The 144,179-nt window shown below is 43.0% G+C and overlaps 1 protein-coding gene and 1 pseudogene across 1 annotated transcript; both read left to right on the forward strand.

Moving 5' to 3' along the window:
- The first annotated feature begins 27,206 nt into the window (after nucleotides 1–27,206).
- On the forward strand, nucleotides 27,207–63,183 carry LOC122681120. Its single transcript, XM_043882835.1, is given in 35 exon segments — nucleotides 27,207–27,300; nucleotides 32,124–32,222; nucleotides 32,724–32,807; nucleotides 34,010–34,081; nucleotides 35,287–35,385; nucleotides 35,890–35,973; nucleotides 37,188–37,259; nucleotides 38,467–38,565; nucleotides 39,058–39,110; nucleotides 39,112–39,141; nucleotides 40,345–40,375; nucleotides 40,378–40,416; nucleotides 41,620–41,718; nucleotides 42,222–42,305; nucleotides 43,522–43,593; nucleotides 44,850–44,948; nucleotides 45,453–45,536; nucleotides 46,735–46,806; nucleotides 48,004–48,102; nucleotides 48,603–48,686; nucleotides 49,910–49,981; nucleotides 51,181–51,279; nucleotides 51,774–51,826; nucleotides 51,828–51,857; nucleotides 53,059–53,089; nucleotides 53,092–53,130; nucleotides 54,326–54,424; nucleotides 54,912–54,995; nucleotides 56,212–56,283; nucleotides 57,525–57,623; nucleotides 58,128–58,211; nucleotides 59,554–59,625; nucleotides 60,853–60,951; nucleotides 62,190–62,391; nucleotides 62,838–63,183. Coding segments are annotated over 35 exon segments (2,685 nt in total). The 3' UTR covers nucleotides 62,839–63,183.
- Nucleotides 63,184–81,437: 18,254 nt separating this feature from the next.
- Nucleotides 81,438–113,204, forward strand: LOC122681121 (annotated as a pseudogene).
- The last annotated feature ends 30,975 nt before the right edge of the window (nucleotides 113,205–144,179 follow it).

The following is a 144,179-nucleotide window of genomic DNA, read 5'->3' on the forward strand; positions in this document are numbered from 1 at the left end:
TTTCAAATGGGCATTTCAATTTGACCATCCCCCACAACCCTAACATTCTCCATTCCAAGCAAACTGGAGGTTCTAGTTGTTGGCCTTCTACAGAGCAGTGATGACCATCCTTATAACTGAGCCGTTGCCCCTCTCATTCCAGCAGATTCTCAGCCTGCCTTCTGCCTGGAGCCTAAGTTAGCTGGTTCCTGCAAGAACAAGACAGCCAGGTACTTCTACAACGCCAAGGCCGGGTGCTGCGAGCCGTTCATTTATAGTGGCTGTGAAGGGAACAAAAACAACTTCAACACGATAGAGGACTGCTTAAAGTCCTGCTGTCCCGACTGCATGAAGACCTGCTGCCCACTGGAAGAGGTCCAGGGGTTAGACAGGGGGCAGGGCACTGGAGGAGGGGAAGGGCTGGGCAAAGAGGTGGGGCTCAGGGGGCCACACACCATTCACCCTGCACAGTGTCCTCCTCCTCGCTGCTGCCAGGAAAAGAGGCTGCAGTGTCCTGCGAAACCCACACTGAGCGAGTTCTCCAGGGAGAGAATGGCAGAAGGTCAGCCCCTGATGCCTCTTTGTGGTCCTCTCAGCCTGATCACATGCTCCCCTTTCTCAGTTGGGAACAGCGATTCAGCCACCCTCCAGGGCAGGTCTGTGGTGCTCTTGAGTGCCCCACATAGGCTTGGAAAACTCACTTCCTTCTTGTAGGTCATTTGGGTCATGGGCACTACAGTTCCATATTTTTTGGAAAGTCTAGGCTCTGTCAAGATGACCGGTGTCCAGGTCTGGGGCCACAATGATGTCACTCAACAAGTTCCTTTCTTTTTGCAGAGGGCATGCGAAGAGTGGCCCCTGAAACTCTGAAGGCCAAGGATGACCCCTGCAGGGCTGGGCTGTGGCTGCTTCTGAAACAGTTCAGTCTTCCCACAGTACTTCTCTCTCCTACCCTCCTCCGCAGAACCTGCCTATTTCCTTTCCTCTATTGGTCAACACATCTAATTCTGTCTCATCCAGCTGGCTCTCAGGACCATGAGAGGATGTCTCCTGTGTACCCCTAGCACTTCACACAGTTCCTGACACCAATGAGACAGTTTATAATTATTTGAGGAAAGAAGGAAGGAATGTAAGAGCGCATTCCTTATGACCAGATTAAGTACAAGGCTGTGGAGTAACACAGGATTTTTGTTTTCACCTCCATCCTCACGGCATCCTCACCTTCAACCCGTCCCCACAATCACTGCTCTCCTTCTGGGTGGCCAAGAGGAATTTCCAGCATTCAGTTCTCACTGTCAGTAATGAGAGAAGGGTTTGGGATAAAGAAGCCTCTTGACCCCACAATGATGCTGTGATTTTCCTTTCTGAAGCTTCAAACATTGTGGCTTATATTTCAATAAATGCATATTAAAAATTAAACTGACTGAAGTGGAGTCTGTTGTTTGCAACTACAAAACTTAACCAAAGTATACTAACACATATATATGGAATTTAGAAAGATGGTAACGATAACCCTATATGCAAAACATAAAAAGAGACACGGATGTATAGAACAGACTGGACTCTGTGGGAGAAGGCGAGGGTGGGATGTTTCGAGAGAACAGCATTGAAACAAGTATACTATCAAGGGTGAAACAGATCACCAGCCTACATTGGATGCATGAGACAAGTGCTCGGGGCTGGTGCACTGGGAAGACCCAGAGGGATCAGGTGGAGAGGGAGGTGGGAGGGGGGATCGGGATGGGGAATACATGTAAATCCATGGCTGATTCATGTCAATGTATGGCAAAAACCACTACAATATTGAAAAGTAATTAGCCTCCAACTAATAAAAACAAATGGAAAAAAAAAAAAAAACTTAACCAGCAGAGTCCCTGGAAATGGTGATCCTTCTCACTGTTCTGCAGAGGAGTGGGCACCTCCCTTTTTCCTGTCCAGAGACTGTGCCCTTCCAGGTATAGGAAGAAAACCCATTATAGCATCATCATCTCAGTAGTCACCCCAAGCTACACAGAAACCTGGGAGGCACACACCTGCACATGAAAACTTCATTTCTTACTTCTCAGTTCAGTTCAAATTTGAGGCCAGGTTGTTTTCCTGGACTCTCAGAAGGAGAAAGGGCTTGGGGCTCAGTTGTCCAATTTCTAAGGAATCCTGTTCTCTGATGTCGCATTTGGGGAGGGGTTTTTAGTTCTGGTCAAGAAGGGCAAGTCTCATTTAGTGTCCCAGTCTGTGTGAGCATTTTGCTTGCATTATTCTGTTAATCATGCTAAGAATCCTTCAAGGGAGGAAATGCAGTCATAGAGATGGCTTTTAGCTGCTATATTCATTTCCTACCATGCAGGTTCCCACTTTCCCAAGCAGAAGGACTTTGATGATGCTTTCTTGTTCTGTTTCTGGGAAGATTTAGAATGGAGGCAACTTTGGACACAGTATCTATGTCACTACAAATGAGTAAAGTTTACCATGGGGACCGAAGCAAGTATATTACTTAAATAGATGAGAACATATAGGGTGCTGGTGTTATTTTTGATATCTTTCCAGTCTTAGGCAAATTCTCAACATCTCTGAACTTTGCATTCTTTAGTTATAAAATAAGGATAAGGCTGGTACTTGTTCATGTTTCTAGCCAGTGACCACTAGACATAGTCCTGTTTCTAGTTGAACTCATTGGATTTATTTACTACTCACAGCAGCAAAGAACAAGAATCATCTTGGAAAACAGTATGCTGTCATATTAAGACAATGTTTGAAGGAACTTACAAGATGTGGGCGTCTGTGATTTGAATTTGGGGAAGGTATCAGGAAGATGGCTTTGCTGTGGAAGGATGATGTTTAGGAAGTGGGGTAGTTCTCTGATTGGTATCTTTTTTTTTTTGGAGCAAAATATGTAGAACATTAATTTATTTGTTTATTTTGATTTTATATTTTATTTTGTTTATTATTTTTTCAATTTATTTTGATTAGTTGGAGGCTAATTACTTTACCACATTGTAGTGGTTTTTGCCATACATTGACATGAATCAGCCATGGGTGTACATGTGTTCCCCCTCCTGACCCCCTCTCCCACCTCCCTCCCTATCCCATCCCTCTGGGTCATCCCAGTGCACCAGCCCCGAGCACCCTGTCCCATGCATTGAACCTGGACTGGTGATCCATTTCGCATATGATAATATACATATTTCAATGCCATTCTCCCAAGTCATCCCACCCTCGCCTTCTCTCATGGAGTCCAAAAGACTGTTCTATACATCTTTGTCTCTTTTGCTGTCTTGCATATAGGGTTATCTGATTGGTATCTTAATTTTAACTCTAAGAAGGGAAGACTAGATAAAGTTTAGATCTGTACTTGTTCAAGAAAAGCTGTCACTCAAGATAGGAAGGTATTAGGTCATATAGGTAGTTTGTGTAATGTAGCTCCTTTGTTCAGGGCTAAAACATGATTATCCAATGTCATATTTTTGTCCAGATCTTTCACCAAACCAGAATGAAGCTTTGTAAAATGTTTATCTTGAGCAAAAGAACATAAGGGCCATTGTGGTACCAGATCAGGTCTTAGAACTCAGAGGTTGCTTTTCTCTTTCTCTATCAATCTCATAGAGTATTGATGAGAATGAAAGAGATGTATTTGTTAAATTCTTTGTCCAGGACTGCCTGAGTAACCATTTAATGAAGGTCAGATGTGGCAATAGTGATAGTAGTAGTATGTGAAGTGAAGTCACTCTGTCATGTCTGACTCTTTGTGAGTCCATGGACTGTAGCTCACCAGGCTTTTTCCATCCATGGGGTTTTCCAGGCAAGAATACTGGAGTGGGTTGCCATTTCCTTCTCCAGGGGATCTTCCCCACCCAGGGATCAAACCCAGGTCTCCTGCACTGAAGGCAGACGCTTTACCTTCTGAGCCACCAGGGAAGTCCCAGTAGTAGTATAAAGATATGTTATCTAATTTTTAATAATTTTTAGTTGATAACAGTGTAATAAAAATGACTTGATATTAATGAGAAAGCTTAGCTTCAGTAACTCATTATATTTTCTGGTCTTTGGTAAGTCATTTCATCTCCCCGAGACACAGATTTTACTTTTGGTTTTAATGAAAGAAGATGGTGATATCTACATTAAGAAATCTCCAGATTTGCATACTTTTAAAAACCATGTTGATTACCCTGCTAATGGCATTGAATACCAAAACAAATTGTCTAGAAGCACGTCAAGTATTAGATTCCTCCACTCCTGACTGCTGTTTAAATGTGCTGTTGACTGTAGTAAGAAAGGAACAAATAACCTTGACTGTAGTTGTGTCATCTTCTAGAAGTTCCCCCTCAAGTAACTGGCACAGTGCCAGAGCAGAGTCATAGTCCCAATTCCAATTAGGTGTCCTTCTTCCTCAGAGCTAACTGAAAGCCCTCTTGCTTCAGTGATTGACCTCACCCAGGTCCAGCTCTTTTTGTAACCCTCCACTGTCTTTGTGTGACTCTTTGGTCAATGCCATTAAGTGTTAATCACAATAATTACTCATTATTATTAGTATTTCAAAGGACTTTGACTTTGCAGGGAGAAGAATATATGTCTATGGTCTCCAATGATTCAGAACAGCCTCATGACGTGAGCAACATGATATCATGCTACAAGTGAAGAAGAGGGTAAATTTCTGCCCCTGATCACATAGCTAGGAAATGGCAGAACTGAAACTCAAACTGAGTTCCTCTGTTCCAAAAACCATTAGTGAAGAGTCCAGAGTTGTGGTGGGGGTAGATGCATGGTAGGTAATCTTCCAAAGTCCCTGAGATCCACTCTAGCCCCCGAGGTCTACTCTGGCAGGTAGATCTCCTGTTGGTGAAACCAGGTGAGGGGCAGTGGGTGGTCTTGCTCTAGAGATATGTTTTTGTCTCTACTTCCCTTTTGCTCACTTTCTTTACTTTATTTCTATCCAGAATATCAGGCCACAGATGGAGATGTTCTTCCCCGGCTCAACATCTCTTTGGACCACTGCCAGGTCAAGAGCTTATGTGTTACAGTAGAGATGCTGCCACAATGGTTGTAGGAAATTACCTGTGTCATACCTGTCTTCTGAAATAGGTGGGGTTAATGTGAGAGGGGGAGCACTGACATGTAGATATGAAGACCCCTGAATGAGGCTGTAAAGGAGGACCTGGGCTAACACACTGCTAATCACCTAGCAGTCTTTGATCTGCTCTCATCCACTCATGGACCATCCTTCAGGTGCAATTCAGTGCTCTAGGTGCTGGGATGCTTCTTGAGGAGCACACTGGACAAAATTCCACTTGTAGAATCACATTCTGTGTTTTCATGACCACAGAGTCAAGTTTGAGGACTGAAGCCACTGGTTATTTGCCCTGAGCAGACACGAGCAGTACAGAGGAGCCTGGTGGGATACAGTCCATGGAACCTCAAAGAGTCAGAACAGACTGAGTGACTGAGCAGACAGACACACACAGGCAGAAGCAGGACAATGGAAGGTGGAGAGATTGCACATTGTACATGACTGACCCCAAATCCTCCATCTCCACGCTTCACTCCTTATGGCCTGTCCTTACCCATCTGCTGGGGTGTACACAGATCTGTCAGCATCCATCTTTCCATAGATGCCCTTTTCAAGGCAAAAAACATGAGCAGAATCGACCTTTCTGCAGTCCTGCTCATACTCCAGGGTACCCTGGAATCTCAGGGAGTGAAACCAGCAATCAGGTCCAGAGTAAGTCCTAGCTCACTTCTCCTCTGCAGACTGGAGGGAAAGAGGGTGAGTGCATGGAAGGCATGGGAAGAGGGGTGTGGTGGATGCTGCCAGCCCTCTCTGGATTTCTTCTGGGAAGTGAGCAATTGAACTCCAGGGACAGTTCTTGATTCTCAAAAAGCATGTGGTCTGCTTTTAATAAAATTATCCCACCTCATTTTACAAAATCATGAGCTTCATCTCCGAGACTGTCAATTTCTAGTCTCTACCTTGTTCCTAAATGCCACTTTAGAATAGTAAAAAGATCCATATTTGACCCTTGACCTGGTTCATGCCCCAGGACTCCAGAAACTCTTGGAATTTATTGTCTTTCTTTAAGTGCTGAAATCTGTAAAGGATGAGACCTTAGATAGTATCTGTGTGCACCTGGACTCCAGGATATGCCATCATGTGATTAGAGGGTTAGAATTATCAGTTCCTAGACCCTCTGGGGAAGAGAGAATGGATACTGAGTTCCATCAACAATGGCCAAATATTCAATAAAATTGCCTACCTCAAACCCTTAATTAAAATCCATGTACACTGCATTCAGAGAGCTTCAGAGGGATGATAACATAAATGGTTTGTAAGGCAGAAGTGTCCTGAGATGGCATGGATGCTCAGAATTTCCTACTCCCTCTTTGCCTTATGCTTCTCCTCCCTTTTGCTGTCTCGGAGTTTTATTTTTTATAAGAGGGGACCATATGTAAAGGTTCCCCAGTTCTGTGAGTGGTTGTGATAACTTCTTGAACATGGGAGTTGGGTCAAAGAATATCTGAATTAACTGTCAGTTGGTCACGGGTGTAAGTGACCCCAGCCAGGGCTCATGATCAACACTTGAAGTGTGAGCTGACCTTAAGGATGAAGCCGTCATCCTGTGGGGTCTGGGTCATCTCTGCAGATTTAGTGTCAAAAGTGAATAGACTGCTGGATGCCCTGTGGGTGTGGGGGAACTAGTTGCTTTTGGCAGAGACCCCACATGTTTGTTGTCAGGGGCAAAACCCAGACTCACTGTTTTCTTCCATTTGTGTCTGGGGTGAGATTCAGGGACAGGGGACTATATGTTGAACAGAATACTCAGAATCCCTCAGCAGTTCTCTACATTTTCAGAATTCCTGACAGAATCAGGGACTTGATTAAATGGGTTGTGACAGAATGTGTCTTGTCCTTATCCTACCACCTACATGCTGTTTATCCTGGGATAGTCCCATCTGCAACTTTTACATGAGAGCAGTGGCACCAAGTTTCTAGAGATTGTTGAAAGGATTACTAGTTATGAGTGCAAAGATTTCACACCTTTGTGGTCAGTGGTGTCCATTTTCCACCAAAATATTTTCGTCTCAAAGACTTGTTGACCTACTTACATTTTTCCATGACATATCCAAAAAAACATGTGAAAAAATTTCTCTGTGGTGAAATTAATCAGAGAGTTGAGTAACAGCTGAGGGTCTTCTCTTCAGAGGCAATGGCAGGCAGAGCAAGAAATGCAGTACTTTGTTGAGTTTGCTCTTGGGGCCAGGATTGCTTTCTCCAGGCTGGTACGACCTTAGTCAAGAATCAATGCCCTTCCCCTTGTGCCCCTATCAGACTACATTTTATTTTCCTATAATGATACAGATGACAGCTACATGCATAATTACATAGACAGGCCTCATCATCATAGAGACTAATAGGAATTTTACTCTATTCACTATCTTCAATGATGGTGTACTTGGCATGAGTCTGAACCAGGAGAGTCATTTACTAGAGAAATACTTATCAAAATGCATCTTTTTGATTCTGAGAGCACATAGTCTTTAAGTAGGAAACAGCTATAAAGAAAATATAGTAAAATAATATACACACAATAAAGGAAGGGAACACACAATAAAGTTGGGGAGAATCCTATGCCAGGTTATGATGAGCGTTGTGAAGAAAGAGAGAGAGATGGGGATAAAGGAGGCTGGCAGGGGTCAGGGAAATGCTCTGTGATAAGGAGATTTTGGGCAAATGCTTCCAAAAAAGTGTCTGAATGTTTGAGCAGCACCCATGACCAGAGTGGCTGAGGCTTAGAGGGTTGAGGGGCAGGGGAGTGGAAGGGATGAGACAGAGAGGGCCTGGGGACAAGTCATGAAGACATGTATAGAACTGTAAGAATCAGAATTTGACTCTCAGAAAGCTAGGGGGTCACTGAGGAATGGGTCATGGGAGCCATGGGATAGGATTCACTTTGAAACAGGATCCTTGTGGCTGTAGCATGGAGGGTGGCCTCTAGTGGGTGAAGGGCAGAGATAGAGGCCCCCGGGCAGGCTGCTGAATTGTCCAGGTGAGCCATGATGAAGTGTGTGTCCATATTGTTGCCTGGATTGAACTCGGTACATTAGAACAACATGAATCACTTGCTCTCTTGACACTTCTGTGGCGGCTTCATCACAAATCAGGATTCATTAAATCTTTAGCCATTTATAATGTAGTCACCCTTCAAAGCCTAGCCTCTCCTTAAGTTTTGGGGACAGGGAAAAGCAGAAGGTGAGAATTAAAACCTATACCTATGGCTGATTCATGTTGATGTTTGACAGAAAACAGCAAAAATCCATAAAGCAATTATCCTTCAAGTAAAAAAATATATAAATTAAAAGAAAATAAACTCAACCACCAACGGAGAAGGCAATGGCAACCCACTCCAGTACACTTGCCTGGAAAATCCCATGGACGGAGGAGTCTGGTAGGCTGCAGTGCATGGGGTCGTGAAGAAATGGACACGACTGAGCGACTTCACTTTCACTTTTCACTTGCATGCATTGGAGAAGGAAATGGCAACACACTCCAGTGTTCTTGCCTGGAGAATCCCAGGGACGGGGGAGCCTGGTGGGCTGCCATCTATGGGGTCATACAGAGTCAGACACGACTGAAGTGACTTAGCAGCAGCAGCAGCAACCACCAAATCAGGTGTTAGTTACCCATGCAACCAACCTCCATTCTAAGGTTAGATTGAGGCTGTGCTGATCACCTTTCTCACATCATAAAAGACCCTTAGTGCTGTTCTCTCTAAGGAAATCCAATCGTTTTAGGAGCATAGTTCCAGGATTAATGGTTCCTTAATTCCAGTGCCCATTATGTAAACAAAGTAGACATTTTGGGGGGTTTTCTTCCACGCCTGCCTCCATTAAATCATGATGCCTTCACACTTCTTTTTTATACCAAAAGCTTTTAACTATATACATCTATAGATCAGAGTATTATAAACTGGTAGGCCATTGTACAGCTCCAGTCATGATCAACATATGGAGAATATTCTTAATGTGTATCTTTTATTCTTGTCCTAGTTACAGCTAATCAGTGGAAACATGCCAATTCAGTAATGATATGCAATATTTACAGTATTACCCTGTCAATCTGAAGCCTAACAACATGAATAATAATATCCTACAGAGCAGGATATGAAATGGCCTATTCACATTCACACCCATACCACTCTCTATTGCAAATAAACTGGTATTTTCTGTATTTTACCTTTTAGACCCAGCTGTGATGACCATCTTTGTGTTTCACTGAGATCCTCCCACCCCTATAGCCCTGTGGCCTGACGTCTGCCTGGAGCCTCCATTCTTGAGTCCCTGTGAGGCCAAACTAAGCAGACACAGCTACAATGCCACATCCAGTTTCTGGCAGATTTTTGTACATGGTAGCTAAAATGTTAAGAACAGATGGGATGGGGAGGGAGGCAGGAGAGGGGATCAGGACGGGAAACACATGTAAATCCATGGCTGATTCATGTCAATGTATGGCAAAAACCACTACAATATTGTAAAGTAATTAGCCTCCAACTAATAAAAATAAATGGAAAAAAAAAGTAAAATAAGATGTTAAGAACAAAGACTGCAATGGGGGCCAGACTATGTTAAGACCCCTGCTGGTACTATCCTATCCTAGGTAAGACAGCAGGCAGGGCATAAGGAGAGGGAAAGGGCTGGGGAAAGAGGTGGAGCTCAGGAGGGTACACACTCCTCAAAACCACCCACAGTGTCTGTTTTCCTCACTGCCTCCCGGGAGAAGTGGCTGCAGTATCCTTAGAAATCATTGGCTGAGCATGTCCTCCAGGGGCCAACTTGGGAAAAGGTCAGCCCTAGAAGCACCATCTTGATAATTTGAGCTTACTCTCATGCTTCCCTTTCTTAGATGCAAAGAGTAAGTCAGCACCCCCACAGAGCAGGTCTGTAGTGCTACTGAGTCCCCCAGCTCGGTTTCAAAAATTTACTTCCTTCTGTTGATTATTGTGATCCTGAGAGGATAGTGGTTGCTAATTTCTAGGATGGCCTAGGTCTTGTCCAGGTACATAATGTCCAGATCTGTGGCTTCAGAAATTCAATCAGAAAGCTCCTCTACTTTGCAGAGGCCGTGGGAACTGGGCTCCCCTGAGATGCTGAAGTTCAAGGAACACCGAGTCAGGGCTGAGCTCTGGCTGCTTGTCATAATATTCAGGCCTTTCCCTCTTGCTTCTCAACCCTACCTTCCTCAGAAGAAATCTGCCTCTTTCTTCTCTCCCATAGGACTGCTTCCTTTATCCTGCCCCATCCATTGGCTCTAGGCACCATGAGAGCAAGTCTTCTCTTTATCCTTAGAACATTGCACAGCTCCAGGAAGAAAGGATACAGTCCATGAATATTGAAGCAAGGATAGAAACAATGCAGGAGAAAAGCTCTTCATGAATGCAATGAAAATAGTGCCTGGAATGTGAATTCCTGACCCTTGCTGTAATCATCCTTGTCACTACATCCTCACCTTCAACCTCCACCCCACCAGCACTTTGAGAGCCTTGGATATGTGGCTGCCTGGATGCTGCCAGAGAGGCTGGGACCCCCTCAAATTATTGTAAATATGATTGACCCTCATGAAGTCACGTCCAAAATCTTTGATGCATGGTCTGTGTTAATATCAAGTAGATTTGCCCAGGTAGTGTTTGTAAGTCTGTGTATTAATGAAATCAAATTATCTGGGAATACTTGAAAAACAGGCAAGTGTCTTCCTCCTGATTTTCAGCTGTTTGTCTTGCAGCAAGTCACTTTTCTGTAGCTGTAGTTTGGTATCTTCATCTCTAATACAGGGATAAAAATAGTTGATTGAGAAGATTGTTAAGGAAGACCAAGCTATCTTTTTATCAACACTTCCTGAGAGCCCGCATGACAGGTCACAATTTTAAATGCCCTCCAGGACAAGTGAGTAATGTGAATGGAAGTATTTTGTGTGAGGTGGAGGCAGGCAGACCATGTGAAATGGTGGGACTTGTGGAAGTTTGAGAGAATGCTCCCCTCCTGAGAAGAGAGCCCTACGAGTATATGTCACTCATTTGCTCCCTTTCTTTAAGGATTTTTAGGGTTAGATGAATTATATGTTTCATGTGTCCAGGATAATGCTTGCTACAATGAAGAATTTAAGTTTTACCTGGAGTAATTACTCATTATTGTTATTATTACTGCTACAAAGGACTTTGCCTTCTAGGGAGAAGGAATATATGCCTGTTGCATCCATTGCTGCTATGGAAACCACATAATGTGGGCAGCACGGGTCTCATGTGATATCTGAAGACGCAGGATTCTGACAGTTTTAAATCCTCAGGCTCAAAATTAGGAAAATGCAGAGCTGGTACCCAAACCAAGGTCCTATGGTCCCATCACCAGTGAGGGAGAGAGCAGGAGGAACGGAGTGGCTACTGGTGTTCCTTCAAGGTCCCCTGATGTCCACTAAGGCAGACAGCTCTCCTGTTGTGAAGCCAGATGAGGGATGACTGCGGGTCAGCTGTGGATACAGGTTCAGCTCCCTGTTTCCCCTCTGCCCCCTCCCCTTACTTGTTTTTTGGTGCATAAACAGAGTTATAGCCCAGGATGACATCACCTTCACCAGCTACCTTCCTACCTGGACCAACACCAGAGCCAGAGTTCCTCGCTTTCAAAAACCACTAGTGCAGAGTCCCGAGTTGTGGTTGGGGTAGTTGGGTGGTAAGTAATCTTACAAGGTCCCTGAGATCCACTCTAGCCCCTGAGGTCTATTTTGGCATGTAGCTCTCCTGTTGGTGAAGCCAGATGAGGGGCAGTGGGTGGTCATGCTCTGGAGATGTGTTTATGTCTCTACTTCCCTTCTGCTCACTCCCTTTATTTTATTTCTACCCAGAATATCAGGGTTTGCACCCCAGATGGAGATGCTTTTCCCCAGCTCAACATCTCTTTGGACCAGTTCCAAGTAAAGAGTGTGTGTTCCAGCAGAGATCTGCCACAACAGTTGCAGGAAACTTCCCTGTGTCATTCCTGTCTTCTGAAGTAAGTAGGGTTAATGTGAGAGCACTGACATGTAGATATGAAGACAGCTGCCTGAGGCTGTAAAGGAGGACCTGGCCTAACACACTGCTGATCACATAGCAGTCCTTTGATCTGCTCTCATCCACCCACAGACTATGCTTCACGTGTCATGCAGTGCTGTAGCTGCTGGGATGCTTCTTGAGGACCATACTGGACAAAATTCCACTTGTAGAATCATGTTTTGTGTTTTCATGAGAACACAGACAGTCAAGTTTGAGAACTGAGGTCACCGTCCATTTGCCCTGAGCAGATACAAGCAGGACAGAGGAGCCTGGCGAGCTGCAGTCCATGGGGTGTCAAAGAGTCAGACAATATGAAGTGACTCAGTAGAGAAGCCTGCACAGACAATGGAAGGTGGGGAGATTACATGTTGTACATGACTGACCCCAAATCCTCCATTTTCCTACTCCACTCCTTCCGGCCTGTCCTTACCATCTGCTGGTATGTAAACAGATCTGTCAGCATCCTTCTTTCCCTAGATGCCCTTTTGCAAGGCCACAAACATGAGCAGACTCTGCCTTTCTGCAGCCTCGCTCATTTTCCTGGACACCATTCTGGCCAGCATTCTGGGGGGATGAAACCAGCAACCAGGTCCAGAGTAAAGTCTCACTTTGAAGGAGGATCCTTAGAACAAACTTTTGGACTCTATGGGAGAAGGTGAGGGTGGGATAATCTGAGAGAATAGCGGATGCATGAGACAAGTGCTCAGGGCTGGTGCACTGGAATGACCCAGAGGGATGGGATACGGAGGGAGGTGGGAGGAGGGGTCAGGATGGGGAACACATGTAAATCCATGACTGATTCATGTCAATGTATTGCAAAAACAACTACAGTGTTGTAAAGTAATTAGCCTCCAACAAATAAAAATAAATGAAAGAAAAAAAAAAAAAAAAAAAAGAAAGAGGATCCTTGTGGCTGTAGTGTGGAGAGTGGCCTCTAGGGGGCGAAGGGCAGAGATAGAGGACTCTGGCAGGCTGCTGAATTGTCCAGGTGAGCCATGTTTTGAAGTGTGTATGCATATTGTTGCTTGGATTGATCTCAGTTCATTAGAATAACGTGAACAAGTTGCTCTGTTGAGACTTCATCACAAATCAGGATTCACTAAATCTTTAGGCATTTGTGATGTATTCACACTTCTAACCCTTGCCTCTCCTTGAGGTTTGGAAACAGGGAAAAGCAGAAGGTGAGAACTGAAACATACCTATGGCTGCTTCATGTTGATGATTGACAAAAAACAACAAAATTCTGTAAAGTAATTATCCTACCTATGATGAAAAAATATATAAATTAAGAAAAAGATAAAAAACTCAACCTCCCAATCAGGTGTTCATTACCCAGGCACACAACCTCCTTTCTAAGATTAGACTGCAGCTTTGCTGGTCACGTCCTGCACATCATAGAAGACTCTCTTGATGCTGTCATCTCTTAGGAAATTCAGTCATTTTAGGAGATCGGTAACAGGACTGGTTAGAAGACCAAATTAATACTTCTTGTATAAGTCAGAGTGTCAGTATTCCTTCAATATTCCTTTATTCCAGTGCCCATAGTGTAAACAAAGTAGACATAGCAGGAGGTTTTCCTCCATGCCCTTCTCCATTAAACCATGACAGCTTCGCCCTGTGTTTTTCGTAGTGGAGACTTTCAACTATACACTTGTACAGATCATAGTATTATAAACTGGTGGACCATTGTCCAGCTCCAGTTATGATCAAAATATGGAGAATATTCTTAATGTGTATCTTTTATTCTTGTTCCATTTGCAGCTAATCAGTGGAAACATGCCAATTCATGTATAAATATCAGTAATATATGCAATTATTTACAATATTATTCTGTTGATATGAAACTAACAACATGAATAATAATGTCCTGCAAAGCAGTATATGAAATGGCCTTTTCACATTCATACCCATACCACACTCTATCACAAAGGAACTGGTATTTTCTGTATTTTACCTTTTAGACCCAGCTGTAATGACCACCTTCATATTTCACTGAGAACCTCCCATCCCTATAGCCCTGTGGCCTGACATCTGCCTGGAGCCTCCATTCATGGGTCCCTACAAGGCCAAACTAAGCAGACACAGCTACAATGCCACATCCAGTTTCTGGCAGATTTTTGTACATGGTAGCTAAAATGTTAAGAACAAAGACTACAGTGGCGGCCTCGCTGTGTTAAGACCCCTGCTGGTACTCTCCTATCCTGGGTAAGACAGCAGGCAGGGGATAAGGAGGGGGGAAGGGCTGGGGAAAGAGTTGGAGCTCAGGAGGGTACACACTTCTCTAGACCACCCACAGTGACTATTTTCCTTGCTCTCTCCTGGGAGAAGGGGCTGCAGTATCCTTAGAAATCATGGGCTGAGCATGTCCTCCAGGGGCCAGCTTGGCAAAAAGTCAGTCCTAGAAGCACCATCCTGATAATCTGAGCTTACTCTCATGCTCCCCTTTCTTAGATGGGAAGAGTAAGTAAGCCAGCCACAGAGCAGGTCTGCCGTGCTGCTGTGTCACTTCCTTCTTGTTGGTCATTGTGATCCTGAGAGCGCTGTGGTTGCTCATTTCTAGGATGAGGTCCTAGAAATGTACACTTGGTCCTGTCCAGATACAAAGTGTCCAGGTCTGGGGCTTCAGAGGTTCAATCAGCAAGTTCCTCTATTTTTGCAAAGGCCATGGGAACTGAGCTCCCCTGAGATGCTGAAGTCCAAGGAGCACCCAGTTAGGGCTAAACTCTGGCTGCTTGTGAGAATATTCAGCCTTTCCCTCTTGCTTCTCAACACTACCTTCCTCAGCAGAAATCTGCCTCTTTCCTCTCCCATAGGACTACTTATATACTCCTGCCTCATGCAGTTGGCTCTAATCACCATGAGAACAAATCTTCCCTTGATCCCTAGAACTTTGCACAGTTCCACACCCATAGGATACAGTCCATAAATATTGAAGTTAGGATGGAAACAATGCGGGGGAAAAGCTCCTCATGACTGCAGTGAAAGTAGAGCCTGGGATGTGAATTCCTGACTCTTGCTGTAATCTTCTTCATCACTACATCCTCACCTTCATCCTCCACCCCACCAGCACCTTGAGAGCCTTGGGAACGTGGCAGCCTGGATGCTGCCACAGAGGCTGGGACCACCTCATTTCCTTATAAATGTGATTGCCACTCATGAAATCACATCCAAAAACTTGATGCATCACCTGTGTTAGTATCAAGAAGATTTGCCTGCGTGGTGTTTGTTTGTTTGTGTGTTAGTGAAATTGAAATATCTCGGAATACTTGAAAAACAGGCAAGTGTCTTCCTCCTGATTTTCAGCTGTTTGTCTTGCAGCAAGTCACTTTTCTGTAGCTGTAATTTGGTATCTTCATCTCTAATACAGGAATAATGATAGTTGATTGATAAGATTGTTAAGGAAGACCAAGCTATCTTTTTATCAACACTTCCTGAGAGCCCGCATGACAGGTCACAATTTTAAATGCCCTCCAGGACAAGTGAGTAATGTGAATGGAAGTATTTTGTGTGAGGTGGAGGCAGGTGGACCATGAGAAATGGTGGGTTTGTGGAAGTTTGAGAGAATGCTCCCCCTCTGAGAAGAGAGCCCCACAAGGATATGTCACTGGTTTGCTCCCTTTCTTTAAGGGTTTTTAGGATTAGATGAATTATATGTTTCATGTGTCTAGGATAAGTCCTGCTACAATGAAGAATTTAAGTTTTACCTAGAGTAATGCTACTACAAAGGACTTTGCCTTCTAGGGAGTAGGAATGCCTGTTGGATCCCTTGCTTCCACAGCAACCACATCATGTGGGCATCATCCGTCTCATGTGCCACCTGAAGACACAAGGTTCTGAGAGTTTTAAATCCTCAGGCACAAAGTTAGGAAAATGCAGAGCTGGTCCCCAAACCAAGATCCTATGGCCCCATCGTCAGTGACAGAGAGAACAGGAGGAATGCGGAGGCTCCCAGTGTTTTTCCAAGGTCCCCTGGTGTCCACTCAGGCAGACATCTCTCCTGTTGGTGAAACCAGATGAGAGATGACTGTTGGTCATGCTGTGGATGCAGGTTCAGTTCCCTTCTTCCCCTCTGCTCCTTCCCCTTACTTGCTTTTTGATGCATAAACAGAGTTGTAGCCCAGGATGACATCACCTTCACCAACTAAGCTCCTGCCTGGACCAATGTCAGGGCCAGGGTTCCTCGGTTCCAAAAACTACAGTGTAGAGTCCTGAGTTGTGGTTGAGGTAGATTGGTGGTAGGCAGTCTTCCAAGACCCAGAGATCTACTCTATCTTCTCTGAGGTCCACTCTGGCACATAGCTCTCCTGTTATGTGAAACCAGGCAAGGGGCAGTGGGTGTCATGCTTTGGAGACATATTATTCTTCTATTTCTATTCTGGCCGTGCCCTTTACTTTATTTCTATCCAGAATGTCAGGGTTTGTGGCCCAGATAGAGATGCTTTTCCCTGGCTGAACATCTCTTTGGACCAGTTCCAAGTAAATTGCTTGTGTGTTCCAGTAGAGGTGCTACCACAATGGTCGCAGGAAACTTACCTCTGTCATACTGGTCCTTTGAAATAAATGGGGTTAATGTGAGAGCACTGACATGTAGATATGAAGACAGCTGCATGAGGCTGTAAAGGAGGACCTGGCCTAACACACTGCTGATCGCCTAGCAGTCCTTTGATCTGCTCTCATCCACCCTCAGACCAACTTTCACGTGCCATGCAGTGCTCTAGGTGATGGGATGCTTCTTGAGTACCATATTGGACAAAATTCCACCCGTAGAAACATGTTTTATGTTTTCATGAGACCACAGACAGAGTCAAGTTTGAAGACTGAAGTCACTGTTCATTTGCCCTGAGCAGACACAAGCAGGACAGAGGAGCCTGGCAAGTTGCATCCTATGGGGTGTCAGAGTCAGACAATATGAAGTGACTCAGCAGACACAAAAACACAGGGAGAAGCAGGACAGTGGAAGGCAGGGAGATTACACATTGTACGTGACTGACCCCAAATCCTCCATTTCCACACTCCCCTTCTTCTGGCCTGTTCTTACCCATCTGCTGGGGTGTAAGCAGTTCTGTGAACATTCATTTTTTCATAGATGCCCTTCTGCAAGGTCACAAACATGAGCAGACTCTGTTTCTTTGCAGCCCTGCTCATTTTCCTGGACACCGTTCTGGTCAGCATTCTGGGGGATGAAACCAGCAACCAGCTCTGGGGTACATCCCAGCTCACTTCTCCCCTACAGACTGGAGGGGAAGGTGGTGAGTGCATGGAAGGGGTAGGAAGAGGGGTGTGGAGGATGCTGCCAGCCCTCTCTGGATTTCTTCTCGAAGTGAGCAGTTGAACTCCAGTACATTTTTGACTCTCAGAAAATATCAATATGTGTTCTGCTTTTAATAAAATTATCCCACCTCATTTTACAAAATCATGAATTTCATCTCTGAGACTGTCTATTCCTAGTCTCTACCTTGTCCCTAAATGTCATTTAGGATAGTTAAAATATCCATATTTGATCCTTGTCCTGGTTCATGCCCCAGGAATCCAGAAACTCTTGGAATTTATTGTCTTTCTCTAAGTACTGAAATCTGTGAAGGATCAGACCTTAGATAGTATCTGTGTACACCTGGACTCCAGAATGTGCCATCATATGATTAGAAGCTTAGAATTTTCAGTCCCCAATCTCTCTGGGGAAGAGAGAATGGATACTGAGTTCCACCAAGAATGGCCAAAGATTCAGTCAAACTGACCACTTCAAACTGCCAATTAAAACCCTTGAAGACTGCATTCAGAGACTTTCAGAGGGGTGATAACATCAATGGTTTAAGGGAGAAGTGTCCTGAGATGGCATGGACACTCAGAATTTCCTTCTCCCTATTTGCCTTATGCTTCTCCTCCGTTTTGCTATCTTGGAGTTTTATTTTATTCAGTGGGGAGTTTATATGAGAGGGGACCATAAGTAAAGGGTCCCCATTTCTGTGAGTGATCCTGATAACTTGTTCAGCATGGGAGTTGGGTCAAGCAATATCTGAATTAACAGTCAGTTGGTCATGGGTGTAAGTGACCCCAAGGCTCGTGATCAACACTTGGAAGTGTGGGTTGTCCTCAAGGATGGAGCCCTCACCATGTGGGGTCTGGGTCACCTCTGTGGATTTAGTGTCAAAACTGAATATACTGCTGGGTGCCCAATGGATGTAGGGGAACTGGATGCTGTTGGCAGAGACCCCACATATTTGTTGTCAGGGACAAAACCCAGACTCACTGTTTTCTTCCATTTGTGTCTTGGGTGAGATCCAGGGTAAGGGGACTATAATACCTTAAACAGAGTGTTTGGAACCCCTCAGTAGTTCTCTGCATTTTCAGAATTCCCGACAGAATCAGGGACTTGATTAAATGGGTTTTGCAGATTGTGTCTTGTTCTCATCCTACTACCTACATGCTGTGTGTCCTAGAATATTCCCATTTGCAGCTTTTTCATGAGAGCAGGGTCATCATGTTTTTGCAGATTTTTAAAAGGAATACCAGTCATGAGTACAAAGAATTTACACCTTTGTTGTCAGTTTTGTCCATTTTCCAGCAAAAATTTTCATCTGAAAGATTTGTCGACCTACCTATTTTTCTCTAATGATCATATCCCTGTGATGAAATTAATCAGATACTTGTAGGACAGCTGAGGGTCTTCTCGTCAGAGGCAACTGCAGGCAGAGCAAGAAATACAATACTTTGTTGAGTTTGCTCCTGGGGCCAAAATTGCTTTCCCCAGGCTGATATGATATTAGTCAAGACTCAATGCCCTTCCCCTTGCTCTTCTATCAGAGTATATTTTAATTTTCTATAATGAAATACATGACAGTTGCACTCATATTTATATATCTAGGCCTCATTATCATAGAGACTAATAGGATTTTTACTTTATCCACTCTCTTCAATGATGATACACTTGGCATGAATCCGAAGAAGGAGAGTCATTTACTTGAGAAATACTTATCGAAATGTATCTTTTTGATTCTGAGAGCATAGTTTTTTCGGGTAGGGAAACAACTATAAACAAAATATAGGAAAATAACATGCACACAATAATGGAGGGAAACACACAATAAAGAGTGGGGAAAATCCTATGCCAGGTTATGATGAGTGTTGTGAAGAAAGAGAGTGATGGGGGTAAAGGTGGATGGCAAGCATCAGAGAAATGCTCTGTGATAAGGAGGTTTTGATCAGCTCCTTCCAAAAAAGTGCCTGAAACTTTGTGCAGCAGCCAGGACCAGAGTGGCTGAGGCTGAGAGGGTTGAGGGGAAGGGGAGTGGAGGAGATGAGACAGAGAGGGTCTAGGGACAAGTCATGAAGAGGCTTGTAGAATTTAAAGAACCAGAATTTGACTCTTAGAAAGCTAGGGGGTCACTGAGGGACTGGTCATTGGAGCCATGGAATATGATTCACTTTGAAATAGGGCGCTTGTGACTGTAGTGTGGAGAGTGACCAGTAAACTCATGAATGGTTATAAACTCGTGGACCATTGTCTAGCTCCAGTCTTGATCAACATATGGAGAATATCCTTAATATGTATCCTTTATTCTTGTTCTATCCGCAGCTAATCATTGGCAACATGCCAATGCATATATAAATATTCAGTAATGATATGTAAATATTTACAATATTACCCCATTGATCCGAATCCTAACAACATTAGTAACAATGTCCTACAAAGCAGGATATGAAAGGGCCTTTTCACATTCACACCCCTGCACCCCTACCACTCTCTATTGCAAGCAAACTGGTATTTTCTTTAATTTTTAAAATTAATTTATTTGAATTGGAGGCTAATTAACTTTACAATATTGTGGTGACTTTTGCCACACATTTAAAAGAATCAGGCATGAGTGTACACATGTCCCCCCCCATCCTGAACCCCCTCCCACCTCCCTCCTCAACCCATCCCTCTGGGTTTTCACACCCCTGCACCCCTACCACTCTCAGTGCAAACAAATTGATATTTTCTGTTGTTTGCCTTTTAGACCCAGCTATAATGAACATTGTCCTATTTCATGGAGATCCCCCCATCCCTACAGCCCTGTGGCTTGACGTCTGTCTGGAACTACTGTACATAGGTCCCTACGAGGCCAAAAGAAGCAGACACTTCTACATTGCCAAGTCCAGGTTCTAGGAGACCTTTGTATATGGTAGCTAAACTGTTAAAATCAAAGACTACAGTGGGGGCTGGGCTGTGTTAAGGCCCCGAAAGGTGATACCCTATCTTGAGTAAGATAGCAGGCAGGGCATGGGGAGAGGGCAAGGGCTAGGGAAAAAGGTGGAGCTCAGGAGGACACACACTCCTCACAAACGCCCACAGTGACTACTCTCTTTGCTACCTCCCAGGAGAAGCTGTGGGCTGAGCAAGTCCTCCAGGGACCAGCTTGGCAAAAGTTCAGCCGTAGCAGCACTGTCATGGTAGTCTGAGCTTACTCTCATGCTCCCCTTTCTTAGATGGGAAGAGTAAGTCAGCTACCTCCAGAGCAGGTCAGTAGTGCTGCTGAGTCCCCCACCTTGGATTCAAAAATTCACTTCCTTCTTGGTGGTCATTGTGATCCTTAGAGGACTGTTGTTGCTCATTTTTAGGAAGGCCTAGGTCATATCCAGGTACACAGGGTCCAGGTTTGGGGCTTCAGAGATTCAATCTGCAAGTTCCTCTCTTTTGCAGAGGTCATGGAAACTGGTCTACCTTGAGAAGCTGAAGTCCAAGGAGTACCCGGTCAGGGCTGAGCTCTGATTGCTTGTGACAATATTCAGCCTTTTCCTCTTGCTTCTCAACTAAGCCCTTCTCAGCTGAAATCTATCTCTTTCCTCTCTCCCATATGAGTATTTACTTTACTTCTGTCTCAATTAGTTGGCTCTAAGCACCATGAGAGCAAGTCTTCTCATTATCCCTAGAACATTGCACAGCTCCAGGCACAAAGGATATAGTCCATGAATATTTTAGTGCAGATGGAAACAATGCAGGAGAAAATCTCCTCCAGTCTGAAGTGAAAGTGGAGCCTGAAATCTGAATTCCTGATTCTTGCTGTAATCTTCTTCGTCACTGCATCCTCACCTTCATCCTCCACCCCACCAGCACTTCGAGAGCCTTTGAAATGTGGCTGCCTGGATGCTGCCAGAGAGGCTAGGACCACCTCATATTCTTGTGAATATGATGTGACATTCATGAAGTCATGCCCAAAATCTTTGATGCATCATCTGTGTTAATACCAAATAGATTTGCTTGGGTGGTGTTCGTATGTTTGTTTGTTAGTGATTTTGAAATACCTGGTGACACTTGACAAACAGCCAAATGTCTTCCTCGTGATTTTCAGCTGTTTGTCCTCCAGAAAGTTACTTTTCTGTAGCTGTAATTCGGTATCTTCATCTCTGAAAAAGGAATAATGATAGTTGATTGATAAGATTGTTAAAGAAGAGCAAGCTATCTTTTTATCAACACTTCCTGTGAGCCCACATGACAGGTCACAATTTTAAATGCCCTCCAGGACAAGTGAGTAATGTGAATGGAAGTATTTTGTGTGAGGTGGAGGCAGGCGGGCCATACGAAACGGTGGGGCTTATGGAAATTGAAGAGAATGCTCCCCTCCTGAGAAGAGAGCCACTCTTGTTAGCTTAGTTCAGGGTTTTGAAAGTGTGGTCCCTTGAGCAGCACCTCCAGTGCATTGGAAACCTTGTTGATGCAGCTACTCAGGTCCTACCATGTGCTACTGAATCTAAAATCTGGGGATGAAGATCTCAAATCTGTGTTTGGCCAAATGGTTAAGGGATTCTGATGCTCACTCACATTGAGACCCATGGTCCTTATTAAATACCAGGACTGTGATGCCAGTTGGGTTACTTGTCCTGCATTGATAGAAATTTTTTAAATTAAATCTCCCATTTTATTGGCATAGAGCTGCTGGTAGTAGTCTCTTATGATCCTTTGTATTTCAGTGTTGTCTGTTGTGATCTCTCCATTGTGGAGATTTCTTAAAAAACTGGAAATAGAACTGCCATATGACCCAGTAATCCCACTTCTGGGCATACACACCAAGGAAACTATATCTGAAAGAGACACGTGCACCCCAATGTTCATTGCAGCACTGTTTATAATAGCCAGGACATGGAAGCAACCTAGATGCCCATGAGCAAACGAATGGATAAGGAAGCTGTGGTACATATACACCATGGAATATTACTCAGCCATTAAAAAGAATTCATTTGAATCAGTTCTAATGAGGTGGATGAAACTGGAGCCCATTATACAGAGTGAAGTAAGCCAGAAAGATAAAGACCAATACAGTATACTAATGCATATATATGGAATTTAGAAAGATGGTAACAATAACCCTATATGCAAAACAGAAAAAGAGACACAAATGTACAGAACAGACTTTTGGACTCTGTGGGTGAAGGCGAGGGTGGGATGTTTAGAGAGAACAGCATTGAAACATATATATTATCAAGGGTGAAACAGATCACCAGCCCAGGTTGGATGCATGAGACAAGTGCTCAGGGCTGGTGCACTGGGAAGACCCAGAGGGATGGGGTGGGGAGGGAGGTGTGAGGGGGAATCGGGATGGGGAATACATGTAAATCCATGGCTGATTCATGTCAATGTATGACAAAACCCACTGCAATGTTGTGAAGTAATCAGCCTCCAACTAATAAAAACAAATGGGAAAAAAAATAAATTAAATCTCCCACTGTGAAGTCTTATAAATGCCTAAAATTGTAAAGTCACCTCTGTGAGCTTATATTACATATAGTCTAGCCAGACGTGCAACCTCTAGTTTACGCTCCCTTTTAATCTTGGACATAATTTAAAAAAATATACCATGGGGCTCAAAAGTCAGGTACTCTGTATCATGTAGCAAGAAAGCAATCACATTACTTGGATGTGAAAGTACCTCTCCCATGGCACAGCATCTGAAATATCTAAAATCTTATCTCTGCCCCAGGTGCATTCCATCCATTTGAAGATGTGGCCTTAGATAGCATGGAATTGAAGATTGCCATTATTCAGATGGAGATACTGAGGAACAGAAGCAGAGATATGACCTGGGGTCCCAGAGGGTTGGCATCACTTGTCTTCATCCGGTGTACATCCACTGTTTGTTCCTGTCCTGCAATTTTTCTAAAGAGGCCTGCCTGCAGGGGTCAGCGAGGTTTCTAGTTAGAGACCACACTTACATGAGCAGGGAGCATGGAGGTGGAGTCAGAACTGGCCCATCAGGGGGCTAGCAGAACTGGGGGCCTCTAATTTTGACCAGAGTAAGGAGGACCGGGACAGGAGAACACTGGGAGAAAAAGACATACCGATGAGAGAGGAGAGGGGAGAAAAGAGGAATTTCTTTTGGGGAGAGTCTCAGCTACAATGTGGTCTCAGATGCAGACATTGAGGCAGGAAGAGAGGCAGGGCCAGAGCGCCTTCTGAACGTGAACCCTTGTTGTACCATCTGCAGGTTGTGTGTCCTGAGCAAGTGGCATTACCTCTCTGAGCCTCTCCTTTCTGTTTGACACTGTGGTATGAGAATCCCAGATATTGTAGAACTGACATGAGGCTAAATGAAATCATGCATGTGGAATGTCTCAGGAGAGAGGGACCCTCCACTCACAGTGGCTTCTTTTGTGAGTCACCCACTCCCGATGCACATGTGTACTAAGCCAGCTTGGTAGTGAGAGCTCCTGCCATTCTCAACCGTGCTCTATGTTTGTAACTACAAGTAATAAACACGAGTGACATTATTAGAGAAATGCAAATCAAAACCACAATGAGGTACCATTACTCGCCAGTCAGGATGGCTGCTATCCAAAAGTCTACAAGCAATAAATGCTGGAGAGGGTGTGGAGAAAAGGGAACCCTCTTACACTGTTGGTGGGAATGCAAACTAGTACAGCCGCTATGGAAAACAGTGTGGAGATTTCTTAAAAAACTGGAAATAGAACTGCCATATGACCCAGCAATCCCACTTCTGGGCATACACACTGAGGAAACCAGATCTGAAAGAGACACGTGCACCCCAATGTTCATCGCAGCACTGTTTATTATAGCCAGGACATGGAAGCAACCTAGATGCCCATCAGCAGACGAATGGATAAGGAAGCTGTGGTACATATACACCATGGAATATTACTCAGCCGTTAAAAAGAATTCATTTGAATCAGTCCTAATGAGATGGATGAGACTGGAGCCCCTTATACAGAGTGAAGTAAGCCAGAAAGATAAAGAACATTACAGCATACTAACACATATATATGGAATTTAGAAAGATGGTAACGATAACCCTATATGCAAAACAGAAAAAGAGACACAGAAATACAGAACAGACTTTTGAACTCTGTGGGAGAATGTGAGGGTGGGATATTTCAAAAGAACAGCATGTATACTATTTATGGTGAAACAGATCACCAGCCCAGGTGGGATGCATGAGACAAGTGCTCAGGCCTGGTGCACTGGGAAGACCCAGAGGAATCGGGTGGAGAGGGAGGTGGGAGGGGGGATCGGGATGGGGAATACGTGTAAATCTATGGCTGATTCATATCAATGTATGGCAAAAAAATTAAAAAAAAATTAAAAAAAATAAATAAACACGAGTGAGTGATGGGATGGTGGATGTGACTTGTGTGCACTCTAATTTACAGCTTGCAATGCAGCAGAACGCATGTGCATAGACTCTAAGTCAGATCGCTTGGCCCAAATCCTCTCTCAAAAAGCTATGATCTAAGCAAATTACTTTATTTCTTGTTATCTCAGGTACCTCTTCAGTAACACGCAGATATGTCAACAGTTTCTCCCCCTTTCTTTAAAGATTTCTTAGGATTAGATGAATTTTATGTTTCATGTGTCTAGGATAATGCCTGCTACAATGAAGGATTTAAATTTTAATTAGAGTAATTACTCATTACTGTTATTGTTACTACTACAAAGACTTTAACTTCTAGGGAGAAGGACTATATGCCTGTTGCATCCATTGCTTCCATGGCAACCACATGAGTGTGCAGCATGGATCTCAGGTAACACCTGAAGACACGGGATTCTGAGAGGCTTAAAACCTCAGGCACAAAGTTAGGAAAATGCAGAGCTGGTACCCAAACCGAGGTCCTATGTCTCCGTTGCCATTGAGGGAGAGAGCAGGAGGAAGGGGGTGGCTATTCGTGGTCTTCCAAGGCCCCCTGATATACACTCAGGCAGACAGCTCTTTCCTGTTGGTGAAACCAGATGAGGGATGACTGTTGGTACAAGTTCAGCTCCCTGCTTCCCCTAGTCCACAGAAATTAAAAGATGTGGGCTTCTGTGAGTTGAATTTGGGGAGGGTTTCAGAAAGCTGGCTTTGTCTGGATGGATGATGTTTAGGAAGTGGAGTAGTTCTCTGAGTATCTTAATCTTACCTTTAAGAAGGAAAGACTAGATAGAGGTTTGAGCTGTACTGGCCAAGAAATAACACTCACACAAGATAAGTGTTTGATCATATCAGTGATTGGTGTAATGTAGCTCCTTTGTTCAGTGCTCAAGCATGATTATCCAATATCCTATTTTTGTCTAGAACTTTCACCAACCCAGTATGGTCTCATCTGATGTTGAAGCATTGTAAAATGTTTATGTTGAGCAGGAGAACAAAAGGGCTGTTGGTGGTACCAGCTCAGGTCTTGGAACTCAGAGGTTGCTTTTCTCTTTCTCTATCAATCTCAAAGGATCGTGATGAGAGTGAAAGAGATGTATTTGTTAAATGCTTGTTCAAATGTTAGCAGAGTAACCATTTGATGAATGTCAGATACGATAATAGTGATAGTAATACCAGATTGTGCTGTTGTTCAGACACCCAGGCATGTCCCACTCCTTGCAACTCCATGGAGAGCAGCATGCCAGGCCTCCCTGTCCCTCACAATCACCCGAATTTGCCCAAGTTTATGTCCATTGCATCGGTGATGCCATCCAGTCATCTCTTCCCCTGACACCTCTTCTCCTTCTGCCCTCAATCTTTTTCCAGCATCAGGGACTTTTCGAATGAGTTGGCTGTTCACATCAGATGATCAAAATACTGGAGCTTCAGCTTCAGCATCAGACCTTCCAATGAGTATTCAGGGTTCATTTCCCTTAAGATTGACTAGTTTGATCTTTTTGCTGTCCAAGGGACTTCAGGAGTGTTCTCCAGAACCACAGTTCCAAAGCATCAATTCTTCGGCACTCTGCCTTCTTTCTGGTCCAGATCTCACAAGCATATGTGACCAATGAGACCATAGACTTGACTATATGGAACTTTTTTGCAGAGTGATGTCTCCAGTTTTCAACACACTATCTAGGTTTGTCATAACTTTGCTAAAAAGAAGTAATCTTCTGATTTCACACCTGCAGTCACCAACCACAGTGATTTTAGAGCCTAATTAGGGGAAACCTGTCACTACTTAACACCTTTTACCCTTCTATTTGCCATGAAATAATGGGGCCAGATTCCATGGTCTTAGCTTTTTAACTATTTAGTTGATGAAACCAGATGAGGGATGACTGTGGGTCATGCTGTGGATACATGTTCAGCTCCCTGCTTCTCCTCAGCCTCTTCCTTTATTAGTTTTTCGATGCATAAACAGGGTTAGAGCCCAGGACAACATCACCTTCACCAGCTAAGTTCCTGCCTGGACAAATGCCTGGTAAAGTGCAAGTGTCCATCCATGGGAGAAGTTGTGGCAATGGTTTTAGGAAGGTGACCTGTGTCACACCTGTCATCTGAGGTAGGTGAGGGGGGTCAGGGTATTGAGGTCCAGGTGAGATGACTCATGCAGAAGGCTGAAATGGAGAATCTGGGCTAACACGTTGCTAGTCACTTATCTGTCTTCTGATCTACTCTCATCCATTTACGTATCATCCATCACATGCCAGGCACTGCTCTAGGGGCTGGGATGCTCCCTCCATCTGTCTGATCACAATCTGTGTTTACATGAGACCCACAGGCATCATCAAGTCTGAGAAGTGTTCTTACTGAATATTTGAGCCCTGCAGACAGAAGCAGGAGGCATGGTTAGGTAGGCAGATTACGCAATAAACAGGACTGACCCAGCTCCTCCCCTTGCCCACTCCCCTCCCCATCACCTGATCCCACCCCTCAGCCAGGATATTAAAGCTCAGTGCATCCCCAGCATCCTCAGGAGCCCTCCTGCAAGGCCACCAAGATGAGACGGCTCTGCCTCTCCGCAGCCCTTCTCTTCCTCCTGGTTATCCTGGTGGACAGCATCCCGGTGAATATACACCATATCCAGGATGAAGGTAGGTCCAGCCTCACCTCTCTTCTACAGCTTCTAGGAAAATGATGGAAGTCCATGAAAGTGGGTGGGGCAGGTGTGGATTGGGTGTTGCCAACCCTCTCTGGATTTCTCCTGTCATGCTGGCCAGGAATTTTGTTTGTTTCTTTGGTTTTGGCAGCACTGGTCTTCCTCCCTATTCAAGGATATTCTCTAGTTCCGGAGTCTACTCTCTGGTTGCAGAGTGTGGAATCTTGTTGGGGTGGTTTCTCTTGTTGTAGATCAGGGGCTCTAGGCATCTGGGCTCAGTAGTTGCAGTTCATCTTCTTAGTTGCCGCAAGGCAAGTGGAATCTTCACAACCAGGGATAGAACCCAAGTCCTGTGCATTAGCATGTGGATTCTTTTCTATTGGACTACAAGGGAAGTCTTTAGTTGCAGACTTTTAACTCCACTGACATCATGACTCTCATGAGGATATTTATTAAAATATATATATATATATATATATATATATATATCTATGTCTCAAAATTCTGCCAGATCAGGAACCCTATTTCTGAGAATCTCTATTCTTGTTCCCGGCCATGTCCCTGAACCTCACTGTAGTTCAGTAATAAAAGTAAGTAAAGTGAAAGTCGTTCAGTCGTATCCAACTCTTTTCGACCCCATGAACTCTATCATCCATGGAATTTTCCAGGCCAGAATACTGGAATGGGATCCCTTTGCCTTCTACAGGGGATCTTTCAAACACAGGGATTGAATCCAGGTCTCCCACATTTCTGGTGGATTCTTTACCAGCTGAGCCACCAGGGAAGCCCTGTATAGTAATAAAAAGCTTAAAATTTGAACCATCTCTTAGCTAATGGCCCAGGTCTCCTAAAACTCTTGCAGTTTCCTTACTTTAGATGTTATGAGATGAGTAACAAAAGGCAACTCAAGGTAACCTTGAGGTGTGGTTTGTGTCCAAGAAACCACAAGAACCCATTTAACGTTTACAGTTTTCAACAACTGTCATTCCAGCACCTCTGAGGAGAAGGGAGGGAACTGAAAGTGAGATCAATCACCAATGGCTTATCCCACCAATGTGCCTATTTAGTGATCCCTAGGAAGAAAGACATAAAAACTGGGCTCAGAGAGCTTGTGGGTTGGTGAATAAAGGAAGTTGAAGTGAGGGTGCTATGCTCACTAGGGCACAGAGGCTGGGGACACCTCCCACTCCCTTTGCCTTACACATCTCTTCCATTTTGCTGCCTCGAGTTATATTTTGTACATTAATCTGGGAATAGTAAGCAATGGTTTCCTGAAGTTCAGCCACCGGATCTACTGAGTTGTTGAATTTTGAAGTTGGGGTCATAGACCTGCCTGCCCCCCCTTTTAGTTATTTGGTCTCAAGCATGATAGACTCGTGACCTCATGGCTGCCATCTGAACTGAGGAGAGTCTTGAGCCAACCTCAACCTTCAGAATCTGCAGTAACTCCATTGATGCCCATCAGAAGTAAATGGATTTGTTGAACACCCAGTGGGTGTTTGGGTAATTGGTTGCTGTTGATAGAGATACCACATATTTGGTGTGAGGGAAAAACCCAGAATCACTCTCCCCTGTGATTGGCGGTTCAGGTGATGCTTCAAAGAGGGGGAGTAATGGAAATACATATTGCACCCATAAATTGTTTCCACTTATCTGTATTTTCAGAGTTCCTGGGATAATCAAGGACTGTATCAAATAGGTTGTAACATGCCAGAATCTTGTCCTGGCCCTGAAACACACATGCCATGTCCTGGGGCAAGTAATCTGTAATTTTCTCATCAGAACAGGGGATACATGTTACATGGCTTTTTAAAAAGATCACTAGTGATGAATATAAAAATTGAATCACATTTCGTGGTGAATTTTGTGCATGTTCCGCCAAGATGTGTTACTCTAAAAAAATTTCTTTAACTACCTAGTTTAGGAAACAAAGAATATTTATGTGTCAAATAATGAGTATTCTTCTATCTGAAAAATAATCAGAAAAACCTGGGATGAATGTTCTGCAGGAAATGTAAGAAACAACCTTTTATGGGTTGACTCCTGATACCAAAGCTGAGATATTATTAGGAAAGTCTCCAGGCCCTTTCCCATGTTCCCTTTTGAATATTGTTTATTATCCATATGTTCTCCCTCCTTTGTACATTGTTGACTACTATTTTATTATCCATATTTGATACTTGTTTTAGTTCATAGACCAGGCATCCTAAAACTCTTGGAATTTACTGTCTTTCATAGGTCTGGAGACAAGCCATACACGGGAACTTGAGAAGCGTTCAGTAGTAAATGTGGTTAAAAGTATCCTCGGCGGTGTGATTACAGGTTTGATCTTTCTGCACCTCTGGGAAAAGGACAGGGCACTGAGATTGGGAACAGTCTCCACTGGCCAATGATTCAAGCAAAATACCTGTTTGGTGAAACCTCAAGAAGAATCCAGAAATGTGGGGCATTAGAGAGCTTCTGAGCTGTTAAAAGAGGGAGGGTGGTGATGTGAGGGTCCTGTGTTCTCTAGGACATGGAGCTCCCCACAACTGTACTTCCATGTTGCCTTGCACATCCACTCATTTGGGTGTGCCTAGAATTATCCTTAATAACAAGGTGCGATCCCTATGTGGGTGGTCTTCCTGAGTTTGGTCATCAGATTAACTGAGCTATTGAACATGGAGGTGGGGTAATAGAACTTCCCAGTTTTAAACACTTTGTCAAATCATGAGCAATGGGCCCACATGGCTGGCATCCGAAGTGAGGACAGTTCTGGGACCTTAACATGCAGAATGTATGTTAACTCCCCCGATTTCCTATCCGAATTAAATTGCCTTGTTGCACACCCAGTGGGTGTTTGGGGAATTGGGTGTTGTTTCGAGAGACACCACATATTTAGTGTCAAGGAAACCCAGCCCACTCTCCCTTGTGCTTTGGGAGCTCAGGTGAGTGCCGGGCCAGGGGAGTAATGAAAGTGGGACACTGTACCCAGAGCTGTTACCAGTTATCAGTATTTTCAGAGTTCCCTTCAGAATAGGAGAGTGTATCAGTTGGGTTGTGACAGGGTGTATCTTGTTTGGACTCTGTCACCCTCATGCCATGTGTCCCCCAGGAGGTCATCTATAGTCCTCATCTGAACAGCAGATAAGTGCTGCATGACTTCTTGGAACATTTTACGAGTCATAAATATAAACAGCTTATTCAAATATCATGGCCATGTTTGGTCATTTTATACCAGGATATGTTCATGAACAGTTTCTCTACCTGTTTACTAGGGTTCGAAAGAAAGAATACTTATGGGTCAAGTAAGGATTATCCCTTTATTTAAAATTTAATCACACAGACCTGGATCACTGAGAAGAGGAAATGCTGGGAAAGCATGAAACCCACTCTTTGTGTGGTTGGCTCATGGGACCAAGGCTTGTACAATATTAGCAAATTCTCCAGGCCTTTTTCTTTGTCCCATTTGAATATCATTTTATTTTTCATATTTGAATGTTGTCCTGGCTCATAGTCCAATATTCCTGAAATTTTTGAAATCTCTGTCTTTCACAGGTACTAAGATTGTCGGAAATGGAGCCAGTATACTAACAGGATTGGCTGAAATAATCAACAAAGCACTTAAAGGTTAGGACTCTGCACCTCTGGGGAGAGAAAAGGGCACTGAGACTGAAATCAGTCACCACTGGCTGATGCTTCAACCCATATGACTATTGACTGAAACTTCATATAAATCCATAAATATTGGCTCAGAGAGCTTATGAAGTGGGAGGAAATGGTTGTGAGGTGATGGTGCTCTACTCAGGAGGCTGTGGACACTCTGTCCAACACCATTCCTCCCGTGCCATAAAGATCTCCATTTCACTGTTTCTGAGATTTTTCCTGGACATTAACCTGAGAACAGTGATTAAGAGTTTTCCTGAGTATGGGGGCTGGTTCGATTGAGTTTTTGAGCACAGAGGTAGAGTCATGGAAATTTCAGGTTTAAGTCACTTGGTCAGGAAGATGATAATTTGAGAAGACATGGTGGGCATCTGAAGTGAAGGCAGTCTTGCTATCCCAAAGTGTGTCATTGGCAGTAACTCCACAGATATGGTATCAGAAATCAATTGAGAGTGGGCGGCCACTGGGTGTTGGGAATTGGATGGTTGGTGGAAAAACCACGTATTTCGTGTCAGGAAAAAACCCAGACTCACCCTCTCCTATGATGTGAGGGCTCAGGTGAGGCTTGGGGAGAGGTGAGTAGTGAAAGTAAGACCCAGGACCTGGAAACTCTCCCCAGTTCTCTGTATTGTTGAGTTCCTGGACAATTTATAGTGTATCAAATGGGTTGTGACATGACAGTATCTTGTCCTGACCAGGCAACCCACATGCTTTTGTCCTGGTGCAAGTCATCAGCAGTTTCCTCATCTGAACAGGGGAAACATGTTACATGAGTTCTTAGAACAGATGACGAGTTGTGAATAGAAAGACTTTATTCATGTGTCATGACCAGATTTGTCCATTTCCTACTACAAAGTGTTAATCTGAAAAAAAATTTCTCTACCTACTTGCTGTGGCCAAGTAATAATATACCTTTGGCAAATAATGTTTATTACTGTATTATTCTTAAGATAATCAGAAGATGTTGAGCCATGGAGGAGGGCAACTGAAGGGAAAGGAAGAAATACAGCCCTTGTGGGGTAGCATGTGGGAGGAAGGCTGATACAAAATACTGAAAGTTTCCAGGCCCTTTCCCTTGTTATCTTTTGACTGATATTATCTTATCTGTTTGTTCCTTTTCTTGTTTCATGGACCAGGTCTCCTGAAACTCTTGAAATTTCCTCTCTTTCATAGGTCAGGTGATGATTTCTGGAATACAATTTGATAACCATAAACAAGAGGAACTGGCAACACTGGAGATTGAATACTCAACACTCAGTGAGGAGATTAAAGGTTTGTAGTGTCTGAACCTCCCGAAGAGGGAAGGGCACTGAGATTGGATCAATGATCAAAGACCAATGATTTAATCAATAAGTATATTTTTTGAAACTTCAACAATCCATAAACATTTCATGGTGAATTTTGCGCATGTTCTGACAAGAGGTATTAATCTAAAAAATTTCTTTACCTACTTACTTTGGGCCACAAAGAATCTTTGGGTGTCAAATAATGACTATTTCTCTATCATGAAAAATAATTAGAGCAAGCTGGGATGAATGTTCTGCAGGGAATATAAGAAAGAGCCCTGTGTAGGTTGACTTCTGATACCAGAACTGAGGCATTATTAGGAAAGTCTGCAGGCCCATCCCCACATTCTCTTTTGACTATTGCATGTTATCCATGTTGTTCCCTCATTTGTCCATTGTTGATGACTATACTTTTATCCATGTGTGATCATTGTTTTAGTTTATGTACCAGGCCTCCTGGAACTCTTGGATTTACTGTCTTTCCTAGGTGTGGAGACAAGCCATAAACAGGGCCTTGAGAAGCGCTCAGTCCTACCTGTGGTTAAAGGCATCCTCGGCGGTGTGCTTAAAGGTTTGTTCTTCTTGCACCTCTGGGGAGAGGACAGGGCACTGAGACTGGGAACAGTGCCCACTGGCCTGTGATTCAATCAAAACACCTGTTTAGTGAAACCTCAAGAAGAATCCACAATTGTGGGCTTTCAGAGAGCTTCTGGGCTGTTAAAAGAGGGAGGGTGGTGATGTGAGGGTCCTGTGTTCTCTAGGACATGGAGCTCCCCAGAACTCTACTTCCACGTTGCCTTGCACATCTACTCATTTGGGTGTGCCTAGAATTATCCTTAATAACAGGTGCAATCTCTATGTGAGTGGTCTTCCTGAGTTTGGTCATCAGATTAACTGAGTTATTGAACATGGAGGTGGGGTAATGGAACTTCCCAGTTTTAGACACTTTGTCAAATCACGAGGAATGGTCGCATTGGCTGACTCCTGAACTCGGGACAATTCTGCGACTCAACATGCAGACTGTATGTTAATTCCCCCAATTTCCACTCCAAATTAAATTGCGTTGTTGCACACCCCATGGGTATTTGGGTAACAGTATGTTGTTTCGAGAGACACCACATATTTGGTGTCAAGGAAACCCAGCTCACTCTCCCTTGTGCTTTGGGAGCTCAGGTGAGTGCTGGGCCAGGGGAGTAAAAAAAGTAGGACACTGCACCCAGAAGCTGTTACCAGTAATTGTTATATTCAGAGTTCCAGGCAGAATAGGATAGTATATCATGTGGGTTGTGACAGGCTATATCTTGCTTGGACCCTGTCACCTCATTCCATGTGTCCTCCAGCAAGTCATGTATAGTCCTCATCTGAACAGCAGATAAGTGCTTCATGAGTTCTTTGAAGATATTACGAGTCATAAATAGAAACAGCTTATTTACATTTCATGGCCATGTTTGGTCATGAAAAAGTAAATGTTCATGAAGAATTTCTGTACCTACTTACTTGAGGCCAGAAAGAATGAATATTTATGGGAGAAGTAATGATTATTCCTCTGTTTAAAATGAATCACACAGGCCTGGAGCACAGAGAAGAGCAACTGCCGGGAAAGCATGAAACACAAGCCTTGTGTGGTTGGTTCATGGGACCAAGGCTTGTACAACATTAGAAAATTCTCCATGCCTTCCCTCTGTCTTACCGTTTCCTATCGTTTTATTTTTCGTACGTGAACATTGTCCTGGTTCATGGTACAATATTCCTGAACTGTTTTGTCTTCCATAGGTGCCAAGATTTTCGGAAAGGGAGCCAGTATACTAACAGGATTGGCTGAAATAGTCAACAAAGCACTTAAAGGTTAGGACTTTCTGCACCTCTGGGGCGAGAGGAGGGCACTGAGACTGAGGTCAGTCACCACTGGCTGGTGATTCAATACATACGACTCTTGGGAGAAACCTCAATAAAAATCTATAAATATTGGCTCTGAGAGCTTATAAGGTGGCGCTAAACGGTGATGGGTTGAGGGTGCTGTGCTCAGGAGGGCATGGAGGCTGCATCCAACTCCACTACACCCAGCCCTAAAGATCTCCTCCATTTCACTGTTTCTGAGTTTTTTCCTGTATGTTACCCTTAGAACAGTGATTAAGAGTTTTCCTGAGTTTGTTCACTGGTTTGAGTGAGCTTTTGAACATGGAGGTAGAGTGGAAAATTCAAGTTTTAGTCACTTGTTCAGAAACATGATAACCCGAGAACACGTGGCTGGCATCTGAAGTCTGGGAGGTCTCGATGCCTCAACCTGTGGCATCAGCACTAACTCCACAGATGTGGTCTCAGAGGTCAATGGACACTGGGTGCCCCGCTGGGTGAGGGGAATTGGATTGTTGTTGGAAAAACCACATACTTGGTGTCAGGAAAAAACCCAGACTCACCCTGCCCTGTGATTTGGTGGTTCAGGTGAGGATTGGGGAGAGGTGAGTAGTGAAAGTCAGCCCCTGGACCTGGAAACTCTACCCAGTTTTCTGTATTGTCCAGTTCCTAGCCAATCAATAGTGTATCAAGTGGGTTGTAACATTATCGTATGTTGTCTTGACCAGGCAACCCACTTGCTTATTCCTGGCCAAGTCATCAGCAGTTTCCTCATATGAATAGGGGAAATATGTTACATGAGTTCTTAGAACAGATGACCAGTTATGAAAGGAAAGTGTTTATTCATGTCTCACGACCTGATATGTCCATTTTCCAACACAATGCCTTAAGCTGAAAAAAAAAATTCTCTATCTACTTTCTTTGGCCAAGTAAAAAATTTCTTTATCTAATAGTGTTTATTCCTGTATTATTAAGAGTAGTCCAAAGATCCGAGCCATGAGGGCTGCAGCTGAAGGGAAAGCAAGAAACACAGCCCTTGTGGGGTGGCCTGTGGGAGCAAGGCTGACCCAATATCAGGAAAGTTTCCAGGCCCTTTCCCTTGTTGTTTTTTGACTGGTGTTATCTTATTCATGTTTGTTCCTTTTCTTGTTTCACGGACCAGGTCTCCTAAAACTCTAAATTACTCTCTTTCATAGGTCAAGTAATGATTTCTGGGATACAATTCGATAACCATACGCCAGAGGAACTGCCAACACTCCAGATTGAATACTCAACACTCGGTGAGGAGAATAAAGGTTTGTATTTTCGGCACCTTGGGGAAGAGGGAAGGCCCCTTAGATTCAGATCAATGACCAAGGATCAATGATTCAATCAACAAGCCTGTTTGTTGAAAACTCAACAGTGCATAAATATTTCATGGTGAATTTAGTGCATGTTCTGCCAATATGTATTCATCTAAAAAATTTCTTTACGTAGTTACATTGGGGCACAAGGAATATTTAGGTGTCAAATAATGAGTATTCCTCTATCATGAAAAATAATTGGAAGAAGCTGGGATGAATGCTCTGCAGGGGATGTAAGAAAGAGCCCTGTGCAGGTTGCCTCCAAATATCAAAGCTGTGACATTATTAGGAAAGTTTCCAGGCACTTTCCCATATTCCCTTTTCACTATTGTGTATTTTCCACTGTTGTTCCCTCATTTGTCCACTGTTGACGAAGATTTTATTATCCATATTTGATTGTTGTTTTAGTTCATGGCCAGGACTCCTGAAACTCTTAAAATTTACTGTCTTTCCTAGGTGTGGAGACAAGCCATAAACAGGGCCTTGAGAAGCGTTCAGTAAAAAAAGTGATTAAAAGTGTCCTCGGTGGTGTGATTAAAGGTTTGTTCTTCCTGCACCTCTGGGGAGAGGACAGGGCACTGAGACTGGGAACAGTGCCCACTGGCCCATGATTCAGTCAAAACACCTGTTTATTGAAAGCTCAGGAAGATTCCACAAAGGTGGGCTTTCAGAGAGCTTCTGGGCTGTTAAAACAGGGAGGGTGGTGATGTGAGGGTTGTGTGTTCTCTAGGACATGGGGGCTCCCCACAACTGCACCTCCATGTTGCCTTGCACATCTACTCATTTTGGTGTGCCTAGAATTATCCTGAATAACAGGTGCGATCCCTATGTGAGTGGTCTTCCTGAGTTTGGTCATTAGATTACCTGAGCTATTGAATATGGAGGTGGGGTAATGGAACTTCCCAGTTTTAGACACTTTGTCAAACCATGAGGGATGGGTGCACATGGCTGGCATCTGAAGTGAGGACAGTTCTGAGACCTCAACATGCAGAATGTATATTCACTCCCCCGATTTCCTCTCTGAATTAAATTGCCTGGTTGCACACCCAGGGGGTGTTTGCGGAATTGGATGTTGTTTCTAGAGACACCACATATTTGGTGTCAAGGAAACCCAGCCCACTCTCCCTTGTCCTTTGTGAGCTCGTGTGAGTGCTGGTCCAGGGAGTAATCAAAGTGGTACACTGCACCCAGAAGCCGTTACCAATTATCAGTATTTTCAGAGTTCCCTTCAGAATAGGAGAGTGTATCAAGTGGGTTGTGACAGCACGTATCTTGTTCGAACCCTGTCACCCTCATGCCATGTGTCCTCTGGGAAGTCATCCACCGTACTCATCTGAAGAGCACATAAGCGCTGCATGAGTTCTTGGAACATAATGCCAGTCATAAATAAATAGCTTATTCACATTTCATGGCCATATTTGATCATTTTGCACCAGGAAATGTTCATGAAAGATTTCTGTACCTACTTACTTGGGGCCAGAGAAAAAGAATATTTATGGCTCAAATGATGGTTATTCCTCTGTTTAAAAATTAATCACAGAGACCTGGAACACTGAGAGGAGCAGCTGCTGGGAAAGCATGAAACCCAGGCCTTGTGTGGTTGGTTCATGGGACCAAGGATTTTACAATATTAGAAAATTCCGCTGGCCTTTCCTTTTCTCACTTTTCCCTATCATTTAATTTTTCATATGTGAACATTGTCCTGGTTCATGTTCCAATATTCCTGAAATTTTTGAAATTTTTGTCTTTCATAGGTTCCAAGATTGTCGGGAACGGAGCCACTATACTAGGAGGACTGGCTAAAATACTCAACAAAACACTTAAAGGTTAGGACTTTCTGCACCCCTGGAGAGAGAGGAGGGCACTGATACTGAGATCAGTCACCAGTGGCTGACGATTGAATACATATTGAACTGTTAGTGAAACCTCAATAAAACTCAATATATATTGGCTCAGAGAACTTATGAGGGGGAAGAAACGGTCATGAGTTGAAGGTGCTCTGCTCAGAAAGGCATGGAGGCTCCGACCATCTCCCCTCCTCCCGTGCACTAAAGATCTCCTCGTATTCATTGTTTCTGAGATTTTTCCTGTAATGTACACTGAGAGCAGTGATTAAGAGTTTTCCTGAGTTTGGTCGCTGGTTCGATTGAGTTTTTGAGCATGGAGGTGGAGTCGTGGAAATTTCAAGTTTCAGTCATTTGGTCAGAAACATGATAACTCAAGAGGACATGGCTAGCATCTGAAGTCAGGGTCGTCTCCCTACATCAACCTGTGGCATTGGCCCGAACTCCACAGATGGTATCAGAAGAAAGTGGACTTTAGACAGCATGATGGGAGCTGGGACTTGGATGGTTGTTGGTAAAACCATGTATTCAGTGTTAGGAAAAAACCCAGGGTCACCCACCATTGTGATGTGGTGACTCAGGTGAGGCTTGAGGATAGGTGAGTTAGGAAAGTAAAACCCTGAACCCGGAAACTCTCTTCAGTTCTCAGAATTGTCCAGTTCCTGGCCAAGCAATAGTGTATCAAATGCGTTGTGACGTGACAGTATCGTGTCCTGACCAAGCCACCCGAATGTGTGTGCTGGTGCAAGTCATCTGCAGTTTCCTCATCTGAACAGGGAAACCTGTTACATGAGTTCTTAGAACAGATGAGGCATTATAAATAGAAACAGTTTATCCACGTGTCACGACCAGATTTGTCCACTTCCCACCACAATGTGTTAATCTGAAAAAATATTCTCTACGTACTTGCTGTGGCCAAGTAAAAATATTTCTTGTTGGAAAAGGTTATTTATGTATTATTTAAAGTAATGAGAAGATGTAGAGCCATGAAACTGGGCAGCTGCAGGGAAAGAAAGAAACACAGCCCTCGTAGGGTAGCCTGTGAGAACAAGGCTTTACAATATAACAGAAGTCTCCAGGCCCTTTCCCGTGTTGTCTTTTGACTGGTATTATCTTACCCATGGATGATCCTGTTCCTGTTTCATATACCAAGTTTCCTGAAACTCTTGAAATTGACTCTGTTTCACAGATGAGGTGATGATTTCGAGCATACAATTCAATAACTACACAGAAGAGGAATTGCCAACACTCGAGATTGAATACTTACCACTCACTGAGGAGACTAAAGGTTTGTAGTTTCTGCACCTCAGGGAAGAGGGACGGGTACTGAGATTCAGATCAATGACCAATGATTCAATCAATACGCCTGTTTCTTGGAACAGGTGCAGAAATATTTCATGCTGAATTTTATGCATATTCCCGCAAGATGTACTCATCTCAAAAGATTTCTTTACCTAGTTACTTTGGGCCACAAAGAATCTTTGGGTGTTAAATAATGACTATTTCTCTATCATGAAAAATAATTACAGCAAGCTGGGATGAATGTTCTGCAGGGAATATAAGAAAGAGTCCTGTGTACGTTGACTTCTGATACCAGAACTGAGGCATTATTAGGAAAGTCTGCAGGCCCATCCCCACATTCTCTTTTGACTATTGCATGTTATCCATTTTGTTCCCTCATTTGTCCACTGTTGATGACTATATTTTTATCCCTATGTGATGGTTGTTTTAGTCCATGGACCAGGCCTCCTGGAACTCTTGGATTTACTGTCTTTCCTAGGTGTGGAGACAAGCCATAAACAGGGCCTTGAGAAGCGCTCAGTACTACCTGTGGTTAAAGGCATCCTCGGCGGTGTGCTTAAAGGTTTGTTCTTCTTGCACCTCTGGGGAGAGGACAGGGCACTGAGACTGGGAACAGGGCCCACTGGCCCGTGATTCAATCAAAACACCTGTTTAGTGAAACCTCAAGAAGAATCCACAATTGTGGGCTTTCAGAGAGCTTCTGTGCTGTTAAAACAGCGAGGGTGGTGATGTGAGGGTCCTGTGTTCTCTAGGACATGGAGCTCCCCACAACTGCACTTCCACGTTGCCTTTCACATCTCCTCATTTTGGTGTGCCTAGAATTATCCTTAATAACAGGTGTGATCCCTATGTGAGTGGTCTTCCTGAGTTTGGTCATCAGATTAACTGAGTTATTGAACATGGAAGTGGGGTAATGAAACTTCCCAGTTTTAGACACTTTGTCAAGTCATTAGGAATGGGTGCATTTGGCTGGCTCCTGAACTCAGGACAATTCTGAGACTTAACATGCGGAATGTATGTTAACTCCCCCGATTTCTGCTCTGAATTAAATTGCCTTGTTGCACACCCCATGGGTGTTTGGGTAACGGGATGTTGTTTCTAGAGACACCACATATTTGTTGTCAAGGAGACCCAACTCACTCTCGCTTGTGCTTTGAGAGCTCAGGTGAGTGCTGGGCCCGTGGAGTAATGAAAGTGGGACTCTATACCCAGAAGCTGTTACCAGTTATTGGTATTTTCAGAGTTCCAGGAAGAATAGGATAGTATATCAAGTGGGTTGTGACAGAGTGTATCTTGTTCGGACCCTGTCACCTCATGCCATGTGTCCTCCAGCAAGTCATGTATAGTCCTCATCTGAACAGCAGATAAGTGCTTCATGAGTTCTTTGAACATATTACGAGTCATAAATATAAATGTTTATTCACATTTCATGGCCATGTTTTGTCATTTTATACCAGTAAATGTTCATGAAGCATTTCTGTACCTACTTACTTGAGGCCAGAAAGAATGAATATTTATGGGAAAATTAATGATTATCCCTGTGTTTAAAAATGAATCACAGACCTGGAGCACAGAGAAGAGCAACTGCCGGGAAAGCATGAAACACAGGCCTTGTGTGGTTGGTTCATGGGACCAAGGCTTGTACAACATTAGAAAATTCTCCATGCCTTCCCTCTGTCTTAACTTATCCTATCGTTTTATTTCTCATACGTGGACATTGTCCTGGTTCATGTTACAATATTCCTGAACTGTTTATCTTTCATAGGTGCCAAGATTTTCGGAAAGGGAGCCAGTATACTAACAGGATTGGCTGAAATAGTCAACAAAGCACTTAAAGGTTAGGACTTTCTGAACCTCTGGGGCAAGAGGAGGGCACTGAGACTGAGGTCAGTCACCACTGGCTGATGATTCAATACATATGACTCTTGAGTGAAACCTCAATAAAAATCTATAAATATTGGCTCAGAGAGCTTATAAGGTGGCGCTAAACGGTGATGGGTTGAGGGTGCTGTGCTCAGGAGGGCATGGAGGCTGCATCCAACTCCACTACACCCAGCCCTAAAGATCTCCTCCATTTCACTGTTTCTGAGTTTTTTCCTATATGTTACTCGGAGAACAGTGATTACGAGTTCTCCTGAGTTTGTTCACTGGTGTGATTGAGTTTTTGAGCATGGAGGTAGAGTGGAAATGTCAAGTTTTAGTCACTTGTTCAGAAACATGATAGCCGAGAACACGTGGCTGGCATCTGAAGTCTGGGAGGTCTCGATGCCTCAACCTGTGGCATCAGCACTAACTCCGCAGATACAGTCTCAGAGGTCAATGGACACTGGGCGCCCCGCTGGGTGAGGGGAATTGGATTGTTGTTGGAAAAACCACATACTTGGTGTCAGGAAACAACCCAGACTCACCCTCCCCTGTGATTTGATGGCTCAGGTGAGGCTGAGGAGAGGTGAGTAGTGAAAGTCAGCCCCTGGACCTGGAATCTCTACCCAGTTTTCAGTATTGTCGAGTTCCTAGCCAATCAATAGTGTATCAAATGGGTTGTAACATCATGGTATATTCTCTTGACCAGGCAACCCACTTGCTTATTCCTGGCCAAGTCATCAGCAGTTTCCTCATATGAACAGGGGAAACATGTTACATGATTTCTTAGTACAGATGACCAGTTATGAAAGGAAAACGTTTATTCATGTGTCACAACCTGATTGTCCATTTTACAACACAATGGCTTCAGGTGAAAAAAAAATTCTGTACCTACTTACTGTGGCCAAGTATAAATATTTATTTATCAAATAATGTTTATTCCTGTATTATTAAGAGTAATCAGAAGATACTAGCCATGAGGGTAGCAGCTGCAGGGAAAGCAAGAAACACAATCCTTGTGGGGTAGCCTGTGGGAGCAAGGCTGATCCAATATCAGGGAAGTCTCCAGGCCCTTTCCCTGGCTGTCTTTTGACTGGTATTATCTTATCCATGTGTGTTCCTTTCCTTGTTTCACAGACAAGGTCTCCTGAAACTCTTGAAATTTACTCTTTTATAGGTCAGGTGAAGATTTCCGGGATACAATTCGATAACCATATGCCGGAAGGATTGCCATCACTCCAGATTGAATACTCAACACTCAATGAGGAGAATAAAGGTTTGTATTTTTGGCACCTGAGGGAGGAGGGAAGGGCACTGAGATTCAGATCAATGACCAATGACCAGTGATTCAATCAATAAGCCTGTTTGTTGAAACCTCAACAGTGCATGAATATTTCATGGTGAATTTAGTGCATGTTCCGCCAGTATGTATTCATCTAAAAAATTTCCTTACACACTTACTTTGGGCCACAAAGAATATTTAGGTGTCAAATAATGAGTATTTATTATCATGAAAAATAATTGGCGGAAGCTGGGATGAATGTTCTGCAGGGAATGTAAGAAAGAGCCCTGTGTAGGTTGCCTCCTGATACCAAAGCTTAGACATCATTAGGAAAGTCTCCAGGCACTTTCCCATGTTCTCTTTTGACTATTATATATTATCAATATTTTTTCCCTCATTTGTCCATTTTTGATGACTACTTTGTTATCCATATGTGATGGTTGTTTTAGTCCATGGACCAGGCCTCCTGGAACTCTTATATTGACTGTCTTTCCTAGGTGTGGAGACAAGCCATAAACAGGGCCTTGAGAAGCGTTCAGTACTACCTGTGGTTAAAGGCATCCTCGGCGGTGTGCTTAAAGGTTTGTTCTTCTTGCACCTCTGGGGAGAGGACAGGGCACTGAGACTGGGAACAGGGCCCACTGGCCCGTGATTCAATCAAAACACCTGTTTAGTGAAACCTCAGGAAGATTCCACAAACGTGGGCTTTCAGAGAGCTTCTGGGCTGTTAAAACAGGGAGGGTGGTGATGTGAGGGTCCTGTGTTCTCTAGGACATGGAGCTCCCCACAACTGCACTTCCACGTTGCCTTTCACATCTACTCATTTTGGTGTGCCTAAAATTATCCTTAGTAACAAGGTGTGATCCCTATGTGAGTGGACTTCCTGAGTTTGGTCCTCAGATTAACTGAGTTATTGAACATGGAGGTGGGGTAATGTAACTTCCCAGTTTTAGACACTTTGTCAAATCATGAGGGATGGGCGCACATGGCTGGCATCTGAAGTGACTACGGTTCTGAGACCTCAACATGCAGAATGTATGTTAACTCCCCCGATTTCCTCTCTGAATTAAATTGCCTTGCTGCACACCCAGTGGGTGTTTGGGGATTTGGATATTGTTTCTGGAGACACCACCTATTTGGTGTCAAGGAAACCCAAGTCACTCTCCCTTGTGCTTCAGGAGCTCGGGTGCATGCTGGGCCAGAGGAGTAATGAAAGTGGGACATGCACCCAGAAGCTATTATCTGTTCTCAGTATTTTCAGTGTTCCTGGCAGAGTAGGATAGTATATCAAGTGGGTTTTGACACGGAAGTATCTTGTTCCAACCCTGGCTCCTTCATGCCATGTATCCTCTTGCAAGTCATCTATAGCCTTCATCTGAAGAGCTGATAAGTGTTGCATGAGCTCTTTGAACATATTACGAGTCATACATAAAAACAGCTTATTCACATTTCATGGCCATTCTTAGTCATTTTAAACTAGGAAATGTTCATGAAAGATTTCTCTACCTACCTACTTGGGGCCAGAAAAAGGGAATATTTATTGTCAAATAATGATTATCCCTCTATTTAAAAATTAGTCACAGAGACCTGGACCACTGAGAAAGGCAACTGCCAGGAAAGCATGAAACGCAGGCCTTGCGTCGTTGGTTCATGGGACCAAGGCTTGTACAATGTTAGAAAATTCCACAGTGTGTTCCTTTGTTTTTCTTTGCCTATCATTTTATTTTTCATATTTGAACATTGTCCTGGTTCATGGTCTAATATTCCTCACATTTTTGAAATGTTTGTTTTTCATAGGTACCAAGATTTTCGCAAAGGGAGCCAGCATACTAACAGGCTTGGCTGAAATAGTCAAGAAAGCACTTAAAGGTTAGCAGTTTCTGCACCCCTGGGGAGAGAGGAGGGCACTGAGACTGAGATCAGTCACCACTGGCTGATGATTGAATACATACGACTCTTGAGTGAAACCTCAGTAAAAATCCTTATATAAATATTAGCTCAGAGACTTTATGAGGTGGGAAGAAACAGTGATGAGGTGAGGGTGTCTGCTCAGGAGGCATGGAGGCTCCGTCCATCTCCACTCCTCCCATGCCCTAAAGATCTCCTCCATTTCACTGTTTCTGATTTTTTTCCTGTACATTAATCTGAGAAGAGTGATTAAGAGTTTCCTGAGTTTGGTCGCTGGTTCGATTGACTTTTTGAGCATGGAGGTGGAATAGTGGAAATTTCAAGTTTGAGTCACTTAGTTAAAAGCATGATACCTCGAGAACACATGGCTAGCATCTATAGTCAGGGCAGCTTTGATACCTCAACCTGTGGCATCGGCCCTGACTCCACAGATATGGTATCAAAAATCAATGGACAGGGGCGGCCCATTGGGTGTTTCAAATTGGATGCTTAGCGGAAAAACCATGTATTTGGTGTCAGGAGAAACAGACTCACCCAAACTCACCCTCCCCTGTGCTGTGAGGGCTCAGGTGAGTCTTGGGGCGAGGTGTGTAGTGATCATAAGACCCTGGACCTGGAAACTCTCACCAGTTCTCTGTATTGTCGAGTTCCTAACCAATGTATCATGTATCAAATTAGTTGTGATGTGACAGTATGTTGTCCTGACCTGGTCACCTACATGCTTCTGTCCTGACCAAGTCATCTGCCGCTTCCTCATCTGAACAAGGGAAATATTAGTTTTGGAACAGGGTTCCAAAAGAATGGAACAGGGTTCCATTAGTTCTTAGAACAGGTGTCGAGTTATGAATAGAGACTTGATTCACGTATGAAGAACAGATTTGTCTATTTTCCAACACAATGTGTAATTGTGAAAAAAGATTCTGTACCTGCATGCTTTGGCCACGGGAAAATATTTCTTTATCAAATAATGTTCATGCCTGTATTATTAAGAGTAATCAAAAGATGTTGAGCCATGTAGGATGGCAACTGCAGGGAAAGCAAGAAGTTCAGCCCTCGTGGGGTAGACTGTGGGAGCAAGGCTGATACAGCATAATGAAAGTGACCAGGCCCTTTCCCTTGTTGTCTTTTGAGTGTTATTATCTCATCCATGTTCAATCCTTTTCTTATTTCCATCACTAAGGCCTCCTGAAACTCTTGAAATTTACCCTCTTTCATAGGTCAGGTGATGATTTCCAGAATACAATTCGATAACCACACACAAGAGGAATTGCCAGCACTCCAGATTGAATACTTAAGCCTCAGTGAGGAGAGTAAAGGTTTGTATTTTCTGCACCTCGGGGAAGAGTGAAGGGCAGTGAGATTGAGATCAATGACTAATGACCAATGATTCAATCAATACGATGTTTATTGACACCTCAACTGTGCATGAATATTTTGTGGTGAATTTAGTGCATGTTCTGCCAAGATGTATTCTTCTCAAAAGATTTCTTTACCCCCATACTTTCAGCAACAAAAGAATATTTTGGTGTCAAATAATGACTATTTCTCTATCATGAAAAATAATTAGAGCCAGCTGGGATGAATGTTCTGCAGGGAATGTAAGAAAGAGCCCTGTGTAGGTTGCCTCCTGATATCAAAGCAGAGACATTATTAGGAAAGTCTCCAGGCCCTTTCCGACGTTCTCTTTTGACTATTGCATATTATCCATATTTTTTCCCTCATTTGTCCATTTTTACGACTATGTTGTTATCCATATGTGATCATTGTTTTAGTTCATGGACCAGGCCTCCTGGAACTCTTGGATTTACTGTCTTTCCTAGGTATGGAGACAAGCCATAAACAGGGCCTTGAGAAGCGCTCAGTACTACCTGTGGTTAAAGGCATCCTCGGCGGTGTGCTTAAAGGTTTGTTCTTCTTGCACCTCTGGGAGAGGACAGGGCACTGAGACTGGGAACAGGGCCCACTGGCCCGTGATTCAATCAAAACACCTGTTTAGTGAAACCTCAAGAAGAATCCACAATTGTGGGCTTTCAGAGAGCTTCTGGGCTATTAAAACAGGCAGGGTGGTGATGTGATGTTCCTCTGTTCTCTAGGATATGGAGGTTCCCCACAACTGCACTTCCACATTGCCTTGCACATATACTCATTTTGGTGTGCCTAGAATTATCCTTAATAACAAGGCGTGATCCCTATGTGAGTGGTCTTCCTGAATTTGGTCATCAGATTAACTGAGTTATTGAACATGGAGTTGGGGTAACGGAACTTCCCAGTTTTAGACACTTTGCCAAATCATGAGGAATAGGCACACATGGCTGGCTTCTGAACACAGGACAATTCTAGGACTCAAAATGCAGAATGTATGTTAACTCCCCCAATTTCAGCTCTGGATTAAATTGCCTTGTGACACAACCTGTGGGTGTTTGGGTACCTGGATGTTGTTTCTAGAGACGCCACATATTTGGTGTCAAGGAAACCCAACTCACTCTCCCTTGTGCTTTGGGAGCTCAGGTGAGTGCTGGGCCCATGGAGTAATGAAAGTGGGACACTGCACCCAGAAGCTGTTACCAGTTATTGGTATTTTCAGAGTTCCAGGCAGAATAGGATAGTATATCAAGTGGGTAGTGACTTTTTTGGACCCTGTCACCCTCATGCCATATGCCCTCCAGCAAGTCATGTATAGTCCTCATCTGAACAGCAGATAAGTGCTTCATGAGTTCTTTGAACATAGTACGAGTCATAAATATAAACGTTTATTCACATTTCATGGCCATGTTTTGTCATTTTACACCAGTAAATGTTCGTGAAGCATTTCTGTACCTACTTACTTGGGGCCAGAAAGAATGAATATTTATGGGACAAGTAATGTTTATCCCTCTGTTTAAAAATGAATCACACAGACCTGGAGCACTGAGAAGAGCAACTGCCGGGAAAGCATGAAACACAGGCCTTGTGTGGTTGGTTCATGGGACCAAGGCTTGTACAACATTAGAAAATTCTCCATGCCTTCCCTCTGTCTTACCGTTTCCTATCGTTTTATTTTTCGTACGTGAACATTGTCCTGGTTCATGGTACAATATTCCTGAACTGTTTTGTCTTCCATAGGTGCCAAGATTTTTGGAAAGGGAGCCAGTATACTAACAGGATTGGCTGAAATAGTCAACAAAGCACTTAAAGGTTAGGACTTTCTGCACCCCTGGGGAGAGAGTAGGGCACTGAGACTGAGGTCAGTCACCACTGGCTGATGATTCAATACATACGGCTCTTGAGTGAAACCTCAATAAAAATCCATAAACATTGGCTCTGAGAGCTTATAAGGTGGCGCTAAACGGTGATGGGTTGAGGGTGCTGTGCTCAGAACTGCATGGAGGCTGCATCCAACTCCACTACACCCAGCCCTAAAGATCTCCTCCATTTCACTGTTTCTGAGTTTTTTCCTGTATGTTACCCTTAGAACAGTGATTAAGAGTTTTCCTGAGTTTGTTCACTGGTTTGAGTGAGCTTTTGAACATGGAGGTAGAGTGGAAAATTCAAGTTTTAGTCACTTGTTCAGAAACATGATAACCCGAGAACACGTGGCTGGCATCTGAAGTCTGGGAGGTCTCGATGCCTCAACCTGTGGCATCAGCACTAGCTCCACAGATATGGTCTCAGAGGTCAATGGACACTGGGTGCCCCATTGGGTGTTGGGAATTGGATTGTTGTTGGAAAAACCACATACTTGGTGTCAGGAGAGAACCCAGACTCCCTTTGATTTGATGGCTCAGGTGAGGCTGAGGAGAGGTGAGTAGTGAAAGTCAGCCCCTGGACCTGGAATCTCTACCCAGTTCTCTCTATTGTTGAGTTCCTAGCCAGTCAATAGTGTATCAAATGGGTTGTAACATTATCATATGTTGTCTTGACCAGGCAACCCACTTGCTTATTCCTGGCCAAGTCATCAGCAGTTTCCTCATAGGAACAGGGGAAATATGTTACATGAGTTCTTAGTACGGATGACCAGTTATGAAAGGAAAGTGTTTATTCATGTGTCACAACCTGAATTGTTCATTTTCCAACACAAAGCCTTTAGCTGAAAGAAAAAAAATTCCCACCTACTTTCTGTGGCCAAGTATAAATATTTCTTTATCAAATAATGTTTATTCCTGAATTATTGAGTAATCAGAAGATCCGAGCCACGAGGGGAGCAGCTGCAGGGAAAGCAAGAAACACAATCCTTGTGGGGTGGCCTGTGGGAGCAAGGCTGATCCAATATCAGGAAAGTCTCCAGGCCCCTTCCCTGGCTGTCTTTTGACTAGTATTATCTTATCCATGTTTGTTCCTTTCTTGTTTCAGACCAGGTTTTCTGAAACCTTTGAAATATACTCTCTTTCATAGGTCAGGTGATGATTTCCGGGATACAATTCGATAACCATACGCCAGAGGAATTGCCAACCCTCCAGATTGAATACTCAACACTCAGTGAGGAGAATAAAGGTTTGTTTTCGGCACCTCAGGGAAGAGAGAAGGGCACTGAGATTCAGATCAATGACCAATGATCAGTGATTCAATCAATAAGCCTGTTTGTTGAAACCTCAACAGTGCATAAATATTTCATGGTGAATTTAGTGCATGTTCTGCCAATTTGTATTCATCTAAAAAATTTCTTTACTTACTTACTTTGGCCTACAAAGAATATTTAGGTGTCAAATAATGAGTATTCCTCTATCATGAAAAATAATTGGAAGAAGCTGGGATGAATGGTCTGCAGGGAATTTAAGAAACAGCCCTGTGTAGATTGACTCCTATACCAAAACTGAGACATTATTAGGAAAGTCTCCAGGCTCTTTCCCGTGTTCCCTTTTGACTATTGTGTATTATCCATTGTTGTTCCCTCAATTGTCCACTGTTGATGACGATTTTATTATCCATATTGATCATTGTTTTAGTTCATGGCAGGGCCTCCTGAAACTCTTGGAATTTACTTTCTTTCCTAGGTGTGGAGACCAGCCATAAACCAGGTCTTGAGAAGCGTTCAGTAAAAAAAGTGATTAAAAGTGTCCTCAGTGGTGTGATTAAAGGTTTGTTCTTCCTGCACCTCTGGGGAGAGGACAGGGCACTGAGACTGCGAACAGTGCCCACTGGCCCGTGATCCAATGAAAACACCTGTTTAGTGAAACCTCAGGAAGATTCCACAAACGTGGGCATTCAGAGAGCTTCTGGGCTGTTAAAACAGGGAGGGTGGTGATGTGAGGGTCCTGTGTTCTCTAGGACATGGCGCTCCCCACAACTCTACTTCCACGTTGCCTTGCACATCTACTCCTTTTGGTGTGCCTAGAATTATCCTTAGTAACAAGGTGTGATCCCTATGTGAGTTGTCTTCCTGAGTTTGGTCATTAGATTACCTGAGTTATTGAACATGGAGGTGGGGTAATGGAACTTCCCAGTTTTAGACACTTTGTCAAACCATGAGGGATGGGTGCACATGGCTGGCATCTGAAGTGAGGACAGTTCTGAGACCTCAACATGCAGAATGTATATTCACTCCCCCCATTTCCTCTCTGAATTAAATTGCTTTGCTGCACACCCAGGGGGTGTTTGCAGAATTGGGTGTTGTTTCTAGAGACACCACGTTTTTGGTGTCAAGAAAACCCAAGTCACTCTCCCTTGTGCTTTTGGAGCTCAGGCGAGTGCTGGGCCAGGGAGTAATGAAAGTGGGACACTGTACCCAGAAGCTGTTCCTAATTATTGGTATTTTCAGAGTTCACTTCAGAATAGGAGAGTATATCAAGTGGGTTTTGACAGCACGTATCTTGTTCGAACCCTGACACCCTCATGCCATGTGTCCCTGGCAAGTCACCCATCGTCCTCCCTTGAAGAGCAGATATGTGCTGCATGAGTTCTTAATGCCAGTCATAAATAAATGCTAGTCATAAATAAATAGCTTATTCACATTTCATGGCCATGTTTGGTCATTTTACACCAGGAAATGTTCATGAAAGATTTCTGTACCTAGTTACTTGGGGCCAGAAAAAAAGAATATTTATCGCTCAAATGATGGTTATCCCTCTGTGTAAAAATTATTTACAGAGACCTAGAACACTGAGAGGAGCAGCTGCTGGGAAAGCATGAAACCCAGGCCTTGTGTGGTTGGTTCATGGGACCAAGGATTTTACAATATTAGAAAATTCCGCTGGCCTTTCCTTTTCTCACTTTTTCCTATCATTTAATTTTTCATATGTGAACATTGTCCTTGTTCATGTTCCAATATTCCTGAAATTTTTGAAATTTTTGTCTTTCATAGGTTCCAAGATTGTCGGAAATGGAGCCACTATACTAGGAGGACTGGCTAAAATACTCAACAAAACACTTAAAGGTTAGGACTTCCTGCACCCCTGGAGAGAGAGGAGGGTCTGAGATCAGTCACCAGTGGCTGATGATTGAATACATATTGAACTGTTAGTGAAACCTCAATAAAACTCAATATATATTGGCTCAGAGAACTTATGAGGGGGAAGAAACGGTCGTGAGTTGAAGGTGCTCTGCTCAGAAAGGCATGGAGGCTCCGTCCATCTCCACTCCTCCCGTGCACTAAAGATCTCCTTGTATTTACTGTTTCTGAGATTTTTTCTGTAATGTACACTGAGAGCAGTGATTAAGAGTTTTCCTGAGTTTGGTCGCTGGTTCGATTGAGCTTTTGAGCATGGAGGTGGAGTTGTGGAAATTTCAAGTTTCAGTCATTTGGTCAGAAACATGATAACTCAAGAGGACATGGCTAGCATCTGAAGTCAGGGTCGTCTCCCTACATCAACCTGTGGCATTGGCCCGAACTCCACAGATGGTATCAGAAGAAAGTGGACTTTGGACGGCATGATGGGAGCTGGGACTTGGATGGTTGTTGGTAAAACCATGTATTCAGTGTTAGGAAAAAACCCAGGGTCACCCACCATTGTGATGTGGTGACTCAGGTGAGGCTTGAGGATAGGTAAGTTAGGAAAGTAAGACCCTGAACCCGGAAACTCTCTTCAGTTTTCAGAGTTGTCCAGTTCCTAGCCAAGCAATAGTGTATCAAATGCGTTGTGACGTGACAGTATCGTGTCCTGACCAAGCCACCCGAATGTGTGTGCTGGTGCAAGTCATCTGCAGTTTCCTCATCTGAACAGGGAAACATGTTACATGAGTTCTTAGAACAGATGAGGCATTATAAATAGAAACAGTTTATCCACGTGTCACGACCAGATTTGTCCACTTCCCACCACAATGTGTTAATCTGAAAAAATATTCTCTACGTATTTGCTGTGGCCAAGTAAAAATATTTCTTGTTGGAAAAGGTTATTTATGTATTATTTAAAGTAATGAGAAGATGTAGAGCCATGAAACTGGGCAGCTGCAGGGAAAGAAAGAAACACAGCCCTCGTAGGGTAGCCTGTGAGAACAAGGCTTTACAATATAACAGAAGTCTCCAGGCCCTTTCCCGTGTTGTCTTTTGACTGGTATTATCTTATCCATGGATGATCCTTTTCCTCTTTATATACCAGGTTTCCTGAAACTCTTGAAAATTACTCTCTTTCACAGATGAGGTGATGATTTCGAGCATACAATTCAATAACTACACAGAAGAGGAATTGCCAACACTCGAGATTGAATACTTACCACTCACTGAGGAGACTAAAGGTTTGTAGTTTCTGCACCTCAGGGAAGAGGGACGGGTACTGAGATTCAGATCAATGACCAATGATTCAATCAATACGCCTGTTTCTTGAAACCCCACCAGTGCAGAAATATTTCATGCTGAATTTTGTGCATATTCCCCCAAGATGCATTCATCTCAAAAGATTTCTTTACCTAGTTACTTTGGGCCACAAAGAATCTTTGGGTGTTAAATAATGAGTATTCCTCTATCATGAAAAATAATTAGCAAGCTACGATGAATGTCCTGCAGGGAATATAAGAAAGAGCCTTGTGTAGGTTGACTTCTGATACCAGAACTGAGGCATTATTAGGAAAGTCTTCAGGCCCATTCCCACATTCTCTTTTGTCTATTGCATAGTATCCATTTTGTTCCCTCATTTGTCCACTGTTGATGACTATACTTTTATCCATATGTGATGGTTGTTTTAGTCCATGGACCAGGCCTCCTGGAACTCTTGGATTTACTGTCTTTCCAGGTTTGGAGACAAGCCATAAACAGGGCCTTGAGAAGCGCTCAGTCCTACCTGTGGTTAAAGGCATCCTCGGCGGTGTGCTTAAAGGTTTGTTCTTCTTGCACCTCTGGGGAGAGGACAGGGCACTGATACTGGGGACAGTGCCCACTGGCCCGTGATTCAATCAAAGCACGTGTTTAGTGAAACCTCAAGAAGAATCCAGAAATGTGGGCTTTCAGAGAGCTTCTGGGCTGTTAAAACAGGTGGTGATGTGAGGGTCCTGTGTTCTCTAGGACATGGAGCTCCCCAGAACTCTACTTCCACGTTGCCTTGCACATCTACTCATTTTGGTGTGCCTAGAATTATCCTTAATAACAGGTGCGATCCCTATGTGAGTGGTCTTCCTGAGTTTGGTCATCAGATTAACTGAGTTATTGAACATGGAGGTGGGGTAATGAAACTTCCCAGTTTTAGACACTTTGCCAAATCATTAGGAATGGGTGCATTTGGCTGGCTTCTGAACTTGGGACAATTCTGAGACTTTACATGCAGAATGTATGTTAACTACCCTAATTTCTGCTCCGAGTTAAATTGCCTTGTTGCACACCCCATGGGTGTTTGGGTAACATGATTTTGTTTCTAGAGATGCCACATATTTGGTGTCAAGGAAACCCAACTCACTCTCCCATGTGCTTTGGGAGCTCAGGTGAGTGCTGGGCCCATGGAGTAATGAAAGTGGGACACTGCACCTAGAAGCTGTTACCAGTTATTGGTATTTTCAGAGTTCCAGGAAGAATAGGATAGTATATCAAGTGGGTTGTGACAGAGTGTATCTTGTTCGGACCCTGTCACCCTCATGCCTTGTGTCCTCCGGCAAGTCATGTATAGTCCTCATCTGAACAGCAGATAAGTGCTTCATGAGTTCTTTGAACATATTACGAGTCATAAATATAAATGTTTATTCACATTTCATGGCCATGTTTTGTCATTTTACACCAGTAAATGTTCATGAAGCATTTCTGTACCTACTTACTTGGGGCCAGAAAGAATGAATATTTATGAGACAAGTAATGATTATCCCTGTGTTTAAAAATGAATCACACAGATGTGGAGCACTGAGAAGAGCAACTGCCGGGAAAGCATGAAACCCAGGCCTTGTGTGGTTGGTTCATGGGACCAAGGCTTGTACAACATTAGAAAATTCTCCATGCCTTCCCTCTGTCTTAACTTTTCCTATTGTTTTATTTTTTATATGTGAGCATTGTCCTGGTTCATGGTACAATATTCCTGAACTGTTTGTCTTTCATAGGTGCCAAGATTTTCGGAAAGGGAGCCAGTATACTAACAGGATTGGCTGAAATAGTCAACAAAGCACTTAAAGGTTAGGACTTTCTGCACCTCCGGGGTGAGAGGAGGGCACTGAGACTAAGGTGTGTCACCACTGGCTGATGATTCAATACATACGGCTCTTGAGTGAAACGTCATAAAAATCCATAAACATTCGCTCCGAGAGCTTATAAGGTGGCGCTAAATGGCCATGAGTTGAGGGTGCTGTGCTCAGGAGGGCATGGAGCCTGCATCCAACTCCACTACACCCAGCCCTAAAGATCTCCTCCATTTCACTGTTTCTGAGTTTTTTCCTGTACGTTACTCGGAGAACAGTGATTAAGTTTTCCTGAGTTTGTTCACTGGTGTGATTGAGTTTTCGAGCATGGAGGTAGAGTGGAAATTTCAAGTTTTAGTCACTTGTTCAGAAACATGATAACCTGAGAACACGTGGCTGGCATCTGGGGGGTTCAATGCCTCAACCTGTGGCATCAGTACTAACTCCACAGATATGGTCTCAGAGATCAATGGATACCGGGTGGCCCGTTGGGCCATTGGGAATTGGATGGTTGTTGGCACAACCACATATTTGGTGTCAGGAAACAACCCAGACTCACCCTCCCCTGTGATTTGATGGCTCGGGTGAGGCTTGGGAGAGGTTAGTAGTGAAAGTCAGCCCCTGGACCTGGAATCTCTACCCAGTTTTCAGTATTGTTGAGTTCCTAGCCAATGAATAGTGTATCAAATGGGTTGTGACATCATTGTATATTGTCTTGACCAGGCAACCCATTTGCTTATTCCTGACCAAGTCATTAGCAGTTTCCTCATATGAACAGGGGAAACATGTTACATGAGTTCTTATAACAGATGACGAGTTATGAAAGGAAAGACTTTATTCATGAGTCATGACCTGATTTGTCCATTTTCCAGTACAGTGTGTTAAGCTGAAAACAAAATTCTCTGCCTACTTGCTGTGACCAAGTAAATATATTTATGTATCAAATATTATTTATTCCTAAATTATTAAGAGTAATCAAAAATCTGAGCCATGAGGGTAGCAGCTACAGGGAAGGCAAGAAACACAATCCTTGTAGGGTAGCCTGTAGGAGCAAGGTGACCCAACATAAGGGAAGTCTCCAGGCCCCTTCCCTTGTTGTCTTTTGATTGGTATTATCTTATCCATATTTGTTCCTTTTCTTGTTTCACGGACCAGGTCTCCTGAAACTCTTGAAATTTACTCTCTTTCATAGGTCAGGTGATGATTGCCGGGATACAATTCAATAACCATACACCAGAGGAATTGCCAACACTCCAGATTGAATACTCAACACTCAGTGAGGAGAATAAAGGTTTGTATTTTTGGCACCTGAGGGAAGAGGGGAGGGCACTGAGATTCAGATCAATGACCAATGACCAGTGATTCTATCAATAAGCCTGTTGTTGAAACCTCAACTGTGCATAAATATTTCATGGTGAATTTAGTGCATGTTCCACCAGTATGTATTCATCTAAAAAATTTCTTTGCCTACTTACATTGGGCCACAAAGAATATTTAAGTGTCAAATAATGAGTATTCCCATTTATACTGGGATAAATGCTCTGCAGGGAATGTAAGAAACAGCCCTGTGTATGTTGCCTCCTGATATCAAAGCTGAGGCATTATTAGGAAAGTCTCCAGGCCCTTTTCTACGTTCTCTTTTGACTATTCCATATTATCCACACTTTTTTCCCCTCGTTTGTCCATTTTTGACGACTATTTTGTTATCCATGTGTGATCGTTGTTTTAGTCCATGCACCAGGCCTCCTGGAACTCTTTGGATTTACTGTCTTTCCTAGGTGTGGAGACAAGCCATAAACAGGGCCTTGAGAAGCGCTCAGTCCTACCTGTGGTTAAAGGCATCCTCGGCGGTGTGCTTAAAGGTTTGTTCTTCCTGCACCTCTGGGGAGAGGACAGGGCACTGAGACTGGGAACAGGGCCCACTGGCCCGTGATTCAATCAAAGTACGTGTTTAGTGAAACCTCAAGAAGAATCCAGAAATGTGGGCATTCAGAGAGCTTCTGGGCTGTTAAAACAGGGAGGGTGGTGATGTGAGGGTCCTGTGTTCTCTAGGACATGGAGGCTTCCCACAACTGCAATTCCATGTTGTCTTGCACATCTCCTCATTTTGGTGTGCCTAAAATTATCCTTAGTAACAAGGTGTTATCCCTATGTGAGTGGACTTCCTGAGTTTGGTCATCAGATTACCTGAGTTATTGAACATGGAGGTGGGGTAATGAAACTTCCCAGTTTTAGACACTTTGTCAAATCATGAGGGATGGGCGCACATGGCTGGCATCTGAAGTGAGGACAGTTCTGAGACCTGAACATGCAGAAAGCATATTCACTCCCCCAATTTCAGCTCTGAATTAAATTGCCTTGTTGCACACCCACTGGGTGTGTGGGGATTTGGATATTGTTTCTAGAGACACCACATATTTGGTGTCAAGGAAACCCAAGTCACTCTCCCTTGTGCTTCAGGAGCTCAGGTGCATGCTGGGCCAGAGGAGTAATGAAAGTGGGACATGCACCCAGAAGCTATTATCTGTTCTCAGTATTTTCAGTGTTCCTGGCAGAGTAGGATAGTATATCAAGTGGGTTTTGACACGGAAGTATCTTGTTCCAACCTGGCTCCTTCATGCCATGTATCCTCTTGCAAGTCATCTATAGTCCTCATCTGAAGAGCTGATAAGTGTTGCATGAGCTCTTTGAACATATTACGAGTCATACATATAAACAGCTTATTCACATTTCATGGCCATTCTTAGTCATTTTACACTAGGAAATGTTCATGAAAGATTTCTGTACCTACCTAGGTAGGGCCAGAAAAAAGGAATATTTATTGTCAAATAATGATTATCCCTCTGTTTAAAAATTAGTCACAGAGACCTGGACCACTGAGAAAGGCAACTGCTGGGAAAGCATGAAACCCAGGCCTTGCGTCGTTGGTTCATGGGACCAAGGCTTGTACAACATTAGAAAATTCCACAGTGTGTTCCTTTGTTTTTCTTTGCCTATCATTTTATTTTTCATATTTGAACATTGTCCTGGTTCATGGTCCAATATTCCTGACATTTTTGAAATGTTTGTCTTTCATAGGTACCAAGATTTTCGCAAAGGGAGCCAGCATACTAACAGGCTTGGCTGAAATAGTCAAGAAAGCACTTAAAGGTTAGTTTCTGCACCCCTGGGGAGAGAGGAGGGCACTGAGACTGAGATCAGTCACCACTGGCTGATGATTGAATACATATGACTCTTGAGTGAAACCTCAGTAAAAATTCTTATATAAATATTGGCTCAGAGACTTTATGAGGTGGGAAGAAACGGTGATGAGGTGAGGGTGTCTGCTCAGGAGGCATGGAGGCTCCGTCCATCTCCACTCCTCCCATGCCCTAAAGATCTCCTCCATTTCACTGTTTCTGAGTTTTTTCCTGTATGTTAATCTGAGAACAGTTTAATAAGGTTTTTCTGATGCTGGTCGCTGGTTCGATTGACTTTTTGAGCATGGAGGTGGAATAGTGGAAATTTCAAGTTTGAGTCACTTGGTTAGAAGCATGATACCTCGAGAACACATGGCTAGCATCTATAGTCAGGGCAGCCTTGATACCTCAACCTGTGGCATCGGCCCTGACTCCACAGATATGGTATCAAAAATCAATGGACAGTGGGTGGCCCGTTGGGTGTTTCAAATTGGATGCTTGGTGGAGAAACCATGTATTTGGTGTCAGGAGAAATAGACTCACCCAAATTCACCCTCCCCTGTGCTGTGAGGGCTCAGGTGAGTCTTGGGGTCATAAGACCCTGGTCCTGGAGACTCTCACCAGTTCTCTGTATTGTCGAGTTCCTAGCCAATCTATCGTGTATCAAATTAGTTGTGACATGACAGTATGTTGTCCGGACTTGGCCACCCACATGCTTCTGTCCTGACCAAGTCATCTGCCGCTTCCTCATCTGAACAAGGGAAGTATTAGTTTTGGAACAGGGTTCCAAAAGAATGGAACAGGGTTACATTAGTCCTTAGAATAGATGATGAGTTATGAATAGAAAGACTGTATTCATGTGTCAAGAACATATTTGTCGATTTTCCAACACAATGTGTAATTGTAAAAAAAGATTCTGTACCTGCATGCTTTGGCCAGGGAAAATATTTCTTTATCAAATAATGTTCATGCCTGTATTATTAAGAGTAATCAAAAGATGTTGAGCCACGTAGGAGGGCAACTGCAGGGAAAGCAAGAAGTTCAGCCCTCGTGGGGTAGACTGTGGGAGCAAGGCTGATACAGCATAATGAAAGTGACCAGGCCCTTTCCCTTGTTGTTTTTTGACTGTTATTATCTCATCCATGTTTGATCCTTTTCTTATTTCCATCACCAAGGGCTCCTGAAACTCTTGAAATTTACCCTCTTTCACAGGTCAGGTGATGATTTCCGGAATACAATTCGATAACCATACACAAGAGGAATTGCCAACACTCCAGATTGAATACTCAACACTCAGTGAAGAGAGTAAAGGTTTGTATTTTCTGCACCTCGGGGAAGAGCGAAGGGCAGTGAGATTGAGATCAATGACTAATGACCAACGATTCAATCAATAAATCTATATCTTGAGACCTCAACATTGCATAAATGTTTCATGGTGAGTTTTGTGCATGTTCCACCAGGATGTATAAATCTCAAAAAATTTCTTTACCTTCTTAGTTTGGGCAAGGATAAATATTTAGGTGTCAAATAAGGAGTATCCTGCTATCATGAAAAGAAATTAGAAAAACTTGGTATGAGTGTTCTGCAGGGAATTTGTGAAACATTCCTCTGTAGGTTGACTCTTGATACCAAAGCTGAGAAATTATTAGGAAGGTCTCCAGTCCCTTTCCCATGTCCCATTTTGAATATTGTTTATTATCCATATTTGTTCCCTCCTTTGTCCACTCTTCACTACCATTTTATTAGGCATATTTGATCCTTGTTTTAGTTCATGGACCAGGCCTCCTGAAATCTGGAATTTTCTGTTTTTCATAGGTGTGGAGACAAGCCATAAACGGGTACTTGAGAAGCGTTCAGTAGTACATGTGGTCAAAAGTATCCTCGGCGGTGTGATTAAAGGTTTGATCTTCTTGTATTTCTGGGGAGAGGAGAGGGCCCTGATTTTTGGAACCAGTAACCACTGGCCAATGATTCAATCAAAATACCTGTTTAATGAAACCTGAAGAAGAATCCATAAAAGTTGGCATTAAGAAAGCTTTTGGGCTGTTAAATTAGTGAAGTTGATGATATGAGGGTCCTGTGTTCTCTAGGACATGGAGGCTCCCCACAACTCCACTTCCACTTTGCCTTGCACATCTGTTCATTTTGGTGTGTCTAGATTTATCCTTAATATTATTGTGAGATTCGTATTTGAGTTGTCTTCTTGAGTTTGGTCATCAGTTTAACTGAGTTATTGAACATGGACGTGGGGTAATGGAACTTCCCAGTTTTAGACACTTTGTCAAATCATGAGGAATGTGTCCGCATGGTTGGTATCTGAAGTGAGGACAGTTCTGAGACCTGAACATGCAGAATGTATATTCACTCCCCTGATTCCTTCTCTGAATTAAATTGCCTGGTGGCACACCCAGTGGGTGTTTGGGGAACTGGATGTTGTTTTGAGAGACACCACATATTTGGTGTCAAGGAAACCCAAGTCACTCTCCCTTGTGCTTTGGGAGCTCGGGTGAGTGCTGGGCCAGGAGAGTAATGAAAGTGGGACACTGTACCCAGAAGCTGTTACCAGTTATCAGTATTTTCAGAGTTCCATGCAGAATAGGATAGTATATAAAGTGGGTTGTGACAGGGTGTATCTTGCTCAGACTCTTTCACCCTCATGCCATGTGTCCTCTGGTAAGTCATCTATAGTCCTCATCTGAACAGCAGATAAGAGCTACATGAATCCTTTGAACATGAAGTGAAGTTTCTTCAGTTGTGTCCGACTCTTTGCAACCCATGGACTATAGCCTGCCAGGTTCCTCTGTCCATGGGATTTTCCAGGCAAGAGTCCTGGAGTGGGTTGCCATTTCCTTCTCCACTGAACATATTATCAGTCATAAATATAAGCAGTTTATTCACATTTCATGGCCATGTTTGGTCATTTTCCACAGGATATGTTCATGAAATATTTCTCTACCTACTTACTTGGGGCCAGAAAGAAAGAATATTTATGGGTCAAATAATGATTATCCCTTTATTTAAAAATTAATCACACAGACCCTGACCACTCAGATATGGGACTGCTGGGAAAGGATGCAAACCAGCCCTTGGCTCATGGGACCAAGCCTTGAACAATATTAGCTAATTGTCCAGGCCTTTTCCTTTGTCTACTTTTTCCTATCATTTTATTTTTCATATTTGAATGTTGTCCTGGTTCATGGTCCAACAGTCGTGAAAATTTTGAAATGTTTGTTTTTCTTAGGTACCAAGATTTTCGGAAAGGGAGCCAGTATACTAACAGGATTGGCTGAAATAGTCAACAAAGCCCTTAAAGGTTAGAACTTTCTGCACCTCTGGGGAGAGAGGAGGGCACTGAGACTGAGATCAGTCACCACTGGCTGACAATTCAATACATATGCCTATTGAGTGAAACCTCAATAAAAATCCATAAATATTGCCTCAGAGAGCTCATGAGGTGGGAAGAAATGGTCATGAAGCGAGGGTGCTCTGCTCAGGAAGGCATGGAGGCTCTGTCCATCTCCACTTCTCCCATGTGTGAAAGATCTCCTCCATTTCAAGGTTTCTGAGTTTTTTTCCTGTATGTTAATCTGAGAACAGTGATTAAGAGTTTTCTGAATTTGGTCGCTGGTTCGATTGAGTTTTTGAACATGGAGGTGGAGTTATGGAAATTCTAAGTTTCAGTCACTTGGTCAGAAACATGATAACTCAAGAACACAAGGCTGGCATCTGAGGTCAGAGCAGTCTTGATACCTCAACCTATGCCATCGGCCCTGACTCCACAGATATGATATCAGAAGTCAATGGACAGTGGGAGGCCTGTTGGGTGCTGGGAATTGGATGGTTGGTGGAAAAACCACGTATTTTTTGTCAGGAAAAATAGACTCACCCAGGCTCACCCTCCCCTATGATGTGAGGGCTCTGGTGAGGCTTGGGGAGAGGTGAGTAGTGAAAGTAAGCCCCTGGACCTGGAAATGCTCACCCGTTATTTATATTGTCGAGTTCCTAGCCAATCAATAGTGTATCAAATGTGATGTGACATGACAGTATCTTGTCCTGACCAGGCTGCCCACATGCTTGTGTCCTGGGCAAGTTATCAGCAGTTATCCCCTGTTCCTCATCTGAACAGGGGACACTTGTTACATTAGTTCTTAGAATAGATGAGGAGTTATTAATAGAAACAGTTTATCCATGTGTCAGGACCAGATTTGTCCACTTCCCACCACAATGTGCTAATCTGAAAAAATATTCTCTACCTACTTGCTGTGGCCAAGTAAAAATATTTCTCTATCAAATAATGTTTACTCCTGTGTTGTTAAGAGTAATCAAAAGATGTCAAACCTCGGAGGAGGGCAATTGCATGGAAAGCAAGAAACACAGCCCTTGTGGGGTAGCCTGTGGGAGCAAGGCTGATACAATATAATGAAAGTCTCCAGGCCCTTTCCCTTGTCTTTTGACTGTTATTATCTTACACATGTTTGATCCTTTTCCTGTTTCATGGACCAGGCCTCCTGAAACTCTTGAAATTTACACTCCTTCATAGGTCAGGTGATGATTTCCGGAATACAGTTTGATAACCATACGCAAGAGGAATTTCCTACACTCAATATGGAATACTCAACACTCAGTGAGGAGATGAAAGGTTTGTAGTGTCTGTGCCTTGGGGAAGAGGGAAGGGCACTGAGATTCAGATCAATGATCAATGACCAATGATTCAATCAGTAAGACTATTTATTGAAACCTGAACAGTGCGTAAATATTTGGATTCAGAGTTTTCTGGGTGGTCAATACCATTTTGAGGGTGCTGTGTTCCCTGGGGAATGGAGGCTCCACACACCTTCACTGCCCCTTTTCCCTACTCCTCTCCTCCATTTCACTGTGAATGTTTCATGTATATTCATCTGGGAACAGTAAGTAAGTGTTGTCCAAAGTTTGGTCATCATTAACACTCAGTTATTGAACATGGAGTTGGGATCATGGACCTCTCCATTTTAACCATTTGGTCATAAGTAAAACTAAGTGGGGACCACATTGCTTGCACTAAAGTGAGGACAGTCTTGGGTGCTCAACCTGTGGGATCTGCAGTAACTGCATAGATTTCATACCAGACATCAGTTGACTGGGGGACACCCAGTGGGTGTTTGGAGAATGGCTTAATGTTGGTAGAGACACCATATATTTGTGATAGGATAAACCCAGGCTCAGTTTGCCCTTTGATTTGGGGGCTTAGGTTACCTTATATACAAGGAAGTAATGAAAGTAGGTCACCAGCTCCAGAAACTCTTACAAGTAAACTGTGTTTCCTGAATTCCTGGTAGAATCATATATTATATCAGATGAGTTGTGTGACACCATAGCAACTTGTCCTGACTCTATCATCCACATGCTCTGTTTCATGGGAAAAGTTATCTGCAATTTCCTCACCTGAAGAGGGGAAATACGTTACATACATCCTTTGAACAGAGTTCCAGTCATGAGTATAAAGAATTTATGCCCTGCTACCTTAGTGTCTACAGCATTTGAAAGTTTAGTTTCCTGACAAGGAATTGAACCTAGGACTACTTAATTGGAATACAGATTCCTAACCACTCGACCACCTCAGAAGTCTTATAGATGTTCTTCAGCTTATCAGAGGCATTATACCTATCTTTCTTAAAAGACTTAATGAGGAGATATACATTTGTACATGATTACTATATCATGCCATCCCTAGCAACATTCATATTCTGTCCCAGAAGGGGTGTTTTCACATAGGCATTTCAATTTGACCACACTCCACAACCCTAACATTCTCTCTTGCAAACAAACTGATGGTTCTAGTTGTTGTCCTTGTACGGAGCAGTGATGACCATCCTCATAACTGTGCCATTGTCCCTCTAGTTTCACCAACTTCTATGCCTGCCTTCTGCCTGGAGCCTAAAGTAACAGGTGGCTGCAATACCATGATGACCAGGTACTTCTACAATGCCCAGACCGGCCTCTGTGAGCAGTTTGTGTATGGTGGCTGTGAAGGAAATGCAAACAACTTTGAGAAGTTAGAGGACTGCATGAAGACCTGCTCTCAAGAGGCTGGGTCCCTGTGGTAAGACAGGGGGCAGGGCACCGGAGGAGGGGAAGGGCTGGGGAAAGAGGTGGGGCTCAGGGGGCCACACACCATTCACCCTGCACAGCGTCCTCCTCCTCGCTGCTGCCAGGAGGGGAGGCTGCAGTGTCTTGTGAAACCCACACTGAGCGAGGTCTCCAGGGAGAGAATGGCAGAAGGTCAACCCCTGATGCCTCTTTGTGGGCATCTCAGCCTGATCACATGCTCCCCTTTCTCAGTTGGGAACAGCGATTCAGCCACCCTCCAGGGCAGGTCTGCAGTGCTCCTGAGCACCCCACCTAGGCTTAGAAAACTCACTTCCTTCTTGTTTGTGATTCGGGAATGTGGTTCCATATTTTTCTGAAAATACAGGATCTATTAAGTTGACCATTGTCCAGGTCTGGGGCTACACTGATGGCACTCAACAAGTTCCTTTCTTTTTGCAGAGGACATGCGAAGAGTAGTCCCTGAAACTCTGATGTTCGAGGAGGACTCCTGCAGGGCTGGGCTGTGTCTACATCTGAACGTCTTCAGTCTCCTCACAGTCCTTCTCTCCCTGCCCTCCTCAGCAGAATGTGCCTATTTCCTTTCCTCTATTGATCAACACATCTAATTCTCTTTTATCCAGGTGGCTCTCATCACCATGAGAGCATGTCTTGCGTTTACCCCTAGCACTTCACACAGTTCCTGACACCAATGAGGCTGTTTATAATTATTTGAGTAAGGAAGGAGTAAGGTAGGAGCACATTGCTCGGGACCACATTAACTCAGAGCCTGCAGTGTAACACAGGATTTTTGTTTTCACCCCCATCCTCACGGCATCCTCACTTTCATCCCTGTGCCCACCATCACTGCTCTCCTTGTGGGTGTCCAAGGTGGTATTTCCAGAATCCAGTTCTGAGCATCAGTCATGAGAGAAGAGTTTCATTTAAAAATGTTTCTTGATCGTACAATGATTTGCAATTTTCATTTCTGTAGCCTCAAGCACTATGGGTTATATTTCAATAAATGCACATTCAAAATTAAACTGACTAGAGTGGAGTCTGTTGTTTGTAATTACAAACCTCAACCAATAGGGTCGATGGAAATGGTGGTCCTTCTCACTGTTCTGCAGACTGTGAGCACCTAACCTTTACCTTTCCACAGACTCTGCCCTGCCAGGTATAGGAAGCAAATTCATTATGTCATCAATGACTTCTTAATAGCTGCACAAGTTACACAGAATCCTGGGAGATACACATGTCAACATGACAGCTTTTCTTCCTTACTTCTAAGTTCAGTCAAACTGGGGGGCAGGCTGTCCTCCTGACTCTCAGAAGGAGAATGGGCGTGAGGTTCAGTTGTCCACTTTTCTAAGAAATCCGATTCCTTGAGGTCACATGTGGGGAGGGGGTTTCTAACAAGAAAGGGCAACTACTGTTTAGTATCCCTGGCTCTGTGTTTGCATTTTGCCCGCATTTTTCTATTCATCATGCTGAGAATCCTTCAAGGGAGGAAATGGAGACAGAGATGGCACTTAGGTGCTGTATTCATTTCCAAATATGGCAGGTCCCTACTCTCCCAAGCAGAGGGTCTTTGATCATGCTTTCTTGCTCAGCATCTTGGAAGATTTAAAATGAAGGCAACTTTGGAAACAGACAGTATCTGTTTCACTATGTCACAGAGACCAGAGCAAGTATTAGTATTTGAATAAAGGAGAACACACAGGGAGTTGGTACTCCTTTTCATATCTTTCCAGTCCTGGGAAAACTGTCAACATCTCTGAGCTTTGCTTTCTTTATAAAAATAAGGAGAAGGCTTGTACTTGTCAATGTTTCTAACCAGAGAACATTAGAATACTCCCGTTTCTAGTTGAACTCATTGAGTTTATTACTCACTGCAGCAAGGAAGTGGTATTATCTTGGATAATAATATGCAGTCCTCTTAAGACAATGTTAGAAAGAACTTATAAGATGTGGGCTTCTGAGCTGAATTTGGGGATGATTTCAGATAGCTGGCTTTGTCTGAATGGATGATATTTAGGAAGTGTGATAGTTCTCTGAGTATCTTAATCTTAACTCTAAGAGGCAAAGACTAGATAGGGGTTAGAGATGTACTTGGCCAAGAACTAACAGTCACTCAAGATAGGAAGGTGTATGGTCATATTGATGGTTTGTGTAATGTTTCCTTTGCTCAGTGCTCAAACATGATTATCCAATGTCCTATTTTTGTGTAGATCTCTCACCAACCCAGAATGGTCTCATCTGGTGTGGAAGCATTGTAAAATGTTTATGTTGAGCAGGAGAACAGAAGGGCCATTGTGGTACCAGCTCAGGTCTTGGAATGCAGAGGTTGCTTTTCTCTTTTTGAATCTCAAAGGGTCGTGATGAGAGTGAAAGAGATGTATTTGTTAAATGCTTTGTTCCAGTGTTATCAGAGTAACCATTTGATGAATGTCAGACATGATAATAGTGATAGTAATACTATGTTGTTGCTGTCATTGTTGCTCAGTCACCCAGGTGTGTCCCACTCTTTGTGACCCCATGGACTGCAGAATGCCAGGCCTCCCTGTCCCTCTCCCAAAGTTTGCCCAAGTTCATGTCAATTGCATCAGTTTTGCCATCCAGCCATCTCATCCTCTGACACTCTTTTCTCTTTCTGCCCTCAATCTGTCCTAGTATCAGGGATTTTTCCAATGAGTTGGCTGTTCACATCAGATAATCAAAATTCTGGAACTTCATCTTCAGCTGTTCCCTTCCAATGAGTATTCAGGGATGATTTCCCTTAAGATTGGCTAGTTGGATCTCTTTGCTGTCCAAGGGACCTGCAGGAGTGTTCTCCAGCATCACATTTTGTAAGTATCAATTCTTCGGGCTCCGCCAGGTCTCAGAACCATACATGACCACTGAGAAGACCTTAGACTTGAGTATATGGGCCTTTTTAGGCAGAGTAATGTCTCTGCTTTTCAACACACTGTCTAGGTTTGTCATAGTTTTCCTAACAAGAAGCAATCATCTTCTGATCTCATGGCTGCAGTCACCATCCACAGTGCTTTTAGAGGAAATCTGTCACTACTTCCACATTTTCCCCTTCTATTTGCCACGAAGTAATGGGGCCAGATGCCATGATCTTAGTTCTTTAAACATTTAGTTTAAGCCAGCTCTTTAACTCTTCTCCTTCACCCTCATCAAGCAGCTCTTTGCTTTCTACCATTAGGCTGGTATCATTCACATATCTGAGGTTGTTGATGTTTCTCTCATCTCTTGATTCCAGCTTGTAACTCACCCAGCCTGGTATTTCTCATGATGTGCTCAGTGTATAGGTTAAACAAACAGGGTCACACCAGACATAGTTGATGAAACAGAGGTAGATATTTTAATGAAATTCCCTTGCATTCTCTGTTATCTAGTCAATGTTGGCAATTTGGTCTCTGGTTCCTCTGCCTTTTCTAAACCCAGCTTGGACATCTGGAAGTTATTGGTTCACATAACCCTGAAGCCCAGCATGCAAGATTTCAAGGCACGACTTTATCAGAATGGGAGGTAGGTGCAATTGTCCAACCGTTAGCACATTCTTTAGTGCTATCCTTTTTGGGAATTGGGATGAGGATCAACCTTTTCCTATCCATGACCACTGCTGAGTGTTCCAGATTTGCTGACATATTGAATGCAACACCTTGACTGTATCATCCTTTAGGGTTTTGCATAATTACTGGAATTCCATTGCATCCACTAGCTTCATTAACAGCAGTGCTTCCTAAGGCCCACTTGACTTGGCAGTCCAGAATGTCTTTCTCTGGGTGTCTGACCACACCATCATATTAATCTGGTTCATTAAGATCTTTTTTGTATAGTTCTTTCATGTAGTCTTTCCATCTTTTCTTGATCTCTTCAGTGTCTACTAGGTCTCCACCTTTCTGTCTTTTATTGTGCCCATCTTTGGGTTAAATGTTCCCTTGATATTTCCAATTTTACTGCAGAGATCTCTGGTCTTTCTCCTTTTGTTTTCTTCTAGTTTTATGCACTGTTCATTGAAGAAGGCCTTCTTTTCTCTCTGTGCTGTTCTTTGGAACTGTGTATTTAGTTGGATATAGCTTTCTGTTTCTCCCTTGTTTTTTGCTTCTCTTCTTTCTTCAGCTACTTGTAAAACCTCCTCAGATAACCACTTTGCCTTCTTGTTTTTCTTTTTTTTTTTGGAATAGTTTTGTTTGCTTCCTCCTATAAAATAATATGGACTTCTGTTCGTAGTTCTTCAGGCACACTGTTCACAAGTTCTAATCCCTTGAATCTATTTGTTACCTCCACTACATATTCATAATGGATTTGATTTAGTCATACCTGGTTGGCCTAGTAGTTTCCTCTGCTTTCTTTAGTTTAAGCCTGAATTTTTCTATGAGAACCTGATGATCTGAGCCACAGTCAGCTCCAGGTCTTGTTTTTGCTGACTCTACACAGCTTCTCCATCTTCAGCTACAAACAATGCAACTGATTTGATTTTAGTACTGATCATTTGGTGATGTTCATGTGTAAAGTTGTCTCTTGTGTTGTTAAAAGAGGGTATTTGCTATGACCAGTGCATTCTCTTGGCAGGATTCAGTTAGACTTTGCCTTGCTTCATTTTGTTCTCCAAAGCCAAACTTGCCTGTTACTCCAGGTATCTCTTGACTTCTTATATTTGCATTCCAATACCCAGTGATGAATTGAACATTTTATTTTGTGTGTGTGTTAGTTCTAGGAGGTCTGTGATTGTGGTTTTCATTCTGTCTGCCCTTTGATGGATAAGGATAAGAGGCTTCTGGAAGCTTCCTGATGGGAGAGATTGACTGTGGGGGAAACTGGGTCTTGTTCTGATGGCCAGGGCCATTCTCAGTAAATCTTTAACTCAATTTTCTGTTGATGGGAGGGGCTGTGTTCCCTCTCTCTTTTCGACCTGAGACTAAAGTATAGTAGGGGTAATAAAGATAATGGCGACCTCCCTCAAAAGGTTATGCACTCACTGTTGTATTCAGTGCCTCTAAGCCTGCATCAGGTCCCTGTCAACCCATACCTCCACCTTAGACTCCTGGACACTCCCAGACAAGTCTGGGTCAGTCTCTTGTGGGGTCACTGCTCCTTTATCCTGGGTCCTGGTGCTCACAAGGTTTTGTCTGTGCCCTCCAAGAGTCTGTTTCCCCAGTCCTGTGTAAGTTCTATAATCAAATCCCACTGGCCTCCGAAGTCAAATTACCTGGGGATTCTCAGTCCATCTGTCAGATCCCCAGATTGGGAATTCTGTTGTGGGTCCTAGAACTTTCTTAATAGTATGAGAGTTTATTTGGTATAATTGTTTTGCAGTTTGTGGGTCGTCTGCTCAGCAGCTATAAGGTGGGCTTAATGGTGACCTCCTCCAGGAGGGCTTATGCCACATGCCATGTGACCCAGGTCTGCTGCACCCAGAGCCCTTGCCCCTGCAGCAGGCCACTGTTGACCCGTGACACCACAGGAGACACTCAAACACTCAAAGGCAGGCCTGGCACATTCTCTGTGGAGTCTCTGGGTTCTGGTGCACACAAGGTTTTGTCTGAACCTTCCGAATATCTCTGGTGGGTATGAAATTTGATTCTAAATGTGATTTTGCCCCTCCTACCATCTTGCTGGGACTTTTCCTTTGCCCTTGAACTTGGGGTATCTTTTTTTTTTGTGGGATCCAACATTCTCCTTAATCACAGAAAATCACAATCACAGAAAACTAATGAAACTGATCACATGGACCACAGCCTTGTCTAACTCAAAGAAACTATGAGTCATGCTGTGTAGGGCCACCCAAGACAGACAGGTCATAGTGGAGAGTTCTGACAAAACATGGTCCACTGGAGAAGGGAATGGCAAGCCACTTCGGTATTCTTGCCTTGAAAACCCCATGAGCAGTATGAAAAGGCAAAAAGATATGACACTGAAAGATGAACTCCCCAGGTTGTTAGGTGCCCAATATGCTACTGGAGAAGAGTGGAGAAATATTTCCAGAAAGAATGAAGAGACAGAGCCAAAGCAAAAACAATGCTCAGCTGTGGATGTGACTGGTGATGGAAGTAATGTCCGATGATATAAAGAACAATATTGCGTTGGAACCTGGAATGTTAGGTCCATGAATCAAGGTAAATTGGAAGTGGTCAAACAGGAGATGTCAAGAGTGAGCATAGATATTTTAGGAATCAGTGAACTAAACATGGTAAATTGGAAGTGGTCAAACAGGAGATGGCAAGAGTGAACACTGACATTTTAGGAATCAGTGAAATAAAGTGGACTGGAAAGGATGAATTTAATTCAGATAACTATTATATCTACTACTGTGGGCAAGAATCCCTAGAAGAAATGAAATAGTCCTCATAGTCAACAAAAGAGTGTGAAATTCAGTACTTGGGTGCAATCTCAAAAATGACAGAATGATCTCTGTTTGTTTCCATGACAAATCATTCAATAACACAGTAATCTAAGTCTATGCCCTAAGCACTGATGCCAAAGAAGCTGAAGTTGAAAGGTTATGTGAAGACCTTGAAAACATTCTAGAACTAACACCAAAAAGATGTCCTTTTCATCATAGGGGACTGGAATGCAAAAGTAGAAAGTCAAGAGATACCTGGAGTAACAGGCAAGTTTGGCCTTGGAGTATAAAATGAAGCAGGGCAAAGGCTAACAGAGTTTTGCCAAGAGAATGCACTGGTGATAGCAAATAGCCTCTTCCAACAACACAAGGGAAGACTCTACACATGGACATCACCAGATGGTCAACACCAAAATCAAATTGATTGTATTCCTTGCAACCGAAGATGGAGAAGCTATTTACAGTCAGCAAAAACAAGACTGGGAATTGACTGTGGCTCAGATCATGAACTCCTTATTGCCAAATTCAGATTTACATTGAAGAAAGTAGGGAGAACTACTAGACCATTCAATTATGACCTAAATCAAATCTCTTATGATTATACAGTGGAAGTGACAAATATATTCAAGGGATTAGATATGATAGAGTGCCTCAAGAACTATGGATGGAAGTTTGCAACATTGTACAGGAGGCAGTGATCAAGACCATCCCCAAGAAAAAGAAATGCAAAGGGGCAAAATGGTTTTCTAAGGAGGCTTTACAAATAGCTGAAAAAAGAAGAGAAGCTAAAAGTGAAGGAGAAAAAGAAAGATACATCCATGCAGAATTCCAAAGAATAGCAAGGAAATATATGAAAGCCTTCCTCAGTGATCAATGCAAATAAATAGGGGAAAACAATAGAATGGGAAGGAAAGACCTGAGATCTCTTCAAGAAAATCAGAGTTACCAAGGGAACATTTCATGGAAAGATAGGCACAGTAAAGGGAAGAAATGGTAGGGACCTAATAGAAGTAGAAGATATTAGGAAGAGGTGGCAAGAAAACACAGAAGAACTATAGGAAAAATCTCTTAATGACCTAGATAACCATGATGCTGTGATCACTCACCTAGAGCCAGACATCCTGTAATGCGAAGTCAAGTGGGCCTTAGGAGGCATCACTACGAACAAAGCTAGAGGAGGTGATGGAATTCCAGTTGAGCTATTTCAGATCCTAAAAGATGATGCTGTGAAAGTGCTGCACTCAATATGCCAGCAAATTTGGAAAACTCAGCAGTGGCCACAGGACTAGAACAGGTCACTTTTTATTCCAATCCCAAAGAAGGGCAATGCTAAAGATGTTCAAACTACTGCACGATTGCACTCATTTCACAAGCTACTAAAGTAATGCTCAAAATTCTCCAAGCCAGGATTCAGCAATACATGAACCAAGAACTTCCAGATGTTCAAGATGGATTTAGAAAAGGCAGAGGTACCAGGTATCAAATTGCCAACGTCCACTGGATCATTGAAAAAGAAAGAGAGTTCCAGGAAAACATCTATTTCTGCTTTATTGACTGTGCCAAAGCCTTTGACTGTGTGGATCACAACGAACTGTGGAAAACTCTGAAAGAAATGGGAATACCAGACCACCTGAGCTGCATCCTGAGAAATCTGTATGCAGGTCAAAAAGCAACAGTTAGAACCAGACATGAAACAACAGACTGGTTCCAAACTGGGAAAAGAGTATGTCAAGGCTGTATATTGTTGCCTTGTTTATTTAACTTATATGCAGAGTACATGATGCAAAATGCTAGGCTGGATGAAGCACAGGCTGGAATCAAGATTGCCAGGAGAATTATCAATAACTTCAGATATGCAGATGACATCACCCTATGGCAGAAAGTAAAGAACTAAAGAGCCTCTTGATGAAAGTGAAAGAGGAGAGTGACAAAGTTGGCTTACACTCAACATTCAGAAAACTAAGATCATGGCATCCAATCCCATTATTCATGGCAAATAGATGGGGAAACAATGGAAGCAGTGACAGATTTTATGTTTGGGTGCTCCAAAATCACTGCAGATTGTGAAATTAAAAGCCATGAAATTAAAAGATGTTTGCTTCTTGGAAGAAAATCTATGACCAATATAGACAGCATATTAAAAGGTAGAGACATTGCTTTGCCAACAAAAGTCCATCTAGTGATAGCTATGGTTTTTCCAGTAGTCATGTATGGATGTGATAGTTGGACTATAAAAAAAACCTGAGCACTGAAGTATTGATGCTTTGAACTGTGGTGTTGGAGGAGACTCTTTAGAGTCCCTTGGACTGCAAGGGAATCAAACCAGTCAATCCTAAAGGAAATCAGTCCTAATATTCATTGAAAGGACTGATGCTGAAACTGAAACTCCAAATTTGGCCACTTGATGTGATGAACCTTAGAAAAGACCCTTATGCTGGAAAGATTGAAGGCAGGAAGAGAGGGAGGCGACAGAAGATGAGATGGTTGGATGGTATTACCAACTAGATGGACACGAGTTTGGGCAAGCTCTGGGAGTTGATAATGGACAGGGAAGCCTGGCATGTGGAAGTCCATAGGGTTGCAAAGAAACAGACATGACTGAGCAACTGAACTGAACTAAGTGGTCTTTTAGGTCTTCATAGAAGTGATCAATTTCAGCTTCTTCAGCATTGATGGAAGGGGCATAGACTGGAATTACTGTGACATTAATTGGCTTGGTAACAAGCTAAGAACATGCTGTCATTTTTGAGGTTGCACCCAATTACTGCATTTCAGACTCTTTTGTTGATTATGAGGGCTACTCCATTTTTTCTATGGAATTCTTGCCTATACTAGTAGATAAATTGGTCTTCTGAATTAATTACGCCCATTCCCATTCATTTTCATTCACTGATTCCTAAGATGTCAATGTTTATTCTTATCATCTCCTGCTTGACCATGTCCAGTTTACCTTGCTTCAGGGACCTAACGTTCCAGGTTCCTATGCAGTACTGTTCTTTGCAGCATCAGAATTTACTTTCATCAACAGACACATCCACAACTGAGTGTCGTTTTCACTTTGGCCCTATCACTTCATTCTTTCTGGGGCTATTAGTAGTTCTCCTCTGCTCTTTCCCAGCAGTATATTGAACACCTTCTGGCCTGGGGGACTCATCTTTCAGTGTCATATGCTTTTGTCCTTTTATAGAGTTCATAAGGTTCCATGGCAAATATACTGGGGTGGTATGCCATTTCCTTCTCCAGTGGATCACATTTTGTCAGAACTCTCCACTATGACCTGTCCATCTTGGGTGGCCCTACATAGTATGGCTCATAGATTTGTTGAGTTACAAAAGCCCCTTTGCCACAAAAAGGCAGTGATCCAAGAAGAGCAGTCATACTATACATTATTTAATTTTAATAATTATTACTTTGTAACTGTGTAATGAAAATGATTTGATATTAATGAAAAGAGTTTGGCTTCAGTAACTCACTGTGTTTTGTGATCTTAGGCAAGTCATTTCACCTCCCTGAGACATAGATTCTTTTTTAGTAAAAAGGGAAAGATGATATCTGCATTAAGAAATGCCCAGATTTGGGTACTTCGAGAACCATTGTGATTTTGTTGCTAATGTATTTGAACACCTCAGACTAAAAAAAAATTTCTAGAAGCACAGAATTTTATTTTCCTCTGTTCCTGACTGCTCTTTAAATGTGCTGTTAACTGTAGTAAAGACAGGAGGAAATAAAATTGACTGTAGTAGAGTCATCTTCTAGAATTTCACCCTCGGGAAACTGCCTCAGTGTTAGAGTGGAGTCATTGTCCCAATTCCAATTAGGTCTCCTTGTTCCTCAGAGGTAAGCAAAAGCCCTCTTGCTTCACTGATTGATCTCACCCATGTCCAGCCCCTTTCCCACTCCTTCTTGTCTATTTGACTCTCTGGACAATGTAGTTAAGTGTTAATTATAATAATTACTCATCATTATATTTCAAAAGACTTTGATTCTGCAGGGAGAAGAATATATATCTAGGGCCTCTAATGATTCAGAACAGCCCCAGGATATAAGCAACACGATATCATGTTACAAGTGCAGAAGAGGGTAATTTCCAGCCCCAGGTCACATTGTTAGGAAAAGGCAGAACTGAGGCTTAAACTGAGTTCCTCTGTTCCAAAAACCACTAATGTTGAGTTCCAAGTTTGGGTGTATATGGGTGGTAGGTAATCTTCCAAATTCCCTGAAATCCACTCTAGTCCCTGAGGTCCACTCTGTCAGGTAGCTCTCCTGTTGGTGAAACCAGGTGAGGGGCAGGGGGTGGTCATGCTCTAGAGATGTGTTTATGTCTCTACTTCCCTTCTGCCCACTCCCTTTACTCTATTGCTACCCAGAATATCAGCGTCTGTGCTGCAGATGGTGCTGCTCTTCCCCAGCTCAACATCTCTTTGAACCAGTGCCAGAAAAGAGCTTGTGTGTTTCAGTAGAGATGCTGCAACAATGGTTGTAGGAAGCTTACCTGTGTCATACCTGTCTTCTAAAGTAGGTGGAGCTAATGTGAGAGGGGGAGCATTGGCAGGTAGATTTGAAGTCTCCTTATGAGCATGTAAAAGAGGACCTGGGCTAACACACTGCTGATCACCTGAGTCCTTTAGTCTGATCTCATCCACTCACAGACCATCCCTCATGTGCCATGCATGTCTCTGGGTGCCAGAATGCCCCTTCAGTGACCATACTGGACAGAATTCCACAGAGTCACATTCTGTGTTGTCACCAGACCACAGACAGAGTCAAGTTTGAGAATTGTACTTCCTGAGCATTTCACTCAAGCAAACAGAAGTGGGACAGAGGATCCTGGTGGGCTAAAGTCCATGGGGTCTCAAAGAGTCAGACCAGATGAGTTACTGAGCAGACACACACGGACAGAGAGAAGCACGACAATGGAAGGTGGGAAGATTACATGTACATGACTGACCTCAAATCCTCCATTTCCTCACTCCCCTCCTTCTGGCCTGTTCTTACACATCTGCTGGGTTGTAAACAGATCTGTCAACACCTGTCTTTCCATAGACACCCTTCTGCAAGGTCACAAATGTGAGCAGACTCTGCCTTTCTGCAGTCCTGTTCCTGGGCACCCTGGTGGCCAGCATTCTGGGTTGTAAAACCAACAACTGGGTCCAGAGTAAGCCCTAGCTCACCTCTCCTCTACAGACTGGAGAGAAAGGAGGTGAGTGCATGGAAGGAGTGGGAAGAGGGGTGTGGTGGATGCTGCCAGCCCTCTTTGGATTTCTCCTCGGAAGTGAGCAATTGAACTCCAGAGACATTACTTCGCTCTCAAAAAGTATCACTATGTGTCTGCTTTTAATAAATATATCCCACCTCATCTTACAAAATCATGAACTTCTTCTCTGAGACTGTCTATTCCTGGTATTTTTCTTGTCCATAACCACCCCCCCCCTCCTTAGAATAGTAAAAAGATCCATATTTGATCTTCATCCTAGTTCGTGCCCCTTGACTCCAGAAACTCTTGGAATTTATTGTCTTTCTATAAGTAATGAAAATCTGTGATGGATCAGATGTTAGATAGTATCTGTGTGTACCTGGACTCCAGAATGTGCCATCAGATGATTAGAGGGTTAGAATTATCAATCACCAGTCCCTCTGGTGAGAAGAGAGAACTAATATTGAATTCCATCAACAATGGCCAAAGATTCAATCAAATTGACTACTTCAAACCCTCAATTAAATCCCATGTACACTGGATTCAGTGAGCTTTAGAAGGTTGATAACATCAAGGGTTTGTAAAGGGGGGATGTCCTTAGATGGGGTGGATGCTGGACATTTCCTAGTCTCTCTTTGCCTTATGCTTCTCCTCCCATTCACTGTCTCAGTGTTTTAACCTTTATAATAACTGGGGACCATAAGTAAAAGTTCCCCAGTTCTGTGAGTGGTTTTGATAACATGTTCAACTTGGAAATTGGGTCAAAGAATCTCTGAATTGACAATTAGTTGGTCACACGTGTAAGTGACCCCAGGACTTGTGATCAACACTTGAAGTGTGGGCCATCCTCAGGGATGGAGCCCTCACCCTGTGGTTTCTGGGTAACCTTTGGGGATTTAGTGTCAGATGAGTTGACTCCTGGATGTCCAGTGGGTCTGGAGGAACTGGTTGCTGTTGGCAGACACCCCACCTGTTTGGTGTCAGGGACAAAACCCAGACTCACTCTTTTCCTCCATTTGCGTCTGGGGTGAGGCTCAAGGACAGGGGACTATAATACGTTGAACAGAGCACTCAGAACCCCTCAGTAGTTCTCTGCATTTTCAGAATTCCTGGTAGAATCAGGGACTTGATTAAATGGGTTGTGACAGAATGTGTCTTGTCCTCATCCTAACCACCTGCATGCTGTGTGTCCTGGGATATTCCCATCTGCAGCTCTTTCATGAGAGCTGGAGCACCATGTTTCTAGAGATTTCTGAAAGGATTACCAGTCATGAGTACAGAGAGTTTACACCTTTGTGGTCAGAGGTGTCCATTTCCCACCAAAGCATTTTAGTGTGAAAGACTTGTCAACCTACCTACGTTTCTTCTTGACATATTAAAAAAAAGTGTCAAATAATGATCATTTCTCTATGATTAAATTAATCAGAGAGCTGAGTGACAGCTGAGGGTCTTCTCAGAGGCAACTGCAGGCAGCAAGAAATGCAGTACTTTGTTGAGTTTCCTTGTGGGGCCTACACACCTTTTTCCAGGCTGGTATGATCTTAGTTAAGACTCAATGCCCTTCACCTTGCTCTCACCTATCACCTATCAGACTATATTTTATTTTCCTATGATACACATGACAGTTACCCTCATAATTATAGAGTTAAGCCTCATCATCATAGAGACTAATAGGAATTTTACTCTGTCCACTCTCTTCAATGACAGTGTACTTGGCATGAGTATGAAGTAGGAGAATCATTTACTTGTGAAATATTTATCAAAATGTATCTTTTTGATTCTGAGAGCATAGTTGTTTGAGTAGGGAAATGGCTGTAAACAAAATATAGTAGAATAATATACACACAGTAAAGGAGGGAAACACACAATAAAGTTGGGGAAAATCCTATGCCAGTTATGAGGAGTGTTCTGAAGAAAGAGAGTGATGGGGATAAAGGAGACTGGACAAGTGTCAGGGAAATGCTCTGTGATAAGGAGGTTTTGAGCAGAGCCTTCCAAAAAAGTGCCTGAGTAAACAGCACCCAGGACCAGAGTGGTTTAGGGGCAGGGGAGTGGAAGGCATGAGACAGAGACTCTGGTGACAAGTCATGAAGAGGTTTGTAGAATTGTAAGAATCAGAATTTGACTCTCAGAAAGCTAGGGGGTCGCTGAGGGACTGGTCACTGCAGCCATGGAATATGATTCACTTTGAAATAGGGTCCTTGTGGCTGTCATGTGAAGAGTGGCCTTTAGGGGGTGTAGGGCAGAGACAGAGGCCCCTGGGTGGACTGGTGCATTGTCCAGGTGAGCTGTGATGAAGTAAGTATCCATATTGTTGCATGGATTGATCTCAGTTTATTAGAATAACATGAATATCTTGCTCTGTTGAGACTTCTGTAGAGGCTTCATCACAAATAAGGATTCGTTAACTCTTCAGCCATTTGTGATGTATTCACTCTTCTAACCCTTGCCACTCCTTGAGGTTTGGGGGCAAGGGAAAAGCCAAAGGTGGGAATTAAAACCTATATCTATGGCTGATTCTTGTTGATGTTTGACAGAAACCAGCAAAATTCTGTAAAGCAATTACATACAGTGAAAAAATATATAAAGTAAAAAACTCAAAAAACTCAACCACCAAATCCCGTGTTAGTTACCCAGGCAACCCACCTCCTTTCTAAGGTTAGGTTGAGGCTTTGCTGGTCACCTTCCTCACATTATAAAACACACCCTTGATGCTGCCATTTCTTAGGAAATCCAATCATTTTAGGAGCTCAGTTCCAGGAATGGTTAGACCAAATTAATACTTCTTATGTAAGTCAGAGTATCAGTATTCCCTCAATATTTCTTATTTCCAGTGCCCATGATGTAAACAAAGTGAACACAGTGGGCGGTTTTCTTCCATGCCATTCTCCATTAAATCATGATGGTTTCTCACTGTGTTTTTTTATAGTGGAAACTTTCAACTATATACATGTACAGATCATAGAATTATAAACTGGTGGACCATTGTCCAGCTCTAGTCATGATCAACATATGGAGAATATTCTTAATGTGTATCTTTTATTCTTGTCCTATTTGGAGCTAATCATTGACGACATGCCAATTCATGCACAAATATTTAGTAATGATATGTAATTATTCACAATATTACTCTGTGGATCTGAAGCCTAGCAACATTAATACTAATGTCCTACAGAACAGGATATGAAAAGGCCTTTTCATATTCACACCACTGTACCCCTACCACTCTCTATTGCAAACAAGCTGGTATTTTCTGTTGTTCACCTTTTAGTTCCAACTGTGCTGCCCATTTTTCTATTTTACCAATATCCTCCCATTGCTACAGCCCTGCGGGCTGAGGTTTGCCTGAAGCTTTCACACATGGGTCCCTGCAAAACCAAAATAATCAGACACTTCTACAACTCAAACACAGGTTCTGGGAGACCATTGTATATGGTAGTTAAAATGTTAAGAATATACATTACATCAGAGGCTGGCCTGTGTTAAGACCCCTGCTGGTGGTATCCTATCCTGGGTAAGACAGCCTGAAGGGCAGGGGAGAGGGGAAGGCCTGGGGAGAGAGGTGGAGCTCAGGAGGATACACAGTCCTCAAAACCACCCACAGTGACTATTTTCCTGAGAAGTGGCTACAGTGTTCTTTGAAATCATGGGCTGAGCATGTCCTTCAGGAGCCAGTTGGCAAAAGTTCAGCCCTAGAGGCACCATCCTGATAATCCGAGCTTACCCTCATGCTCCCCTTTCTAGATGGGAAGAGTAAGTCAGCACCCCACAGAGCAGGTCAGGAGTGCTGCTGAGTCCCCCACCTTGGCTTCAAAAATTCACTTCCTTCTGGTGGTCACTGCGATCCTGAAAGCACTATGGTTGCTCATTTCTAGGCAGGACTAGGTCCTGTCCAGGTACACAATGTCCAGGCCTGGGGCTTCAGAGATTCAGTCATCAAGTTCCTTTCCTTCTGCAGAGGCCACAGGAACTAGGTTCCCTGAGAAGCTGAAGTCCAAGGAGGATCCAGCCAGGGCTGAGCTCTGGCTGCTTGTGATAATATTCAGCCTTTCCATCTTGCTTCTCAACACTACCTTTCTCAGCAGAAATCTGCCTCCGCTCCCATTTGACTATTTGCTTTACTTATCTCTCATCCAGTTGGCTCTAAGCACCCTGAGAGCAAGTCTTCTGTTTATCCCCAGAATATTGCACAGCTCCAGGCACAAAGAATACAGTCCATAAAAATTGAAGTTAGTATGGAAACAATGTAGGAGAAAATTTCCTCAAGACTGGAGTGAAAGTAGAACCTGGCATGTGAAATCCTGATTCTTGCTCTAATCTTCTTCATCACTGCATCCTCACCTCCTTCTTCCTCCACCCCACCAGCACTTCAAGAGCTTTGGGAACATGGCCACCTGGATGCTGCCAGAGAGGCTGGAACCACCTCCTATTCTTGTGAATATGATGTGACACTCATGAAGTCATGTCCAAAATCTTTGATACATCATCTGTGTTAATATCAACTAGATTTGCCTGGGTGGTGTTTATATGTTTGTGTATTAGTGAAATTGAAATATCTGGGAACACTTGAAAAACAGGCAAGTGTCTTCCTCCTGCTTTTCAGCTGGAACATAAAGTTCCAGAAAGTCACTTTTCTGTAGTTGTAGTTCTGTATCTTCATCTGTAAGAAAGGAATAATGATAATCAATTGATAAGGTTGTTAAAGAACACCCAGCTATCTTTTATCACCACTTACTATGAGCCCACCTCACAGGTCCCAATTTTAAATGCCCTCCAGAAGTGTGTAATGTGAATTGAAGTATTTGGAGTTGGAGTTGAGGCAGGCAGACCATAAGAAATGGTGGGGATGATTGAAACTGGAGAGAATACTCCCCTCCTGAGAAGAGAGCCACTCTTCTTAGCTTGGTTCATGGTTTTCAAAGTGTGGTCCCTTGAGCAGCAACCTCATTGCCATGGGAACCTTGTTGATGCAGCTACCCAGGTCCCATCCTGTGCTACTGAACCAAAACTCTGGGGCTGAAGATCTCAAATCTGTGTTTGGCCAAATGACTAAGGGATTCTGATGCTCAATCATGTTTGAAATCCATGGTTCTTGTTAAATTGTAGGACTGTAACTGCAGAACAAGTTGGTATGCTTGTCCTGCCGTGATTTTTTAATATGAAATCTCCCATTGTGAAATCTTATCAATGCCTAAAACTGTAAAATGAACTCTGTGAGCTAACTATACAGATATTCTGGCCATATGTGCAACCTCTGGTTATGCTCCCTTTTAATCTTGAAAATAATCTGAAAAAACATACTACAGGTTTCAAAAAATCAGGTGCTTTTTTATCATGTAGTAAGAAAGTAATTACCCATTACTCAGATTTGAACATATTTCTACCACGGCACAGCATCTCAAATATCTAAACTTCTTCTGTCTGCCCTGGGTGCATTCCATCATTTGAAGATGCAGCCTTAGATACCATGGAATCGAAGATTCTCATCATTCAGATGGAAATACTGAGGAACAGAAGCAGAGATATGACCTGGAGTCCCAGAGGGTTGGCATCACTTATCTTTATCTACTATACAATGACTGTTTGTTCCTGTCCTGCAATTTCTTTAAAGAGGCCTGCAGGGGCCAGGGAGGTTTCCAATTAGAGACTGCACTTCCATGAGCAGGGAGGGAGGAGTTGGTGGGGAGGAATGGCCCATCAGAAGGCTGTAGAACCAGGGGCCTCTAATTTGGACCAGGGTAAAGAGGACCAGGGGAGGAGGACATTGGGAGAGAAAGATGAGTGAGGAGAGGGGAGAAAAGAGCAGTTTCTGTTAGGTAGAGTCTCAGCTACTCCATGGTATCAGATGCAGAGGTTGAGGCAGGAAGAGGGGCAGGGACAGCACGCCTCCTGAATGGGAATCATTGTTTTACCATCTGCAGGTTGTGTGTCCTGAGCAAGTGGCATTATCTCTCTGAGACTCTGCTTTCTGCTTGACACTGTGGTATGAGAATCCTGGATGTTGTAGGATCGACATGAGGCTAAATGAAATCATGCATGTGAAATGTCTCAGGAGAGGGGACCCTCCACTCACAGTGGCTTCTTTTGTGAGTCACCCACTCCCGATGCCCTTCTGTCCTAAGAGAGCTTGGTACTGTGAGCTCAAACCCTGTTCAATGGTGCTGTATGGTTGTAGCTACAAGTAAATAAACAAGAGTGAGTGAAGGGGTGGTGGGTGTGACATGTGTACACTATAATTTCCAGCTTGCAATTCAACAGAGTGCATGTGCACAAACTCTAAGTCAGATCACTGGGTCCAATCCTCTCCCTCCAAGCTATGACCTAAGCAAATCACTTTATTTCTTACTATTTCAGGGACCTCTTGTGTTACATGGGGATATATCAATGGTTTCTCCCCCTTTCTTTAAAGATTTTTTAGAATTAGATGAATCGTATGTTTCATGTGTCCAGGATAATGCCTGCGACAATGAAGAATTTAAATGTTACCTGGAGTAATTACTCATTACTGTTATTAATGGTACTACAAAGAATTTGACTTCTAGGGAGAAGGAATATATGCCTGTTGTATCCATTGCTTCTGTGGCAACCACATGATGTGGGCAGCACGGATCTCATGTGGCACCTGAGGACATGCGGTTTGAGGGTTTTAAATTCTCTGGCCCACAGTTAGGAAAATGCACAGCTGGTACCCAAACCAAGGAACTATGCTCCATCACCAGTGATGGAGAGAGCGGGAAGAAGGGGGTGGCTATGGTGGTCTTCCGAGGTCCCCTGATGCCCACTCATGGAGAAAGCTCTCCTGTTACTGAAACCAGATGAGGGGTGACTGTGGGTCATGCTGTGGTTACAGGTTCAGCTCCCTGCTTCCCCTCGGCCCCTCCCCTTACTCCCTTTTTTTTTGCCTAAAGAGGGTTAGAGCCCAGGGCGACATCACCTTCTCCAGCTAAGTCCCTGCCTGGACCAATGCCTGGTAACGTGCAAGTGTCCATCCATGGGAGAAGCTGTGGCAATGGTTGCAGGAAGGTGATCTGTGTCACACGTGTCATCTGAGGTACGTGATGTGGGCCAGGACGTTGAGGTCCAGCTGAGATGTCATCTGCAGGAGGTTGAAATGGAGGACCTTGGCTGCTAACACACTGCTATTTACTTATCTGTCCTCTGGTCTACTCACATCTACTTACTATAATCCATCATGTGCCAGGCACTGCTCTAGGTGCAGGGATGCTCCCTGAGTGTCAATATTGGACAAACTCCATCTGTCTGAAAACAATCTGTGTTTACATGAGACCCAAAGGCATCATCAAGTTTGAGAAGTGCTCTTACTGGACATTTGACCCCTGAAAACAGAAGCAGGAGGCATGGTTAGGAAGGGAGATTACACAGTAAACAGGACTGACCCAGCTCCTCCCCTTGCCCACTCCCCTCCTCATCACCTGATCCCACCCTGCAGTCAGGATATTAAAGCTCAGTCCATCCCCAGCATCCTCAGGAGCCCTCCTGCAAGGCCATGAAGATGAGCGGGCTCTGCCTCTCTGCAGCCCTTCTCTTCCTCCTGGTTATCCTGGTGGGCAGCACCCTGGTGTATACACACCATACCCAGGATCAAGATAGGCCCAGCCTCATCTCTCCTCTACAGCTTCTGGGAAAATGATAGAAGCCCAAGGAAGGGAGAGTTGCAGGTGTGAAGTGGATGTTGCCAACTCTCTCTGGATTTCTCCTGTCATGCCGCACAGGTTTTTTGTTTGTTTCTTTGGTTTTGGCAGTATTGGGCTTCCTCCCTATGCAAGGGTATTCTCTAGTTCTGGGGTCTTCTCTCTGGTTGCAGTGTGTGGAATCTTTTTGGGGTGGCTTCTGTTGCTGCAGAGCAGGAACTCTAGGCATCTGGGTTGTGGTTGCAGTTCACCTTCTTAGTTGCGGCAAGGCATGTGGAATCTTCCCAACCAGGGAGAGAACCCATGTCCCCTGCATTAGCTGTGGATTCTTTTCTACTGGACTACCAGGGAAGTCTTAAGTGGCAAAATTTAACTCCACTGACATCATGACTCTCATGAGGGTATTTATTAAAATTATATATATATATATGTCTCATAACTACCTGATCCAGGACTCCATTTCTGAGATTCTCTATTCCTGTTCCCTCCCATTTCCCTGAAACTCACTATAGTGTAGTAATAAAAGTAAGTACAGTGAAAGTCTCTAAGTCCTGTCCAACTCTTTGGAACCCCATGAACTGTATAGTCCATGGAATTCTCCAGGTAAGGATATTGGAGTGGTAGCCTTTCCCTTCTCCAGGGGATCTTCCCAATCTAAGGATCGAACCCAGGTCCCCCACATTGCAGGTGGATTCTTTACCAGCTGAGCCACCAGGAAAGCCCTGTGTAGTAATAAAAAGCTTCAAATTTGAAAGGTCTCTTAGTTAATGGCCCAGGTCTCTTAAAACACTTGGGAGTTTCCTGCCTTTAGATGTTAATAGATGAGTCACAAAAGGTGACTCAAGGTAGCCTCAAGGTATGGTTGGAGTCCCAGAAATCACAAGCACCCATTTAATGTTTACAGGTTTCAACAACTGTCATTCCAGCACCTCTGAGGAGAAGGGAGGGAACTGAGAGTGAGATCAGTCACCAATGGCTGATAATCCAACCAATATTCCTATTTAGTGAAACTTAGAAAGAAAGACGTAAAAACTGGGCTCAGAGAGCTTGTTGGTTGGTGAATACAGGAAGCTGATGTGAGGGTGCTGGGCCCACTATGGCACAAAGGGTGGGCACACCTCCCTCCCCGTTTGCTCTGCACATATCTTCCATTTTTCTGCCTCAAGTTATATTTTGCATATTAATCTGGTAATAGTAAGCAATGGTTTTCTGAAGGTCAGCCACTGGTTCTAGTGAATTGTTGAACTTGAAGATGGGGTCATGGACCCCAAAATAGGGTAAGTCCCCCATTTTAGTTATTTGGTCACAAGCATGATTGACTCAGGATCTCATGGCTGGCATGTGAACTGAGGACAGTCTTGAGCCCTCAACCTGCAGAATCTGCAGTAGTTCCATCGATTCCCATCAGAAATAAAAGGACTTGTTGGACACCCAGTGGGTGTTTGGGAAATCAGTTGCTCTTGGTCAAGACACCACATATTTGGTGTGAGGGATAAACCCAGAACACTCTCCCCTGTGATTTGGGGCTCAGGTGATGCTCCAAAAAGGGGGAATAATGAAAGTACACATTGCAACCAGAAACTGTTATCAGTTGTCTGTATTTTAGAGTTCCTAGTAGAATTGGGGAGTGTATCAAATGGGTTGTATGATGCTAGTATCTTCTCTTGACCCTGCCACCCACCTGCCATGTCCTGGGGCAAGTCATCTGCAATTTTCTTGTCAGAACAGGGGATACATGTTACATGGGTTTTTGAACAGATTGCCAGTCATATGTATAAGGAGGTGAGTCACATTTCAAGTTGAATTTTGTACATTTTCCACCAAGATGTGTTAATTTAAAAAATTTCTTTAACTACTTACTTTGGGCAAGAAAGAATATTTATGTGTCAAATAATGAGCATTCCTCTATCATGAAAAATAATCAGAAAGACCTGGGATGAATGTGCTGCAGGGAAAGGAAAAAACACAGTCCCGTATAGGGTGACTCCTGGGACCGAAGTTGAGACAATATTAGGAAAGTCTCCAGGCCCTTTCCCATGTCCCCTTTTGACAATTATTTATTGTCCATATTTATACCCTCCCTTGTCCACTGCTGACTACTATTTTATTTGTGTATTTGATCCTTAGCTTGGTTCATGTCCCAGGCTTCTTGAAACTGTTGGAATTTACTCTCTTTCATAGGTGTGGAGACAAGCCATCAACTGGGACCTGAGAAGCGTTCAGTAATGGATGTGGTTAAAAAATATCATCGACAGTGTTATTACAGGTTTGAATTTTCTGCACCTGTGGGGAGATGAGAGTGCACTGAGATTGAGAACAGGCACCACTGGCCAATGATTCCATCAAAACGCCTGTTTAGTGAAACCTCAAGAAGAATCCACAAATGTGGGCGTTCAGAGAGCTTCTGGGCTGTTAAAACAGGGAGGGTGGGGATGTGAGGGTCTTGTGTTCTCCCCACACCTCCATTTCCACTTTCCCCTGCACATCTCCCTCCCTTCACTGTGCCAAGATTTATCCTTTATAATAATGTGAGATCCCTCTGTGAGTGGTCTTCCTGAGTTTGGTCATCAGATTTATTGAATGGAGTAATGGAACTTACCAGTCTTAGACATTTTGTCAGATCAGGAGTGACTCGGGCCAACATGGCTGGCATCTGAGCTGAGGACAATTCTGCGCCCTCCACTTGCACAATCTATACTAACTCCCTGGATCCCCTGTCAGAATTAAACCACCCTGTTGGACACCCATTGGGTGTTTGGGGGAATTGGATATTGCTGCTAGAGACACCACATATTTGGTGTTAGGAAAACCCGACTCATTCTCCCTGTGCTTTAGGAGCTCAGATGAGTCATGGGACAGGGGAGTAATGAAAGTGGGACTCTGCACCCAGGAACTGTTACCAGTTATCAGTATTTTCAGAGTTCCTGGCAGAATAGGATAGCATGTCAAGTGAGTTATGACAAGGAAGTATCTTGTTCAGACCCTGTCACCCTCATGTCATTAGTTCTCTGGCAAGTCATCTGTAGTCCTCATCTGAACAGCAGATAAGTGGTACATGAGTTCTTTGAACATACTATCAGTAAATTATAAATAGCTTATTCACATTTCATGGCCAAGTATGATCATTTTCCACCATGATATGTTCTTGAAAGATTTCTCTACCTATTTGCTTGGGGCCAGAAAGAACATTTATCGGTCAAATAATGATTATCCCTCTACTTAAAAATTAATCACACAGACCTGGACCACTGAGAAGTGGAATTGCCAGGAAAGCATGAAACCCAGTCCTTATGTGGTTAGTTTGTGGGACCAAGGCTGGTACAATATTAGCAAATTCTCCAGGCTTTTCCCTTTGTCCACTTTTGACTATTGTTTTATTATCCATATTTGAAACTTGTCCTGGTACATTGTTCAACATTCCTGAAAATTTTGAAATCTTTGTCTTTTATAGGTACTAAGATTGTCAGAAAGGAATCCAGTATAACACAAGGATTGGCTGAAACCATACATAAAGACCTGAAAGGTTTGAACATTCTGTACCTATGGGGAGAGAGGAGGCCACTGAGACTGAGATCAGTCACCACTGGCTGATGAGTCAATATATATGTTTATTGAGTGAAACCTCAATAAAAATCCATAAATATTGGCTCAGAGAGCTTTTGAGGTGGGAAAAACTGGTGGTGAGGTGAGGGTGGTAGGCTAACCAGAGTATGGAGGCTTTACTCACATCTATTCCCCCTTTGCCCTTAATGTCTCCTTCATTTAGCTATTTCTCATTTTATCCTATACATTAATGTGAGGAAAGTGAGTAAGAGTTTTCCTGAGTTTGGTTACTGGTTCAATTGAGTTTGAGTGTGGAGTTGAGGTCATGGGAAGTTCGACTTTCAGTCACTTGGTCAGAAGCATGGTAACTGGAGACCACATGGCTGACATCTGAAGTCAGGACAGTCTTGATACCTCAACCTGTGGTTTCGGCACTAACTCCACAGACATGATATCAGAAATCAATTGACAGTTGGGTGTTGGGGATCGGATGGTGTTGTGGAGAAAACACGTATTTGAGGTCAGGTAAAAATCCAACTCACCCTCTGATGTGAGGGCTCAGGTGTGGCTTGGGGAGAGGTGAGTATTAAAAGCAGAACACTGTACCCAGAAAGTCTTACCAGTTATCTGTTTTTTGGAATTCCTGTCAGAATCTATAATGTATCAAATGAGTTACATGACAGTATCTTGTCCTGACCAGGCCACCCACACGCTTGTATCCTGGGGCAAGTGATTTGATGTTTCCTCATCTGAACAGGGGAAACACGCTACAAGAGTTCTTCAAATAGATGATGAGTTATGACTAGGAAGAGTTTGTTCACATGTCACGACCAGATTTGTCCATTTTGCACCACAATGTGTTAATCTGAAGAAAAATTCTCTACCTAGTTGCTGTGGCCAAGTAAAACTATTTCCTTATCAAATAATATTTATTCCTGTATTATTAAAAGTAATGAAAAGATGTCAAGCCATGGAGGAGGGCAATGACAGGGAAAGCAAGAAACACAGCCTTTGTATGGTAGGCTGTCAGACCAAGGCTGATACAGTATTACGAAGTCTCCAGGCTCTTTCCCTTGTCTTTTGACTGCTATTTTCTTATTCATATTTGATCCTTTTCCTGTTTCATGAAGCAGGCCTCCTGAAACTCTTGAAGTTTACTCTCTTTCATAGGTCAGGTGGTGATTTCCAGAGCACAACTCGATAACCATACAGTAGAGGAATTCCCAACGCTCATTTCTCAATACTCGACACTCAATGAGGACAATAAAGGTATATAGTTGCTGCACCTCAGGGAAGAGGGAAGGGCACTGAGATCCAAATCAATCACCAAGGACCAATGATTCAATCAATAAGGCTATTTCTTGAAACCTCAACAGTACAGAAATATTTAGGTTCAGAGAGTTTTCTGGATGGTGAGTCATTGTGCTCACTAGGGAATGGAGGCTCCACACACACAGTCCATTCCCCGTTTGCCCTACACGTCGCCTCCATTTCACTCTTTGTCAATTTTTTTATGCATATTCATCAGTGGAAATGAGAACAGTAAGTACGTTGCTTTCCTCAGTTTGGTCATCAGTAACCTTCAGTTATTGAACATGGAGGTGAAGTCATGGACCTCCCCATTTTAGCCATTTGGTCACAAGCCAAAGTAAGTGAGGACCACGTGACTGGCACTAAAGTGAAGAGAGTTTCGAGCGCTCAACCTGTGGGATCTGTGCTAACTGCATGGATTTCATATCAGACGTCAATTGACTGGGGACGCCCAGTGGGTGTCTGGGGAATTGATTGATGTTGGTAGAGACACCACATATTTGTGTTAGGATAATCCCAGGCTCACTCTGTCCTGTGATTTGGGGGCTTAGATTACCTTGGGTACAAGGCAGTAATGAAAGTAGGACACTGGCTACAGAAACACTTGCAAGTAAACTGTATTTTCTGAATTCCTGGTAGAATCAGGTATTGTATCAGATGCGTTGTGACATCATAGCAACTTGTCCTGACTCTTTATGCTCTGTCCATGTGCTCTGTTTCCTGGGGAAAGTTATCCGCAGTTTCCTCATCTGAAGAGGGGGAAAATGTTCCATGCATTCTTTGAACAGAGTACCAGTCATGAATATAAAGAATGTATGCCCTGCCGCCTTAGTGTCTACACCATTTGGGAGTTCATCTCCCTGACAAGGGACTGAACTTGTGAATACTTCAACAGAAGGTGATTTTTAACCACTGGACAGTCTCAGAAGTCTTACAGAAGTTTTAAGGCTATTCAAAGGCATTATACCAATCTTTCTTAAAAAACTTCATGAGGAAATATACATTTGCACATGATTACTGTATGATGTCAACCCTAGCAACATCCATAATTCTGTCCCAGAAAGGAGGTTTTCAAATAGTCTTTCCAACTTGACCATCCTCCACAATCCTAACATTCTCTATTGCAAACTAGCGGTTCTCGTTGCTGTGTTTGTATGGAGCTGTGATGAGCATCCTCATAACTGAGGCATTGCCCTTCTTGTTCTATCAGCGTCTAAGCCTACCTTCTGCCTTGAGCCTAAATTAACAGGTGGCTGCAATGCCGTGATGACCAGGTATGTCTACAATGCCCAACCAGACTCTGTGAGCAGTTTATGTATGGTGGCTGCAAAGGTAATGAAAGCAACTTTGAAAAGTTAGAGGACTGCATGAAGACCTGCTCTCAAGAAGCAAGGTCCCTGTGGTAAGACAGGGACCAGGGCACCAGAGGAGGGGAAGGGCTGGGGAAAGAGGTGGAGCTCAGGGGGCCACACACCATTCACCCTGCAGTGTCCTCCTCGCTGCTGCCAGAAGAAGAGGCTGCAGTGTCCTGTGAAACCCACACTGAGCGAGGTCTCCAGGGAGAGAATGGCACAAGGTCAACCTCCGATGACTCTGTGATCATCTGAGCCTGATTACATGCTCCTCTTTCTCAAATGGAACACTGATCAGCCACCCTCCAGGGAAAGTGAAAGTGAAATCACTCGTCGTGTCCGACTCTTTGCGACCCTATGGGCTGTAGCCTACCAGGCTTCTCTGTCCATAGGATTTTCCAGGCAAGAGTACCGGAGTGGGTTGCCTTTTCCTTCTCCAGGGGATCTTCCCGACCCAGGGATCAAACCCAAATCTCCCGCATTGCAGGCAGACGCTTTACCCTCTGAGCCACTAGGGAAGCCTCCAGCGTAGGTCGGCAAGACTCCTGAGAACCACATCTAGCTTGGAAAACTCACTTCTTTCTTGTTGTGTCCGTTCGAGTCATAGGGAGAACAGTTTTATAGGTTTTTTGAAAACATAGGATCTGTCAAGATGACAGGTGTCCTGGTCTGGGGCTGCAATGATGGCACTCAACAAGTTCCTTTCTTTTTGCAGAGGACATGCGAAGAGTGGTTTCCAGAAACTCTGAAGTCTGAGGAGGGCTCTTTCAGGTCTGGACTGTGGCTGCATCTGAACCTCTTCAGTCTCCTCAAAGTCCTCTCTGCTACCATCCTCAGCAGAGCCTGCCTGTTTCCTTTCCTCTTTTGGTCAACATGTCTCATTCTGTCTCATCCAGTTGACTCTCAGCATCATGAGAGCTTGTCTGCCCTTTACCCCTACCACTTCACACAGCTCCTGAAAACAATGAGACAGTTCATAATTATTTGAGGATGGAAGGAAGGAATGTAGGAGCACATTCCTCATGATCAGATTAACTACAAGGTTGTGGTGTTAACACAGGGGTTTTGTTTTATCCCATCCTCACAGCATCCTCAGCTTTATCACCCTTCCCAACACCTCCACTCTCCTTGTGGGTGTCCATGGTGGAATTTCCAGCATCCAGTTCTCAGCATCAGTAATGGGAGAATAGTTTGTTTTAAGAAAGCTCCTTAACTGCACAATGATGTTGCAGTATTTATTTCTGTAGCTTCAAACTCTATAGGTTATATTTCAATAAATATATATTCAATATTAAACTGAGTGGAGTGGAGTCTGTTGTCTGTAATTACAAACCTTAACCAATAGAGTCCATGGAATTGGTGGTCCTTCTCTGTTCTTTAGACAGTGGGTCCCTCTCCTTTCCCTTTCCACAGACAGTGCCCTATTAGGCATAGGAAGCAAACCCATTATATTATCAATGACTTCTTAATAGCAACACAAATAACACAGAATCCTGGGAGGTACACATGTCGAGATGACAATTTTTCTTCCTTCCTTCTAATTTCATTCAAACACAGGGGCAGGTTGCCTCCAGAATCTCAGAAGGAGAATGGGTAGGAGACTCAATTGTCTACTTTTATCAGAAATCTGATTCCCTGAAGTCACATATGGGGAGGGACTTACTTCAGTTAAAAAAGTACAGCTACCATTTAGTATCCCTGGCTCTGTGTTAGCATTTTGCCTACATGTTTCTATTAATCATGCTAAGAATCATTCAGGGGAAGAAATGGAATCATAGAGATGGCACTTAGTTGCTTTATTCATTGCCTAACATGGCAGGTCCTCGCTATCCCAAGCAGAGGGACTTTGATGGTGCTTTCCTGATACGCATCTGAGAAGATTTAGAATGGAGGAAACTTTAGAAATGGACAGTATCTGTTTAACCACAGATTAGTAAAGTTTGGCATGGAGACCACAACAAGTAGTAGTATTTGAATAAATGAGAACAGACAGGTGTTCGTGCTGTTTTTCATATCTTTCTAATCTTGGGCAAATTCTCAACATCTCTGAGCTTTGCTTTCTTTAGTATAAAATAAAGACAAGGCTTGTAATTGTTAATATTTCCAGCCAGAGCCCACTTAAATACTCCACTTTGCCTCCTTGCTTTTCTTTTTCTTTGGAATGGTTTTGTTTGCTGCCCCCTGTACAATATTATTGGCCTCTGTCCATAGGTCTTCAGGCGCACTGTTTACAAGTCCTAATCCCTTAAATCTATTTGCTATCTCTATTGCATATTTATAGTGCATTTGATTTAAGTCATATCTCATTTGCCTAGTAGTTTCCCTGCTTTCTTTAGTTTAAGCCTTATATTTGCTATGAGAACCTGATGATCTGAGCCAGAGTAGCTCCTGGTATTGTTTTTGCTGACTGTACACAGCTTCTCTATCTCTGGCTACAAAGAATTCAACCAAAATAATTTTGATATTGACCATTTGGTGAGGTCCATGTGTGAAGTTGTATTGTGGATAAAGGGTATTTGCTATGACCAGGGCATTCTTGGCAGAATTCAGTGTATCTTTGCCTTGCTTTGTATTGTTCTCCAAGGCCAAACTTGCCTGTTACTCCAGGTATCTCTTGATTTCTTACTTTTGCATTCCAATCCTCAATGATGAATAGAACACTTTTTTTTTTTTTTTGGTGTTAGTTTTAGGAGGTCTTCTAGGTTTTCTTTTCTTCTTCTTCTTCTTTTTTTTTTTTGCTATACTGACTTTTTATTTATTTATTTATTTATTTTATTTTCTAGGTTTTCAAAGAAATGATCAACACCAGCTTCTTCAGCATCAGTAGTAGGGAAATAAGCTTGAATTACTGTGATGTTGACTGGCTTGCCTTGGAGATGAGCTGAGTACATGCTGTCATTTTTGAGGTTGCACCCAAGTCCTGCAGTTTAGATGGTTTTGTTGATTATGAGGGTTACTCCATTTTTTCTATAGGTTCCTTACCCACCATAATAGATAAAATGGTCATCTGAATTAAATTCACCATTCCTGCCCATTTCAGTTCACTGATTCCTAAGATGTTGATGTCTATTGTTACCAATCCTGCTTGACCACGTCCAATTTACCTCAAATCATGGACATAACATTCTAGGTTCCTATGTAGTACTGTTCTTTGCAACATCTTATTTAACTTTTATCACCAGACCCATCCACAACTAAGCATCATTTTGGATTAGGTCCAGCCTCTTCATTCTTCTGAGGCTCAGACCCATCCACAACTAAGCATCATTTTGGATTAGGTCCAGCCTCTTCATTCTTCTGAGGCTATTAGTAGTCTCCTCTGCTCTTCCCTAGTAGCATATTGGACAGCTTCTGACCTGGGGGACTCATCTTTCAAGGTCATATCTTTTTGTCCTTTAATACAGTTCATGAGGTCCTCATAGCAAATATACTGGGGTGGTATGCCATTGCCTGCTCCAGTGGATCACATTTTGTCAGAACTCTCCACTATGACCCGTCCATCTTGGGTGGCCCTACATGGCATGGCTCATAGATTCATTGAGTTACACAAGCCCCATTGCCACAAAAAGGCAGTGATCTATGAAGAGGAGTCATACTATAAATATATGTTATTATATTTTTAATCATTATTAGTTGATAACAGTGTAGTGAAAATGACTTGATATTAATAAAAAGAGTTTGGCTTCAGTGACTCGCTGTGTTTTGTGGCCTTGGGGAAGTCATTTTATCTCCTTGAGACACAGTTTCTTTTTTAGGAAGAAAAGGAAGGTAATATCTACATTAAGAAATGCCCAGATTTGGGTACTTTGAGAACTACGATGATTTCAATGCTAAAGTGCTTTGAACACCACAGACTAAGTCAATTGTCTAGAATTGTCTAGAACACCACAGACTAAGGCAAATTGTCTAGAAGCAGAGAGTTTTATTTTCCTCTGTTCCTGACTACTCTTAAATGAGCTGTCAACTGGAGTAAAGAAAGGAAGAAATAACATTGACTTTATTAGTGTCATCTTCTAGAGTTTCACCCTCAGGAAACTGCCCCAGTGCCAGAGTGGAGTCACCGTCCCAATTCCTAATAGGTTTCCTTCCTCAGAGGTAGCCAAAAGCCCTCTTGCTTCAGTGATTGATCTCACCTTGGTCCGGCCATTTCCCTACTCCTCCTTATGTTTATTTGACTCTCTCAACAACATAGTTAAGTGTTCAGTTCACTTCAGTTGCTCAGTCATCTCTGACTTTTTGTGACCCCATGGACTGCAGCACACCAGGCCTCCCTGTCCATCCCAACTCCCAGAGCTTATTCAAACTCATGTACATTGAGTCGGTGATGCCATCCAACCATCTCATCCTCTGTTGACCCATTCTCCTCCACCTTCAATCTTTCCTAGCATCAGGGTCTAATCTAAGGAATCAGTTCTTCACATCAGGTGTCCAAAGTATTGGAATTTCAGCTTCAGCATCAGTCCTTCCAATGAATATTCAGGACTGATTCCCTTCACGATGACTGGTTGGATCTCCTTGCAGCCCAAGGGACTCTCAAGATTCTTCTACAACACCACAGTTCAAAGCATCAAAATTTGGTGCCGTACTTCTTTACAGTCCAACTCTCACATCCATACATGACTACTGGAAAAACCATAGCTTTCACTAGACAGACCTTTGTTGGTAAAGCAATGTCTGTGCTTTTTAATATGCTATCTAGGTTGGTCATAGCTTTTCTTCCAAGGAGGAAGCGCCTTTTAAGTTCACAATTGCAATCACCATCTGCAGTGATTTTGGAGCCCCCCCCCCAAATAAAGTCTCTCACCATTTCCATTGCTTCCACATCTATTTTCCATGAAGTGATGGGACTGGTGCCATGATCTTAGTTTGCTGAATGTTGAGTTTTAAGCCAACTTTTTCACTCTCCTCTTTCACTTTCATCCAGAGACCCTTTAGACTTCTTCGCTTTCTGCCATAAGTGTGGTGTCATCTGCATATCTGAGGTTATTGATATTTCTCCCAGCAATCTTGATTCCAGGTTGTGTTTCATAGAGCCTGGCATTTTGCATGATGCGTTTTGCATATAAGTTAGATAAGCAGGGTAACAATATACAGCCTTATGTATTCCTTTCCTGATTTGGAACCAGTCTGTTGTTCCACATCCAGTTCTAACTGTTGCTTCTTGACCTGCATACAGATTTCTCAGGAGGCAAGTAAATTGTTCTGGTACTCCCATCGCTTGAAGAATTTTCCATAGTTTGTTGTGATCACACAGTCAAAGGCTTTGGCATAGTCAGTAAAGAAGTAGATGTTTTTCTGGAACTCTCTTGCTTTCTTCATAGTCCAATGGATGTTGGCCATTTGATCTCTGGTTCCTCTGCTTTTTCTAAATCCAACTTGAACATCTGCAAGTTAACGGTTCATGTACTGTTGAAGCCTGGCTTGCAGAATTTTGAGCCTTACTTTGCTAGTGTGTGAGATGAGTGCAATTATGTGGTAGTTTGAACATTCTTTGGCATTGCCTTTCTTTGGGATTAGGAATGAAAATTGACCTTTTCCAGTCCTGTGGCCACTGCTGAGTTTTCCAAATTTTTGGCATATTGAGTGCAGCACTTTCACAGCATCACCTTTTAGGGTATGAAATAGCTCAACTGGAGTTCCATCCTGTCTAATAGCTTTGTTTGTAGTGATGCTTCCTAAGGCCCACTTGACTTAGCATTCCAGGATGTCTGCTCTAGGTGAGTGATCACAGCATTGTGGTTATCTGTGCCATGAAGATCTTTTTTGTACAGTTCTTCTGTATATTCTTGACACCTTTTCTTAATATCTTCTTCTTCTGTTAGGTCCATACCATTTCTTTCCTTTACTGTGCCTATCTTTGCATGAAAGTTTCCCTTGGTATCTCTAATTTTCTTGAAGAGATCTCTAGTCTTTCACATTCTATTATTTCCCTCTATTTAATTGCACTGATCACTGAGGAAGGCTTTCTTATCTCTCCTTGTTATTCTTTGGAACTTTGCATTGAAATGGGTATATCCTTCCTTTTTTCCTTTGCCTCTCACTTCTCTTCTTTTCTAAGCTATTTGTAAGGCCTCCTCAGACAACAATTGTGCCGTTTTGCACTTCTTTTTCTTGGGGATGGTCTGGATCACTGCCTCCTGTACAATAGTTCTTCAGGCACTCTGTCTACCAGATCTAATCCCTTGAATCTATTTGTCACTTCCACCGTATAATCATAAGGACTTTGATTTAGATCATACCTGAATGGTCTAGTGCTTTTCCCTACTTTCTCCAATTTAAGTCTCAATTTGGTGATAAGGAGTCCATGATCTGAGTAACAGTCAGCTCCCAGTCTTGTTTTTGCTCACTGGATAGAGTTTATTAATCTTCAGCTGCAAATGATATAATCAATCTGATTTCAGTATTGACCATCTGGTGATGTCCATGTGTAGTCTTCTCTCATGTTATTGGAAGAAGGTGTTTGCTATGACCACCATAAAGCCATAACTTATTGAAGTGTTAGTTATCATAATTACTTATCATAATTATTTCAAAGGATTTTGACTTTGCAGGGAGAAGAATATATGTCTGTGGCCTCTAATGATTCAGAGCAGCCCCAGGATATGAGTAACACGATATCATGTTACAAGTGAAGAAGAGTGTAATTTCCAGCTCCAGATCACATAGTTAGGAAATGGCAGAACTGAGACTCAAACTGAGTTCCTCTGTTTCAAAAACCACTAGAGGAGAGTCCAGAGTTGAGGAGTGGGTATATTGGTGGTAGGTAATCTTGCAAAGTCCCTGAGATCCACTCTAGTCCCTGAGGTCCACTCTGACAGGTAGCTCGTGAGGGGCAGTGTGTGGTCATGCTCTGGAGATGTGTTTATGTCTCTACTTCCCTTCTGTCCACTCCCTTTACTTTATTTCTACCCAGAATATCAGGGTTTGTGCCCCAGATGGAGCTGCTCTTCCCCAGCTCAACATCTCTTTGGACCAAGGCCAGGTAAACAGCTTGTGTGTTCCAGTAGAGATGCTGCCACAATGGTTGTAGGAAGCTTACCTGTGTCATACCTGTCTTCTGATGTAGGCGAAGCTAAAGTGAGAGGGGGAGCATTGACAGGTATATATGAAGTCTCCTCATGAGGATGTAAAGGAGGATCTGGGCTAACACACTGCTGGTCACCTAGCAGCCCTTTGATCTGCTGTCATCCACTCACAGACCATCCATCATGTGCTGTGCAGTGCTCTAGTTGCTGGAATGCCTTTTCAGTGACCACACTGTACAAAAATTCCACACATAGAATCACATTCTGTTTTCTCACGAGACCACAGACAGAGTCAAGTTTAGAATCATACTTCCTGGGCATCCTCGTCAAAGCAGACAGAAGAAGGACAGAGGAGCCTGGTGGTCTACAGTCCATGGGGTCTCGAAGAGTCAGATCAGACTGAGTGACTGAGCAGACACACACGCACAGGCAGAAGCAGGACAATGGAAGGTGATGAGATTACACATTGCACATGGCTGACCCCAAGTCCTCCATCTCCACACTCCCCTCTTCACGTTTATTCTTACCCATCAGCTGGGGTGTAAACAGATCTGTCAGCACCCTTCTCTCCATAGCTGCCATTCTTAAAGGCCAAAACCATGACCACACTCTGACTTTGTGCAGCCCTGCTCGTCCTCCTGGAGACCCTTCTGGCTGGCATTCTGGGGGGTGAAGCCAGCAACCGGGTCTGGGGTATGTCCCAGCTCACCTCTCCTCTATAGACTGGAGGGAAAGGAGGGGAGTGCATGGAAGGGGCAGGAAAAGGGGTGTGGTGAATGCTGCCAGCCCTCTCTGGATTTCTTCTGGGAAGTGAGCAGTTGAACTCCAGGGACATTTCTTGACTCTCAAAAGTATCATTATGTGTTCTGCTTTTAATAAAAATATCCCACCTCATTTTACAAAATCATGAACTTCATCTCTGAGACTGTCTATTCCTGATTTCTTCCTTTTCCCTAAACTTCACTTTAGAATAGTAAAAAAATCCATTTTGATCCTTGTCCTGGTTTATGCCCCAGGATGCTGGAAACTCTTGGAATTTATTGTCTTACATTAAGCCCTGAAATCTCTGAAGGAAAAGATCTTAGATAGTATCTGTATTCAGCTGGACTCCAGAAATGCCATCCGTTGTTTAGAGGGTTAGAATTATCAGTACCCCTGGGGAGAAGAGAACAGATTCTGAGTTCTGTCAATAATGGCCAAAGATTCAATCAAGCTGAACACACCAAACAATCAATTAAAACCCAAGAATACTGGATTCAGAAAGCTTCAGAGGGTTGATAACATCAAGGGTTTGTAAGGGAGGAGTGTCTGGAGATGGTGTAGCTGCTCAGCAATTCCTACTCCTTCTTTTCCTTATGCATTTCCTCTCTCTAACTGTCTCAGAGTTTTATAGTTTATAAGAACTGGGGACCATAAGTAAAGGCTCCCCAGTTCTGTGAGTGGTCCTGAATAGTTGTTCAACATGGGAATTTGGTCAAGGATTCTCTGAATTGACAGCCAGTTGGTCACACGTGTAAGCGATCCTAGGACTTGTGATCAAAACTTGAAGGGTGGTCTGTGGTCAAGAATGGAGCCCTCAACCTATAGGTTCTGGATCACCTCTGCAGATTTAGTGTCAGAAGTGAATTGACTCCTGGATGCCCAGTGGGTGTGGAGGAACTGGTTGCTGTTGGCAAAGACCCACATATTTCATGTCAGGGACAACACCCAGACTTACTCTTTTCCTCCGTTTCTGTCTGAGTTGAGGCTCAGGGACAGGGGACTATATTAAATTGAACAGAGCACTCAGAACCCCTCAGTAGTTTTCTGCATTTTCAGAATTCGTAGCAGAATCAGGGACTTGATAAAATGGGTTGTGACAGATTGTGTCTTGTCCTCATCCTACCACCTACATGCTCTGTATCCTGGGATATTCCCGCCTACAACTTTTTCATGAGAGCAGGGTCACCATATTTCTAGAGATTTTTCAAAGGATTACTAGTCATGAGGACAAAGAATTACACCTTTGTGGCCAGTGGTTTCCATTTTTCCCCAAAGCATTTTCATCTGAAAGACTTGTCAACCTACCTGCATTTATTTCTCCATGACATATGCAAAAAAACAAATGTGTCACAAAATTATCATTTCTTTGTGATGAAGTTAATCAGAGAGTTGAGTACCAGTGGAGAGTCATCAGTTCAGAGGCAACTGTAGGCAGAGCAAGAAATGAAGTACTTTATTAAGTTTGCTCTTGGGGCCAAGACTGTTTTTCCCAGGCTGGTATGACCTTAGTAAAGACTCAATGCCCTTCCCTTTGCTCACATATCAGAGTATATTTTATTTTCCTATAATGATATTGATGACAGTTGCATTCATAATTATATAGATAGGCCCCATCATCACAGAGACTAATAGGAATTTTACTCTATTGACTCTCTATAATGATGATGCACTTTCCAGGAGTATGAAATATAAGAGTCATTTACTTGAGGATTATTTATCAAAATGGATCTTTCTTATTTGAGAGCACAGTTTTTTTTTTTTTTTTTTAAGTAGGGAAATAGCTCTAAACAAAATACAGTAAAATAATATACACATTAAGGAGGGAAACACATAATGAAGACTGGGGAATATGCTATGCCAGCTACGATGGGTGCTGTGAAGAAGGAGTGTTGGGGATTAGGAGAGTGGCAAGGGTCAGGGAAATACTCTTTGATAAGGAAGCTTTGGACAGAGCTGTGCAAAAAAAGTGCCTGAATGTTAAAGCAGCAACCAGGAACAGAGTGGCTGAGGTTGAGAGGGTTGAGGGGCAGAGGAGTGGAAGGGATGAGACAGAGAGGCCCTGGGAACAAGTCAGGAAGAGGCTTGTAGAATTTTAAGAATCAGAATTTAACTCTTAGAAAGCTAGGGGTTCACTAAGGGAATGGTCATGGGTGCCAGGGGACAGGATTCACTTTGAAACAGGATTCTTGTGGCTGTAGTATGGAGAGCGGCCTCTCGGGGGCAATGGGCAGAGACAGAGGCCTCTGGGCAGGCTGCTGAATTGTCCAGGTGAGCCACGATGAAGTGTGTATCCATATTGTTGCCTGGATTGAACTCAGTTCATTAGAATAACATGAATAACTTGCTCTATTGAGACTTCTGTGGCAGCTTCTGTGGCAGCTTCATCACAAATCAGGATTCAATAAATCTTTAGGCATGTGTGATGTATTCATTCTTAAACTCTCAACTCTCTGTGAGGTTTGGGACAGAGAAAAGCAGAAGGTGGGAATTAAAACCTATACCTATCACTGACTCGTGTTGATGTTTGACAGAGAATAACAAAATTCTGTGAAGCAATTATCCTACAAATAAAAAATGTATAAATTTTAAAAAGCTAAGTACTCAACCACCAAATCAGGTGTTGGTCACCCAGGCAACAAACCTCCATTCTAAGGTTAGATTGAGGTTTTGCTAATGACCTCCCTCACATCATGAAAGACTCCCTTGGTTCCATCATCTCTTAGGAAAGCTAATCGTTTTAAAGCTCATTTCCAAGAATGGTTAAAAGACAAACTAATACTTCTTATATATGTCAAAGTATCAATATACCCTCAATATTCCTTAATTCCAGTGCCCATTATGTGAACACAGTGGGGGATTTTCTTCAAAGCCTTCCTCCATTAAATCATAATGCCTTCACACTTTCTTTTTTATACTGGAAGCTTTCAGCTACATACTTGTACAGATATTAGTATTATAAACTCATGGGCCAATGTCCAGCTCCAGTCATAATCAACATATGGAGAATATTCTTAATGTGTATCTTTTATTCCTGTTCTATTAGTAGCTAATCAGTGGCAACACGCCAATTCATGTAAAAATATCAGTAATGATATGCAATTATTTACAATATTACCCTGTTAATCTGAAGCCTTAAAACATGAATAATAATGTCCTACAAAGCATGATATGAAACAGACTTTTCACATGCACCCCTACCAGTCTCTATTGCAAACAAATTGGTATTTTCTGTATTTATTTTTTAGACCCAGCTGTGATGACCATCTTCCTATTTCATCGAGATCCTCCCATCCTTACAGCATTGTGGGCTGACCTGTGCCTGGAGCCTCCATACACAGGTCCCTGCAAGGCCAAACTAATCAGACACAGCTACAATGCCGAGTCCAGCTTCTGGGATATTTTTGTATATAGTAGCTAAAATGATAAGAATAAAGATTACAACGGGGACCAGGCTGTGTTAAGACCCATACAGGTGCTATCCTATCCTGGGTAAGATAGCAGGCATAGAATGGGGAGAGGGGAAGGGCTGGGAAAGAGGTGGAGCTCAGGAAGGTACACACTCCTCAAAATCACCCACAGTGACTATCTTCCTTGTTGCCTCCCAGGAGAAGTGGCTGCAGTGCCCTTAGAAACCATGGGCTGAGCATGTCCTCCAGGTGCCAGCTTGGCAAAAGATTAGCCCTAGAAGCACCGTCTTGATAATCTGAGCTTACACATTCTCCCCTTTCTTGCATGGGAAGAGTAAGTCTGCCATGACACAGAGCAGGTCTGTAGTTCTACCCCTCCTCGGCTCTAAAACTCACTTCCTTTTTGGTTGTCATTGTGATACTGAGAGCACTGTAGTTGCTCATTTCCAGGTTAGTTTAGGTCCTGTCCGGGTACACAGTGTCTGGGTCTGGGGCTTGCGAGATTCAATCAGCAAGTTCCTCTCCTTTTGTAGAGGCCATGAGAACTGGGCTCCCCTGAGAAGCTGAAGTCCAAGAAGGACCCAGTCAGGGCTGAGCTCTGGCTATTTGTGATAATATTCAGCCTTTCCCTCTTACTTCTCAACCCTACATCCTCAGCAGAAATCTGCCTCTATCCTCTCTCCCATATGAGTACTTGCTTTCCTCCTGCCTCCTCCAGTTGGCTCTAAGCGCCATGAGAGCAGGACTTCCCTTTATCCATAGAACTTTGCACAACTCCAGGTACATAGGAGAGTCCGCAAATATTTAAGTAAGGATGGAAACAATGCAGGAGAAAAGCTCCTCATGGCTGCAGTGAAAGTAGAGCCTGAGATGTGAATTCATGATTCTTGCTGTAATCGTCTTCCTCAGTACATCCTCACCTTCATCCGCCACACACCAGTACTTTGAGAGCCTTGGGAATGTGGCTGCCTGAATGCTGCCAAAGAGGCTGGCATAGCCTCCTGTTCTTGTAAATACGATGTGACACTCATGAAGTTACATCCAGGATATTTGATGCATCACCTGTGTTAATATCAAATGGATATGCATGGGTTGTGTTCATTTGTTTGTGTGTTAATGAAATTGAAATATCTGAAAACACGTGAAAAACAGGCAAGTATCTTCCTCCTGATTTTCATCTGTTTGTCTTCCAGAAAGTCACTTTTCCTTAGCTGAGGTTCGGTATCTACATCTCTGAAAAAGGAATAATGATACTTAATTGCTAAGATTGTTAAAGAAGAGCAAGGTATCTTTTTATCAACACTTACTGTGAGCCCACCTCTCAGGTCACAATTTTAAATTCCCTCCAGGACAGGTGAGTAATGTAAATGGAAGTTTGGAGTGGGTGTGGAGGCAGGAGGACAATAAGGAAGGGTGGAAATTATGGAAACTGAGAGAATGCTCCCTTCCTGAGAAGAGGGTTGCTCTTCTTTGCTTAGTTCATGGTTTTCAAAGTGTGGTCCCTTGAACAGCACCCTCTGCACCTTGGGAACCTTGTTGATGCAACTAGCCAGGTCCCAATCTGTCCTACTGAATTGAAACTCTGGGGATGAAGATCTCAAATCTGTGTTTGACCAAATGGCTAAGGGATTCTGATGCTCAATCACATTTGAGACTCTTGGTCCTTGTTAAATACCAGAACTGTGATGCCAGTTTGTTTACTTGTCCTACATTGATAGAAAATTTTTATATGAAATGTCCCACTGTGAAATCCTATAAATTCCTAAAATTGTAAAATGAATTCTGCAGTTAATGATAAATATATTTTAGCCAGATGTGCATTCTCTGGTTACACTCCCTTTGACCTTCAATATAATCTGGAAAAACATACTACAGGGTTCAAAATATCAGGTGCTCTTTTATCATGTAGCAAGAAAGTAATCACCCATTACTCGAATATGAATATACCCCTCTGATGGCACAGCATCTCAAACACCTAAACATCTTCTGTCAGCCCCAGGTGTATCCCATCCATTTGAAGATGTGGCCTTAGATACCATGGAATCAAAGACTCTCATTATTCAGATGGAGATACCGAGGAACAGAAGCAGAGATATGACCTGGGGTCCCAGAGGGTCGGCATTGCTTGTCTTCCTCCAGTATACAGCGACTTGTTCCTGCCTTTCAATTTCTCTAAAGAGGCCTGCAGGGGCCAGAGAGATTTCTAATCAGAGACCACACTTCCATGAATAGGAAGGGGGAACTGGAGTGAGAACTGGCCCATCGGGGGGCTTGTGGACACGGCGGGCCTCTAATTTGGACCAGGGTGAGGAGGACCAGGAGAGGAGGACATTGAGAGAGACAGATAGACTGATGAGAGATGAGAAGGGAGAAAAAGAGGAGTTATTTGAGGGGAGAGTCTCAGCTACTTCCTGGTCTCAGATGCAGAGATTGACTCAGAAAGAAGGGCAGGGCCAGAGCGCCTTCTGAATGTGAAGGTAAAACTTCTGCAGGTTGTGTGACCTGAGCAAGTGGCGTTACCTCTGAGCCTCTGCTTTCTGCTTGACACAATGGGATGAGAATCCCAGATGTTGTAGGGTTGAAATGAGGCTAAAGGATACCATGCATGTGGAAAGTCTCAGAGAGAGTAGGCCCTCGACACACAGTAGCTTGTTTCGTGAGTCACCCTGTTGCACTTGTGTACTAAGCCAGCTTGGTATTGAGAGCTCCCGCCATTCTCAATGGTGCTCTATGTTTGTAACCACAAGTGATAAACAAGAGTGAGTGACGGGGTGGTGGGTGTGGCATGTTCTCCCTAATTTACAGCTGCAATGCAGCAGAGGGCATGCGCACAGACTCTGAGTCAGATCGCTGGGTCCAAATCCTCTCTCTCCAAGTTACGGTCTAAGCAAATTACTTTATTTCTTTACATCTCAGGTCCCTCCTCAGTAACATGAGGCTATGTCAACAGTTTCTGCCCCTTTCTTTAACGACTTTTCAGGAATAGATGAACTACATATTTCACGTGTCTAGGATAATGCCTGTTACAATAAAGAATTGAAGTTTTGCCTGGAGAAATTACTCATTACTGTTTTTATTACTACTAGAAAGGACTTTGCCTTCTAGGGAGAAGGAATATATGCCTGTTGCATCCATTGCTTCCATGGCAACCACATGGGTACATAGCACGTGTTTCATGTGACTCCCGAAGACACAGGGTTCTGAGAGATTTAAATCCTCAGGCAAAAAAGGGAGGAAAATGAAGAGCTGGTACCCAAACTGAGGTCCTATGGCCGCATCGACAGAGAGGGAGAGAAAAGGAGGAACTGGGTGGATACGGTGTTCTTCCAAGGTTGCCTGATGTTCACTCAAGGAGACCGCTCTCCTGTTGGTGATACCGGGTGAGGGATGACGGCTGGACATGCTATGGAGGCAGATTCAGCTCCCTGTTTCCCCTCCTCCACCCCACTTACTCGTTTTTTGATGCATAAACAGGGTTATAGCCCAGGACAACATCACCTTCACCAGCTAAGTCCCTTGTGGGCCAATGTCTGCTAAAGTGCAAGTGTCCATCCACCAGAGAAGCTGTGGCAATGGTTGTGGGAAGGTGACCTGTGTCACACCTGTCGTCTGAGGTGGGGGAGGGGGTTCAGGGCATTGGGGTCCAGGTGAGATGACACCTGCAGGTGGCTGAAGTGGAGGACCTGTTTAACACAACGCTGTTCACTTATCTGTCCTCTGATCTACTCTCATCCACCTGCTTATCATTCATCACATGCCAGGCACTGCTGTAGGGGCTGGGATGCTCCCTTACTGTCCATATAGGACACACTGCATCTCTCTGATCACAATCTGTGTTTACATGAGACCCACAGGCATGAAGTGAGAAGTGGTGTTACTGGGCATTTGAGCCTTGCAGACAGAAGCAGGAGGCATGGTTAGGTAGGCAGATTATGCAATAAACAGGACTGACCCAGCTCCTCCCCTTGCCCACTCCCCTCCCCATCACCTGATCCCACCCCTCAGCCAGGATATTAAAGCTCAGTGCATCCCCAGCACCCTCAGGAGCCCTCCTGCAAGGCCACCAAGATGAGACGGCTCTGCCTCTCCGCAGCCCTTCTCTTCCTCCTGCTTATCCTGGTGGACAGCATCCCGCTGAATATACACCATATCCAGGATGAAGGTAGGTCCAGCCTCACCTCTCCTCTACAGCTTCTGGGAAAATGATAGAAGTCCATTGAAGGGGGCGGGGCAGGTGAGGAGTGGGTATTGCCAAGCATCTCTGGATTTCTCCCGTCATGTTGGTTAGGATTACTGTCTGTTTCTTTGGTTTTAGCAGCATTGATCATCCTCCCTATGGAAGGGTATTCCTTAGTTCCGTGGTCTACTATCTGGTTGTGGTGTGTGGGCTTTTTGTTGAAGTGGCTTCTCTGGTTGCAGAGCAAGGGCTCTAGGAATTTGGGCTCATAGTTGCAGTTCACCTTCTTAGTTCCCGCAAGGCATGTGGAATCTTCCTGACCAGGGTCAGAACCCATGTCCCATGCCTTAGCATGTGTATTATTATCTACTGGACCATCAGGGAAGACTTAAATTGCAAATATTTGACTCCACTGATATGTTGACTATCATGAGGATATATATTACAATTTTATTATATTTTATTATATATACATATGTATCAGTTAAGTTCAGTCGCTCAGTCGTGTCCAACTCTTTGTGACTCCATGAACCACAGCACGCCAGGACTTCCTGCCCATCACCAAATCCCGGAGTTTACCCAAACTCATGTCCGTTGAGTCAGTGATGCCATCCAACCATCTCATCCTCTGTCATCCCCTTCTCCTCCTGCCTTCAATCTTTGCCAACATCAGCGTCTTTTCAAATGAGTCAGCTCTTCGCATCAGGTGGCCAAAATATTGGAGTTTCAGCTTCAAAATCAGTCTTTCCAGTGAACACCCAGGACTGATTTCCTTTAGGTTGGACTGGTTAGATCACCTTGCAGTCCAAGGGACTCTCATGAGTCTTCTCCAACACCACAATTCAAAAGCATCAGTTCTTCAGCACTCAGCTTTCTTGATAGTCCAACTCTCACATCCATAGATGACTACTGGAAAAACCATAGCCTTGACTAGACAGACCTTTGTTGACAAAGTAATGTCTCTGCTTTTTAATATGCTGTCTAAGTTGATCATAACTTTCCTTCTAAGGAGTAAGCGTCTTTTAATTTCACAGCTGCAATGACCATCTGCAGTGATTTTGGAGCCCCCAAAAATAAAGTCAGCCACTGTTTCCACTGTTTCCCCATCTATTTCCCATGAAGTGATGGGACTGGATGCCATGACCTTAGTTTTCTGAATGTTGAGCTTTAAGCCAACTTTTCACTCTCCTCTTTTACTTTCATCAAGAAGCTCTTAAGTTCCTCTTCACTTTCTGCCATAAGGGTGGTGTCATCTGCATATCTGAGGTTATTGATATTTCTCCCGGCAAACTTGATTCCAGCTTGTGCTTCATCCGGCCCAGCATTTCTCATGATGTATAAGTTAAATAACTTAACTTACTTAACTGCATATAAGTTAAATAAGCAGGGTGACCATATACAGCCTTGATGTACTCCGTTCCCTATTTGGAGCCAGTCTGTTGTTCCATGTCCAGTTCTAACTGTTGCTTCCTGACCTGCATACAGGTCTCAAGAAGCAGGACAGGTAGTCTGGTATTCCCATCTCTTGAAGAATTTTCGACAGTTTATTGTAATCCACACAGTCAAAGGCTTTGGCAAAGTCAATGAAGCAGAAATAGGTGTTTTTCTGGAACTCTCTTGCTTTTTCAGTGCTCCAGCAAATATGACATACTGATCTCTGGTTCCTCTGCCTTTTCTAAAACCAGCTTGAATATCTGGAATTTCATGGCTCACATATTGCTGAAGCTTGGCTTGGAGAGTTTTGAGCATTACTTTACTAGCGTGTGAGATGAGTGCAAGTGTGTGGTAGTTTGAGCATTCTTTGGCATTGCCTTTCTTTGAGTTGGAATGAAAACTGACCTTTTCCAGTCCTGTGGCCACTGCTGAGTATATATATATATAAAATAATTCTGCTAGATCAGGGTCCCCATTTCTGAGACTCTCTTTTCCTGTTCCTTGCTGTGTCCCTGAACCTCACTGTAGTGTAGTAATAAGTAAAGTGAAAGGCACTCAGTTGTGTGAAATCTTTCTGACCACTTGAACTGCATAGCCCGTGGAATTCTCCAGGCTGGAATCCTGGAATGGGATCCTTTTGCCTTCTCCAGGGGATCTTCCCAACACAGGGATCAAACCCAGGTCTCCTGCAATGCATGCGGTTGCTTTACCAGCTGAGCCACCAGGAAAGCCCTGCATAGTAATAGAAAGCTTCAAATTTGTACCATCTCTTAGTTAATGGCCTAGGTCTCCTAAAACTGTGGGAGTTTCCTGCTGTTAGATGTTATGAGATGAGTCAGAAGAGGCAACTTAAGGTAACCTCAAAATGTGGTTGGTGTCCAAAAATCACAAGCATGCCTTTACTGTTTACAATTTTCAACAACTGTCATTCCAGCACCTCTGAGGAGAAGGGAGGGAACTGAGAGTGAGATCAATCACCGGTGGCTGGTAATCCAACCAATATACCTGTTTAGTGAACCCTAGGAAGAAATACATAAGAACTGGGCTCAGAGAGCTTGTTGGTTGGTGAATACCAGAAGCTGATGTGAGGGCACTGTGCTCACTAGGGCACAGAGGCTGGGCACACCTCCCTCCTTCTTTGCCTGCACATCTCTTCCATTTTTCTGCCTTCGGTTCTATTTTGGGAATGTAAGCAATGGTTTTCTGAAGTTCAGCCCCCGGTTCTATTGAGTTGTTGAATTTGAAGATGGGGTCATGGACCTGCAATCCACCCTTTTAATTATTTGGTCACAAGGATGATTGACTCAGGACCTCATGGCTGCCATCTGAACTGAAGAGTTTTGAGCCCTCAACGTGCAGAATCTGCAGTAGCTTCATTGATTCCCATTAGATGTAAATGGACTTGTTGCACACCCAGTGGGTGTTTGGGGAATTGGGTGTTTTTGGTAAAGACACCACATATTTGGTGTGAGGGAAAAACCCAGAATCACTCTCCCCTGTGATTTGGGGCTCAGATGATGCTCCAAAAAGGGGGAGTAATGAATGTTCACATTGCAACCAGAAACTTTTCTCAGTTGTCTGTATTTTAGAGTTCCTGGCAGGATCAGGGAGTGTATCAAATGGGTTGTAACATGCTAGTATCTTGTCCTGGCCCTGCCATCCACATGCCTGGGGCAGGTCATCTGCAGTTTTCTTCTCAGAACTGGTGATATATGTCACATGGGTTTTGAATTGATTACCATTCATATGTATAAGGAGGTGAATTACATTTCATGCTGAACTTTATACCTTTTCCACAAATATGTGTTAATATGAAAATACCTAAAAAAATTTACTTTACTACATACTTTGGGCAAGAAAGAATATTTACATGTCAAATAATGAGTGTTCTTCTATCATGAAAACTAATCTGAAAGATCTGAAGTATATGTGCTAGAGGGAATGTAAGAAACAGCCCTCTGTAGGCTGAACAACGGACCAAGGCTGCAACAATATTAGGAAAATGTCCAGGCCCTTTCCCATGTCCCCTTTTGACTATTGTTTATTATCCACATTTGTTCCCTCCCTTGTTCACAGTAGACTACTATTTAGTTTGCATATTTCATCCTTACTTGGTTCATGTCCCAGGCTTCCTGAAACTGTTGGAATTTACTATCTTTCATAGGTGTGGAGACAAGCCAAAGAAAGGGACTTGAGAAGCGTTCAGTAATAGATGTGGTTACAAGTATCATCGATGGTGTGGCTACAGGTGAGAACTTTCTGGAACTTTGGGGAGAGGAGAGGGCCCTGAGATTGAGAACAGGCACCACTGGATAATGATTCAATCAAAATGCCTATTTAATGAAACCTCAGTAAGAATCCGTGAATGTGGTCATTCAGAGAGCTTTGGGGTGGTAACACACAGCAGTGATGTGAGGGTCCTTTGTTCTCTAGGGCATGGAGGCTCCCCACACCTCCATTGCCACTTTGCCCTGCACTAGTCACTCATCTCTTTGTGGCTAGATTTATTCTTCACGTAAACATGACATCCCTCTGTGAGTGGTGTTCCTGAGTATAGTCCTCTTATTTACTGAGTTGTTAAACATGGAGTCGGGTAATGGGAACTCTCCAGTTTTAGACACTTTGTCAAATCAGGAGTGACTCATGATAACGTGGCTGGCATCTGAACTAGGACAGTTCTGAGCCCTCAACTTGCACAATCTATACACACTCCCTGGATTTGCTGTCAGAATTAAATTGCCTTGTTGGACACCAAGGGGGTGTTTGGAGGAATTGCATATTGTTTCTAGAGACACCACAAATTTGGTGTGAGGAAAAGCCAGACTCCCTCTCCCTGTGCTTTGGGAGCTCAGGTGAGTCCTGGAGTCAGGGGAGTAATGAAGGTGGGACACTGCACCCAGAAACTCTCAGCGTTTATAGATACTTTAGAGTTCCTGGCCGAATAGGATAGTATATCAAGTGGGTTTTGACAGGAAGTATCTTTTTCAGACTCTATCATCCCCATGCCATGTGTCCCCGGTCAGGTCATCTGTTGTCCTCATCTGAACAGTAGATCAGTGCTGAATGAGTTCTTTGAACATTTACCAGCCACAAAAAGAAACTGCTCCTTCGCATTCAGGTCATGTTTGGTCCTTTTCCTTTGGGATATATTCATGAAAAGATTCTCTACCTGCTCCCGTGGGCTTGTGGGACCAAGGCTGGTACAATATTAGCAGATTCTTCAGGCCTTTTCTTTTGTCCACTTTTGCCTATGATTTTATTTTCCATATTTGAAACTTGTCCTGGTTCATGGTCCAATATACCTGAAAATTTGAAATCTTTTCTTTTCTTTCATAGGTACCAAGATTGTCCAAAAGGGAGCCAGTATACTAACAGGATTGGCTGAAATAATCAATAAAGCAATTAAAGGTTTGAATTTTCTGCACCTATGGGGAGATAGGAGAGCACTGAGACTGAGATCAGTCACCACTGTCTGACAATTCAGTACTTATGCCTATGAGTGAAACCTCAGCAGAAATCCATAAATATTGGTTCAGAGAGCTTATGAAGGGGGAACAAATGGTCCTGAGGTGAGGGTGCTCTGCTCAGGAGTGCGTGGATGTTCCACCTAACTCCACTCCTCCCGTACACTAAAACTCTCCTCCATTTCACTGTTTCTGAGTTTTCTCCTAGACATTAATTTGAAAACAGTGAGTAAGAGTTTTCCTGAATTTGGTTGCTTGTTCCGTTGAGTGTCTGAGCATTGAGGTAGAGTCATGAAAATGTCGACTTTCAGTCCCTTGGTCAGAAGTGATAACCTGATAACACATGGTTGGCATCTGAAGTCAGGGCATTCTTGACACCTCTACCTGTGGCATTGGCTCTGACTCCACAGATATGGTATCTGAAGTCAGTGGACAGTGGGAGGGTTGTTGGGTGTTGGGAATTGGGTGATTGGTGTAAAAAGCATGAATTTAGTGCCAGGAAAAAACCCAGACTCACACTCTCCTGAGATTTGAGGGCTCAGTTGAGGCTTGGAGAGAGATCAGTAGTGAAAGTTAGACCCTGGACCTGGAAACTCTCCCCAGTTCTCTGTATTGTCGAGTTCCTAGCCAATCAATAGTGTATCAGATGGGTTGGGACATGACATTACCTTGTCCTGGCCAGGCCAACCACATGCTTGTGTACTGCGGCAAGTCATCTGCAGTTTCCTCATTTGAACAGAGGAAACATGTACATGAGTTACTAGAACAGATGACGAATTATGAATAGAAAGACTTTAATCACGTGTCACGACCAGATTTGTCCATTTTTCACCAGAAAGTTTTAATCCGAAAAGAATTCTCTACCTACTTGCTTTGGCCGAGTAAAAATATTTCTTTATCAAATAATGTTTATTCCTGTATTATTAACAGTAATCAAAAGATGTTGAACCACGGACGAGGGCAATTGCAGGGAAAGCAAGAAATGCAGCCTTTGGGTAGCCTGTGGGAGGAAGGCTTATCCAATATAACGAAAGTCTCCAGGCCATTTCCCTTGTTGCCTTTTGACTGCTATTATCTTATCCATGTTTGATCCTTTCCCTGTTTCACGGGCCAGGCCTCCTGAAACTCTTGATATTTACTCTTTTGCATAGGTCAGGTGATGATTTCCAGAATACAATTTGATAACCATACACTAGAGGAATTGCCAACACTCAACATTGAATACTCAGCACTCAGTGAGGAGAATAAAGGTTTGTAGATTCTGCACCTCGGGGAAGAAGGAAGGGCACTGAAGTTCTGGTCAGTGACCAATGATTCAATCAATCAATAAGCCTATTTCTTTAAACCTCAACAGTGCATGTATTTTTCATGGTGAATTTTGTGCATGTTTCACCAAGATGTATTAATCTAAAATTTTTTCTTTAACTATTGACTTAAGGCAGGAAAGAATATTTAGGTGTCAAATCATGAGTATTCCTTTTTCATTAAAATATTTAGAAATACCTGAGATGAATGTTCTGGAGGAAATATAAGAAAGAGCCCTGTGTAGGATGACTCCTGATACCAAAGCTGAGACATTTTTTGGAAAGTTTCCAGGCCCTTTCCCATGTCCCCTTTTGACTATTGTTTATTATCCATACTTGTTCCCTCCCTTGTTCACAGTAGACTACTATTTAGTTTGCATATTTCATCCTTACTTGGTTCATGTCCCAGGCGCCCTGAGACTGTTGGAATTTACTTTCTTTCATAGGTGTGGAGACAAGCCATAGAAGGAAACTTGAGAAGCGTTCAGTAATAGATGTGGTTACAAGTATCATCGATGGTGTGTCTACAGGTGTGAACTTTTTGCAACTTTGGGGAGAGGAAAGGGCCCTGAGATTGAGAACAGGCACCACAGAAAAGCAGTGCTAAATTAATTCTTAGAACTTTTACCAGTCATTAAACTAAACAGATTATTCTCATTTCATGGCCACATTTGGTCATTTTCCACCAGGATAGATTTATGAAAAGATTGTTCTACCTGCTTCCTTGGGCTCATGGGACCAAGGCTGGTACAATATAAGCAAATTCTCCAGGACTTTTCCTTTTCCAGTTTTCCCTATGATTTTATTTTTCTTATTGGAAACTTGCCCTGGTTCGTGGTTCAATATACCTGAAAATTTGAAATATTTTCTTTCATAGGTACCAAGATTGTTGAAAAGGGAGCCAGTATACTCACAGAATTGGCTGAAATAATCAATAAAGCAATTAAAGGTTTGAATTTTCTGCACCTATGTGGAGATAGGAGGGCACTGAGACTGAGATCAATCACCTCTGGCTGATGATTCAATACTTATGCCTGTTGAGTGAAACCTTAGTAAAAATCCATAAATATTGGGTCAGAGAGCTTATGAGGTGGGAACCAATGTTGAGGTGAGGGTGCCGTGCTCACCAGGGCATGAAGGCTCCACTCACCTCCACTCCCCCTTTGACTTAAACGTCTCCTTCACTGTTTCTGATTTTATCCTGTAACTTAAAGTGAGGACAGTGAGTAAGAGGTTTCTTGAGTTTGGTCGCTGGTTCGACTGAGTTTTTGAGCATGGAGTTGCGGTGATGGAAAGTTCAACTTTCAGTCCCTTGGTCAGAGACATGATAACGTGAGACCGCATGGCTGGCATCTGAAGTCAGGACAGTCTTTTTTTTTTTTTTTCTTTCATTTTTATCCTGTTGCTTTTTTGGTTTTTATTTGAATTGTACTTTTTTAAAAAATTTATTTTTATTAGTTGGAGGTTAATTACGGAATACATGTAACTCCATGGCTGATTCATGTCAATGTAGGACAGTCTTGATAACTCAATCTGTGGCATCAGCACTAACTCCACAGATATTGTATCAGATGTCAATTTACAGTGGGCTGCCGCTTGCCTGTTGGGATTTGTGTGGTTGGTGGAAAAGCCACATATTTCATGTCAGGAAAAAGCCCAGACTCATCCTCCCATGTGATATGAGGTCTCAGGAGAGGCTTGGGGAGAGGTGAGTAGTGAAAGTAAGACCCTGGACCTGGAAAATCTCACCATATTTTTGTATTTTCGAGTTCTTAGCCAATCAATAGTGTGGCAAATGGGTTTTGACATGAGAGTATTTTGTCCTGACATGGCCACTCACACAGTTGTGTCCTGTGGCAAGTAATCTACAGTTTCCTCATCTGTATAGGGGAAACATGTTACATGAGTCCTTGGAATAGATTCTGAGTTATTAATGGAAAGACTTTATTCATGTGTCCCGACCAGATTTGTCCACTTTCCACTCAATGTGTTAGTTTGAAAATTTTCTCTGCCTACCTACTTGCTTTGGCCAAGTATAAATATTGCTTTATCAAATAATGTTTATTCCTGTATTATTAATAGTAATCAAAAGACTTTGATCCACAGAGGAGGACAAAAGCAAGGAAACTAGAAACAGAGCCCTTGTGCGGTAGGATGTGGGACCATGGCTGAGACAATATTACAAAAGTCTCCAGGCCCTTTCCCTTGTTGTCTTTTGACTGTTATTATCTTTTCCATGTTTGATCCTTTTCCTGTTTCATGAAGCAGGCCTCCTGAAACTCTTGAAATGTACTTTCTTTCATAGGTCAGGTGATGATTTCTGGAATACAATTCGATAACCATACACTAGAAGAATACCAAACACTCAAGATTGAATACTCAACACTCAATGAGGAGAATAAAGGTTTGTAGTTTCTGCCCCTCAGGGAAGAGGGAAGGGCACTGAGATTCAGATCAATGACCAAACACCAATGCTTCAATCAATAAGCCTGTTTCTTGAAACTTCAACAGTGCATAATATTTGAGTTCAGAGAGTTTTCTAGGTGGTGAATACGATTGTGAGGGTGCTGTGCTCAGAAGGGAATGGAATCTCCACACACACACTCACATGCCCCTTTGCCTGACACGTTTCCTCCATTTCACTGTTTCTGAATGTTTTATGTAAAGTCATCTGAGAAAAGCAAGTAAGTGCTTTCCTCAGTTTGGTCATAAGTAACTGTCAGTTATTGAACATGGAGGTGAGGTCATGGACCTCCCCATTTTACCCATTTGGTCACAAGTCAAAGTAAATGGGGACCACGTGTCTGGCAATAAACTGAGGACAATCTTGTGTGCTCAAACTGTGGGGTCTGCACTAACTGCTTGGTATTCATATCAGGCGTCAATTGAATGGGGGACGCCCAGTGGGCATTGGGGAGTTGGTTGATGTTGGTGGAGACATCACAGATTTGTGTTAGGAGAAACCCAGGTTTACTCTGGCCCATGATTGAGGGCTATTGTTACCTTGGGTACAAGGAAGTGATGAACGTAGGACACTGGCTCCAGTTACTCTTACAAGTGAACTGTATTTTCTGAATTTCTGGTAGAATTAGGTATCATATCAGATGGGTTGTGACATCATAGCAATTTGTCCTGAGTCTACCACCCACATGCTCTGTTCCTGGGAAAGTTATCTGCAGTTTCCTCATCTGAAGAGGGGAAATATGTTACATTCATTCTTTCAACCTGTTACCAGTCATGAATATAAAGAATTTATGCCCCGCTGCCTTAATGTCTACAGCATTTGAGAGTTTAGTTTCCTGACAAGGGATTGAACCTAGGACTCCAATATTGGAAGCCAAAGTCTTAACCACTGGACGACCTTGGATGCCTTACAGATGTTTTTAGGCTATTCAGGCATTATACCAAACCTCCTTAGAAGACTTCATGAGGAGATATACATTTGTACATGATTACTATATCATGTCACCCTTAGCAACATTCATAATTCTGTCCCAGAAAGGAGGTTTTCAAATGGTCTTTTCAATCTCGCATTCCTCCACAGCCTTAACATTCTCTATGGCAAACAAACTGGGGGTTCTCGTTGTTGTCCTTGTATGGAGCTGTGATGAGCATCCTCATAACTGGGCCATTGCCCCTCTCATTCCAGCAGCTTCTAAGCCTGCCTTCTGCCTGGAGCCTAAAGTAACAGGTGGCTGCAATGCCTTGATGACCAGGTACTTCTACAATGCCCAGACTGGCCTCTGTGAGCAGTTTGTGTATGGTGGCTGTGAAGGAAATGCAAACAACTTCGAGAAGTTAGAGGACTGCATGAAGACCTGCTCTCAAGAGGCTGGGTCCCTGTGGTAAGACAGGGGGCAGGGCACGGAGGAGGGGAAGGACTGGGGAAAGAGGTGGGGCTCAGGGGGCCACACACTATTCACCCTGCACAGTGTCCTCCCCCTCGCTGCTGCCAGGAGGGGAGGCTGCCGCGTCCTGTGAAACCCACATGAGCGAGGTCTCCAGGGAGAGGATGGCAGAAGGTCAGCCTCTGATGCCTCTTTGTGACCATCTCAGCCTGATCACATGCTCCCCTTTCTCAGCTGGGAACAGCGATTCAGCCACCCTCCAGGGCAGGTCTGCAGCGCTTCTGTGTATCTTACGTAGGCTTGGAAAATTCACTTTCTTCTTGTTCATTATTCGGGAATGTGGTTCCACATTTTTTGAAAATACAGGATCTATTAAGTTGACCATTGTCCATGTCTGGGGCTACACTGATGGCACTCAACAAGTTCCTTTCTTTTTGCAGAGGACACGCGAAGAGTGGATTCAGGAACTCTGAAGTCTGAGGAGGACCCCTGCAGGGCTGGGCTGTGGCTGCGTCTGAACCTCTTCAGTCTCCTCACAGTCCTTCTCAGCCCTACCCTCCTTTACAGAGTCTGCCCCTTTCCTTTCCTCTGATGGTCAACATGTCTAATTCTGTCTCTACTGCTGGTTCTCAGCACCATGAGAGCATGTCTTCCCTTTACCCCTAGCACGTCCCACAGTTCCTGACACCAATGAGACAGTTCATAATTATTTGAGGATGGAAGGAAGGAATGTAGGAGCACATTCCTCATGACCAAAGTAACTACAGAGCCTGTGATGAAACACAGGATTTTTGTTTTCATCCCCATCCTCAAGGCATCCTCACCTTCATCCCCATTCCTTCCATCACTATTCTCCTTATGGGTGTCCAAGGTTGAATTTCAGCACCCAGTTCTCAACATCAGTAATGAGAGAAGAGATTGGTTTAAAAAAACCCCTTTTCCACACAATGATGTTGCAATTTTCATTTCTGTAGCTTCAAACACTATGGTTTATATTTCGATAAATACATTTTCAAAATTAAACTGACTGGAGTGGAGTCTGTTGTTTATAATTACAAACGTTAACAAATAGGGTCTATGGAAATGGTGTTCCTTCTAACTGTTCTGCAGACAGTGGGCACCTCCTGTTCCCCTTGCCAGAGACTGTGCCCTTCTGGGTATAGGATGCAAACCCATTATACCATTATTGACTCCTTAATAGCAACACAAGCTACAGAGAACCCTGAAAGATACACCCATCAACATAACAGCTTTTCTTTGTTACTTGTAAGTTCAGTTAAACGGGGTGGGGGCAGGTGGCTAAGACATAAATGTTTATTCTTACCATTTCCTACTTAACCATGTGCAATATACCTTGATTCACAAACCTAACATTCCAGGTTCTTATGCAGTACTATTCTTTGCAACATCAGATTTTACTTTCATCACCAGACACATCCACAACTGAGCATCATTTCCGCTCATTCTTTCTGGGGCTATTAATAGTTCTCTTCTCTTCCCCGGTACCATATTGGACAGCTGCCGACCTAGTGGGTTCATCTTTCAGGGTTATATCTTTTTGTCCTTTAATACAGTTCATGAGGTTCTCATGGCAAGTGTACTGGGGTAGTATACCATTCCCTGCTCCAGTGGATCACGTTTTGTCAGAACTCGCCACTATGACCTGTCCATCTTATGTGGTCCTATGTGGTATGGCTCATAGATTCATCAAGTTACACAAGCCCCTTTGCCACAACAAGGCAGGGGTCCATGAAAAGGAGTAATAATATAATATATGTTATTTAATTTTTAATATCTATTAGTTTATAACAGTGTAATGAAAATGACAAGATATTAATGAAAAGAGTTTGGCTTCAGTAACTTACTGTGTTTTGTGATTTTGGGCAGGTCATTTTATCTCCCTGAGATACAGGTTCTTTTTTAATAAAAAGAAGAAAGTGCTATCTACATTAAAAATGCCCAGATTTGGGTAGTTTGAGAACCGTGGTAAACACTGTGCTAATGTGCTTTCACCAGCACAGATTAAACAAATTGTCTAGAAACACAGCGTTTTATTTTCCTCTGCTCTGGACTGCTCTTTAAATGTGCTGTCTAAATGTGCTCTTTAAATGTGTAAAGACAGGGGGAAATAACACTGACTGTAGAGGTGTCATCTTCTAGAATTTCATCCTCAGGAAACTGCCACAGTGCTAGATTGGCATCATCATCCCAATTCCAATTAGGTCTCCTTCTTCCTCAGAGGTAACTGAAAGCCCTCTTGCTTCAGTGATTGATCTCACCCAGGTCCAGCCCCTTTCCCACCCCTCCTTGTCTTTATTTGACTCTCTGGACAATGTAGTCAGGTGTGATTTATCATAATTACTCATCATTATTATTTCAAAGGACTTTGACTATGTAGCGAGAAGAGTTGTGGTGGGCTTTGATGGGTGGTAGGTAATCTTCCAATGTCCCTGAAACCCACTCTAGCCCCCGAGGTCCACTCTGGCAGGTAGCTCTCCTACTGGTGAAACCAGGTTAGGACAGTGGGTGGTCATGGTCTGGAGATGCATTTATGTCTCTGCTTCCCTTCTGCCCACTCCCTTTGCTTTATTTCTACCCAGAGTATCAGGGATTGTGCCCTAGATGGAGATGCTCTTACCCCAGCTCAACAACTGCCTGGGCCAGTGCCAGTTAAAGAGCTTGTGTGTTCCAGCAGAGATTCTGCCACAATGGTTGCAGAAAAGTTAGCAGTGTCGGACTTGTCTTCTGAAGTAAGAGGGGTTAATGTGAGAGGGGGAGCATTGACACGTAGATATGAAGACCCATGAATGAGGCTGTAAAGGAGGACCTGGGCTAACACACGGCTGATCATCTAGCAGTCCTTTGGTCTGCTGTCATCCACCCTTGGACCATTCATAACATGCCATGCATGGCTCTAGATGCTGGGATGCTCCTTGTGTGACCATATTGGACAAATTTCCACCTGTAGCATCACATTCTGTTTTCACAAGACCACTGACACAGTCAAGTTTGAGGACCAAAATCACTGGTCATTTTCCCTGAGCAGACAGAACCCGGACAGAAAAGCCTGGCATGCTACAGTCCATGTGGTCTCAAAGAGTCTGACCACACTGAATGACTGAGCAGACACACACACACAGGCAGAAGCAGAAAATGGAAGGTGGGGAGATTACACATTGTACATGACTGACTCTAAATCCTCCTGTTCTTCACTCATCCCTTCTCGCCTACTCTTACCTATCAGCTGGGGTGTAAACTGATTTGTCAGCAGCCATCTTTCTATAGTGGCCCTTCTTGCAAAGCCAAAAACATGAGCAGATTCTGCATTTCTGCAGCCTCACTCATCCTTCTGGAAACAGAAGTGGCTGACATTCCAGGGGTAAAAACAGCAACAGGTCCAGGGTACAGCCTAGCTCACCTCTCCTTTGCAGACCGAAGGGAAAGGAAGTGAGTCCATGCAAGGGGTGGGAAGAGGGGCATGGTGGATTCTGCTAGCCTTCTCTGGATTTCTTCTGGGAAGTGAGCAGCTGGTCTCCATGGACATTTCTTAACTCTCCAAAAGTATCATTATGTTTTCTGCTTTTAATAAAAAATACCCCACTAGTTCTACAAAACCATTAACTTCATCTCTGAGACTGTCTATTCCTAGTCTCTGCCTGGTCCCTAAACCGCACTTTAGAGTAGTAAAAAGATCCATATTTGATCCTTGTCCTGGTTCATACCCCCAGGACTCTAGAAACTCTTGGAATTCATTGGCTTTCTATAAGTAACGAATTCTGTGAAGGATCAGACCTTAGATAGCACCTGCATGCACCTGGACTCCAGAATATGCCATCAGATGATTAGGGAGTTAGAATTATCAGTCCCTAGTCCCTCTGGGGAAGAGAGAATGGATACTGAGATTCCATAAAGAATCAAATTGACTACCTCAAACCTGCAATTAAAACCCATGAAGACTGTATTCAGAAAGCTACAGAGGGCTGATAACATCAAGTGTTTGCAAGGGAGGCATGTCTTGAGATGGCATGGAGGCTCGGCGTTTCCTGTTCCTTCTTTGCCTTATGCTTCTCCTCATTTTTGCTGTCTCGCAGTTTTATCCTTTAAAATAACAGGGGACCATAATTAAAGGTCCCCAGTGCTGTGAGTGGTTCTGATAACTAGTTCAACATGAGAGTTGGGTTAAGGAATCTCTGAATTTACATTGGGTTGGTCACACGTGTAAGGGATCACAGACTTGTGAACAACACTTGAATTGTGGGCTGTCTTCAGGAATGGAATGCTCACTCTGTGGTTTCTGGGTCACTTCTGTGGATTTTATGTCAGAAGTAAATAGACTGGTGGATGCTCAGTGATAATGGGGGAACTGTTTGCTGTTGGCAGAGACCCCACATGTTTGGTGTCGGGGACAGACTTACTCTCTTCCTCCATTTGTATCTGGGGTGAGGTTCAGGGATAGAGGGTTATATTATGTTGAAGAGAGCACTCAGAAGCCCTCAGTAGTTCTCTGCATTCTCAGAATTCCTGGCAGAATCATGGACCTGATTAAATGAGTTGTGACAGATTGTGTCTTGTCCTCATCCTACCACCTACATGCTGCGTGTCCTGGGATATTCCCATCTATAGCTTTTTCATGAGAGCAGGGGCACGATGTTTCTAGAGTTTTTTGAAAGGATTACCAATCATAAGTGCAAAGAATTTACACTTTTGAGATCAGTGGTATCTATTTTCCACAAAACATTTTAGTCTGAATGTCTTGTCGACCTACCTACATTTCTCCACAACATATCCAAAAAACCCCATATGTGTCAAATAATGATTATTTATCTGTTATGAAGTTAATCAGAGAGTTGGGTGACAGCTGAGGGCCTTCTCTTCGGAGGTAACTGCAGGCAGAGCAAGAAATGAAGTGCTTTGTTGAGTTTGCTCTTGGGGCCAAGACTGCTTTTCCCAGACTGATATGATATTAGTCGATTCAATGCCCTTCCCCTTGCCCTCCTATATTTTAATTTCCTATAATGATATAAATGAATGTTACATTCATAATTATATAGACAGGCCTCACCATCATAGCAACTAACAGGAGTTTTACTCTATGCATTCTCTTCAATGATGGTGCACTTGTCATGAGTACGAAATAGGAGAGTCATTTACTTGGGAGATATTTGTCCAAATATATCTTTTTGATTATGAGAGCATAGCTATTTTTTGAGTAGGGAAACAGCTGTAAACAATATATAGTAAAATAGTACACTCACAGTAAAGGAGGGAAATACACAATAAAGTTGGGGAAAATCCTATGCCAGGTTTTTGAGCGTTGTGAAGAAAGAAACTGACAGGGATATAGGTGGCTGGCAAGGGTCAGGGAAATGCTCTGTGATAAGGAGGTTTCGAGCAGAGCCTTCTGAAAATGTGCGTGAGTATTTGAGCAGCAGCCAGGACCAGAGTGGCTGAGGCTGAGAGGGTTGAAGGGAGGGGGAGTGGAGGAGATGAGACAGAGAGGCCGTAGGAACAAGTCATGAAGAGGCTTATAGAATTTTAATAATCAGAACTTGACTCTCAGAAAAGCTAGGGGGTCACTGTGGGAATGGTCATGGGAACCATGGGGTAAGTTTCACTTTGACACAGGATCCTTGTGGCTATAGTGTGGAAAGTGGCCTCAAGGGGGCGAAGGGCAGAGACAGAGGTCCCTGGGCAGGCGGCTGCATTTTCCAGGTGAGCCATGATGAGGTGTGTATTCATATTGTTGCCTGGATTGATCTCAGTTCATTAGAACAACATGAACAAAGTGCTCTATTGAGATTTCTGTGGCAGCTTCATCACAAATCAGGATTCATTAAATCTTTAGCCATTTATGATGTATTCACCCTTCAAACCCTAGCCTCTTTTGAGGTTTGGGAGCAGGGAAAAGCAGAAGGTGGGAATTAAAACCTATACCTATGGCTGATATTTGTGGAGGTTTAACAGAAAGCAAGAAAAATTTGCCAAGCAATTATCCTTCAATTTTAAAAATATATAAATTTAAAAATAAAAATCACTCAACCACCAAATCAGGTGTTAGTTACTCAGGCAATCAACCTCCAGTGTAAGGTTAGATTGAGGCTTTGCTGGTCACCTCCCTCACATCATGAAATACTCTCCTGGTGCAGTTAAGTCTTAGGAAATCCAATAGTTTTAAGAGCTCAGATTCAGAAATGGTTAGAAGACCAAATTAATAGCTGTTATATAAGTCACAGTATCAGTATTCCCTCAATATTCCTTTATTCCAGTGCCCATGACGTAAACAAAGTGAACACAGTGGGGGATTTTCTTCCAAGCCTTCCTCCATGAATTCATGATGGCTTTACACTTTCTTTTTATACTGGAAGCTTTCAGCTACATACATGGCAGATATTAGTGTTGTAAACTCATGGACCAATGTCCAGCTCTAGTCATGATCAACATATGGAGCATATTCTTAATATGTATGTTTTATTCTTATTCTATTTGCAGCTAATCGGTGGCAACATGCCAATTCATGTATAAACATCCATAATGATATAGAATTATTTACAATATTACCCTGTTGACCTGAAGCCTAACAACATTAATAATAATGTCCTACAAAGCAGGCTGTGAAAGGGACTTTTCCCATTCACCTTCCTGCACCCCTCACTCTTTATTGCAAATAAACTGGTATTTTCTGTATTTTACCTTTTAGACCAGTTATGATGACTATCTTCCTATTTCACCAAGATCCTCCCATCCCTAAAGCCCTGTGGCCTGATGTGTGCCTGGAGCCTCCATACACAGGTCCCTGCAAGGCCAAAAAAAGCAGAGACAGCTAAAAGCTAAGTCCAGGTTGTTGGAGATTTTTGTATATGGTAGCTAAAATGTTAAGAACAAAGACTACAATGTTGGCCATGCTGCATTAAGACTCCTGCTGGTGGTATCCTATCCTGAGTAACACAGTGTCACTACAAATTGGCACTTACCAAGGGCATTGCCAATGAGTGAACATAAAAGGCACTTTCCATCTGTCTCTAGGGAGATTGAACCCAATCCTTCTATAACTGTTGACCTTCAATAACCCTGGAGGGAGTTCAGGGTGGAGTGAGGCAATCTGTGTTCCAGGGAATCTAGTGGGTCAGGTCTGTAGTTAGTTGGATGTTTTTAGGAACAGATTGCATGATGTCAATCCTTGCATCTCCTCATATGTAGAGCACTAGATCTGTTCATGGTGACTTCAGTTCCTCATGACTAACAAAAAGACCTTTTATAAAATGAGCACTTCATGGTCTTGACCTCCCCCTTCACTCAAACCTTATATAATGACCTTCCCCCACTGCCACTTTGGAGCAGTCTCTCAGAGCTATGTGAGATGCTGTCTCCCAGGCTGCGGTCCTCATTTTCCCCAAATTAAGCTTAACTTGCAACTCTGAAGTTGTACAGTTTTTTAGTCAACAGTTACAGCAACTGATGAAGCGACACAGAGTGGACTTCCTTCCTTCGACTGGACTTCATGAGGAACCGGAGCTTTGGTACCAGAAGTGGCGCCTTGCATCCATCTGCCTCCTCGGGGAGTGCAGACAAATTTGGTTAAGTCTCTCCTGTTTCTTGGATCTCCTGAATTGGTTGAGAGTCTGAGGTTTTTTTTGGCGGTGGAGCAATTTACCTGCCCCCTCCCAGTAGGAAAGATACCGGCGGTGGGGGGCGGTGGGGGAAGAGAGTGGAACATCCAGGGCACACCCACTCATGGTCTAGACACTGAGGGGGGCTCAGTTGAAACATACCGAGAAATTACCACCCAGTCAAAAGATACTGGGTGGGCGGAGGAAGGGGATGGCTGAAAGATGCCAGGGGAATGGCCAACCCAGTGGAAAAGTACTGGTGGGGAGGGCTCATTTGGGAAAAAATCGAGGAATACCTGGGGCTCGGCTGAATGATACCAAGGTCGCTCTGTTTTAGGGGACTGGAGGGTCTTTGCTGAGTGGGTAAGTAAGAGGCTGATCTGACACTTTTCCTTTATTTGACTGCCACTGTAAAATTTGTCAGGATAAAAGTGAGGAGGATATATGAGAGTTTTGCTTGTTCCTTAGAAAAGGAACAAGACTCCTCCCAGCCGGTTTTGGTTTTCTCAGATGACAGAGAAATTTATGGGAGTGATGGAAGCCTAGTCCTCACACCGTGCAGTGGTCCCACAGGAAACCCACTCACTAATTAAAATGCATGCTTGTCTGGGGGTCACACATGAGAACTGGCCATGCAGCCACCTGAGCAGCCACAGTGGTCTTAGATTGCTGGAGGCAGAATCTGAGACATGTAAGACAAGCTGAAATGACTCTGGGGTAACTTCTGGAAGGGTTAAGCTCACAAACAGCACATAGGCCCACTACACATGTTCACTAGTGATTTTTATCCCTGACAAATTCAGCTTAAAATAGGAAACAGAATCTCTCAAAAACAGAAGCAAAGGGGTGTCAGAAAGCCAGCCTCTGACTAACACTCCAGCCAGATTCATGTATAATATGTACAGAGCTCACACTTGCAAGTACCTAGTTAATAGGAGAAATTATACTAAAAGAGATCTCAATCTAAAATGGCCAAATTGGGGTTCTTTTGATATTCCAAAACTGATATTTTTGCACACACAATTAGAAAAGGCCAGCCATGCTTACTTTGACTTGTATCTAGAAGCTTCTAAAAGAGTAAATGATAAGAGTAATTTCTTGCAGGAAACCAGCAAGAAATTGCCTGAAACTGTATCAGCAGTTACAAAGTCTGCTAGCTCAATTCCAGAAAAATAAACGACCCAATGAAAAAATGGGCCAAAGAGCTAAACAGACATTTCTCCAAAGAAAACATACAGATGGTGAACAAACACATGAAAAGATGCACAACATCACTCATTATCAGAGAAATGCTAATCAAAACCACAATGAGGTACCATCTCACACCAGTCAGAATGGCTACTATAAAAAAGTCTACAAACAATAACTGCTGGAGAGGGTATGGAGAGAAGGCAACCCTGTTACACTGTTGTTGGGAATGCAAACTAGTACAACCACTATGGAGAACAGTGTGGAGATACCTTAAAAAATGAAATAGAACTGCCATACGACCCAGCAATCCCACTGTTCGGCATATACACCGAGGAAACCAGAATTGAAAGAGACACATGTACTCCAATGTCTATCGCAGCACTGTTTACAATAGCCAGGACATGGAAGCAACCTAGATGTCCATTGGCAGACGAATGGATGAGAAATTTGTGGTACATATACACAATGGAATATTACTCAACCATTAAAAAGAATGCATTTGAATCAGTTCTAATGAGGTGGATGAAACTGAAGCCTATTATAGAGTGAAGTAAGTCAGAAAGAAAAACACCAATACAGTATTCTAACACATATATATGGAATTTAGAAAGATGGTAACAATGACAGTATATGTGAGACAGTGAAAGAGACACAGAAGTAAAGAACTGTCTTTTGAACTCTGGGAGAAGGCGAGGGTGGGATGATTTGAGAGAATAGCATTGAAAAATGTGTATTATCATATGTGAAACAGATCGCCAGTCCAGGTTCAATGCATGAGACAGGGTGCTCAGGGCTGGTGCACTGGGATGACCCAGAGGGATGGGATGGGGAGGAGGTGAAAGGGGGATTCAGGATGGGGAACACATGTCCACCCATAGCTGATTCATGTCAGTGTATGGCAAAAACCACTACAATATTGTAAAGTAATTAGCCCCCAATTAAAATACATAAATTAATTAAAAAAAATAAAAAAGCCACTAACACTGACTCCACCAGGTCCCAGGTCTAGTGGAACTGGGAAGTCACCTTTGGCTCTATGCCATTTTGTCTTTTGACTTCTTGGCATCACTTTATCATCTTTTGAGGGGCACTCGTGCCACTTGGCTTTTGATTTCTGGGCATCTCTTTGCCTTTTTTTTCATTTCAAGTTTGACTCCTGGCTGGTAAAGTTTTGGTTCAATTTGGTTTGAGCTTACAGACATCTGGTACAAACTGCTTGAACTAATATGGGAAGTGCTCAATTTAAGTTTCCACACCCCACCTGGGAACCTGTTGGGGAAAATAAAAGTTTTTTTTTGACTAGTCCATCTATAGCAATCATCCAATGACAAGGAAAATGGCTGAAAATATTAGATCTTTATTGACATAGGATAGGAAAATGTACTGAAGTTCCTTAATGTCCAGGACTTTCTCCGGTAATCAACAGCCTGGGGCTGATCAAACCAAGACCCCTACTTCCCCAGAAGGACAATCCCTGCTGGGGCCAATCTGCCCTTGTTACCAGGGCCAAGTTGAGTATTATTCTTGCTATAAAACTATGATCACAGAAAAATACAATTTTTGACAACATGGTCACAATATTCTTTCAGTTCAGTTCAATTCAGTCGCTCAGTCATGTCCAAGACTTTGGGACCCCATGGACTGCAGCACGCCAGGCCTCCCTGTCCATCACCACCTCCTGGAGCTTGCTCAAACTCATCCCCATTGAGTCGGTGATGCCATCCAACCATCTCGTCTTCTGTTGTCCCCTTCACCTCCCACATTCAATCTTTCCCAGCATCAGGGTTTTTTTCCAAGGAGTCAGTTCTTCACATCAGGTGGCCAAAGTATTGGAGTTTCAGTTTCAGCACCTGTACTTCCAATGAACACCCAGGACTGATTTCATTTAGGATTGACTGATTGGATCTCCTTGCAGTCCAAGGGACTCTCAAGAGTCTTCTCCAACACCACAGTTCAAAAGCACCAATTCTTTGGTGTGCAACTTTCTTTATACTCCAACTCTCAAATCCATACATGACTAGTGAAAAAACCATAGCTTTGACTAGGTGGACCTTTGTTGGCAAAGTAATGTCTGTGCTTTTTAGTATGCTGTCTCTGTTGGTCATAGCTTTTCTTCCAAGGAGCAAGCGACTTTTAATTTCATGACTGCCATCACCATCTGCAGTGTTTTGGAGCCCCCCAAAATAAAGCCTCTCACTGTTTCCATTGTTTCCCCATCTACTTGACATGAAGTGATGTGACTGGATGCCATGATCTTAGTTTTCTGAATGTTGAGTTTTAAGGCAACTTTTTCACTCTCCTCTTTCACTTTCATCAAGAGGTTCTTTAGTTCTTCTGTTGTTCCATGTCCAGTTCTAACTGTTGCTTCTTGACCTGCACACAGATTTCTCAGGAGGCAGGTCAGGTGGTCTGCTATTCCCATATCTTGAAGAATTTTCCACAGTTTGCTGTGATCCACACAGTCAAAGGCTTTGATGTAGTCAATAATGCATATGTAGATGTTTTTCTGGTACACTCTTGCTTTTTTTATGATCCAATGAATGTTGGCCATTTGATCTATGGTTCCTCTGCCTTTTCTAAATCCAGTTTGAATATCTGGAAGTTCATGGTTCTTACTGTTGAAGCCTGTCTTGGAGAATACTGAGCATTACTTTGCTAGCCTGTGAGATGAGTGCAATAGTGCCCTAGTTTGAACATTCTTTGGCATTGCCCTTCTTTGGGATTTGAATGAAAGCTGATCTTTTCCAGTCGTGTGGCCCCTGCTGAGTTTTCCAAACTGGCTGTATATTGAGTGCAGCACTTTCACAGCATTATATTTTAGGATTTGAACTAACTCAACTGGAATTCCATTTAACTTTTTTTCATAGTGATGCTTCCTAAGGCCCACTTGACTTCTCATTCCAGGATGTTGACTCTAATCCAGTGATCACACCATTGTGGTTATCTTGGTCTTGAAAATCTTTTTTGTATAGTTCTGCTGTGTATTGTTGCCACCACTTCTTAATATCTTCTGCTTCTGTTAGGTCCATACCATTTCTGACCTTTATTCTGCCCATCTTTGCATGAAATATTACCTTGGGATTTCAGATCTTCTTGAAGAGATCTCTAGTCTTTCCCTTTCTATTGTTTTCCTCTATTTCTTTGCATTGATCCCTGAGAAAGGCTTTCTTATCTCTCCTTGCTGTTCTTTGGAACTCTGCATTCAAATGGGTATATTTTTCCTTTTCTCCATTGCCTTTAGCTTCTCTTTTCTCAGCTATTTGTAAGTCCTCCTCAGACAACCATTTTGCCTCTTTGCATTTCTTTTTCTTGGGGATGATCTTGATCCCTGCCTCCTCTACAATGCCATGAATCTCTGTCCATAGTTCTTCCGGCACTCTTGTATCAGATCTAATCCCTTGAATCTATTTCTCACTTCCACTGTATAATCATAAGGGATTTGATTTAGGTCATACCTGGTCTAGTGGTTTTCCCTACTTTCTTCAATTTAAGTCTGAATTTTACAATAGTCTTTAGACTCCAGAAAAAGCTTGAAGGAAAAAAATTATCTCTTTAAGAATTTGTGCCCTAAGGAAATAACTCCACCTATACCTTTAAACCAGAGCTCTCTGAATCACTTATCTAGACCATCTCTGATTCCTGAAACCAAAAGGGAAGTAAAAAGGGAACAAAGCCTTTTAAAATCTTATTCTGTCATTGTTTACAACTAGTGAGTTTTGTATTGTGGTATCTGATTCATAACTAAGTTTGGAAAACAAAGCTATAGGATCTCTTGTGCCTGTTTGGATATATATATGTTTGTGTATCTCTGTTTTTGGATACTGTTTGGATTGCTGAGATCAGTATGCAAATGAGCTCAATCTAATTGTCCTTTATAAGCACTTCCAAGCCAAAAAGTTCTAAATAGAAGAGAAATTAACCTAAAACAACTTCAGGTTCATGTGAACTGGGAAATATTCAGTATTAACTATCTGATATTAATGTCTGTTGATCTAGCTAATATAGACATGTCTTAGAGTAATTAACATTAAGTAGAATATTTTCATTGTACCTAGGTTTAATATTAGTTCAATATTATTATATCTGTTACAAGTTTGTCAACAAGGATATTACCTCAAGTGAAGAAATGTCAAAAAAATATAAATGAGATATGAGCTTTTAGATAAAGTCTATTAAGAATCATTATGATTTAGGAATGTCTGTCTCAAATAATCTCTCCAGACTGGGGTGACTTGAATTTCTAAGCGTTGTGCTAAACTAAGGGTTGAAAGTCTACTGAATAGCTAGGTCATTTCCAAATAAAATAAGATTTTAGAACATTTATAACTGAACACTAATCTCCTCTTAGAGAGAAATAAAGAGAATTGGGACTAAAAATGAATGATGTTTGGTGCCACCCTAAAATGTACTCTCTAAGAAAGCAAAGGTTTTAAAAATTATCACTGGTATTTATGCTCACTAATCTATAAAACATTCAGAAAACTAAGATCATGGCATCTGGTCCCATCACTTCATGGGAAATCGATGGGGAAACAGTGGAAACAGTGTCAGACTTTATTTTTTGAGCTCCAAAATCACTGCAGATGGTGATTGCAGCCATGAAATTAAAAGATGCTTACTCCTTGGAAGGAAAGTTATGACCAACATAGATAGTATATTGAAAAGCAGAGACATTATTTTGCCAACAAAGGTCCGTCTAGTCAAGGCTATGGTTTTTCCAGTAGTCATGTGTGGATGTGGGAGTTGGACTGTGAAGAAGGCTGAGCACCGAAAAATTGATGCTTTTGAACTGTGGTGTTGGAGAAGACTCTTGAGAGTCTCTTGGACTGCAAGGAGATCCAACCAGTCCATCCTAAAGGAGATCAGTCCTGGGTGTTCATTGGAAGGACTGATGCTGAAGCTGAAACTCCAGTACTTTGGCCACCTCACGCGAGGAGTTGACTTATTGGAAAAGACCCAATTGGAGGGATTGGAGGCAGGAGGAGAAGGGGACGACAGAGGATAAGATGGCTGGATGGCATCACTGACTCTATGGACATGAGTTTGGGTAAACTCTGGGAGCTGGTGATGGACAGGGAGACCTGGCGTGCTGCAATTCATGGGGTCGCAAAGAGTCGGACATGACCGAGTCACTGAACTGAACTCAACTGAATCTATAAAATGTTAATATAAAAGTCAGATAATCGTATCTGACTGAGTGTTCTAAAGCTTTTCGATATTTGTTGAAAAAACGTCCTAAATTATCCTAATAATGACCTTAATGCCTAGCTAACTTTAGGATGATTCAGAGGGCCCCCGAAATATCCGAAAGAGAGATATTACACTAATTAGGTTCATTTTGTTACAGAGTGACATGGGAATTATTGTCAAGTGAGTAATAAGTCTCATGTTATACTGTATGGTAAATGTTACTAATATAGGTATCCTAAAAACTGTATGGAGTTCTTAAAATTCTGATATGTTTGGGTAAAATATTATCAGGCATAATTCTAGTTACTATCTCAAAATATTGTTATAGTACTAACTTTCACAAAAATGCTTCCTCTTCAAGAAGATGTATAGAAAGGACTTTTGGATAAATAACAGTTTTTGAACTGAGTAAGGATTCTAATGGAAAACCTGATGGCTTCACAAAGGTTAACAAAAGAACTGAATGAACTGGTGATATGCTTATAACTTTTATGGTTTTCTGAAAAATAACTGATTTGAATCTGTGTTTTCCAGGTGTAAGGTAAAAACCTTCCCTTCAAACTAATTCTGAGAGTAATTTGGTAAAATTATATTTTATAAACAAATTGAAACATTTATCTTCTCTATCTGAGCCCTATGGAGATTGGAAGCTGTTTGTTTCTAGTAATTTTATTAGATAAGTTAGGAAGGTTATCTCACTCACAGGTGCAGACATCTCAAGGAATTCTGGAGACCTTGAGAAGGGAGGAATTCACTCAGATCTGTTAGGCAAAATATGTGATAAGCCTTTGGTGAGACTTTCCTAGCCCTGAGAGGTTTTATTTTAAAAGTTCAGTCTTAAAAAAAAAAAGTAAAAGTTCAGTCTTAGACTCTATAAAAATTTCAGCAAAGCAAAAAGTCTGTCTTAATTATGGTTATATAAATTACCAGACCAAGTCTATTGAAGCCAGATATATATAACAAACAAGTCTTAATTTGGTTCGATTTGGTAAAAATGGTGATGATTTTAGGGAGAAAAAGATGTTTCAATGAATGTTAAATCCCAGTTTGTTAATGGAGGTCTGTGTCTACTAAAACTCATTTCCTGGACAATTCTTAGCTATTATTCATGCAAAATTTAATTGAATTATTAAAAAACACTGTAGGTTTGTTTCTGAAGCTTATCTCAATAATCTTCCTTTGGATGAAGATCAGATGCCTCATGCATGACCTTCCACCAAGACTGGAAAAAGATAGAATTTAAGAAACTGTCTCCAACCTGGATGGCTGGACCTTTCTATCAGGTACTCTTAACTAGCTCATGCCCAGTGAAATTGAATTGACTCTTGGGTTATATCCCACTTCCAAAGACCCCCAAGTTGGACTGGTCTATAAAGAGGCCTGCTGACCTCAAACTCACCTTAAAACAATCCCCAAACAGAGGAAACTGCACTACACTAGGATGAGAAGACGACATCAAATGTAGACAGCTTGCCCAAGATGCTGGACCTGATTTGTGTGATAAATTATAATGTTTTCTTGATTCCTTGGACCTGTGCCTATCAATCAAATGTTTTCTATTATGGACACGATTCTATGCTAGTTTAAAACTCACTGCAGTGTTGGGTTGTGACCAATTACCTGTGTCTAGTATTTCTGGGTTACCATGGTGGATTTCTGTCCTTTGGGGTCTGACTGGGTACCCCTAGGAAATTTATTTTAGATAAGTGTTCAGTCCTGTTCTGTCTATTCATGATATTACTAGTTGGGATCCTCTCACCTGGTCAATTAATAATACCTGTTCTGATGCTGGCCATAGATTCAAGTTTTCTTTTAGGATCATTCAAACTCATTCAGAGCGACAAGCTAGCTCTCAATTAAAAAAAAAACAACAAAAAACAAAAAACTAACCTCTCATCTTTAAAAGGAAAACCCCCACAGTTATGTGATGGATCTATATGGCTAACACCAGACTATGGTCATTTAGGAGAAGGCAATGGCAACCCACTCCAGTACTCTTGCCTGGAAAATCTCATGGACGGAGGAACCTGGTAGGCTGCAGTCCATGGGGTGGCTGAGTGACTTCACTTTCACTTTTACTTTCATGCATTGGAGAAGGAAATGGCAACCCACTCCAGTGTTCTTGCCTGGAGAATCCCAGGGATGGGCAGCCTGGTGGACTGCCATCTAGGGGGTCGCACAGAGTCGGACACGACTGAAGTGACTTAGCAGCAGCAGCAGCATGGTCATTTAAGTTTAAAAGCTCCTCTATGTTGGGATCAATTAAATCATAGTAAAAATGATCAACCTCATAATATTATAGACAAGGTTGGGTGCTTTATGAACTATGCCTATTATTACCATTAGAAAGAGTGATTGGTATGGAACTCAGTGGATTTGTGGCACTAATTTATGGACTTGACATCTACAGGGATGGATACAAAGGTGTAGCTTGGATTTCCATGAATTTAAGGTCATACATATTAACAAATTAGAGGTCATTGCAACCAATCTACCATTGGTATGATCCCAATGGGCCAAAGATCTGTGTTCTACTGGTATGACCATTTAGCAGCTTGTGTGTGTGTACATGCCTTCAATGGGGTTGGAGGACGTAATTGGCCATATTGAGCCTTAGCAACTTTCATAAGCGTTAAATGACAGTAACCAGGCTATTAGCCTATTGAATTCTGAAATCTCTGTGATGAGAAAGGCAGTGCTACACAACTGCAGTCTTTGACACCTTACAGAATCTCAAGGAGATATCTGTGTTCTGATTCAAAGTGAATGCTCTATTTTCATGCCTGATAAATCCTTAAATGTAACACATTTGATGAACCACGTGAAAAATCAGATTTCTGCTTTAAATGACCCATTACCTAGTCTTGATGACCTTTAAAAAAAAAAAAAAAAACTGGTTTGGTGTGGGAGGCACATGGCTAAAATATTTACTTTTAATTCCACTAGTGTTATTAACTATACTCATTGTATTTTGCCTGTTTCAAAGATCACTGCTTCTTGTATTGCCAAGGGTATGACAGCCTCCAACGAAAATAATGATGACTAGACTTAAAGCAGTTGATCAAAGGTATATCTTGCTAAATGATTAATGATTGTGATAGTGTAACTCTAGATATGGGAAGTTGCAACGAAGGAAATACTTTTCTGGGCCATAAGAGAAGACAGGTGTCCAGAGATCTTTGACTATGAAGACCTACTCCAGTAATAGCACATTGAGTGGCCTATCAGCAAAAACCTTCCTCAGAACTGAACGAGACTTCCCAGCAACACGAGACAAAATGGTCATGAAGTGCCCCCCAAAGTATGGTTGGATTGATGACCAGAGAGGGGCTGTGCCAACTACAAATTGGCACTTACCAAGGGCATTGGCAATAAGTGAACAACAAAGGCATTTGCCATACACCTCTACTGAGATTGAGCCCCATGCTGCTTGTTATAACTGTTCACCTTCTACAAACCCAGAGGGAGTTCAGGGTGGAGTGAGGCACACTTGGACTCCAAAATCACTGCAGATGGTGACTGCAGCCATGAAATGAAAAGACACTTCCTCCTTGGAAGGAAAGCTATGACTGACCTAGACAGCATATTAAAAAGCAGAGACATTACTTTGCCAACAAAGGCCCATCTAGTCAGAGCTATGGTTTTTCCAGTAGTCATGTACGGATGTGAGAGTTGGACCATAAAGAAAGCTGAGCACTGAAGAATTGATGGTTTTGAACTGTGGTGTTGGAGAATACTTTTGAGAATGTCTTGGACTACAAGGAGATCAAACCAGTCAATCTTAAAAGAAATCAGTCCTGAATATTCATTGGAAGGTCTGATGTTGAAGCTGAAACTCCAAAACTTTGGCCACCTGATGCAAAGAACTGACTCCTTGGAAAAGACCCTGATGCTGGGAAAGATTGAAGGTGAGAGGAGAAGGGGACAACAGAGGATGAGAAGGACTGATGGCATCCCAGACTCAACGGAGATGAGTTTGAGCAAGCTCCGGGAGTTGGTGATAGACAGGGAAGCCTGGCATGCTGCAGTCCAAGGGGTCGCAAAGAGTCAGACAGGACAGTGACTGAAGGGAACTGAACTGAGGCACTCTGTGCTCCAGGGAATCTGGTGAGACAGGTCTTTAGATAGCTGGGTGTTTTTAGGAACAGATTTCATGATCTCAATCCTTACATATCCTCATATCTAGAGCACTAAATCCCTTCATCAGATCCTCATGACTAACAAAAAATCATTTTGTAAAATGAGCACTTTATGGTATTGAACTCCTCCTTCACTAAAACCTCATATATAGACCTTCCTCCACTGTCGCTTTGGAGCAGTCTCTCAGAACTATCTGAGATGCTGCCTCCCAGGCTGCAGTCTTTGTTTTGCCCCAAATGAAACTTAATTCACAACTCTCAAGTTATAGATATTTTATAGGCGACAGCAGCAAGCAGGGCATAGGGACAGGGGGAGGGGCTGGGGAAAGAGCTGGAGCTCAGATGGGTACACATTCCTCAAAACTGTCCAAAGTGACTGTTTTCCTCGCTGCTTCTCAGGGGAAATGGCTGCAATGTCCTTGGGAATTGTGGATTTAGCATGTCTTCCAGGAGCCAACTTGATGAAATGTCAGCCCTAGAAGCACCATCCTGATAATCTGAGCTTACTCTCATGCTCCCCTTTCTTAGATAGTAAGAGTAAGTCAGCACCCCACAGAGCACGTTGGTAGTGCTACTGAGTCCCCCACCTTGACTTCGAAAATCCGCTTCCTACTGGTGGTCATTGTGATCCTGAGAGCACTGTGGTTGCTCATTTCTAGGAAGGTCTAGGTCCTGTCCAGGTATACAGTGTCCAGTAGTGGGGCTTCAGAGATTGAATCAGCAAGTTCCTCTCCTTTTGCAGAGGCCATGGGAACTGGGCTCCCCTGAGAAACTGAAGTTCAAGGGGAACCCAGTCAGGGCTGATTTCTGGCTGTTTGTGACAATATTCAGCCTTTCCCTCTTGCTTCTCAACCCTACCTTCCTCAGCAGAAATATGCCTGTCTCCTCTCTCCCATACGACAACTTGCTTTACTTCTGTCTCATCCAGTTGGCTCTAAGCACCATGAGAGCAAGACTTCCCTTTTATCTAGAACTATTCACAGTTCCAGGCACATAGGCTACAGTCCATAAATATTGATGTAAGGATGGAAACAATGCAGGAGAAAATTTCATGACTGCAGTGAGAGTAGAGCCTGGGATGTGAATTCCTGATTCTTGCCTCAATCTACCTTGTCTCTGCATCCCAATCTTCATCCTCCACCCCACTAGCACTTCGAGAGCCTTTGGAATTTGGCCACCTGGATGCTGCCAGAGATGCTGGGACCACCTCCTATTCTTGTGAATATGATGTGACACTCATGATGTCATGTCCAAATCTTTGATGCTTCTTCTGTGTTAATATCAAATAAATTTGCCTTACTCAAAACAGTAAGGAAGTGTTTTCCTAAGTTTGGACATCAGTAACACTCAGTTATTGAACATGGAAGTGGGGTCATTTACTCCCCATTTTATCCATTTGGTCACAGGTAAAAGTTAATGAGGACCACGTGGCTGGCATAAATTGAGGACAGTCTTGAGTGCTCAACCTGTGGGATCTGCACCAACTACATGGATTTCTTATCAGTCATCAACTGACTGGGGGACGCACAGTGGGTGTCTGGGAAATTGATTGAATATCATAGAGACATCACATATTTGTGTTTGGATAAACCCAGGCTCACTCTGCCCTGTGAATTGGGGGCTTAGGTTGCCTTGGGTACAAGGTAGTAATGAAAGTAGGACACTGGCTCCAGAAACACTTGCAAGTAAGTTGTATTTTCCGAATTCCTGGTAGAATCAGATATTGTATCAGATGTGTTTTGACATCATAGGAACCTGTCCTGGCTCTACCACACACATGCTCTGTTTCCTGGGGAAAGTTATCTGCAATTTCCTCATCTGAAGAGGGGAAAAATGTTCCATGCATTCTTTGAACAGAGTACCAGTCATGAATATAAAGAATGTATGCCCTGCCACCATACGGTCTACAGCATTTGGGAGTTCATCTCCCTGACAAGGTATTGAAACTACGACTCCTTCATTGGAAGGAGATTCTTAACCACTGGATGATCTCAGAAATCTGGCAGATATTTTAAGGCTTATCTATGGCATTATACCAATCTTTCTTAAAAAGCTTTATGAGGAGATACACATTTGTACATGAGTACTATATCATGTAATCCCTAGCAACATTCATAATTCTGTCCCAGAAAGGAGGTTTTCAAATGGTCTTTCCAACCTGACCATCCTTCACAATCCTATCATTCTCTACCGCAAATAAACTGGTGGTTCTCATTGTTGTCCTTGTATGGAGCTGTGATGACAATCCTCATAACTGATCCATAGCCCCTCTCATTCCAGCAGCTTCTAAGCCTGCCTTCTGCCTGGAGCCTAAATTAACAGGTGGCTGTAACACCATGATGACCAGGTACTCCTACAACACCCAGATTGGACTGTGCAAGCAGTTTGTGTATGGTGGCTGCGAAGGGAATGAAAGCAACTTTGAAAAGTTAGAGGACTGCATAAAGACCTGCTCTCAAGAGGCAGGGTCCCTGTGGTAAGACAGGGGCAGGGCACAGGAGGAGGGGAAGGGCTGGGGAAAGAGGTGGGGCTCAGGGGGCCACACGCCATTCACCCTGCACAGTGTCCTCCTCCTCGCTGCTGCCAGGAGGGGAGGCTGCAGTGTCCTGTGAAACCCACACTGAGCGAGGTCTCCAGGGAGAGGATGGCAGAAGGTCAACCCCTGATGCCTCTTTGTGATCATCTCAGCCTGATCACATGTTCCCCTTTCTCAAGTGGAACACTGATCAGCCATGGTACAGGGCAGGTCTGCAGTGCTCCTGAGCACCACACCTAGGCTTGGAAAAATCACTTTCTTGTTGGCCATTCGAGTCATGGGGACTACAGTTCCATAGTTTTTTGAAAACATAAGATCTGTCAAGATGACGGGTATCCAGGTCTGGGGCTACAATGATGTCACTCAACAAGTTCCTTTCTTTTTGCAGAGGACATGTGAAGAGTGGCTCCCGGAAACTCTGAAGTCTGATGAGGACTCTCGCAGGGCTGGGCTGTGGCTGAGTCTGAACCTCTTCAGTCTCCTCACAGTCCTTCTCTCACTTACCCTCCTCAGCAGAGCCTGCCTATTTCCTTTCCTCTATTGGCCAGCATGTCTAATTCTGTCTTATCCAGCTGGTTGTCAGCACCAGGACAGCATGTCTTCCGTTTACCCCTAGCACTTTGCACAGCTTCTAGATGAATGAGATAGTTTATAATTACTTGAGGAAGGAAGGAAGGAATGTAGGAGCACATTCCTCATGACCAGATTAACTACCAGGCTGCAGTGTAACACAGGGTTTTTGTTTTAACTCCCATCATCACGGCATCCTCACCTTTATCACCCTTCCAAACTCCTCTACTTTCCTTGTGGGTGTCCAAGGTGGAATTTCCAGCATCCAGTTCTCAGCATCAGTCATGAGAGAAGAGATTTTTTTACAAAAGCTCCTTGACTGCACAATGATGTTGCAAGTTTCATTTCTGTAGCTTCGAACTCTTTGGGTTATATTTAAATAAATGTATATTAAAAATTCAACTGACTTGAGTAGAGTCTGTTGTTTGTAATTACAAACCTTAATCAACAGGATCCTTGGAAATGGTGGCCCTTCTCATTGTGCTGCAGACAGTGGGTCCCTCCCCTTTCCCTTTCCAGAGACTGTACCCTACTGGGTATAGGAAGCAAACCCATTATATCATCATGGACTGCTTAATAGCAACACAAGTTACACAGAAACCTGGGATTTACACACATCAACATGACAGTTTTCTTCCTTACTTCTAAGTTCAGTCAAACACGGGGGCAGGTTATACTCCAGACTCAGGAAAGAATGGGTTGGAGACACAGTTGTCCACTCTTCTAAGAAATCCGATTCCCTGAAGTCATAGGTAGGGAGGGGGCTATTTACTTCAGTTAAAAAATTACAACTACCATTGAGTATCCCCGGCTCTTTGTTAGCGTTTTGCCTACATTTTCGGATTAATCATACTAAGAATCCTTCAAGGGAGGAAATGGAGGCATAGAAATGGCACTTAGCTGCTTTATTCATTGCCTGACATGGCAGGTCCTCGCTCTCCCAAGCAGAGGGACTTTGATGAGGCTTTCCTGCTCTGCTTCTGGGAAGATTTAGAATGGAGGCAAATTTGGAAACGGACAGGATCTGTTTCACCACTGATTAAAGTTTGGCATGGAGACCATAAAAGTATTAGTATTTGATTAAATGAGAACAGACAGGATGTTGGTGCTCTGTTTCATATCTTTCCAGTCTTGGGAAAATTCTCAACATCTCTGAGATTTTTTTTTTCTTTAGTATAAAATAAGAATAAGGCTTGTACTTGTTCATATTTCCAGCCAGAAACTACTAAAATATTCCACTTTACCTCCTTGCTTTCCTTTTCTTTGGAATAGTTTTGTTTTCTGCCTTCCATACAATATTACAGACCTCCATGCAAAGGTCTTCTGGAACACTGTTTACAAGTTCTAATCCCTTGATTCTATTTGTTACCTTTACTACATATTCACAGTGGATTGGCTTTATGTCATAGCTGGTTGACCTAGTAGTTCCCACCTTTCTTTAGTTTAAGCCTGAATTTTGCTATGAGAACCTGATGATCTGAGCCACAGTTAGCTCCTGGTCTTGTTTTTACTGACTCTACACAGTTTTTCCATCTCTGCTACAAAGAATGCAACCAATATGATTTAGGTATTGACCATTTGGTGAGGTTCATGTGAAAGTCGTCTTTTGTGTTGTTGATAAAGGGTATTTGCTATGATCAGTACATTCTTGGCCGAATTCAGTGTGACTTTGCCTAGCTTTGTTTTGTTCTCCAAGGCCAAACTTGCCAGTTACTCCAGGTATCTCTTGACTTCCCTACTTTTGTATTCCAATATTCAATGATGAGTAGAACCTATTTTTTTGGTGGTCTAGGAGGTCTTCTAGGTCTTCACAGAAATGATCAACATCCTCTTCTTCAGCATCGGTAGTAGGGGGATAAACTTGAATTACTGTGATGTTGAATGGCTTGCCATGGAAACAAACTGAGAACATGCTGTCATTTTTGAGGTTGCTACTAAGTACTGCATTTCAGACTGTTTTCTTGATTATGAGGGTTACTCCATTTCTTCGATGGGATTCTTGCCCACAGTAAGTTCAGTTCAGTTCAGTTCAGTCGCTCAGTCATGTCTGACTCTTTGCGACCCCATGAATCACAGCACTCCAGGCCTCCCTGTCCATCACCAACTCCTGGAGTCTCCTCAAACTCATGCCCATCGAGTCGGTGATGCCATCCAGCCATCTCATCCTCTGTTGTCCCCTTCTCCTCCTGTCCCCAGTCCCTCCCAGCATCAGGGTCTTTTCCATTGAGTCAACTCTTCGCATGAGGTGGCCAAAGTACTGGAGCTTCAGCTTCAGCATCAGTCCTTCCAATGAACACCCAGGACTGATCTCCTTTAGGATGGACTGGTTGGATCTGCTTGCAGTCCAAGGGACTCTGAAGAGTCTTCTCCAACACCACAGTTCAAAAGCATCAATTTTTCGGTGCTCAGCTTTCTTCACAGTCCAACTCTCACATCCATACATGACTACTGGAAAAACCATAACCTTGACCAGATGGACCTTTGTTGGCAAAGTAATGTCTCTGCTTTTTAATATGCTATCTAGATTGGTCATAACTTTCTTTCCAAGGAGTAAGCATCTTTTAATTTCATGGCTGCAGTCACCATTTGCAGTGATTTTGGAGCCCAGAAATGTAAAGTCTGACAGTAGTAGATCATCTGAATTAAATTCGCCCATTCCCGCCCATTTACGTTCACTGATTCCTAAGATGTTGATGTTTATTGTTACCAATCCTGCTATGCCACGTGTGAGATGAGTGCAATTGTATGCTAGTTTGAACATTCTTTGGCATTGCCTGTCTTTGGGAATGAAATGAAAACTGACCTTTTCCAGACATGTGGCCACTGCCATGTTTTCCAAATTGGCTGGCATATTGAGTGCAGCACTTTCACAGCATCATCTTTTAGGATTTGAAATAGCTTAACTGGAATTCCATTGTCTCCACTAGCTTTATTCATAGTGATGCTTCCTAAGGCCCACTTGACCTCACATTATAGGACGTCTGCTCTAGGTGAGTGATCATACCATTGTGGTTCTCTGGGTCATGAAGATCTTTGTTGTACAGTTCTTCTGTGTATTCTTGCCACTTCTTCTTAATATCTTCTGCTTCTGTTAGGTCCATACCATTTCTGGCCTTTAATGTGCCCATCTTTGCATGAAATGGCCCCTTGGTATTTCTAATTTTCTTGAAGAGATCTCTAGTCTTTCCCATTCTATTGTTTTCCTCTATTTCTTTGCACTGATCACCAAGGAAGTCTTTCTTGTCATTCCTTGCTATTCTTTGAAACTCTGCATTCAAATGGGTAAATCTTTCATTTCTCCTTTCCCTTCACTTCTCTCCTTTTCTCAACTATTTGTAAGGCCTCCTCAGAAAACCATTTTACCTTTTTCAATTTCTTTTATTGGGGATGGTCTTGATCACTCCCTCCTGTACAATAGCTCTTCAGGCATTCTATCAGATTTAATCCCTTGAATCTCTTTGTCACTTCCACTGTATAATTGTTAGGGCTTTGGTTTAGATCATACCTGAATGGTCTAGTGCTTTCCCTACTTTCTTCAATTGAAGTCAGAATTTGGCAATAAGGAGTTCATGAACTGAGCCACAGTCCTGGTCTTGTTTTTGCTGACTGTGTAGAGTTTCTTCAACTTTGGCTGCAAATAACATAATCAATCTGATTTTGGTATTTGCCATCTGGTGATGTCTATGTGTAGTGTCTTCTCTTGTGCTGCCACAGAGGGTGTTTGCTGTGACCACCATAACACCAAAGCTCAATTTAAGTGTCAGTTATCCTATTATTTCAAAGGACTTTGAGTTTGCAGCGATAAGAATATATGTCTATGGCCTCTAATGATTCAGAACAGCCACAGGACATGAGCAACATGATATGTTACAAGTGAAGAAGCGGGTAACTTCCCACCCCAGATCACATAGTTAGGAAACGGCAGAACTGAGACTCAGACTGAGTTCCTCTTTTCCAAAAAACCACTAGGTGAGTGTCCAGAGTTGTGCTGGGGGTATATGGGTGGTAGGTAGTCTGCAAAGTCTCTGATCCACTCTAGCCCCTGAGGTCCCCTCTGGCAGGTAGCTCTCCTCTTGGTGAAACCAGGTGAGGGGCAGTGTGTGGTCATGCTCTAGAGATGTGTTTATGTCTCTACTTCCATTCTGCCCACTCCCTTTACTTTATTTCTACCAAGAATATCAGGGTTTGTACCACATATGAGCTGCTCTTCCCCAGCTCAACATCTCTTTGAACCAGTGCCAGAAAAGAGCTTGTGTGTTTCAGTAGAGATGCTGCAACAATGGTTGCAGGAAGCTTACCTGTGTCATACCTGTCTTCTGAAGTAGGTGGAGCTAATGTGAGAGGGGGAGCATTGACAGGTAGATATGAAGTCTCCTCATGAGAGTGTAAAGGAGGACCTGGGCTAACACACTGCTGGTCACCTAGCAGTCTTTCATCAGCTCTCATCAACTCATGGACCATCCATCATGTGCCATGCAGTGCTCTAGGTGCTGGAATGCCCCTTGAGTGACTATACTGGACAAAATTCCACACATAGAATCAAATTCTGCTTTCTCACAAGACCACAGACAGAGTGAAGCTTGAGAATCATACTTCCTGGGCATCCTTGCCAAAACAGACAGAAGCAGGACAGAGGAGCCTGGTGGTCTACAGTCCATGGGGTCTCAAAGAGTCAGATCAGACTGAGTAACTGAGCAGACACACACATACAGGCAGAAGCAGGACAATGGAAGGTGATGAGATTATACATTGCTCATGGATGACCCCAAATCCTCCATTTCCACACTGCCCTCTTCTCCTTTGTTCTTACACTCCAGCTATGCATAAACAAACCTGTAGGCATCCTTCTTTCCAAAGATGCCATACTTCAAGCCCAAAAACATGAGCCTGCTCTGACTTTCTGCAGCCCTTCTCTTCCTCCAGGGGACACTTCTGGTCGGCATTCTGGGAGGTGAAGGCAGCAACTGAGTCTGGGGTATGTCCCAGCTCACCTCTCCTCTGAAGACTGGAGAGAAAGGAGGTGAGTGAATGGAAGGGGCAGGAAGAGGGGTATGGAGGATGATGCCAGCCCTCTCTGGATTTCTTCTGGGAAGTGAGCAGTTGAACTCCAGGGACATTCCTTGATTCTCCAAAAGTATCAATACGTGTTCTGCTTTTAATAAAATTATTCCACCTCATTTTACAAAATGATGAACTTCATCTCTGAGACTGTCTATTCCTGGTCTCTTCCTTGTCCCTAAACCCCACTATAAAACAGTAAAAAGATCCATATTTGATCCTCATCCTGGTTCATGCCCCAGGACTCCAGAAACTCTTGGAATTTATTGTCTTACTTTGAGCACTGAAGTATCAGAACTTAGATAGTATCTATGTGCAGCTGGACTCCAAAAATGCTGTCAGATGATTAGGGGGTTAGAATTTTCAGTCCCCGTGGGGAGAAGAGAACAGATTATAAGTTCCAACAATGGCCAAAGATTCAATCAAACTGAACACATCAAACCATCAATTAAAATCTATGAACCCTGGATTCAGAAAGCTTCAGAGGGTTGATAACATCAAGGGTTTGTAATGGAGGAGTGTCTGGAGATGGTGTAGATGCTTGGCAGTTCCTACTCCCTCTTTGCCTTATGCTTCTCCTCTCTTCTGCTCTTTCAGAGTTTCATGGTTTATAATAACTGGGGACCAGAAGTAAAGGGTCCCCAGTTCTGTGAGTGGTTCTGATAACTTGTTCAACATGGGAATTGGGTCAAGGAATTTCTGAGCTGACAGCCAGTTGGTCACATGTGTAAATGACCCCAAGACCTGTGATCAAAACTTGAAGGGTGGGCTATGCTCAAGAATGGAATCCTTACCCTATATGGTCTGGATCACTTCTGTAGACTTAGTGTCAGAAGTGAATTTACTCCTGAATGCCCAGTGGTTGTGGAGGAACTGGTTGTTGTTGGCACAGACCCCACATTTTTGGTGAAAGGGACAATACCCAGACTTACTCTTTTCCTCCGTTTCTGTCTGAGTTGAGGCTCAGGGACAGGGGACTATATTATGTTGAACAGAGCACTCAGAACCCCTCAGTAGTTTTCTGCATTTTCAGAATTCCTAGCAGAATCAGGGACTTGATAAAATGGGTTGTGACAGATTGTGTCTTGTCCTCATCCTACCACCTACATGCTCGGTGTCCTGGGATATTCCCGCCTACAACTTTTTCATGAGAGCAGGGTCACCATGTTTCTAGAGATTTTTCGAAGGATTACTAGTCATGAGGACAAAGAATTTACACCTTTGTGGCCAGTGGCTTCATTTTCCCCCAAAGCATTTTCATGTGAAAGACTTGTTGACCTACCTACATTTATTTCTCCATGACATGTGCAAAAGAACATATGTGTCAAATAATGATCATTTCTTTGTGAGGAAATTCATCAGAGAGTTGAGTGACAGCAGGGGGTCTTCAGTTCAGAGGCAACTGTAGGCAGAGCAAGAAATGAAGTACATTGTTGAGTTTGCTCTTGGGGCAGAGACTGCTTTTCCCAGGCTGGTATGATCTTAGTAAAGACTCAATGCCCCTCTCTATGCTCACCTATCAGACTATATTTTATTTTCCCATAATGATATAGATGACAGGTGCATTCATAATTATATAAATAGGCCTCATCATCATAGAGACTAATAGGAATTTTACTCTATTGACTCTCTACAATGATGGTGCACTTTGCATGAGAATGAAATAAAAGAGTCATTTACTTGAGAATTATTTATCAAAATATATCCTTTTGACTCTGAGAGCATAGTTTTTTGAGTAGGGAAACAGCTTTAAACAAAATACAGTAAATAATATATACATTAAGGAGGGAAACATACAATGAAGACTGGGGAATACCCTATGTCAGATATGATGAGTGTTGAGAAGAAGGAGTATAGGGAATTAGGAGGGTGGCAAGGGTCAGGGAAATACTCTGTGATAAGGAAGCTTTGGGCAGAGCCATGCAAAAAAGTGCCTGAGTGTTAGAACAGCAATCAGGACCAGGGTTGCTGAGGCTGAGAGGGTTGAGGGGCAGGGGAGTGGAAGGGATGAGACAGAGAGGCCCTGGGGACAAGTCAGGAAGAGGCTTGTAGAACTTTAAGAATCAGAATTTGACTCTCAGAAAGCTAGGTGGTCACTGAGGGACTGGTCATGGGAGCCATGGGATATGATTCACTTTGAAACAGGATTCTTGTGGCTGTAGCATGGCGAGTGGCCTCTAAGGGGTAAAGGGCAGAGACAGAGGCCCCTGGGTTGGCTGCTGCATTTTCCAGGTGAGCCATGATGAAGTGTGTATCCATATTGTTGCCTGGATTGATCTCAGTTCATTAGAATAACATGAATAATTTGCTGTATTGAGACTTCTGTGGAGGCTTCATCACAAATCAGGATTCATTAAATCTTTAGCCATTTGTGATGTATTCACCCTTGAAACTCTCAACTCTCTGTGAGTTTTGGGGTCAGGGAAAAGCAGAAGGTGGGAATTAAAATATACCTATCACTGACTCATGTTGATGCTTGACAGAGAATAACAAAATTCTGTAAAGCAATTATCCTACAAATAAAAAAATGTATAAATTTTTTAAAAAAAAGCAAAGAACTCAACCAGCAAATCAAGTGTTGGTTACCCAGACAACAAACCTCTACTCTAAGCTTAGATATAGGTTTTGCTAGTGACATCCCTTACATCACGAAAGACTCCTTTGGGTTCTGTCATTTCCTAGGAAATCCAATCGTTTTAGAAGCTCTCTTCGAGGAATGGTTAAAAGACCAATGAATACTTCTTATATAAGTCAAAGTATCAGTATACTCACAATATTCCTTGATTCAAGTGCCCATGATAAGAACACAGTGGGGGATTTGCTTCCATGCCTTCCTCCATTAAATCATGATGCCTTCACACTTTCTTCTTTATACTGGAAACTTTCAGCTATATACATGTACAGATATTGGTATTATAAACTCATGGACCATTAGTATTATAAACTCTAGCTCCAGTCATGATCAACGCTTGGAGAATATCCTTAATATGTTTCTTTTATTTTTGTTCTATTAGTAGCTAATCAGTGGCAACATGCCAATTCATGTATAAATATCAGTAATGATATGCAATTATTTACAATATTACCCTGTTGATTAGAAGCCTAAAACCATGAATAATAATATCTTACAAAACAGGATATGAAACGGCCTTTTCACATGCACCACAACCAGTCTTTAATGCATACAAACTGATATTTCCTGTATTTACCTTTTAGACCCAGCTGTGATGACCATCTTCCTATTTCACTGAGATCCTCCCACCCCTACAGCCCTGTGGGCTGACATGTGCCTGGCGCCTCCATACACAGGTCCCTGCAAGGCCAAACTAACCAGACACAGCTACAGTGCCAAGTCCAGGTTCTGGGATTTTTGTATATGGTAGCTAAAATGTTAAGAAAAAAGATTACAAAGGGGGCCAGGTTGTGTTAAGACCCCTGTGAACCAAAAAAAAAAAAGACCCCTGTGGGTGCTATCTTATCCTGGATAAGACAGCAGGTATAGAATGGGGAGAGGGGAAGGACTGTGAAAAGAGGTGGAGCTCAAGAGGATATACACTCCTCAAAATAGCCCACAGTGACTATTTTCCTCGCTGTCTCCCGGGAGAAGTGGCTGCAGTATCCTTAGAAACCATGGGCTGAGCATGTCCTCCAGGGGCCAACTTGGCAAAAGTCAGCCCTAGAAGCACCATCCTGATAATCTGAGCTTACTCTCATGCTCCCCTTTCTGAGGTGGGGAGAGTGATTCAGCCAGGCCACAGGACAGGTCTGTAGTTCTACTCCCACCTCAGCTCAAAAATTCACTTCCTTTTTGGTGGTCATTGTGATATTGAGAGCACTGTGGTTACTCATTTCCAGGATGCTTTAAGGTCGTGTCCAGGTACACAGTGTCCAGGTCTGAGGCTTCAGAGATTCAGTCAGCAAGTTCCTCTCCTTTTGCAGAGGCCATGGGAACTGGGTTCCCCTGAGAAGCTGAAGTCCAAGGAGGACGCAGTCAGGGCTGCTTGTGTTAATATTCAACCTTTCCCTCTTGCTTCTTAACCCTACATCCTCAGCAGAAATCTGCCTCTTTCCTCTCTCCCATACTTGACTACTTGCTTTACACCTGCCTCATCCAGTTGGCTCTAAGCACCATGAGAGTAGGACTTTCCAAAGAACTTTGCACAGCACCAGGCACATAGGATAGTCCATAAATATTTAACTGAGGATGTAAACAATGCAGAAGAAAAGCTGCTCGTGACTGCAGTCAAAGTAGAGTCTGGGATGTGAATTCATGATTCTTGCTGTGATCGTCTTCCTCACTGCATCCTCAACTTCATCCACAACCCCACCAGCACTTCGAGAGCCTTGGAATGTGGCTGCCTGAATGCCCCTAGAGAGGCTGGCACAACCTCCTATTCTTGTAAATACGATGTGACTCTCATGAAGTTACATCCAGGATATTTGATGCATCACCTGTGTTAATATCAAATAGATATGAATGGGTTGTGTTCATTTGTTTGTGTATTAATGAAATTGAAATATCTGGAAACACAGGAAAAACAGGCAAGTGTCTTCCTCCTGATTTTCATCTGTTTGTCTTCCAGAAAGTCACTTTTCCATAGCTGAGGTTCAGTATCTTCATCTCTAAAAAAGGAATAATGATACTTAATTGCTAAGATTGTTAAAGAAGAGCAAGGTATCTTTTT

Source organism: Cervus elaphus, chromosome 23, assembly GCF_910594005.1.
Source record: "Cervus elaphus chromosome 23, mCerEla1.1, whole genome shotgun sequence".
NCBI lineage: Eukaryota > Metazoa > Chordata > Mammalia > Artiodactyla > Cervidae > Cervus > Cervus elaphus.